Source organism: Cryptomeria japonica, chromosome 10 (assembly GCF_030272615.1).
Source record: "Cryptomeria japonica chromosome 10, Sugi_1.0, whole genome shotgun sequence".
NCBI classification, from domain to species: Eukaryota; Viridiplantae; Streptophyta; class Pinopsida; order Cupressales; family Cupressaceae; genus Cryptomeria; species Cryptomeria japonica.
This window is the reverse complement of record NC_081414.1, coordinates 889,218,817-889,362,995: the sequence shown is the minus strand read 5'-3', so window position 1 is coordinate 889,362,995 and position 144,179 is coordinate 889,218,817. Positions and strand designations below refer to the sequence as shown.

Genomic DNA, 144,179 nt, shown 5'->3' with positions numbered 1-144,179 from the left:
CTTAACAGAAATCCTTACTAAACACCTTGTTTTTAGAGGCCAAAAACCCTTCTAGTTGCTTGAGAAGGACAAGTTCGGATACTTGGAAGAGATACTAAGTTCGCCATGGCGAGATTTCCATGGGGATTGATGCTTGGCTGCCTTGAGAAGTGAGTGCCATGGAGGGGAGCCCGTGGGGTCAAGCATCTATGTATTCTCCTTGAATCCCATAATGAGTCTACCTCTCAAGTACCTAATGTCCTTGCCTACCATAAGAAATTTGTGAATGAGCATGATTGTCTTGAGTCTATGTTAAAATATCTTGTCTTCTTTACTTGTCAAAAGTTGAATTGCATCTCATTTCAAAAGCAAGACAAATTGATCCAACATAAGATTAAACACAAGAAGCATTTCATCCAACAAAGTTTAATACACCTTCAAACATGGCTATCAAACATTGTTCAAAATCTTGTCTCAACATTCATGTCACTTACATTTAGGTTCAGCCTAGGTTGCATTTTGCAAATTTCATTGTCAAGTACAAAGGTTAGGTTTCACCTAAGTCATACGTCTTTGCATATCAATAAGGGTCATCCATTTGCATATGTCCTCTTGCATTAAGGTCATACCAATGTCATACATTTCATACTCTAGGTCTCTTCATTAAGCTTAGGTCATTATCATATCATATTAAGATTACTTGCATAGTAATTGTCCCTTAGCATATAGTGTCAAAACTAGGTTTTGTCATACTTGAGTAGTCCAAATCTTTGATAAACCCTAAGTCATTGTTAAGAAGTCTAGACCTTATCAAACCTTTTCTCTTTTTGTCATTATTGTCATTTGGTCAAACCTAGCTTAGTATCCAAGCATATAGGGGAGACATTGTCATTTTGTCCTTTTGTCACTTGGTCCTTTTATCCTTTGAGGTCTAGACATCGTTTCAATTTCCTAAGGGTCTCATTTTTAGAATTGCGTTCATGAGTTTGTCAAAATCTTGAAAAACAACAAAAACATTAAGTTGCATTGTCATCCTTTAGGTTGCATTTGTCAATCCCATTAGTTGCATTGCATAGTGACATGTTTGTTGAAATGAGGTCTCAACCTTCTTACGAAGCCATGTCATCACAATTGAGCAATCAATCATGTCAATCCAATCTCTACATGTCTCAGAACATTTATCAAACTTTTCATGATGATGTAATGTCCACTACTTAATCTTAGATCCCCTCGTGATCCTAATCCCCCTCATGATCCTAATCCCCCTCATGATTCTAACATGTTAGTGCAAGATGTTCATGAACCCTCGACATGCATAATGGGTTCTTCCACTTTGGTCCAATCCGATCCACTTCAAGATCTCATTATTTCTCTCATATCATATCCACCTCATAATGGACTCGCGTCTTCTTCCCAAAGAAAAGAGTATCCTACAAGTCAAGATATTCATAAAGGCAAAGGAGTAGACCTTCATGAGAAAGAACCCCTTCATATCAAAGAATATACTAATGGTCATGGCTACAGAGCTCACACTCAAGGCGTTGGTATCCCTTCAAAGTCAAAATCCAAATGTCCACCTTCCCCATCATCGCTTCCATCCATTCTAGGTCCCTATATCCCTCCATCTCCTATGCAACATCAGCAAAGGCACACATCTTGGAGAACCTTCCATCCATCCCACATGCCTCCATATCATTCCCATCCACACCGACATTCATTCCCTCTTCCAAGCAATTTGGATGCCAAGTATAAGCATCATAAGTCTAGAAATCCACATGTATTCAAGGATCAACATGTCCAATATAATTGACATGTCAAAACAAAGAACAATATGATCTATAAAGAAAAAGAAATATCCAAAAGGCCACAAAGGCCCACTGAGCAAAATACAGCAAAGTCAATATATATATGGGTTCCTAAATCCCTTGTGCAAGCAATGCACTCCAAGGAACCACAAAAGCATGAAAAATCAAAAACCATGTGGATCCCTAAGCGGCTCCTTGAAGCACAAAAACCTAAAGAAACATCCAACTTGGCATCCAAAGTTGCTATTCCTCCATCCAACCCTCTCAAATCTATTCCTCCATCACCTTCTTCATCCATTTTGGGCCCTTATGTCCCAAAATCCCAAGCTATTCTTCCATCCAAATCTCACAATCTGAGATCCATCTTTCCTCCATCAGTCCATCACCCCTCAAGGTGTGTGCCAATGCCGATCTTGCCAACATTTCCGTCCATTGAAGCCCAATTTTTCCCATACCCTATCCATTATCCAATGCATATTTTCCATCCTTAGATCCCTTTGATCTGATCCTTTGCATAAATCCTTGCCTTAGTTTCATCTCTTTTTCCATGTCCTTATCCTACCAACGTCTTTGAGCATACTTTTAAAGGTCATGGTCCATTTTTTTCAAGGCTACTATCCAAAAAAAAAGATGCTTGAGTCCTTCTTCCATCCCCTATCATGTGTCCATCTTCTATTGAAAAAGTCAAAATGCAAAAAAAAAACAAAAAAAAAAGTGAAAAAAAAAAAAGACAAAAGAAAAAAAAAGTAAAGCAAAAATAATTCGTCCACTGGTGAAAACCTAGCAAACAGGTGCCTTGTGCAAGTACCATGATGAAAACCTGGCAAACAGGCATCATGCGTAATTTATGAACTTCTTGCACACCACACTTGGAGGCAGGTTTTACTCTTTCATATCCTATTGCCCTTCATTATCCTATCGAACCCCTATCATTACCCTTCATATCCTATTGTCCCTCATGTCCAATTTCCTCTTTCCACTTTTGATCTTGACAAGGCTGAGGATCGTCATGAGCATCATGCATCTTGTTTGTAGCTTTTAGTTCATCATAGCTTTTGGTCTTTATCCATTTGCTTATTACAACCTTTCATCCATATTCCTTGGCTTATTGCAACTTTCTGCCACTATCCCTTAGCCTACCCCGACCCTCAGTCCATGTCCCTTATCCATTCTTGGTCTTGTTTATCCTATCCATATCTTATCACTATGCATACACTCTGTTTCATTCCTTGATCTTGATCTGACATAAGGACGCAAAATTTAAACATGGTTTCAAAAACCTCTTGACATGTCCCTCATGCCCTGTCACTACTTTCAATTGTCATATCCAATCTCTTGTCCCATCATGCCATAGCCCTTGAAAATTGCATCCGCTTTGTCTCCATAATAAAAGGCCTTTGTCTTCCCTCTATCCACCATTATTTCAGAAAGTCTATTTATTCACCTATCATATTCCTTGTCTTGCTAGACATTGGGGGCAAAATCTCATAAAAATTGAAAAATGTCCTGAAAAAATCATAAAAATTGAAAAATGTCCTGAAAAAATCTCATAAAAATTGAAAAATGTCTTGAAAACAAATCATAAAAATTGCAAAATGTCCTGAAAAAATATCATAAAAATTTAATAATGTCCTGAAAAAATCCTAAAAAGTCATAAAGAGTCCTGAAAAAATGCACAAAACATTTCAAAACATTACAATCTAAAAAACAAGCATTTTGTCAATAAATGATCCCCTTTGTGCATAGACAGATCACTGAGCATACATCCAATGACACGCCATTCAACGCTGTGCTTTAAATGAAATCATGCGTTAACAGATGAACTTTTTTCCATCGAATCAGACATTCAAACTGATCAAAATTGTCATATCAATCAACCTCAAAATCATTTGTCCTTGGCACACTATCATGGGTCTTATACAGGGTGTGGTATACTCGAAACTAGACTATGTCCTGTCTTAGACGGGGTACCGCAATTCCTGAAACCAGACAGCATGATCGTCCTATCAGCACTTTCAACTTTTGACAATGAAGATCAAGATGTTTTGTTTGATTTGTTGGAATTTGTGTATCTTACCTTTTTATTTGATTTATCTTCAATCATGTTTCTATGTTGCTCGATGATGTCACTGAGTGATTTAGAGCGACTGGGATGGTTCATGGTCCTTTTCTTTTGATTGTGATTGTTGTTTGTCTGTGATGTGTTTGTCTTTTGCAAAAAGGGTTGCATTTCAGCTCCGGCCTTCAATGCCATGATGCTACGCATCCATTTTGCTACATAAAAATAAAGGTTCTAACCTACAAAGTGCATTACTGAAAGCAAGTTTTTCTTCATCTCTAACTATTCTCTATTTCATTTTCTTCTTACTAACATTTCTTCCGTCCGGTCGATTGGTCAGTTCGGTCTAGTGCTCCGATTTCCAACCATACATACTGCATCCTGCATCCATTTGGTTAGTACATTTGCATTACATCCAGCATCATATCAAGCATTTTATCCATTTCATACTATAAATGCATCAAAAACACATCAAAAATTGCATCCATACATGTTCCACAATAATACATCAATAGTGCATCCGTCATCCATACATGGAAAATAACATATGTCATAACACATTGCATCCCATCATATCAATGCATATCATATCATATGTCACAATAATATCGGAGTACAAAACTGGACTGTCTGTCCTAAGTATGGCCCGCAAGCTGACTACAAAATGTCAAACTACATAATGTCTACTGTCTGTCTAAGGAGCATGTGCCTCTGTCACTGGGTGCTCCCTCGATCCTCCTCATCCTTGCAAGGTCTTGCGGATGATGTCCCTCCTGGTCCTGGCTGTGGTGGTCTCATCGGTCCACTCACCCCCATGCTGCTCAATGACCTCTGAGAGCGTGCCCTGCTCTCTGTCCTCAATCGTGCTCGATATGAAGGTGCTCTCTACTCTAGTGGAACTGCACTCTCATATAGTGTCCTCCAATGGCGTATCTCCTCTCTGGTCTCTACCAGCATCTGTCCTAGCTCCCGTACATTGGCATCCCGAATCGACCCAATATACTCAGTGACTCTTTGTTCCTCTCATTGTGCCTGAGCAATCACTGCATCTCGAGCCGCTGTGAGTCTAGCTATCTCCACTCTGAACTGATCCTGTTGTCTCTCTAATGTCGCAATGTGATCCTGCTGGCTCGCTATGGTAGCCCTGCACATCTCCATCTCCTCTGTCCTAGCTGTCTCCGGCTCTATGGGTATATCCTGCCATGCCTCCTGCTCGTCATCCCCATCCCCATCTCCGGCATCCTCATCCTCATCCTCATCTCTGTCCTCATCATCCCTGCCCTCATCCTCGTCTCTATCCTCATCATCCCCATCATCCTCATCCTCCTCCTCATCCTCCTCATCTCCCTCCTCCTCTCCTATGAGTGGGAAGTCTTCCTGTCGCCTCGGCACTGGAATATCTGGATCTGTCAATGGCACTAGCCGCCGTCGTGCAAACCATCTATCATACTCATCTGTCGTCCCAGCGTCCACCACATCTGACCTCCAATCCCACTGTCTTGGCTGTAGCTGTGCAAAGTCGGCATAGGCTATGTGTGGCTGAATCATACTCCCCCACTGACTCGTCTCTCTGTGAGATCGAGCAAAGTGTGTAGTCCTCCTAGGTACATCCTGTCTCTCTCCAAATTGTAGTCTGACTCTCTCTGGCAGGTACAACTCAATCACTCTCTGGCGGTTCACTGGTTGCCCAATCAAGTACCTCTCCTTTCTGCAATACGGTAGCTCCTCACTATCATCTGACCATCCCAGACAATCACAATATGGCCTCCATATGAACTCTCTCAGTCTGTCTAGCTCATGTCGCCAGTATAGTATGTATCCAAAAGGACCCAGTCTCAGTGCTCCCCCATAGTAGTACACATATGGTCAGTGTGGTACTACCTGTCTATCTGTAATCGTTCGACATATGGCTATGTGCTCAAATGCCCATACATGTAGCAATGTGACTCGACAGCTCAAAGTCTGCACTCCCTGATATGCTATCTGATGCAGCTGAAAATACAGCATAGCCAGTACACATGGTCCCCATGCGTACACTGTCCCCTCTGTCGCCATCCCCTCTAGCACTCTTCCCCATCCAATAGGGAATCCATGTCCTCATCTGTCTCCTGCTAGTAGACATGCTATCACCACTGCTATCACCACGTATCGCCGATCATACTCTGACGCCATGCTCTCCCAGCCAATCTCCCTCTCGACGATATCCAGATCATCTGTGTCGCACTCAAACAATCTACACAATGCATCTCTCCCTATCACTGGGTCATACTCTATCATCTCTCCATGAATCGGAATGCGGAGGATATGTCATACATCCTCCAGTGTCACCGTCGCCTCTCTAGTCGCCAGATGGAATGAGGAAGTCTCCGAATGCCATCGCTCTGCTAATGCGGTAAGCAGTCCTGTGTTTGCCCTAATCTCGGGCATGAACATGACATAGTATATCCCCAGTCCTACTAAGGTATCTCTCTCTGTGCTCCTGAGTCTATGTCATAGCATGAAGCAATCTGGTCGGTTCTCTCGTGTGATCAACGGATACTGTCGACTTTGCATCACAATTGGGGCAAATTTTGTCAGTTTTAGGGTTTTCTCCTATGGGTTGCATTTCCTCATTTTCATGTCTAATCAGGGTGTTTTTCATCTAATCTGACCTATCCTACCCTTGTCCCCTATTTTCGGATCATTTGCATGTCATTTTGACCAACATTAGGGTTTGCATTGCACAATTGCGCTTGTGTTAAGTAACCTGCGCCTGTGTCAGGTAACCTGCACTTGTGTCTCCCTACACAAGCGCAGAAGACCCCACACAAGTGCAGGATTCACCCTACACAAGCGCAGGAGTCCTCTTCTGCATCCCCTGTGGGCCCCGCAATGTCCCGCATGCAATCAAAATTCATCAAATTGAAAACATGGGTTTTTGAGATCCATACCGCTGCTCCTGCGTCGTCCGGTCATCTAAATGTGTGTACATGTTCACTGAGGTGATCCGCCATTGGAATGTTCGCCATCTATCTGCAAGTGTCCTTGTCCAGAGCAACAAATCCTTCTCTTTGTCTAGTGCAAATGAGCAAATTGTCACTCTCTTGGTCTCATTTATAGATGTTTGTCAGTGCATAGATGGACGTGCACCCTCTCCATCTTATGTTGGTTGTGGTCTTTTGCATCTTCAATTGCTTGTCCTTCATGCATTTCCTCTCCGATTGTCAGTCAGTTTGATCCTATCATTCTTATCGATCAATTGGCCTCTTTTCTGCATGTTTCCGGCCAATTCCTCGAGGGGGCATGCATTAGTCATTGTCATTGTCTGGGGCATTTTCATTATTGTTCTTTGAAACAACGCTTAAAATCGCATTGTCTCAAAGAGGGGCAAAATGTAGACACCTAAAAATGGTCAACGCTTGTGGAGTCATATTTTAACATTTGTGCATTGCCTCATTTTAGGTTTTTGCGTCGCATTAACATTTCTCCTATGTCACGCACTTGGTTTTTATCATTTGCGAACATCGAGTCATTCTTCTACATTCTTCCTTTATCTCGCTCTCGAATTTGGTCTTGTCGACAATAATCTCCAGTCATGATTTTAATCGATTCTATCCTATTGCATCAATGTGCGTGCTTATTTGTCATCATTTTGGACATCGTCAATCCTAATTAGGGTTTTGTCCTCCTGTCAATCTTGCGATCTATTTGTCATCGATCGTTGTCCTCTTGTCAATCTTGTCATCTGGCGATCGATTTATCATCAATCCTTATCAATCCTTCAATCTTGTCGATTAACGATCAATTTGTCATCGGTCGTTGTCATGTTCGATCTTGTCATTTTGCGATTGATTTGTCATCAATCGTGGTCATTTTCAATCCTGTCGTCTTGCAATCTATTTTGTCATCAATCCTTGTCCTCTTGTCAATTTTGTCATCTTGCGATAAATTTATCATCGATCGTTGTCTATCTCAATTATGTCAATTTGGATCAATTAGTCATTGTTCCTCGTCAATTGGCGCATTTTATCAATTAAATCATTTATCACATTGGTCATTTATCAATCCAAAATCAAATCGAATCGATATCAATTATCCTTTGTCAAGACCTAATTGTCATTCTCGCATTGCTAATTTGTCTTCTAGGGTTTCGTGATTTCATCATTTAACCTTGTGTGTCATTTCTTCCTTTAGGATTAATAAATTGTTTATTTATCCTAAGTCTTCTCATTGCAATTAAATGTTCATTTAATTGGCTAATTATTCCTCTTTGTGAATTAATTAATAAATGACAAATTATTAATTAATTTACCTAATTTCTAATTTCTCAATTTCTTAATTCCTAAATTCCTCTTTTTCTATTTTCCAATTTTCTAATTCCTAATTTCAATTTCCTCCTATTTCTCTCCTAAATTCATGGAAATGACATGTCAATTTGTCATAATTTGTCATAATTGACAATCAATCAATTTTTGACATAGAATTTGTCATAAATTGTCATAAATTATCAATCAACAAATTTTGCATAGAAGGTGCATAATTTGTCATAAATTTGTCATAATTTGACATAATTGATTTGCAATTTCCATTTGAATTGAATCATGTTAATCTTGTCATCTCTCCAATTCCTCTATAAATTGGATGAATTTCTTCAATCAAACCCCTTAATTAATAATTGGTAATCAGACTATCGAATTTATGCTTCTAGTACTCTTGATCAAAAATCTCGCCTATTTGCTTTCAATTGTGTGTGTGCACTTGTAGGTGAGATCCACAACAAAAACTATTTGGAGAGGAAAGAAGAACAATGGAGCCGCATGAAGGAAGCATTCAAATTTGCATATGGTCTGCATAGTATTTACTTTTGAATGTTTTATCTTTATGTCTTTATTGGATGTAATTAGGATAGATCATTGCAATGTGCTTTCGTGATTGAGCTATTACGTTTATATTGTTTGTGATGATTTCCTATTTCCTAACGTACAATAGGTTCTAAAAAATTAGTAAATTCACTAAGCCCAAAAGCATTTCTGAACTCCTCATTATTTATTTCAATGAGGGTTTTCCCACTTATATCCTTAACACTTCTTGTGAGTGGTTCATGGTTGTGTGCAATCTGAGTTAGGAGATCCACATCCATGAATACTCCAGGGACCACCAATTTGCCTACATCCAGCTCCCAGATACTATTCATTGGGGCTGGGGAATTTCTCATGCCAAATCCAACCTTAAATAAGCCCAACCCAGACAACCCGATCTGAGGGTCTCTTAACCAGTTGCATAATCCTTCTCCTATTTTTAGGTGAGGAGCTCTTGGCACTAATTCCTTTACCTTTGCTGCCATATTAGTTGACAATGTCAACTATTCTAGGAAATCATCACAAATAGCCCTCTCCTGGTAATTAACCTTTCATGAGAATTCTCTCTTAGGTGCCATCTTAAAAAAAACTATGCAATCAATTCAATAACTAGCCCCAACTATTTTGTAACAAATCAAAACCCAATTAAAACACCTTGTCAAGTAATTGCCAAGCAAGAGTACAAGAGAACCTATTTTTGGCTTGAAGAAATCCGCTCTGCAACAACTCTTCAAAATGATGCCTTCATTCAATTGATGCGAAATCATATGCGGTAGTTGGGCTCTTAACTTCGACATTGATACCGCATGCTTCGGTCATCTCTTCAGAATTGAATTCATAGAAGAATTCGAAAACTTTGCTCCAACGGGTCATAACATGCCTGTATTTTTTCCTTTTCGTTCTTTCCCCATTTCGCAGAGCATAACATCCTCGCAATTTCGCTTAACAAAATCATGCCAGCCATCCGATCAGATGAGACTTGATTGGTCTTTACACTGTCTTAACCTCTTTGCCTTTGCATCTGGGTCCCACCTCTTTTTGCCATTTCGCAAGCTTTATCCCCAAAGCATTTTCCTTTCGCGAAGCTACGCCAAGCGTTAGATGGAACTCTAACCGCCTGGCCTTTAACTCCTATGGGGACCATAAACTTTTTCACTAACCATGCCTCATCTTGAAGGCTAACCATTTTTCGCTATTTCGCAAGGTTTAATCCGCTTGCATCTTTGGGCCACAAAACAACGAGAAGCGTTGGATCAATCTTGAGATGACCATCTTTTAAGTGAGACCTTTATTACTTACCCCACTTATTCACTGGTTAACAAATGGCGCGTGGCACTCAGTCATTAGCCCTAGAAAACTCTTCGGGTTTAGTTCAGAGTCAACCACGTGTCTTACTTCCCATATAACCGCCGATTACACCTTGGCAGGCCCTTAATCACCTTTTGAAACTACGTGTCAATTGACACATCACCATCAAGCTTTACAAGAAACAATAGCTGTCATTCCACATCATGCTGGGAAAAACCTCTCTTTCTCTTTCGTCATTTCACAGGCCTTAATCCTCGGTTGATTTGCAGCCGTGAAACAACGAGAACCCTTGGATCAAAACAAAGTTGATCCTCTTTTACGCTTTATGCTTTATCTGTTCTTCAGGCCCATCTCTTTCGCCATTTTGTAGACCTTAAAACACCAGCATCTTACCTTCACGAATTCACACGAACCATTAGATCATATCAAACTTGCTTGATGCTTAACAACCTACTTGACTCTGGCAAACGTGGATCGTCTGACTCAGCTTTATCCACCTGTTGTCTAGTCATTCCTGAACTGACATGTCAACTTCTTATTCATTGAGAGAGAATATCGGGATCCACCTCATCTTTGCCACCTATACCTGCCAGGTCACTTCTTATCCCGGAGCATGACTCATCTTCTTGGACCCACCTGTTAGTCCTTAAATCCAATTCGCTGACCACTTTGATTTTTGGCCACGTGTCATTACCTTACTTGCCATCTCAACCAGCTGGACTGCTTTCTTGGAACGCCATGTCATTTCATTGTTTCGTGAAAGCTATCCTTCGAGCATCTTCCTCCTGTGAAACTGTGCTAGCCGTCAGATCTTTGAGAACCTACGCATCTATTATGCTTCTTATAAACCTCCTTTTTCCTAGGCCCAAAAAACCTTTCGCTATTTCGCATAGCATGACATGTGGGCATCTATCTCCTATGAAACAATGTGAGCCGTCGATTCTTTTTAAACTTGGTTGCCTTTTAGTTATGGGAGAGTCTTCACTGCTGGGTCCTGCCAAACCTTTTCACCATTTCGTGAAAGGTAACTTACTCCCTCATTTTAGCTATGAATCAATGCCAGTCGTTAGATCTAAAGCAAGATGGAGTCTTGTTAAACTAGATCCAATGTACACAATCGGACATGCTTTTTCCTTTCACTATTTCGCATAGCTTAACACACCCGCAACTTCGCCTAACAAAATAGCGAAAGTCGTAGATTCATCTGGAAGTTGCATGAAACTTACTGGACCTGACAACATTAGAAGGAAAAAGGCATAATGCATATATTTTTAACAATTATTTAATGACCGCCTAGGTAAATAACAAGGGGGGACACTACACACGACCCCAAGACCCATTACTTAAGTGAATAAAGTAACGTAGGAATAGAAACCAGAGGGTTTTGATCAGACATTTGAGTGATTAAAACTAAAAACCCTAAACCCTTAAAGACATAACATAGATTTGAAGCAGTTAACAGCATACCTGACTCAAAATTTCAAAAACTTAGCCAATTATGGGAAAAGAAAACCCATTTCTTAAATAGTGATAACAACTACAACTTGCTTCGGTACCTTGTCGGGCTATAGGCCTCAATCATGCTTGCGTGACTTCAAGGGGTAATTTCAAATGAAATTCCTGACTAAGAACTATAAATTAGAAGCTACCTGATTCACCTCTGAAAGGTTGATAATCTTTGTGCAAGAGAGATAGTAACTCTCCCAAGACACTTGCCATATCGTGCCCCCGTTAGCATTTGGAGTCGGCTAATACGGTGTTGAGAATCCATTGCATGACACTCAGCGGTCGTATTCTGATTAGCTATTGGGTGTGTACATAAGTTAGCAAGCAAAGGTTTTCTTCTCTAAGCCAACTTCCATAGGGTTAGCGTGTTGTGATTGAATTATTATATATCTTGCGTGTTTTCTGTGTTTTCATCCCTCAAACTAAAATTGGAATATTAAAACTGGAGAAAACAAATCAACAAACTCAGTGATCAAAACTTTGTCCATGTCACGAACTAGTCCATCCTGGTAAAAAAAAATCAGTCCATCTCAGAATTGGTTATACTCAGTTGTCATACCCAGTCATTGAAAAACTCAGAATTTTTAGTCCTTGCTCTGTGAACAGTCATATGAGTCTGGTAAATTGTCGTCCTGCACCATATCCTATATCATACGAGTCTACTAAATTGTCATCCTAAGGTCAATCCTCTATCATATGAAACCCAGTAGTCTGTCATTTCAAGCCAAATCCTGTGTCGTACGAGACAGAACTGAATAGAATCATTTGTCGTTCAGGACCTACCCATTTATCATATGGTACTAGGCAACAATTAGTACGAAACATAATTGTTGTCGTCCTAAAATTGTTATACTGTCGTACGGTCTCAGAAATACAGTCGTACGAGTCTCTGATTTTGCTAGTCCAAAATAGTCAAACCTATCCAAAACAATCTACAGTGAGCCTAAAACTGGTTATCATCCTCCTGAGCATAAACAACCTTGATAGTGTACCTCTATCATTGTGTTGCACGATTTTGTCGATCATCTTTAAGCTAGTTCAAACAAACATCTTATCAAACCTAATTTAACTTGGATAACGTCTTACACAGGATAGATCATTCCTGAAACCAGACCAGATCTTAAGTTACTTCTCTCAATCACTATGTTAAACGAACTACTAGCTACAATTTGATCTTGACTTCTGCAACAAATCTTGCTCTTGGTCATGTCAGTTACAAATGCCTGTTCAAACTAGAAATTCTCGCAGCAAAAAGGACAAAGAAAAAGAAATGCCCTTTGTGTCAAAAGACAATCCATTCTTTGTGGAAGACCTCTTTTACAATAAACCGTCCTCGTCACAGATACCAGTTTACAACATACCAATCTTTGGTCAGCCCCTATCTCCCACCATGTCTGGGGAAAGACAAGAAAGAGAAGCTAATAAATGAGACACTCACGACAACTTTAGCAACCATGCCACTGATAGTGATTCCTCATCGACTGAATCTGAGCTTCCTAAACCTCATGAAGCTAAAGTACATAGATGTCAAAATGATAAACAATTTTGAAAAATGATGAAGGTCATCATGGCTAGGGAAAAAGAAGACTATATCCTAGAATTAGCAAAGCAGGGCACCAAACTCCCTACTGGTTATAATGTGGAGGCCCTCATCACTAAAGAGGAAGAGACACCATGGGGAAAAATAATCAAACAAATGCAACCATTACAAACTGTGGCCACAAGAATAGAAGACAAAGATAAAACGCCAAAACAATATTCTTTGGACACAATATTCCCATTCCCGTTTGACAAAAACCTTTACATGTCTCCATTTCCTTCACAAGTTGAGATCCCAAAATTTGAAAAATATGATGGTACCTCAGATCCTCAAGATCATTTCAGAGAGTTTTGTGCCACTTGTATGGAGTTCATGCACAATCAAAAGTACCTCATGCGCCTTTTCCCAAGGAGTTTAGGGGGTCAAGCAATGGAATGGTTCGCAAGCCTACCCAAAGGGATAAAAACATTTGAAGAACTAATCCAACTATTTTTACAACAATACTCATAAAAAATTCGTCGCCCAGTCACTATGATAGAGCTTTTCAATACCAGACAAAAGACAAGAGAACCCTTTCTTACCTTCCTCCAATGATGGAGAAAAATGTTCTCTAGATATTCACGGACTATCCCAGATCTTAAGAAAATGGATATCTTTGTCAACAACTTAGTCCCTAAATTGAAATATAGTGTCTAGATGCAAGTACACCCTTCATTCAATAAAATGGTAGATAAAACCCTCATAATGGAAGACGTGCTTATCAAAAAGGGAGATATATCACTTTGGAAAGAAACATCGCAAGGTTCTAGCTCTAAAGAAAAGAGTAAATACTAGAAATATGGAAAAGATAGCAACAAGAACATTGTTAATGATGGAGTGATAGATACTGTACAAGAAAAAACAAAATCCACAATATTTAATTTGGCCAGTGGCACGCAAGCACTCAAGGCAGTTGAAACTACAACAGAGAATCCAACAAAGAAAACAAGAGAATGGTTTAAAGAAAAACCTTGACTTTCAAAGCCTAAGTGTGATTTTACTCCTCTAGATGAATCATATGAATCGGCTTTCAAAACTTTATTGGCAAATAATCTAATAACATGACTAGACAATTCTAGACCATATGACCTAGAAATTAGACCCAAATGGTGGAGAGAAAACAAATATTGTGACTACCATCGGAACAAGGGACATAACATAAACAACTGCATGAAACTCCGACATGAAATCCAAGATCTCATTGATGCAGGCAAGATCCTTGTTGGAAATCACGTGACTAATGCTGATCATAAGGCCTTTAAAGATCCCTTACCCACTTATGAACAAGGATATTCCTCAAAAACCAAGGGAGGAGCTAGAGTCAATTATACTTACACTAACAACGATAATGTGATCAACATGATTGAATCTGCTCAAGCTGAATATTGCAATGTGATCATAGTCCTAGATCACCAAAATCAAACACAAGCTGCTAATGCCATGACTCACGCTCAAAGGAAGATTACTCTCCCAGGAGCTAGTTCCTCAACTTTCGATCAAACAACATCAAATCTACCAAATAGACAAATAGACACAATCATGGCCAAATCAAAACAACCAGCTTCATCACCTTCTCCTAGTTATATTATTGTCAAACAATTGAAGAGAACCAATGCTCAAATCTCCATTTTGGAACTGCTTAGGATTTCTTCTGTTCATAGAGAGGTATTGGACAACGCTTTACTTACCACCAATGTCCCTAAAGATTTAGATGTAGATCGGTTTCAATATATGGTGGGTCACCTGACTTCACCTCATTATCTCACTTTCTCTAAAGAAGATGATAACTCACTGAGTCACCCACATAACCAGTCATTACACATTGAAGCCATGATCCATAAACACTGAGTTAAATGTCTTTTGTTAGATGGAGGTGCTAGGTTGAATATCTGTACATACAATCTACTGACACAACTGGGATTTTTTGCAAATTTTATTTATCCAACAAAGAAAATAACAATCAAGGCTTATAATGAAGAAGAAAGAACCTCTAAGGGTCTGGTGCGATTACAGATCAGGGTAGGAGCTGTAGAAAGAGATGTCATTTTTCAAGTCCTGGATTTTCATCTTTCATACAACATCTTACTAGGCAGGCCATGGATTCATGAAATGAATGCAGTACCATCTACGTATCATCAATGCTTGCAGTTTCCTTATAATGGAGTTGAAGTCAGTATTCCTGCTGATACAAGTTATACCTGCAATGCATTAATGCAGAGTGCTGATGCTTTTGTTCCTCATAATAGAGTGGCCTCCACAACTGAAAGTTCAGAATCTTTGCTGAAAGATTTACAAAAGAAATTGAAAATACAAACACTAGCATAGATGGCTACAAAATAGAGCCTATACTCTTACTAATGTCTCTTCCTCCATCACCAAGATAGTTGGGAAAACCATCAGAAGCTATGAAGCCACAAACTTCAACTCCAAAAGTCATTTACGATGGTGTCTTTATACAATCCTCTACTTCTCTTGCAAGTGAAATAGAAGAGGATGATGTTCTCAAGTCACTTTTCAAAGAAGATAGTGCAAATAAAGAAATATGACATTGTGAGATTTCTCCGACACAATATGGTCCAGGCTATAAGATGCTTCAATGCATGGGATATTCGGGTACTGGTCCTCTTAGCAAACATCAAAAAGGTATTGTTGAACCTATTCAGTTACAAACTAAGTCTACCAATGATAAAGTTGGACTAGGATATGATCCAAGAAAGCCATCAGATTAGAAGCACACACCCCACCATCAACGTAAGTGGAAAAAAAAGGTACTACCTTTAACAACACAAGAAATTAATACTCAACAAACTCAGGAGGAATGTGATGGTGAACAACAAGAATTGCCCACCCAGAGAGAGGAAACAGATGGTAATCAAGTTCCAGTTATATCAGCTATAATACCACAAGAAGTAGAAGTCCCAGAGGATATGAGAGATGAAGTATACAGAATCAGAGAATTGTTTGCACCGCTAAACATTCTGGTCACATATACTGGCAGACAACAAGTAGATGATTCAGAAACTGATTCAAATGAGTATGAATGGGGTCCTGGCCATCTCTCAGATACATCTAATACAAAAACCCCTGAAGAATCCAGTGATATCACAGATAATGCACAAGAGCTGATATGCCTAAAAATGCAAAAAGAAATGGAAGAAATTGTACTAAAAAGACAAGAAGACTATGAACGACAGATGGAGGAAGAAACGACACAAGCAATTTCTTCACCTACTAACTCTACCTCTAATGAGGCAGGACAAATCAAGTACGAAACTACAAAAGAAGAATTAGAAGCTACAGAAACAGAACTAGTCATTAGTCCAGAGGAAGCTGAATGGAAGAGACGACAGGGATTAACAGAACCATCAAAGTCATGTCCACAAGTGTGTCAAATACAAGCAATCAATGAACCAAATCATGAAGGAACTTGCAGCATCAAAGATGTGGGTGTTGATACTATATATACCTTTACTAAGCCACTTGAAGATGAGTCAGCAACTTCATCTTATGACTCTGATGACTTAGACAGGAGCTCTATTTATAACAACAATTATTCAACAATGCATTATGACTACTCTGTCATGAATGATGAGATACTGTCTACTGTCACACCACGGTATGTAGTCCAGTCTAAAGTAGGTGACAACGCTAGAAGTAGGTCGGTTGGGTTAGGTCCAATAAATACTAACATGAATTTCGATAATCATGTCGTAACTCCTCCTGGTCTCGAGACACATACGCAAGGTAGTCTTCTGGAACTCGACTAGTCGGTCCAAAGCCATGATGATAGTACCGTGAACTCCCTTTAGCCTGTCCCAACCTTATCCTTAATACATCTGGAATTGATTGATTGTACTCTTTATAACCAACCCTTGAATGTACCTACTTTTTCCAATGACTATACATTAGCCTATTATCTCAATGCAGTTGAACCCATGTACTCTTCCACCAGCGAATAGAATGAAAACATGACTGAAACAGATATCAAGTATCTTAGTCGAAAAAACAAGAAAAATAAAAATAAAAGATCTGATGGCAAAAACCACATTGTGGCAGTGTCAGAATCTAAAAAAGAGAAAATAAAGGATGTACCTAAAGGTGAAAACCTCTCTGAGGCGCTTGAAGGTGAGATACTTGATATTCTGCCAAGTCACTTCCAGGAGAGATCTTCCATATTGATTGAGCCAACTCAGCCAGTGAACATTGGGAGTCAAGAGACACCACACATCATTCATTTAGCTCAATCACTATCAGCAGAAGAGTTAAAAGATTTCAGCAACCTTTTTTTAGAAAAGAAGATCAACTTTGCATGGACATACTCAGATATGCTAGGACTAGATCCTGATCTCATCATGCATCATCTCTCTATTACACCAAGAGTTAAACCAGTCAAGCAAAAACTTCGTAAGATGCATCCTCATGTGGCACTGCTAGTCAAAGCGAAACTAGAAAAATTGCTGAAAGCTAGATTTATCAGAGCTATAGACTACACAAAATGGATATCAAATATAGTACCTGTATCAAAGGCAGACAAATCTATTAGAGTTTGCACAGACTTCAGGGATCTCAACAAAGCATGTCCGAAAGACAATTTTTCATTGCCCAACATTGACATGATAGTAGATATGACTGCAGGATATGAGATGTATTCATTAATGGATGGATTCTCTGGTTACAATCAGATCAAGATAGCACCTGAAGATCAAAAAAAGATAGCTTTCACATGTGCATGGGGAACCTTCTGCTAGAATGTTATGCCATTTGGTCTACAGAACGCAGGAGCAACTTACCAAAGAGCAGTAACCACTATCTTCCATGATATGATGCATAAAAACATGGAAGATTATGTTGATGACACCCTGGTAAAGACTATGAAGAGATCTACACATATTCAAGAGCTAGGCCTCATACTAGATAGAATGGAAAGATTCAAGCTCCGATTAAATCCTAAAAAGTGTGCATTTGGAGTAACATCAGGAAAATTGCTTGGTTACATAATTTTAGAAAAGGAATTGAGGTTGACCCTGAAATAGGGTCCAAGCTATAATGGAAATGCCTCCACCCAAGAATATTAGTTAGATGTGAAGTTTACAAGGTCGTCTTCATTCAACAAGGCATTTTATATTTCAGCTAGCAGACAAAGCTCAACCCTTCACAAAGGTATTAAGGAAAGGGATTCAATACAATTGGGATAAAGATTGTGAATGACATTTATAATAAATCAAAGAATATCTTTCTAATCCACCCATATTAATGCCACTGATTCAAGGTAAGCCACTAATCCTGTACATATCAGCTACAGATACTTCACTGGGGGCACTTCTGGCGCAATGAGATGACAATAAAAAGAAACGAGCTATCTATTACATCAATAGAACATTGGTGTCATATGAAATGAACTACACTATAATAGAGAAAGCATTCTTAGCATTGGTCTTTGCATCACAAAAATTAAGGCACTATATGTTGGCACACTCTATTAAGCTAGTAGCTAAGATTGATCCACTCAAGTATCTTCTCAGTAAATCAACGCTTATAGGAAGGCTGGCCAAATGGGTCATGGTTCTTACGGAATTTGATATTGAATATGTGGAACGTAAAGCCATCAAAGGACAAGTTATTGCAGACCAACTTGTTGATGCTCCACTTGAAGACAGTCAACCTCTGCATATAGAATTCTCAGATGAATCAATCGTGCACCTTACTGAACAATCATGGAAGATGTTCTTTGATGGGTCTTTCACTCAACATGGTTTTGGTGCTGGGATACTTTTTATTACTTCCCAAAAATACTCAATTCCAAAAGCTTACAAGATTCTCTTCCCTTGCACAAACAACATTGCAGAATATGAAGCTTTGGTAAACGGGATCAAGCTGGCCATCGAGTGGAAGATTGTTGAATTACACATCTATGGATATTCGCAACTCATCATCAACCAAATCAATGACCTATATCAGACAAGAGATGAGAAAATAATGCCTTATAAGAGAATTGTTGATGATCTCAATAAATACTTTACCTTCGTATCATTTCAGTAGATCCCCAGAACAACAAATAGAGCAGCAGATGCAATGGCCACTTTGGCATCTATACCACAGGTATAGGAGTCTAATTTTTGCTTTGAATTCCTGGTGGAAGACATTACCCTACCTATGATTCTCCCGAGTCCCAAATGGTATGTTCAATTATTGGACATGACTCATCTCGTTATAGCCACTTTTATTCTTACCTGTGTGACCAGGTTGTCCCTGCTAATCTTTCTCGAAATGAAAAAAGGAACCTAATCCGAAATGTGTCACGATATGTCATCATTGCTAACGACCTATTTAGATGAGGTTTAGATAATACTTTTCTTAGATGTCTAGAAACTAAGGAGTCCCAACGCGCATTATCTGAGGTTCATGAAGGTGTTTCTAGATCCCATTCAAATGGTCTAACTTTAGCACGAAAACTACTAAGGGCTGGCTACTACTTGCCAAACATGGAGAAAGAAGCTATAAAATTTTCTAAAACCTGTGAAAAGTGTCAGTTGCATGGGCACCTTATACACGCTCCAGCAAGGGATCTCCTACCCTTTGTGACACACTGACCCTTTCAACAGTGGGCATTTGATCTAGTTGGCCAAATATATCCTGCATCATCCAATGGACACAAATTTATTATCACTGCCACTAAGTACTTCACTAAGTGGGTAGAAGTTGTTCTGCTCATCAAGGCAATAGGCAAACAAGTAGCTTTCTTTATTCTTAATCATATCATCTGCAGGTATGGTATACCTTCATCCATTATAACTGATAATGGAGGACAATTCAAGAACAAAGATCTAGACGAACTCTGTGAGAAGTTTAAAATCAAACAACACTGGTCCTCAGTATATTACCCTCAAGGTAATGGACAAGCAAAGGCATCTAACAAAAACCTACTGACTATCTTGCACAGAACAGTGAACAAATCCGGGAAGGATTGGCATCTACAGCTCAATCCTACATTGTGGGCTTATAGAACAAGTATCAGAACACCTAATGGGGCTACACCTTTTTCTCTGGTGTATGGGTCCAAAGCAGTATTACCTATTGAAGTAGAAATACCATCTCTAAGAGTTTCCTTGCAAGGTCTTGTTACTAATGAAGACTATACAATATCTAGATTGCAAGAGCTCGAATTGCTGGATGAGCATCGGTAAGTGGCGTTTGATCATCTCAGAGTGTATCAAAAGAGAATGTCCAGATGATATAACAAGAAGGTTTGACATCGAGAATTTTAGGTTGGTGACCTAGTCCTGAGAGAAAATCCTAAAAATCAACAGTTTCAAGACAACAAAGGGAAGTTTGAACCCAACTGGTTGGGTCCCTATATCGTTACTGCAGCTTTTGGCTCTGGTGCCTATCAACTCTCAACATCAGAAGGAGAACAACTCTGCGAACCGATCAACACCATCCATCTGAAGAAATTCTTCACTTAAGTATTCTCTACTCCAGCAGCCTATATAGCTAAAAAGTCCTGAAGAAATCCTAAAAATCAGAAAAAGTCCTGAAGAAATTCAAAAAAAAAAAAAAAAAAAAAGGAAAAAAGAGAGAAAATGCCCTGGTGAAAACCTGGTAAATAGGCACCTTGGTAAAAATATATATGCATCTCTGCCAAGCAGGTGAAAACCTGACAAACAGGTGCCTCTTGTACTCAAGCGCTCCATCTATCAACGCTACATTGGCATTCCCACTTTCATGCATCTTTGCTTTCACTTGTACATATTTTAGTCACTTTTGTGACATCCCAGTTCGTTGGAACCCTCATGGCTTGAAACCGATCAATGTTCCAGTATTAGGTAATCAAAAAGAGCACATTACATGTCCTAAGCAGTATCAATCAAGTCAACCTTACGTCAATGAAACTTGGTCGTCCACTCCGAGTCAGTAACCTGTCTCTTGGCTACTGAAGAGTTTTATCACTGAGTAAACAAGCAAAACAACATAACGGAAAACAATCACTAAAGAGTTTGAGCTATGAATAAAAATTTTCTTTGTGTGCTATCTTTTATATTGGTTTTCAATTATTATCACTCTGAGTAACTCAAGGAAGTCTATCTTGACTAAGAGGAGCAAGGATTGGGGGCATAATATCTTCTTTGTTTTCTGCTTGAAGGAATGATCCCAATGATCTGGAAACATCTAAATTAGCTAGGTGTCTGTGATAAGAGCCTTCACATCAAGGTGAAATCACCTCACATACCTCGACTCCACTTATTTGAATGCTACAGGGAGGTTCCCATCATTTCTTTGTCTATTTTGAGGGAATTTCTTTATTATGCAATCCGGGTCCATGCGTAATTTGTCCAAGGATATGAATGAAAAAAGGGTCATTGCAAACAAGATAATTAATATTACACATGAACAGCAAGGAACTTTAATCTACCTGCTATAATTGTAAAATGCTCAATGATGAAAATTAAGCTTTTCAAAGTCTAGTGACTAGATTTAGGTTGCATCTCGTTTTGCATCTCATCTTGCATTTCATTCTGCATTTTGTGAATTTAGAGTGATTTCGGCATAATAACAATGATCTCTTTATCTTCTAAATGAGAGTTGCAGCTTCATCATTTCTTCGCTAAGTGGTCTCTTTTCATCATTTTTTCGATCGAGTATTTGTTTTTTGAGATGTTAGCTGCATACATGAGCATCTTATATAGATTCATACATTCATTATCACTTATTTGCATTCATCTTATTGCACAGAAAAATGAAAAATTTGCATTACTCATTACTCATACTCATTCATTTATGTGCATATGAAAAGAAAGAAAAATAGACATCCATATTCCATTTGCATTACATACATTCATGTTTAAAAGAAATGCATACATATAGAATAAAGCATATAAAAGACATCTCATAAGCGAATAAACACAAGTACGATGAAGTCAAATCGGATCTCGTATATATATATATATATATATATATATATATATATATATATATATATATATATATATATATATAGCTAGGAATTCAGAAATCATCAAAGCAAATATAAATATTAGCTCAATCACAAAAGCAGATTGCAATGATCAATCCTAACACACTCAATGAAGACATGAAAATAAAACATTCAAAACTAAAAACTAAGCAAACCAGATGCAGATTCGAATGTCTCCTTCATGCGGCTCCATTGTCCTTCTTTCTTCTCCAAATAGCCTTTGTTTGTGGATCTCACCTTCAAGTGCATAAACCTAATGTGAAAGCAAGATTGACATTGGCACAAGAATACTCGAAGCGTGATTGATTTGATGAAGTGATTAGTTCGATAATGTGATTATTAGATAATCTGATTAGGGCTTTGATTGAAGGAATTCATCCAATTTATAGACAAATTGGAGAAAAGATCAAATTAGCATGATTGAATTCAAATGGAAATTGCAAATCAATATGAAAAATTATGACAAATTTGCACTTTCTATGCAAAATTGATTGATTGATAATTCATGACAAAATTATGACAACTTTCTATGTCAAAATTGATTGATTTTCAATTATGACAAATTATGACAAATTGAAATGTCATTCCCATGAGATTAGGAGGAAAATAGGAGGAAATTGAAATTAGGAATTAGAAAAATAGAAAATTAGAAAAAGAAGAAAATTAGGAATTAAGAAATTGATGAAAATTAGGTGAATTAATTAATAATTTGTCATTTATTAATTAATTCATAAAAAGAGGAATAATTAGCCAATTAAATGAACATTTAATTGTGACACGAAGACCTAGGATAAATAAATAATTTATTTAACCTAGAAAGAGAAATGACAAACAAGATTAAATGAATAAATCATAAAACCCTAGAAGATGAATTAGAAATGCAAGGATGACAAATAGGTCTAGACAAAGGATAATTGATATCGATTCGATTTGATCATGATTCTGACTTGATAAATGACCAATGCCGAGAAATGATATGATTGATAAATGTGCCAATTGATGAGGAATAATGACTAATTGATCCAAATTGACATGATTGAGAAGGACGACGACCGATGACAAATCGATCGCAAAATGACAAGATTGACAAGTTGATAAGGATCGACCAAAATCATGACTGAAAATTGTTATCAACAAGACCTAATTCGAAAGCGAGAAAAATGAGGAATGCAGAAGAAGGACTCGATGCTCGCAAATGATAAAGACCAAGTGCGCAACATAGCAGAAATGTTAATGCGACATAAAAAACCCTAAAATGAGACAATGCGCCAATGTTAAAGTATGACTCCGCAAGTGTTGACCATTTTTAGACGTCTACATTTTTCCCCTCTTTGAGACAATGCGATTTTAAGCGTTGTTTCAAAGAACAATAATGAAAATGCCCCAGACAATAATAATGACATATGCATGCCCCCTCGAGGAATTGGCTGGAAACATCCAGAAAAGAGGCCAATTGATCGATAAGAATGATAGAAAATGATAGGATCAAAGGGACTGCCAAGACTGACGGAAGAAATGTTAGTAAGCAGAAATTAGACAGAGGATAGGTAGAGATGAAGAAAAACTTGCTTTCAGTAATGCACTTTGTAGGTGAGAACCTTTATTTAATGTAGCAAAGCGGATGCAGAGCATCATGGCATTGAAGGCCAGAGCTGGAATGCAACCCCTTTTGCAAAAGACAGACACATTGCAGACAAACAGCAATCACAACAAAAATGAAAGGGACCATGAACCATCCCGGTCACTCTAAATCACTCAGTGATATCATCGAGCAACATAGGAACATGATCAAAGATAAAGATAAATCAGTAAAAAGATAAGATGCACAAATTCCAACAAGTCAAACAAACATCTTGACCTTCATTGCCAAAAGTTGAAAGTGCTGATAGGACGATCATGTTGTCTGGTTTCAGGGAATGCGGTACCCCATCTAAGACAGGACACAGTTTGGTTTCGAGTATACCACACCCTATATAAGACCCATGATAGTGTGCCAAGGATGAATGATTTTGAGATTGATTGATATGACAATTTTGATCAGTTTGAATTTCTGGTTTGATTGAAAAGTTCATCTGTTTATGCATGATTTTAGTAAAGCACAATGTTGTGATTGAGAGTCGTTGGATGTATACTCGGTGATTTGTCTTATGCACAGAGGGGTTATATTTTTGTTTTGCTTTTCGAGGTTTTACAACAAAAAAATTTGTGTTCATTTTTTCAGGACTTTATATGACTTTTTAGGGAGTTTTTTTTTTCAGAATTTTGGATTTTTTCAGGACATTATTTGATTTTTAGAGATTTTTTTCAGGACTTTATTCAATTTTTTTTGAATTATTTCAGGACATTTTTCAATTTTTTTTTTTTGAATTATTTCAGGACATTTTTCAATTTTTTTTTTTTGAATTATTTCAGGACATTTTTCAATTTTTTTTTTTGAATTATTTCAGGACATTTTATGAATGTTTATGATTTTGCCCCTAGTGTCTAGCAAGGCAAGGAATATGACAGGTGAATAAATAGGCTTTCTGAAATGTTAGTGGATAGAGGGAAGACAAAGGCCTTTTATTACGGAGACAATACGGATGCAATTTTCAAGGGCTATTGCGTGATGGAACAAGAGACTGGATATGACAATGTAAGCAGGAACATGGCATGAGGGACATGTCAAGAGGTTTTTGAAAAATATGTTTTAAATTTTGCGTCCTTATGTCAGATCAAGATCAAGGAATGAAAAAGAATGTATGGATAGTGATAAGATATGGATAGGATAAGCAAGACCAAGAATGGATAATGGACATGGACTGAAAGTCGGGGTAGGCTAAGGGATAGTGGCAGAAAGTTGCAATAAGACAGGGAATATGGATGAAAGGTTATAATAAGAAAATGGATAAATACCAAAAGCTATGATGGACTAAAAGCTGCAAACAAGATGCATGATGCTCATGACGATCATCAGCCTTGTCAAGATCAAAGGTGGAAAGAGAAAATGGACATGAGGGATGATAGGACAAGGAAGGGTAATAGGACAGGGGTTCAATAGGATAATGAAGGGCAATAAGATATGAAGGAGGAAACCTGCCCCCAAGTGTGGTCTACAAGAAGTTCATAAATTACGCATGACACCTGTTTGCCAATTTTTCATCATGATACTTGCCCAAGGCGCCTATTTACCAGGTTTTCACTAGAGGGCGAATTATTTTTGCTTTACTTTTTTTCTTTTGGCCTTTTTTTTTCACTTTTTATTTTTTTTATTTTGACTTTTTCAATAGAAGATGGACACATGATAAGGGATGGAAGAAGGACTCAAACATCATTCTGTTTGGATAGTAGCCTTGAAAAAAAGGACCATGACCTTTAAAAGTATGCTCAAAGATGTTGGTAGGATAAGGACATGGAAAATAAGATGAAACTAAGGCAAGGATTTATGCAAAGGATTGGACCAGAGGGATGGAAGGATGGAAAATATGCATTGGATAATGGATAGGGTATTGGAAGAACTGGGCTTCAGTGGATGGAAATGAAGGCAAGATCAACATTGGCACACACCTTGAGGGGTGATGGACTAATGGAGGACAATTGTATTTTGGATATTGAGATTTTGACGAAGGAACGACTATGGATTTTGGGACATAAGGGCCCAAAACGGATGAAGAAGGTGGTGGAGAAATAGACTTGGAAGGTTTGGATGGAGGAACAACAATTTTGGATGCCAAGTTGGATGTTTCTTTAGGCTTTTGTGCTTCAAGGAGCCGCTTAGGGATCCACATGGTTTTTGATTTTTCATGCTTTTGTGGTTCCTTGGAGTGCATTGCTTGCACAAGGGATTTAGGAACCCATATATATTTTTACTTTGCTTTATTTTGCTCAGTGGGCCTTTGTGGCCTTTTGGATATTTCTTTTTCTTTATAGATCAAATTTTTCTTTGCTTTGACATGTTGATTAGATTGGACATGTTGATCCTTGAATACATGTGGATTTCTAGACTTATGACTTTTATACTTGGCATCCAAATTGCTTGGAGGGGGAAAGGAATGCATGGATGGACATGAATGAAATGGACTTCTTTTGGATTGATGAAATTTACTCAAGGATGTGTGCCTTTGCTAACCTTGCATAGAGGATGAAGGGATATAAGGACCTAAGATGGATGGAAGGGATGATGGGGAAGGGATACGTTTGGATTGTGATGGAGGGATACCAACATCTTGAGAGTGAGTTGTGTAGACATGACCCTTAAGATCTTCTTTAACATGAAGGGATGCTTGCTTATGGAGATCTACTCCTTTGCCTTTATGAATATCTTGACTTATAGGATACTCTTTTCTTTGGGAAGAAGACGCAAGTCCATTATGAGGTGGATATGATATGAGAGAAATAATGAGATCTTGAAGTGGATCGGATTGCACCAAAGTGTAAGAACCCATTATGCATGTAAAGGGTTCATGAACATCTTGCACTGACATGTTAGAATCATGAGGGGGATTAGGCTCATGAGGGGGACTAGGATTGTGTAGTGGACATGGTTCAATGACAGGCTCTTCAAGAGATGGAATGGGAGAAATAATGGGATCATCAAAAGAAATGTGATCTTGGAGTGTATATGGAGCATTAAGACAAGGAGATGGAGGAACAAAAGGATCTTGTGGAGGATTTAAAGGAATAATTTGATCTTGACAAGGAGGAAGATCATTGGAATCCTCTTTAAAGGTGCTTTTCTCTTGACTTTCAATGGGATCATCCGAAAAGATGGAAGGGATATCTTGATCTTTCTTAGGAAGTGGAATGCCAATGGGATTTGAAAGGACATTTTTTTCATGAAATGGAATGGGATCATTTGGGATTGGATGGACTCGGATATCTTGATCTTGCTTAGGAAGTGGAATGTCAATGGGATTTGAAAGGATATTGTGTTCTTGGATAGAATGGACAAGAATAATGGAATCATCATGAGTGTCTGGGAACATGGGGTCCTGGTCAACAATTGGATGGGATGATAAGGTTTTAGGATCTTGATCTTGATTTTCTTTAGGACTCATTTCTTCATGCTCTAAATTATCCTCTTGACATGGGGTTGGACTTTGGATATGCATGGAGGATTCTGACAAGGAATCAATGTTTTGGCATGAAGGAAATGCACTTTGAACATTTGTGATGGATTCTGGCAAGGAATCAATGCCTGAACATGAGGAAGAAGGACTTCGAATGGGGTCCTCTAAAACATGTAATGGCAATAAAGTGCATGGTGGCATTGGGTCTTGTATTTCTGAAACATGACAAGGATGTGCATCATGAATTGGATTATCTTGGCAATCAATTATGGATAGCCCTTGGATAATTTCATCCTTGGGTGTATTGTTTGATGAGGACAATATGGAAGGTTCTTGGGAAACTTCTAAAGGTGTAGGGATAGATGCCACTGGAGAGTCAATTTGTTTGTGAGGGGATGAGGCATTGCCAGACATAAGGGTATTATCTTGATCTTCCTCAAAGAACTCACTTGGTAATTTCTTTAAGAGCATTGCAATAAAGCCACCTTTCTTTCGAGGTTTTGACATAGTTGTATCTGGAATTTGAACTTGTTTGGAAAGGAGTTGGTTTGATGTCATGTTTTGATATTGGACTTGGTTCAATTGTTCTAACATGTTTGAAACTTGGGTTGGTGCGTGCTGCAACCTTTGTTTTTGAATTTTTGGTTGTAGTTGTTGACATTGATATTCCACCATTGGTTGAACCATTTGTTGACATTGTATAGTTGGTTGGACATATTGTTGAAATTGGACCATTGGTTGTATTGGTTGTATATGTTGAACAATTGGTTGAACCATTGGTTGTATTGGTTGAAAATCTGATTGATAGTAAACACCTTCTTGTTCTTGTTGTGGAGGCACATAATGTTGAAATTGATGTTGTCTCCTTTCTTGAAATTGTTTCATCATCTCTATTTGGGAGAGGAGAGCTGGTATGTCTGATCATTCAAGAAGAGATCTTACATCAATTGGCTCAATCTTTGGATTTCGACCTGGAAATTTTTGAAACATTTTGGACATTTGTGATCTATTCTTCTCAATGTTTTTCACTTTTTGTTCCAATATCTCATTTTCTTGAGCTAGCTTCTCCTCTAGTTTTTGTATTTGGAGACTTGTTTCATCATAAAAAGTTTGATCAATATTTCCTTGTTGTTGGGTTGGATATAATTGTGATTGCATTGTCGGTTGATATGTCAAACTTTGTTGCATCATTGGTGCTTGGAACCTTGTTTCAATAGACATGTCACTATGCAAATGCAATATTTTTGGAATTTTTCAAGGATAATGTATGATATGCAACTAAATGCAAACTAAATGAATGAGAATGCACTCTATGGCAAGAATGCAACCTATGTTTTTGGTTGTTTTTCAAGATTTTGACAACCTTTTGAAATGCAAATCTAAAAAGAGACCCTTAGGAAATTGAAATGATGTCTAGACCTCAAAGGACAAAAGGACCAAGTGACAAAAGGACAAAATGACAATGTCTCCCCTATATGCTTGGATACTAAGCTAGGTTTGACCAAATGACATTGATAACAAAAAGACAAAAGTTTTGATAAGGTCTAGACTTCTTAACAATGACTTAGGGTTTATCAAAGATTTGGATTACTCAAGTATGACAAAACCTAGTTTTGACACTATATGCAAAGGGACAATTACTATGCAAATGACCTTAATATGATATGATAATGACCTAAACTTAATGAAAGGACCTAGGGTATGCAAATGCAAATTTATGACAATGGTATTACTCTAATGCAAGAGGACACATGTAAATGGATGACTTTTATTGATATACAAAGGAGTATGACCTAGGTGAAACCTAACCTTGGTAGTTGACAATGACTTTGCAAAATGAAAACCTAGGATGAACCTACATCTAAGTGACATGAATGTTGAGACAAGATTTTGAGCAATGTTTGACAACCATGTTTAAAAGTGTTTTGAACTCTGTTGGATGAAATGTTCTTATGTTTAAACTTTGTTTTGGAATCAATTTGTCTTGCTTTTGAAATGAGATACAATTCAACTTTGACAAGCAAAGAAGACAAGATATTTCAACTTAGACTCAAGACAATCATGCTCATTCACACATTTCTTATGGTAGGCAAGGACATTAGGTACTTGAGAGGTAGACTTGTTATGGGATTCAAGGAGAATACATAGATGCTTGACCCCACGGGCTCCCCTCCACGGCACTCACTTCTCAGGGCAGCCAAGCATCAGTCCCCATGGAAATCTCCCCATGGCAAACTTAGTATCTCTTCCAAGTATCCGAACTTGTCCTTCTCAAGCAACTAGAAGGATTTTTGGCCTCTAAATACAAGGTGTTTAGTAAGGATTTCTGTTAAGCGTTACTCCTTGATGTCACGCAAGTGTGATTGAGACATTAAGCCCATCAAGATACCAAACAAATGTAGTCACGCAAGCATGATTTAGACCTTGAGGCCCTACTTAGATGTTGATATGAGAAAGAGTTCAAGGGTCATCACTTCCCAAGTAACTAAAATTCCCACGTAACCCTTCCTTCAAAGCTTTCACCCATCAGGTATTTATTTATAGTGAGTTAGAATGCCAAGGTATTCTAGTCGTACTCACTTTGGGTCGTTCCCTTCTCATGATTATCACTTTCTTGCAAAAGCAAATGGTGGGGAAGCCAGGCCCTCTAAAGGTGACACACAATAAAAAACATGAGCACGGTATCGAAGATCTGGATTTCTGATCACCCTAAGAAGGATGAGAGCATACTCTCCTACTCCAATGTCAAACTCAACAATCAAATCAACATAGATTCATTCCATCCTATTTAGAAATCATACTAGGTACCTAAACATTAATTACAAACACAAAGTTTAGTTGTAATCCAAGGCAACCTGCAAAACCCAAGTCAGAAGTTTGATATGTTTAGTCTTTGACTATCGAACCTGCATAAAACATGTTAGTAGTTTCATTTGTTGTCTTTGTCATGCGTATGCCAAGGTTCTGCACAAAGAATCAATACCAAAAAAAACCAAAAAGCAGAAACAGAATGCAAAACAAAACAATTTGCAAGTGAAAAACACTGTCTTTTACCTCTGTTTCTGGCCCTACACAGGCGCAGAATGTCTGACACAGGTGCAGAATGTCCTTGACACAAGCGCAGAATTCTTGACACAGGCGCAGAAGTTCCTAGAAAACACTGCACTACCCTGTTTCTTGGGTTTTTGACCTGCAAATCAACTCAAAAGCACTCAAAAGCATGGTTAAGTGGTTAGTTCACGTCGGGTTCACCAATGTAGCTAGGAATTTGGAAATCATCAAAGAAAATATAAATATTAGCTCAATCACAAAAATAGATTGCAATGATCAATCCTAACACACTCAATGAAGACATGAAAATAAAACATTCAAAACTAAAAACTAAGCAAACCAGATGTAGATTCGAATGTCTCCTTCATGCGGCTCCATTGTCCTTCTTTCTTCTCCAAATAGCCTTTGTTTGTGGATCTTTCCTTCAAGTGCATAAACCTAATGTTAAAGCAAGATTGACATTGGCACAAGAATAATCGAAGCGTGATTGATTTGACGAAGTGATTAGTTCGATAATGTGAATATTAGATAATCTGATTAGGGCTTTGATTGAAGGAATTCATCCAATTTATAGACAAATTGGAGAAAAGATCTGTAGACACCTAAAAATGGTCAACGCTTGCGGAGTCATACTTTAACATTTGCGCATTGCCTCATTTTAGGTTTTTGCGTCGCATTAACATTTCTCCTATGATTCGTACTTGGTTTTTATCATTTGCGAACATCGAGTCATTCTTCTACATTCTTCATTCATCTCGCTCTCAAATTTGGTCTTGTCGACAACAATCTTCAATCATGATTTTGGGTCGATCTTTGTCCTTGTCAATCTTGTCATATTGCGATCGATTCGTCATCGATCCTTGTCCTTTTCAATCATGTCAATTTGGTCAATTTGTCATTGATTTTTGTCAACCGATCTCAATCAAATCATTTATCACACTGGTCATTTATCAATTCAAAATCATGATCGAATCAATATCAATTATCCTTTGTCAAGACCTAATTGTCATCCTTGCATTTCTAATTCGTCTTCTAGGGTTTCATGATTTAATCATTTAACCTTGTGTGTCATTTCTTCCTTTAGGATTAATAAATTATTTATTTATCCTAAGTCTTCTCATTACAATTAAATGTTCATTTAATTGGCTAATTATTCCTTTTTTTGTGAATTAATTAATAAATGACAAATTATTAATTAATTTACCTAATTCCTAATTTCCTAATTTCCAAGTCATTATTTCCAACTTAATTTTCTAATTTCTCCTAAATTCCTAAATGTCTATTTCTATTCCAAAATCTTGTCATAAATCCTTGCATAGCAATTTGTCATAAATTGTCATAAATCCTTGCATAGCAATTTGTCATACACATGTCATAATTTTGCTATTCTTGATTTGAATTTCCATTCGAATCATTATCATGCTAATTTGATCATTTTTCCAATTTATCTATAAATTGGATGAATTTCTTCAATCAAATCCCTTGACCCTTAATTAATAAATCCTTAATCAGACTATCAAATTTATGCTTCTAGTACTCTTGATCAAAAATCCCGCCTACTTGCTTTCAATTGTGTGTGCACTTGTAGGTGAGATCCACAACTATTTGGAGAGGAAAGAAGAACAATGGAGCCGCATGGAAGGAGCATTCAAATCGTCATCTGGTTTGCATAATATTTAGTTCTGTATGCTTTGTTTTCATGTCTCTATTGAATGTGTCTTAGGATAGATCATTGCAATGAATGCATTTGTGATTGAGCTATTATGTTTATCTTGTCTTGTGATGATTCCCTATTTCCTAACGTACATTAATTGGTGAACCCGACGTGATGAGTCCCTATTTCCTTAAGATGTTTGATTGTGATTGTTGTTTGTCTGTGATGTGTCTGTCTTTTGCAAAAAGGGTTGCATTTCAGCTCTGGCCTTCAATGCCATGATGCTACACATCCATTTTGCTACATTAAATAAAGGTTCTCACCTACAAAGTGCATTACTGAAAGCAAGTTTTTCTTCATCTCTCACTGTCCTCTGTCTAATTTCTTCTTACTAACATTTCTTCTGTTAGTCTTGGCGAGCCATTTGATCCTATCATTTTCTATCATTCTTATCGATCAATTGGCCTCTTTTCTGCATGTTTTCGGCCAATTCCTCGAGGGGGCATGCATATGTCATTGTCATTGTCTGGGGCATTTTCATTATTGTTCTTTGAAACAATGCTCAAAATCGCATTGTCTCAAAGAGGGGCAAAATGTAGACACCTAAAAATGGTCAACGCTTGCGGAGTCATACTTTAACATTTGCGCATTGCCTCATTTTAGGTTTTTGCGTCGCATTAACATTTCTCCTATGTCACGCATTTGGTTTTTATCATTTGCGATCATTGAGTCCTTCTTCTGCATTCTTCATTCGTCTCACTCTCAAATTTGTTCTTGTCGACAACAATCTTCAATCATGATTTTGGTCTATCTTGTCAATCTCTTATCAACTTGTCAATCTCGTCGTTTTACAATCGATTTGTCATCGATCGTTGTCCTCTTCAATTATGTCAATTTGGATCAATTAGTCATTTTTCCTCGTCAATTGGCGCATTTATCAATTAAATCATTTATCACATTGGTCCTTTGTTAATCAGAATCATGATCGAGTCAATTATCTTTCATCAAAACCTAATTCATCTTCTAGGGTTTTGTGATTTAATCATTTAACCTGGTTTGTCATTTCCTCCTTTAGGATTAATAAATTGTTTATTTATCCTAAGTCTTCTCATTGCAATTAAATGTTCATTTAATTGGCTAATTATTCCTCTTTGTGAATTAATTAATAAATGACAAATTATTAATTAATTTACCTAATTTCTAATTTTCATCAATTTCTTAATTCCTAAATTCCTCATTTTCTAATTTCTTAATTTCCTAATTTCTAATTCAATTTTCCTCCTATTTGTCTCCTAAATTCATGGAAATGACATAGAAGTTGTCATAATTTGTCATAAATTATCAATCAACAAATTTTGCATAGAAGGTGCATAATTTGTCATAAATTTGTCATAATTGACATAATTGATTTGCAATTTCCATTTGAATTGCATCATGCTAATCTTGCCATCTCTCCAATTCTTCTATAAATTGGATGATTTTCATCAATCAAAGCTAATAATTGGTAATCAGACTATTGAATTTATGCTTCTAGTACTCTTGATCAAAAATCTCGTCTATTTGCTTTCAATTTTGTGTGTGCACTTGTAGGTGAGATCCACAACCAAACCATTTGAGGAGGAAAGAAGAACAATGGAGCCGCATGAAGGAGCATTCAAATCTGCTATTGGTTTGCATATGTCTTTAATTTTGAATGTTTTTATTTCATGTCTCTATTGAGTGTTGTTTAGGATAGATCATTGCAATGAATGCTTTTGTGATTGAGATTATTATGTTTATATTGTTTGTGATGATTTCCTATTTCCTAACGTACAAGATCAAATTAGCATGATTCAATTCAAATGGAAATTGCAAATCAATATGACAAATTATGACAAATTATGACAAATTTGCACTTTCTATGCAAAATTGATTGATTGATAATTCATGACAAAATTATGACAACTTTCTATGTCAAAATTGATTGATTGTCAATTATGACAAATTATGACAAATTGAAATGTCATTCCCATGAAATTAGGAGGAAAATAGGAGGAAATTGAAATTAGGAATTAGAAAAATAGAAAATTAGAAAAAGAAGAAAATTAGGAATTAAGAAATTGATGAAAATTAGGAAATTAGGAATTAAGAGAAATTAGGTGAATTAATTAATAATTTGTCATTTATTAATTAATTCATAAAAAGAGGAATAATTAGCCAATTAAATGAACATTTAATTATGACACGAAGACCTAGGATAAATAAATAATTTATTTAACCTAGAGAGAGAAATGACAAACAAGATTAAATGAATAAATCATAAAACCTTAGAAGATGAATTAGAAATGCAAGGATGACAAATAGGTCTAGACAAAGGATAATTGATATCGATTCGATTTGATCATGATTCTAACTTGATAAATGACCAATGCTGAGAAATGATATGATTGATAAATGTGCCAATTGACGAGGAATAATGACTAATTGATCCAAATTGACATGATTGAGAAGGACGACGACCGATGACAAATCGATCGCAAAATGACAAGATTGACAAGTTGATAAGGATCGACCAAAATCATGACTGAAAATTGTTATCAACAAGACCTAATTCGAAAGCGAGAAAAATGAGGAATGCAGAAGAAGGACTCGATGCTTGCAAATGATAAAGACCAAGTGCGCAACATAGAAGAAATGTTAATGCGACACAAAAAACCCTAAAATGAGACAATGCGCCAATGTTAAAGTATGACTCCACAAGCGTTGACCATTTTTAGACGTCTACAATATATATATATATATATATATATATATATATATATATATATATATATATATATATATATATATATATATCATGTCAAGTATAAGAGTACAAAATGATGTCGAATGACATATACAAACTCCCATCGGAGCAAGAATCATATAGGCTGCAAAAAATGGGTGTGTCTACAAAAAATATCCGAGCTACAAAACGAAATAATCTAGCTCGCACCCCCTCCCTCATCGCCTGGTGGAGGAGGAGGAGCCTGATGACCGGGATCCTATCGAGGCACCCGAGCTCCCTTTGACCATGCCATATACTGTGAGTAGGGTATCACCTACTGAGCAACAGGAACTACGACACTATATGCAGCCACATAATAAGTTGCCCTACTACTCTAGTGGAGGACCTCATGTCACAAAGGCTCTATCTTTGCTCTCATCTCTGCTCTCAGCACTGCGATTTGGTGATCACACTCGGTCCTCACCTCGGCAAGCTGGTGATCCTGCTCAGCCCTCACCTTGGTCAGTTGTCGGTCTCGCTCCACTAGCTGAGCCTGAGCTAGTATCAACTGTGACTATAGCTCTGCAAGACGTGCCCTCATCGACCATCCAGCGTCTATCCCCTACTCTCTCACAGGCTCCTCACCTCCACCTTCACCTCCACCTCCACCTCCACCCTACTCATCCCTTTTCTATCAGACTTGTTTTGGAGTTGCTCGCTCCTCCTCAGTCCCACCCACTCCTCCTAGGGATCCGCCCTCACCCCTCTGTTGTCCACCCTCAGCTGGCACCCTGCTGCTGCTAGCACCGAGATCACCACCTATCCACCTCGGAGCCTCGGCTCTCTATCCCTTCCTGTGGCCCTGTCCCTGTCCCTATGCTGGTGCGGGGGCATCATCCTCAACATCCTTAATACGAGGAGCCTGCTCACCCGGATCTATGAATCACGGAAATGGATGCTGCTGAAAATAATCTGTATACTGGGGAAATACCCCCGCATCCACTATGTCATCCATGTAATCCCACCTTAGGCGGTGTAAACCAGTCAGCTCTTGCATCGCCAAAGCATAAGACAACCGCAGAGACCATCCCTGTCTCTCCTCATCTGCATACCACGCATAAGTTGTGTACTCCTGCGAGATCCCCTGAGGCCGGCCATACTGCCTCATCACTCAAGAAATGACGAATCACTCCACAATGGTCTGTGACCTCCCAATTAGTGGGCGTGTAACAAAAAGGTCCCTGCGGACTAGACGCCAATCATCCCATGGCTCCAAGCCTCTGTATGGTCTCCATACAATGGCTATCAGGTCATCGAGCTGCCATCTCCAAAAAAATTTCTTGCCCAGATGGGGCTATGTAATATATCCAGCATACCTATATATGATCAGTTGCCCGAGCTCTCTACTATCATCTACTATGGGCCGACAAACAGGAAGGTTCTCCCAAGCCCACACCTGCAAAATATATACACTGATAGTCATGCTCCACCCATCTCTGTACACGATCTCATGCATCTCTCGATAAATGTGGGCCAATAAACATGAACCCCAGCCAAGTCTCTAAGGGGTCTCTATCAATCTCATGCATTCGACCCCATCCACACTGGAAGCCCTGCTGCCCTCTGTTTGGCATCAGAAAATAGCCTATAAACCCTGTTAGAATGCATGCCATAGGATACTCCTCACTGTACCTTCTCATAAGTATGTCCCAACTCATGGAACGAGTCAAAATGTCAGGATCACCGAAGACATGTCTCACTGCCTGTAATCCTAGAAGGGGCCCTGAATCATAATCCACCTTATCCCCAGCAAAAGGGATACGAAGGATCCTATATACATCCTCAGGAGTGATAGTCAACTCCCCCACCGGTAGATGAAACATGTTATGCTCCAAATGAAAATGCTCTACCAATGCCATGAGCATTCCGTGATTCACACGGATATCAGGTAATCTCAATAGATGAGTCAAGCCGCACAAGTCAATATGAGTCTGCTCAACCTTAGATAAATGTTGCACTAATGTCATAGTAGGAGGATAAACACATCTGAACAGCACAGGAGGTAATCAAACCTGCAAAAACCCAACAAGAAGCATCAAAAAATATTCAAAATGAGCCTACAAGAGAAGCAAAACATCACGCAAATCTAACTAAGTCAAATACAAAATCAAAATTTCATGTTTACACCTTCAAAAATGTTCACTGTCTCTCGAACAATAAAACACAGATAAGCAGCATCTCGTATGAGCCAGGATTAGCTCTCGCACGACAAAATGGTCTTTTTACAGACCTTTCGTACAACACACGGGTGGCCCTAGAACAACAAATCTAATGGGTTCAAATGACGAAAGAAATTTTACCAGTTACTCGTACGAGACAGGATCCTGTCTCGCACGATAAACCATGATGCCCGACCCCAAACATGCAAAAAAATTGCAAAATGAACAAAAAAAATTCAAAATTGAAAACATAAACAGGCTTAAGATCGATCACTTACCAATGGCTCATAGTTTTGGGGTCGATTATGTCTTCTCTGGCACTCGAATCGATGCTGACGAGTAGGGACCACCATTTTCTTCACAGAAGGATTTTTGAATTTTCAAACTTGGAGGGTTAAAATGAATTGAAAATGACACTTTTGTCCCATATATAGCCAAAAACCTAATTTTTCAACTTGCTCCAATGGACACAAAAATTTTACTCTTACCTAATTTGACCGTTCTGATTCCATTTTCGGGATCGAAATCAAAATTTGAGATCATTTTTCTAGTCAATTTCAAATTTGGACCACTTAGCGCTTTTCATCAAATGCTCATTCTTTCTTCAACTTTGTGCTCAATTTCTCATTAATCAACGCTAAATTTTCAAAAATTCCTCTGAATAAATTTGTGCTCAAAACAACTTATCATCCCTCAAAATTTCCTATCATCATGTACCCTCACTATCTTTCGATTTCGCTCTTGAGGGGGCATACTCGTGACCTTATGACCTCTGATCTTCAAATGTCGAGAAATTTTTCAAATCTTCATCGAAAGTCAAGCAAAAACATATTTTTCAACTAAAGAAAATCAATCAAATAAGACCTCAATTGCTAGGGGCATATCAGTTTCATCGCTTCAAATCAAACTGATATTTGTCTTTTATCTGAATCAATCTCTTAACGTTAATCAGTTTCATCACTTTTCATCAATCTGATTATTCGTTTAAACTCAATCAAGGGTTTAAAGAGTATCTTTGATCACACTCAATCTAAGCAGGTGTTTAGTATTCATTGCTTTGGATCAAGCTGGATAGTTTATCTTCGCTCATCATATCTTGATCAATCAAGTTCAAGATCGATTTTTATCATCACTTGTTGTGTCTAGATCAATCAAGTTCTAGATCAGTAAGATCCGCTTCTTGATCAATCAAGTTCAAGTTCAGTATCTTTTGTTTTCTATTGTTCCTAAGTTCAATCAAGTTCGAGATCGGTATTGCTTTAATTAGACTTCATTCAGCTTTGTCTCTTCGAAACAAGATAAACACCTTGCTTTTCATCTAGTTCGTGATCAATCAAGTTCAGAACTGGTATCTCCTAGACATCAAATTTTCTTTGAACCAACGTGCTGCTCGCACATTAATTCAAAGAGGGGCAAATGTAATACCCTAAAAATGGTCATCTAAACCATGAGCCCCTAATCTTGACAACATCACCAAGGTCCTAACCAAAGGCAATTAAATAAATCTTGAGCACACAATTAATTCTTTAATCATCAAATGTCACATGGAAAAATTAATCAATCAATATTAATTAAATATTTATTTAATTAATTAAATCATTCCAAGTAAATCATTTTAAACAATTATCTTATTTATTTTAATTAAATATATTTTGCATTTTTAATTAAATAAATCAATTTGCCATTAAATCATCAAAAAGAGGAATTTAATTAAATAAATCAATTGAGCACAAATCTTCAAAAATGGAAATAAATCAAAAAAGGAATTAATTGACCAAGAAAGAATTAAAAATTTGAGAAAAGAAATCAATAGGAGATAATCTTGAAAAACAAATTAAAAATTGATAAATAATCTCAGAGAAAGCAATTAAAACAATTAAATATTAAAATTGAATGAAATAGAGAATAAATCAGTTTTTCTTGATTTTATCTTAATTTTAGTTCAATTTCCTTTAAAACTAAGAAAAGCATCCAATCACATCAATTCACTTGGATTGTGCTTCCTCTTGGAAAATCTTGACCGCTCATCATCATTTGATCTCAGCCTTTGGTTTCTTTCTCAATTTTCTATAAATTCAGGCTCTCATCTCTCATTCAAAAAAGATCCTGGAGGCTGGAGAATATATTGTTATTGATGAATACTAAGAGGGGGGGGGAGGTGAATTAGTATACCAAAAAATAATGTACTTAAACACTTTAATAGTCTAGCAGTAAATCGGTAAAACAGTTTAGCAAACAAACCGGTTAACACACATGCAAACCAAATAGCAAATAATGCATTCACCCACATAAGCACAATCACCATAACACAAGAGATTTTGATGTGGAAACCCAATTGGGAAAAACCACGGTGAGATGAAACTCACAAGTAACTATCTGCAGAATAGTAACTAGACTGGTTAAGGTCATACAATGTTCTTTACCAGAACAGATCCTGTTAGGAATCTCAATCTCTGTTAGGAGATAAGTCTGATTAAAGACTACCTTGTGAGAGGATTTCAGATCCACAGATGTGAACCACCTTTTTAGAGGATTTACAAAGGCTTTTCTGGGCCTACCCGATTAAGGGTTTCTAACTTGTCAAAGATGTGAGTAATCAACAAGTGAATGATCTAGCAAATGGCACAGTCTGCTTGATTAGATCCATTGTAGCTCATAGCTAATGCATTTCAGCATTACTTCAGTCTTCAGTAACTCCTTACTCTATTACAACTCACAAACTTGATCTTCTCAGTTAAGATCGCACATTCAAGAGGTTTTTCAACCACTACAAAACCTAACAGCTATACTCGCATACTCTCTCTCAAAATCCTAGACATGATGTCCTTAAAAGAAATCTGATTTCATGCCGGTCCAATAGGATTTCATTATAAGTTCCTAGGTTCATTGTATCTAGACACATTTGATAACATGGAACAAAAACACCATCAAAGTGTCGGTGGATGGTAACTCATCACAACAATATACCAGTTGGTAACTCATCACATAGTATTGCCGGTTTGTCAAACTTTCCGATTACCAGTTGACAAAAATTGAAGACTGGGAAAAAGATAACTGTCACTTCTGGCTCCTTTGCTCCACTCCGCTTGAGATCCTTAAACCGCTTGATCTCTCTATGTTGCTTGGGTCTTTATACCGCTTGAGATTGGTAAACACTTTCTGCATAACAACAGTAGTCTAAAGACTACAACATGATACCGGTTTGGAACAATTACCGGTTGAGCATAATTCATACATTCTCAAAGTGATCTCATAGCAAGTGTGTGTCCATCAATGACAATCACAACATAATCATCAAAATTCCAATAATCTCCCCCTTTGGCATTGATGGCAACACTTGGGAAAAATTTTGACATCTAAGTGTTTTACAACAAAATTATGCCATAAGTAAAATTACTCCCCCTAAGCATATACACTATCCCTTTTGTAGAAAATACAATGTATACTACTTCCTTATTGAGATAAACATGAAAGTATGCAAAGCATGCATCAAAATTTTAAATACAAAATACTACTCCCCCTTTGCCAACAATGACAAAGTACAGTTCAAAAAACCTTGTTCCATTAGCATTAAAAACTGATTTAAAAAGTTTATGACAATAAAGAGTGAAACTTGTCAAAAACTAATTTAAAATCCTACATAAATGTCTTCATGGATAAAGCCCATGATTCAAGCAATGAGGTAGCAACCTCATTCTCCGTTTGCATCTGATAAACTTGCTCCTCCATGGCATCCATGGTACTCATCTCTTGAGTAACCGTCAGGGCATCTATATTGAGGTAGCATTTCTGGAGAATTTGCAGTCTTGGCAGTAGGACCAGTTGAAGTTACTGCAAATTACATGTCCGGTTGCTTATCTCTGCCTCTAATCTTGCAGACTGAAGTTGAAATCGATGAGCAGTTTGTCCATATGTGGAGAAGGAATCATATGGCATCTTGAAGGTGCTAATAAATGACTGCATATCAGATTGCAGTTTGTCCTTCTGAGTGAGCAAATCATCACAGAATAAATGAGGTTGACTAATATGGCATCTTGAAGGTGCTAATAAATGACTACATATCAGATTGTAGTTTGTCCTTCTGAGTGAGCACATCATCATAGAATAAATGAGGTTGACTAATCTTGCTGAGTAGTAGATTGCCCTCATCCATTGCATCTCTGATGTCCTTTTGTGCCTTCTAAAGTTCTGACCGAAGCTCATTCAACTTCTTCACCAAGGCAATGTTCAGAGTCTTTTCATGCTCCTTTTTGGCATTTGTTTCTGCAACTTCTTCCAGGATTTGGACCTGGTCTTCCACAACTGTACATAGAAGCTTTAATTGGGCAAGTGAGGAATCGGTACTGGGGAGGTTTATACTAGGTATCAAATTGGTGAGTGTTTCCACCGCAATTTGGATAACATCTTCCTCCTTTTTCCTCCTTAGAGAATCCAATCGCTCTTGAGCAAGCTTAATGCTCTACAGTAGCTCTAATTCATTTGTAGACTGGAGGTCAATAGGACTGGTAATGTCAACCGATTTGGCTTGACTACCAGTTGTCTTTAGAGTCTCCATCTGAGTGCTTTGTGTCGCTTCTTCTTTCTCTTTGGCTTTTTTCTTGTCTTCTTCTACCTTCTTTTTCTCCTCTTCTCCGCTTCTCTTCATCTTCATCCTTTTTCTTCTCCTCTTCCTTTCTCTTCTCCTCTTCCTTCCTCTTCCTTTTTCTTCTCCTCTTCCTTTCTCTTCTCCTCTTCCTTTTCTGCTTCCTTCTTCTTCTTCTCATCCTCTTCTTTCTTATTCTCCTCTTCTTTTCTCTTTTCTTTCTCTTTCTTGTTCTTCTCATCCTCTATCTTCTTTTCCTATTCTACCTGTTTTGTCTTTTCTTTCTCCTATTTCTTCTTCTCTTCCTCTGCCTATTTTCTCTTGTCTTCCTCCTATTTCTTCTGACCTTTTGTTTCTACTGGTGCATCCAGAGTAACATTATCACCGTTTAAGGCATCAACATCAATCGGTTCCATTTGAGTGGTGACCAGTTCTCCTTCACTGTTGTATACTTCATCCGGTTGAGTGATTTCTGGTTCTTGCTCTTCTTTCCTATTGGCTTCAGCCACTTCATGCAGTCTTAAAGCTGATTGAACAAGGGAGTGGGTATCTTTGACCACTTCCAGAACTTTTCTTTCCAATAATAGGAGTCTTCTTCTTCTCATGAAGAAGAGGCCCTTATATCTCTCCACCACTTCATACAGTTCTGTTTTAGGCACATCACGAAAGTATTGTGCAAATACTTCCTCTCTTATTTCTTGTTCCTTTTCTATGGCAATGTGCCACTTGTTGTCTAAAGAATTATACAAAGAATCAGGCGTCTCAGATTTAATTTATGATGGCCACCAGTCATTAATACATAAATAATTGATAACTTCCTATTCAACTTCTTTCTTTTCATCATCATTAAAATAATCAAAGCACTCTTTCAAATCACCAAGTACTTTTCTTCTAATATTCTTAATTGTTCTTTGACAAAGTGTCAAAGGTTTGTAAGAGGAAATATCAATATTTACCAATGTAGATGTTGTCGGTTCACTCTTTGTCTTTTTCCTCATTTGCCTAGTCTTCTTAGGTTGTTCTTCAGAGACAGTGTCCTCTAAGTCTAGTGTATTGTTTTTTGTCTTTTGCTTCCTCTCAAAGACTTTGGCGGGTGCCGCTTCTAGTTTCTTCTTTGCTGGTGACTGCTTGGTCACTTTGGGACTTGCTGTGGTAACCAGTGCCAATGCTGAAGGCACTGCCTTTCCCTTCTTTACTGAGGGTTCTTGAACTGGTGTAACCCTTTCCAAATAGGTGCCAGTTCTCTTTTCCTTTGGATCAAGGGGTGAAACGATTAGGGTAGAGGAATATCCATCTAACATGTCATACATTACCTCATATCCCATTGGTTCCACTTCTTCGTGTCTAGGCTCAATCGCCTCCATTATGCACTCATCAACTTTGATGGTGAAGCAGATGTCCTCCTCATACTTTTTGACAATATCACCGAATATTCTTACTCTTTGGTTCATTTTGCATCTAAACTCATCAAAATATTTGTTCAGCACTTCCGGATAACCAGTTCTTACCACTTGTAGGCTTTCCTTGATTTTCTTTGTCACTGGTTGGTCAGTAGACCACTGAATATCACCTACTCCAAGAAAATAGCCTTGGAAGTAGAAGAACAACCCAACCAATAGTTGTCCAAACTTAAATTCCAGGGCATTGTCCTGTTTGATCGACTTGAGGTTCAACAGAAGTTATCTTTGCATACCAGTGCATAGATCAAATGATGCATCTTTCTTGATCATCCTGTATGCAGCATTTACCGCTGCAGTAGAGACGGAGTTGATTCTGTTGGCATGGAACATCCGGTATCCTATCACCATACACGCATATTTGACTAGATCGTCCTTGATGGAATTGACAGTCATTCCTCATGAATCACTCATAGAACCGGTGTGCTTAGTCATTTTTGTCTTGCTAATCTTTCTTAGGGCTGGCACTTCACCGACATTGCAGAAACAGGTGATGGCATGAATCGCTTCTGGTGTGATATCATGTGTCCGCTCTAAGTACATCTTATCACCGTGTACTCTGCTCAGAATAATTTGAATGTGATCATCCGAAAATTCTTCAATAAAATAGGCTGCATTGTGAAGTTTCTTCTTTTCCAGAATGCAGAATTCTGGTTTAATCTTCTTATCCTTTCCGCAGAACAAACTCAACTGGGAATGGATCATCATAGATCCTAGGTCTTCAATCTTGCAGTCAATGAAATCTGAAATGCCTTCTTCCACTATGACACCAACGGGTATTTGAGATAGGGCATTGTATTTTGCCTTCCGTTGAATGAAGTCTACAAAATCAACGGGTGCACTAGAGCTAGCATGTGATGCTAAAGCCATGATAAACAGAGAATTTTGAAAAATACCTTCATAGATCAAAATTTAGGGCTTCGCAATTTGAACTTCGCTACACATTCCTTCGGTTGCTGAAATACCGCTTTGCATTCTACACTTCTCCAACAGATGTTTGCTTCATATTCTTCTTTGCGATTTTGATAAATTCTTTGAATCACAATGTAAATCGATTTTCTTCACTCTGCACTTGAAAACTTCTTTGCTCAAAAAATCATAGTGAGAAACGATTTGAAAATTCCTTTTAAACAGATTCTCCACCTACCATAATAAATGCTCCACTATTAGGGCGTAAACCCTAATTTTGCCTTATACCATTTTCGATCTTCTGCCAATCTGACAGGTATCTCATACCAGTTAAGGTCTTTTACCGGTGTCAACCAAGGGTTTGAAATATTTCACCATTTGCTCCCCCTAAGCTTTTTTGATGCTTAGTTTGCCAGTTTAGTGACTTCCACACTGGGTGCAGAACCCGGTTCTTCTTGAATCACTTCTTCTGGCTTCTTCTTCCAGGTTTTCTTCATATCTGCTTGAACAATTTCAACATCAATTTTTTCTTCCGGAGTGACTGGTATATCATCTGATATACTCTTTCTTGCTCTGCAGAATCTTGTTGTATGACCCGGTTTGTTGCAATGATAGCAAACCATTCTAGGTGCTCTCCAAGGTCCATTATTCATGTTTCCATTCTTCCTTCTACATGTTGCAGCAATGTGACCATGACCATGACAAATCACATAGATTTCTCTCCATCCGGTTGCCGCTTGATAGCCACCACTACCTAACTAATGACTATAGGTATTAAACCAGTTTGGATTCCGGTTCCCAGAGGGTGCAGGAAAAACTCCTTGATTCTTTTGAGGATACCTTCCGGTATTGTGCATGATAGACCTGCATTCAAATGCTCTATGCCCAAAATTGTTGCATTCATAACAATTACCATCGAATCTATTTGATCTAGGCTTATTGTTTAGAAAATAAGGAAAATTATTGTAAGCCTTACTTCTACATACATTAGCAGTGTGTCCTTCCTTGAGACAGTTAAAGCAAACAGGTTTGAACTTTTGCTTACCTTTATCCTTTGATGCTAGTTGTTTCTTTGATGCTCCACTTTTTGTTCCAGAGGTCTCACCTTCCTCATATTCAGAGAAACCAAGTCCATTGGTATTCTTTACTAGTTTAGCTGATTCAAGCTTCTCCTCTAGCTTGACAGAGCTCTTATTGAATTTGGCAAGTATTTCCTTTGACTTAGTGAGTTCTTTGGAAATGGCAGCATTGGATTCCTTCAAGGTTGCATTCTCAGAGATAGCCATGTTTAGTTCACCTTTCCCTTCTTCTTTTTCCATTTTTCTTCCATGAAGATGAGCAGTAAGTGCACTGATCTCTTGCTTCAGCTTGGAGATCTCATGATCTTTTTCTTTTACTAGATCTTCAGCTTTCCTCTAGTTCTCAAGCTCTTGACACATTATGATAGTTAGGCCTTCAAGTTCCCTTCTCAGGTTGGCATTGGACTCATTTAGTTTTTCAAATTCTTGAATTAGGGCTTCCATGTCCACTTCATCAAAAGAACTATTTTCAGTTAGCTCCATCAGTTTTTCAGCAGCTCTCTTCTTTTTGCTTGAGAGGCCTTATATTTGACCATAAGTTCATCATAGGCTTGCTAAAACTGAGTGAGCCAATGAGTAAGTTCCCTCATAGTGTATTCCCCCATATCTCTTTCCAAGTGGTTAGACTTATAGAAAGGTTGGCTCTGATACCAATTGATGAATACTAAGAGGGGGGGTGAATTAGTATACCAAAAAATAATGTACTTAAACACTTTAATAGTCTAGCAGTAAACCGGTAAAACAGTTTAGCAAACAAACTGGTTAACACACATGCAAACCAAATAGCAAATAATGCATTCACCCACATAAGCACAATCACCATAACACAAGAGATTTTGACGTGGAAACCCAATTGGGAAAAACCACGGTGAGATGAAACTCACAAGTAACTATCTGCAGAATAGTAACTAGACCGGTTAAGGTCATACAATGTTCTTTACCAGAATAGATCTTGTTAGGAATCTCAGTCTCTGTTAGGAGATAAGTCTGATTAAAGACTACCTTGTGAGAGGATTTCAGATCCACAGATGTGAACCACCTTGTTAGAGGATTTACAAAGGCTTTTCTGGGCCTACCCAGTTAAGGGTTTCTAACTTGTCAAAGATGTGAGTAATCAACAAGTGAATGATCTAGCAAATGGCACAGTCTGCTTAATTAGATCCATTGTAGCTCATAGCTAATGCATTTCAGCATTACTTCAGTCTTCAGTAACTCCTTACTTTGTTACAACTCACAGACTTGATCTTCTCAGTTAAGATCGCACATTCAAGAGGTTTTTCAACCACTACAAAACCTAACAGCTATACTCACATACTCTCTCTCAAAATCCTAGACATGATGTCCTTAAAAGAAATCTGATTTCATGCCGGTCCAATAGGATTTCATTATAAGTTCCTAGGTTCATTGTATCTAGACACATTTGATAACACAGCACAAAAACACTGTCAAAGTGTCGGTGGATGGTAACTCATCACAAAAATATACCGGTTGGTAACTCATCACAGAGTATTACCGGTTTGTCAAACTTTCCGGTTACTGGTTGGTGACTCAGAGTAATACCGGTTTAATGGATTACCGGTTGACAAAAATTGACAACTGGGAAAAAGATAACTGCCACTTCTGACTCGTTTGCTCCGCTCCGCTTGAGATCCTTAAACTGCTTGATCTCTCTATGCCGCTTGGGTCTTTATACCACTTGAGATCGGTAAACACTTTCTGCATAACAACAGTAGTCTAAAGACTACAACATGATACCAATTTGGAACAATTACCGGTTGAGCATAATTCATACATTCTCAAAGTGATCTCATAGCAAGTGTGTGTCCATCAGTGACAATCACAACATAATCATCAAAATGCCAACAGTTATTATGTTGTTTTTGCTCTAGGTTCATTGAGAATATTGCATATTAATTATTTCATATTGATTAAATCATTTACCTTAATATTGCTTAAATCTTGTTAGATTAATCTTGCATCCATCTATCATTAATATCATGCTCATATAGATTAAAATCTTTCATCTTGGTGTTGTCTAGTCACTGGATTGCTTATACAAATCTGAGAGCAATCTTATACTCGCATCTTTTAGAAGGCAATGGGTCGATTTGTTATGGTTTTCATATTCATGTTTATATCTGTCTAACCATGCATGTAATGACTTGATTGAAGTGTTGTGTATTGCAGATACAGATACAAGTCCACTTTTCACACACACACCAAGCATTGCTCACTTACTAACAACTTATAATCATCCTGAATCCATTCTATCTTATAAGGCTTAGGGTGTTTCAATCTTTCCAAGTTCAATTTATTCACCATTTCTTCTAAAATAAGATTATCCAAACTACCACTATCAATAACTAACTTACAACACTTACCAGATACCTTACACCTAGTCTTGAACAAATTTTGCCTTTGCAAGGGCTCTTCATCCTCTCCGGTATGACACAAACCTCTCCTCATCATCAACAATTCTCCATCTTCCAGTTTGTTAGTTGATCTAGTGGAGCTTTCTTCTACCAATGTTGTTATCCTGGTGTTCTTTGTCTTCTTACATTTGAAAGCACGATGTCATTCTCCTCCACACTTATATCAAGTACCTCTAAACACTCTCTTGTCTTGTCTTTTGTCATCTTATCCAAAACCCTCATTCCAGTAACCATCAGGTTCTCTCCTTCGGTAGAAATGTTTGTCACCCTTCCGGTATGAACTACCATCTTTGATTACTTCCTTATCCTTGTTTTGATCTATACATGTTCCTCTTCCTCCCGAATATCCTCTGCCTCCTTGAAATCTTCCTCCAGAAAACCTTCCACCTCTACCTCTTTGTCTCTGCTCATGTCTTTTGTTCAACTTCTCTTCTGCTTTCAAGGCATACTATTATGCTTCTTCAACACTCTGCAACTTGATCAAACTAAGGTCATCTTGTATAGACATCCGCAATCCATTCAAATATCTCGCAACTTGTTCAACCTCATCATCAACATGTGTGGATCTGAGATTCAACTTGTAAAATGTCTCGGTATACTCCTTCACCCTAGATTCCTTCTGCTTCAAGTTCTGCAACTTTCAAAACAGACTTACTTGATAATCCACTCGCATAAACTTTGATTTTAACTTGGCAACCATCCGCTCCCATGATTTGATCTTTTGTTTACCTCTTCTCCGGCTATCAACCTACAAATACTCCCACCAAAGAGATGCATGACCTCTCAACTGAGTACAGGCATATTTCACCTTTCTTTCCTTTGTGGTGTTCTCAAAATAAAATACTTCTCCATCTCCGAGATCCAATCCATCAATTCATCTGAATCAAACTTACCATCATACTCTGATGAGGTAAAATGTGGTTTAGTGTTCACCCTACTCAAAATCCTTAAGAACCTCTCTTCATCTGGATCGATCACCAGTGGATTTGCTAATTGTTTTGTCGGTGCTTCTTCTTCTTCATCTTCGCTCAGATCTTTAATAGGTTGGCCTCTTCTCTGGGTTGTCTCAACGGCTTCCAATCGAGCCGCAATTCCTCTCAACATTTCCATCACAACAATGTTTGCATTCCCATGCACTCCACCATTCCTATTTCCTCTTTTCACCATCTTCACGCCAGTCCTCTGCAGCTACAGGTCGGATCCATAATCCACCACCCCATAACAAAAATTTTAGAACAACGCAATCTCCAAAATGAAATCTTTCTTTGATACCACTTGGTGTAGTCACCGATTGGGAGGGACCTCAAAGAGATCAATCCAGACTGAGCAGCAAGACTTAACACAACATAAACAAGAGGATATGATGTAGGCAATGCAGAAATGAATGAATTAGATCATGAAAACTGATTGGAAATAATCGGTAACATCTGGGTTACAATATTCGACTCACTGGTCTGCTACATACATGCTCAATTACAGAATCAGTCAACTCTAGACCTCTAAATCTTAGGATATATCTTCTATGTTCTATCTTCCTAATTGAATTATGATGCATAATTACATTGATTCATATGGTCTAGAGGGATCCGGTCAGCCCAAGAGGGATCAAATACCAAAGAACAAGATCAAATGTGCAAAACCAATAGGTCTACCTCCACTAAAGATATTCCTCCGAAAAATCCAAAGGAATAAGTGTGGTTCAAAGGGAAGTCGAACACACGCCAAGAAACATTGAAATCAAGGAACTGGGGCTCCGCAAGCTATGGAAGGGATCTAGGAGATTTGCCAATGCAAATAGGTCCAAGCGGTTCTGTGCCAGAAAACTGTCTCAGAATCCAGAATTGATAACTTGTCGGTAAAAGATCCAAATGCTCCATGGTTTAGGAATAAGGAAGATGATCATTTCCTCAAGAAAAATCCAACTCCGCAAGATCCGGTGAGCCAATGCAAGAAAATGCAGAAAGAAATGTTGAAACTGTAAAACAGAAAGAAAAAGAAAAAAAAAAAAAAAAAGAAATGTTTTTGGTTGATGCAAGATTGCCAAGAACTGGGGATGCTCCTGCATCAATCACATATTTAGATAACAGAAGGGAGATTTAAATAAGGGTGAGAGAGATAGGTTTAAATCTTGGAGGAGAGGTGAGAGTAAGATTGAGAGATGGGGGAGAGAAGGGGAGAGGGGGAGTGATAGGTCTAGAGATGGAAGGAGAGAGAGAGAGAGAGAGAGAGAGAGAGAGAGAGAGAGAGAGAGCTTAGTGATTACTGAAATTTGATTATGTTTGAGAAATTATAAGATCTAAATCTTGGGGAGAGAGGAGAAAGTGAGATTGAAAGAGGTGAAGGGAGGATGAGAGAGATTGGAAAATAGATAGGTCTAGAACTTAGGGGAGACAAAGAGCATGAGATAGAGAGATAGCAAGTGAATGATGATGCAAGCCCACTGATTACTGAAATTTGACTAAGTCTAAAAAATTATATGATCTTCTAAAATATAGAATCTACATTATGACCCCTAGAGATCTAAAACCACTCTCAAACACCCTAACAATATATACATAAAATATAACTTAGATGTTATATTTTATGTATATATAAGGGAATGCTAAATGAATTGCATACAATTCCATATTACTAATCTAACTTTATGTAAGAAAAACACGTATGTGTTTTTCTTACTAAACATAACACGTACGCATTTTATATTTTCAAAAACCCGTACGCGTTTTCAATTTTTTAAAATGTGCACATTTTGGCTTGGATTTAGGCTCAGTTATATGAGCCTTAACGCAAATGGGTTCTTTAAATTTAAAAATAACTCGTTCGCGTTAGTATTTTTTAGACGAAGCTATAACAAAAGAGTAAGACCATGATGCGTTGTGGTGGGGGATATAGTCCTTAAAGAGAATCAAAGGAACCTATCAGAATGAGAAAGACGGAGAAAATTCAAACCTAACTGGTTAGGTCCTTTTGTGATAACAAGGGTCGTTGGAAACAACGACTATAATTTAACAACAATGGAGGGAGATGCACTCCCCGATCCTATGAATGGCATGCACCTTAAGCGATATTACATCTAAAGGGTTTGGTTAGTTTAGACTTTACTTTCTGCATCTGTATATCATTTTATGTCAGCATTGCATTGCATATAGTTTCTTTTCTAAATGCATCACATTCACAATCTTCATAGCATATAGTTTCTGCATTCGCATATAACTGCACCAATAAAGCAAGGAGATTGTTTTAGTTATTCACCTGTCTGCATTTAAAGAAGCGAAGATTGTCTAATTTCTTAGATACTTATACATGAAGTTCTTGAAATTTTTAGGTCATTCATCTTCAACATCACCTTGGGATTGAGCTTTATCTTTGGTTGGGTAGAAGTTTCACTATTGGGCTTTGTTACCCAAAGTCTGTCAATTGTTATATCTCACACATTAATCATTTTCTCTAACTCATTATAGATACCTAGTTGATCATGTGGCTAGTGAAAAATCCAAAATTCTACTTCAGTGCCATTGTAACTGTCATACCCATGTAATTTTCATTACTTACAAGCCAAGGAAAGAATATAAAAAGAAATGAAAAAGAGCTATGCCAAATTCCATTTCAAAGAAAAAGAAGAAAAGATATATAACTAAAATATCATTCATAAAATTGCAATAAATCTTGGCTATGGGAACATGCAAGCAAATCTATTAGGACTATGGACATTTGTTGTCAGTGGAACAATATTCAAAAACTTACAGTGTATAACCTCATCGGGGCTATAGTTGTCCGACTGGTAGCGAAGCTCTATCCAGGATGCTTTTCAAGTAAGAATAACTCATGTAGCTAGTCATATAAGATTCTCAGGGTCTCTAATGATTACAAGAGTAGAAATAAATTCAATCGCACACACCTGGGAAAAAGAAGATCAAAGTTTCAAGAATTGGTGGGGAAGTTTTCTGCATCTCCATTTATAAATCTTAATTACATAGTGTGTTAAGTGGGATGGTCCTAGGTCTTTTTGAGAATGGATTGAACTCCTATCTCTGAAAAAGTTTTGTACCTTTATTTCAATTAGTTCAATACAAAATGATAAGCCTTACAATCATCCTTGTTCAAATAGGAAATGCATCCTCTTCTTGCATCTTGCATCTTGCATCTAGCATAAATGCATTTCAAAATTTCATTCGTCCCCACGTGCATTCTGTAGATCATCATATCATAACAAGTCTGCATATTGGGGGCATAGCTGAAAAAATCCTAAAAAATAGTTAAAATCCTAAAAAATCCCTAAAAAGTGTAAAAGGTCCTCAAATAAATACCAAAAACATTCATATATGATCCTCAAAAATATCGAAAAAATCAACCAAAAATATTCGATCTTGAAAAATCAACCAAAAAACATCAAAAAAGCTATTTGAAAAGAACTAAAAAATTAAAAAACAAAAATTTGCAATCAAATGCAAGAATCAAACACCCTAGCAAATATCCAGCAAACACTTTGATGAAGTCATTAAAGGATATAACTATCTTATCAAACATCTGCAATCAAACTGACCAAGTTGTCTTATCAGTCGTATCAAATATCTATATCAAGTGATCATTACCATGTCTTAAACAGAAGAGAATACACTCGAAATCAAATAGGTCAGCCTTAAACGGGGTCCACACTTTCTGAGATCGGACATTATAAACCATCACTTCAAACAATCAAAGCAAAGGCACAGAGCAGTATGGCTTCTAAATTTTGTCCTAGTTAGTCTTTATCTTTTATCAATTGGTGATAGGTCATGTTGCTATGCTACTCAAGGATGTCCAAAAGTGACTAGAGGAGTTGTGATGGGCATGATCCTTTTCTTTCTTTTCTATTTGTGGTGTGAACTAATGAAGTTCTGGGATAGGTTTTGTGGGTGTCTGTGATAAGTGTGTTCACTTTCTGAATGCCGCACATACCTCAACTCCTAGCATCATTCCCGGAATGGAGGGTTCACTCCTTGTTTGCTACGTTTTTGTTTCTGCAATGAGATATCTTTACATCTTGGTTCCTAATACCCTAGTGTGCAAAGCTTCATTGTTAAAAAATAAGGCCCAGTGATGAATTTATATTGTGCTATGAATAAAGGTACAAAAGTTCGTGTATCATCAAACTTTTTCAAGTCATTTTCAAGTCTCATCATTTTGATTCTATCTCACAAGTCTTTCTCTCATCTAACATATTATTTCATCATCTCTCTCAAATATTTCATTCATACTAACATTTATTATTCATTAGTTGAATCAAGGGTTAAACAATATTCTGACATATTTTTACAAAAAGTTTGCATTATCACATAGTTGCATTCATTCTTGTAGTTCATTTCAAATCATTGCACTATCATATAGTTACATTATCATTTTAGTTACATTATCATGAAGTTCATATTAGTCCCATTTGTTACATTATCATGTAGTGGCATTCATTTTAAATTGCATTTCATTATTGTATTACCATGTCATTAATCCATTACATTCATTCATTTACATTTATTTAACATGGGACAGTATTCAATTACTTCATTTAGTTGCATACATCACATTATCATACATCATTACATCATCATTGCATCAATATAAAGCATAAGTAAAATAGACATAGAATGCATATAGAAGGTATCACACAAACATATAGAAAGCATCATAAAAGAATATAGAATCATGCATCATAGATACAACTCAAACATATAAAACCGCCACCAAAACTACATATCATATATATATCTCTCAAAAATGGTAATGTAGCAGAATACAATCATATAAACTGCCCAATGGCTCAAGTAACATCATCAATCAGTATCTCAACTGACACTGCCTGTATCAACAAGTGGATCTTGTCTGTTGGATCCTTCCCTAGGATGTCTTGATGGTGCTCGAGGTGGACCCATGACACCCGCACTGCTAGTCTCTTAACTAGTGGATCTGCTAGACCTCCTACCCAAAACGCGTCCTATAACTCAAACATTGTTGTCCTTTAGGTATAGCTTGCTCGTACTCATGACGCCAATATGTGCACTCCAGAGCCAAATGAATGAGTTGGTCATCTCGTGACCCAGTAATTGGATCAAGGTATTGTTCTTGGGAATCCTGAATCAATCTATCCCTCTGCACAATATCATCTCTCTCTCTCTAGAGATGATCTCTCTCCTGTATCAAAGTCTTCTCCTCCTACCGAATTGTAGCCCGATCATCCTGCCTCTACTACCTCTCTTTGGCTAGGGTAGCCTCTAAATTGAAAATCAATGCCCTAAGGATTGTCAGATCCTCGTCATCACCCCCTCTTGTCCTTGTCCTCCCTCACCACCTACTGCCACGACAAGAGAATCCTCAATCTAGCATGTCAATGTCCTGTGAGCTATCATCATCATCATCCCTACTGCTGGATGATCTTGAGGACAAATCATCATCATCCTCTCCGCTACCCAACTTGGTGTCACCATCAATGTCTACATCTTCTCCCTCATCCTCACCCTCCTCCTCCTCCTCCTCTCCTCCTGCAGAAACAATGGTTGCAACTACTCTCCTTCCTCCCTCAACTACTCTCCTCCCACCATCTCCTCCTCCACCATCCCCTCCTTCTCGCAGTCTCTGATGTCGAATCTATTATGGCGAGATGGGCATGGTCAAATCAATCAATGGAGCAGGCCTTTGTCTAGCCCACCAAGCATTATACCTGAAGTGTCATAAAATTGCAACCCTTGTAATTTATGACTGCATTAGGGTTCTCACACATGCAAACACAAATCCTCTAGCTTGATCGGAGACCGGAGAGTGGTCGACTTGTGAAAACAGCTTCTTCCTTGGCCTCTGCATCACCCCGTTTGCATTCTGCCCTAGAGAAAGGGGTAGGATAAGGGCATGGTGCCACTGTCCCCCCTTGGATTGGGACATGGCACCCTTGTCCTCCCAGGATAGGGGCGTGCCCCTATCCTTGCCCTATTTTGGGGCAGGACCCTTCCTAGAGCATGCCTTGTGCATTGTGCCTCGGGCGGGAAACCTCCCCGATGTCGGCCCGTGATGAAATTCAAATCCTTCAAACATGTATTTAAGGGGCGTTCATCCTCTCATTTGTATAAGTGAAAATCTGATAAGTTGGATAGATCGAAGTTGGAGAGATTCAAGTTGCACAGGCGATCAAGCATTCAAGCATTCTTTTCCAGCATTGAGCATTCTCAAGTCTCCCTTCAAGGCTAGGTGTTGCATTCAAGTCAAGGATTCAACCATTGAAGAGGAGATTGATTCCAACATTCAATTCTACACAAGCATTTATATCAACATTTCTACTACAACCTCCCTTGAGGTGATTTACAATTTTTTCTTTCATTTGCATCTACTTGCAAGTATTTTCTTTCATTACATGGTTGATTCCAAAACTGGGGTTTGACCTAAAGGCAAACCCCCAATCCCAACCCATTTTCCTCTCTTTTTTGTGTGTAGGTTGCAGGTGCAGAACTGTACTTTCGGATTCGGGTTTCATTTGTAGAGGCGGAAAATCCCTTTTCATTTCGTGGATTTTTTGGAGGATCGTGTCACTAATACATTTGATCTAGATTTTCGACGGAGGTTTCCGACGGAGAAGGTATATTGTGACCAAATTTTTATTTTTTTTGAAAAAATGCCCGAATTCGTCAGAATTCTGATGATATTTTGACATTTGGTTTCGACGAAGAAGGCATTAGTAATGAAATTTGTTTTTTTTTCAAAAAAGTGCCCGCGTTCGTCAGAATTCTGACGACAACGGGCATTACTTAAAATAAAAAAGGGGGACAAGTCATTTTTGTATTGCAATCCTGGGTAGGTGTCCACGTCGACTTCAACTCCCAACAAGATCAAACCCGCATTGAAGTAATTTGTGCATTGCAATCCTACACAGGAGGTAGATTCTTCACCTTAATTTTATCATGCAAAAAATTATACCATTCAAGAGATTCCTTTCAAGAGATTTTACAACTTTTGCTTTTATACATGCTAGCTATGTCTGCATTCTTGTGGGATATTGACCGATTGTGGAAGCAACTCTGATGATATTTTGAAATTTGGTTTCGACGGAGAAAGCATTAGTAATGAAATTTGTTTTTTTTTCAAAAAAGTTCCCATGTTCATCGGAATTCTGATGACAACGAGCATTACTTAAAATAAAAAAAGAGGGCAAGTCATTTGTGCATTGCAATCTTGCATAGGCATTCGTGTCGACTTCAACTCCCAACAAGATCAAACCCGCGTTGAAGGAATTTGTGCATTGCAATCCTACGTAGGAGGTAGATTCTTCACCTTAATTTTATCATGCAAAAAATTACACCATTCAAGAGATTCCTTTCAAGAGATTCTACAACTTTTGCTTTTATACATGCTAGCTATGCCTGCATTCTTGTGGAATATTGACCGATTGTGGAAGCAACTCTTGGAGTATGAGAGCTTCTTTTTTTATGCAAAAGATGTTAGGAAATGAGACATGTGGTGGTTAATTGCCCAAGTTTTAGATGCAAATTGGTCAATCTTGTATTCATATTGATTATCCAATCTCAGGATGGATGGCTCCTGGTCAAAGGTGTGGTTCCCTGAATGTGTAATACCTATAGGAATCCACTCCTCATAAAACCATAGATCTGTGATTGAGGAGTGATCGTTCAAGTTTTTCAGAGAAATCCCTTCCTCCCATATACGTGTTGATTAATCATTATTGTACGAGCTAATATATAGGGTGGTGTCTACCTCTGGCTGCTGAATCAATGGAGATCAAACCAATGCACAAGAAAGCAATAGGAATGAATATTATTCAAGTGATTCACAACCTTCATTCAGTGTTGTTCAGGCAAGACTTTCTTTCTCTTGCCAGCCAGCCTAACACACCCAACCCAGAAGCTAACGCGAAGGAAGCCCTTCTTCAAAATTTCATTGTTCTAGGATTGTTGTTGAAACCTTGCATTTCACCAAAGCCTATGCAAGTAGCTACAAATTCTTCTCAGTCCTAGCTTTGGGATTTCCCCTTTATCGCTCTTCAAGGAAGATAAATGAGAATCGACTAGTGAAGAATCTTGCCACAACAAGATGTGTGGAAATCTTTTGATCCTTCCACCTAGCTTGTAGCAAGGATCATTGCAAAGACTATTAGAATGGATAACGACTCTTTGGAATTATTTGTGGGGTAGTAGCTTTCCTTCTATTGTCCCCATTACACTTCATCAATCTTTGTTAAAGAATTGCAGCCCTAGGGAGATACAATTGTGTTCGGTTTAGCACAATCCCAACCTAGAAGGGGTGGACTGAAAAGCTCCAACCTAGATGGGGTGGTACAACATAGGAGTCCAATCCTTATCCACAAACTAAAGAAATGACCATTTAAATGCTTAGATCGGGAGGTAGATTAATAGCGCATCGCATGCCAAAAAGTATTAACCACATTTTCATCATGGAAGATATCATTAGAGTAAAATAACACACTACAACATTAGTGATTAATTGTTGAGGGCGGTTGCAATTTCTAGGTGGGCAATAGCTAGGAGGATGGATTCATATTTTCTCTAGGTCAATGGGTATGTTTGGCCTTTAAGAATTTCCAATCTCTTATAAATCTTGGTGTCGGGGTCATGATTTGTAATTAACATACAGCATAAAGCTAGTATACATGACCCCCAAACCATTTTCTTACTGTCTCGGGTTACCCTAGTTTAGGGTATTGGTAGTTTTTACTAAATCTTCTCTAGTTTAGGGTATTGGCAACTATCTCCACTTTTGCATAGTTTTAGGTGGCATACAAAGTAATTGCCTTCTTTGGCTTCCTTGCGGCCTCAACCTTGACGATCATCTTTTGCAAACTTACTTTCTTCAATACTCTCTTCTTTATCCTTTCAAAGTTGAATTGTAGCCACTTAGGAACATCTAGATTCTCATCACTTTGGATAGATAGGTTCATGGTAGTTACAACCTACTTTGGCCTTTGTTCTTCATCTTGTTGCTTGTGCACCTAAGTTTAAAATTTTGGAGGAGTCATCTTGGGGGTGGGGGCCTAGATAGATCCTCTTTTTCTTGTTCTCCATGCTTCTTTGACTCCATATTCTAAGTTCCTTCTGACTTATATTTCATTTTCATGAGTCAACTTATAGTTCTTAATTCAGTTATAGGCTAGTATCTTGTGTGTTGATTGTACCTCTTAGTTTGATTAGGTTTTGGGTGGATTTTAGTCTCTAATTTTCAGGAAAAAGTTTCCCTATAAATGTAATTTCAAAATTCATTTTGAGGGTCTAAGAATTGATCATTTAAGGTCCAAGTTTAATAACACTACTTAGTTTGTTTTCTTTCAAAAGACATTTAGAAAGAGCTTGTAGATTTAATACTTGTTCTTTGGTGGTATATTTTGAAGAATCAATGGAAATGAAGTTCATAGTTTGCAACGGTATTGGTAGTCTTTTTTGATTGCTTGGTATTCTTCTATTTCTTTCATTTTCCTTAGTCCTGAATTAACATTTACATTTATGAAACATCTTCTTTGTTATAATCAATTTGTGCATCTTTCATGGTGATTGAGGTTAATAATGAACATGTGAATGAATAGTAGTAGTTGTTCTAGAGCTTTCCTTGGTCTCATTTTCATGTTAGAATTGGCAATTTTGGCATGACAAATTATTTACATACAAGGTTATTTCTAGATTTTGTTGATAATGTGGGTTTAGGTAATACTGATGATTCATTTTCTCATAGCCTTTTTCTATCTTTTGCAATTTATTTTAACCTTTTGGCTTAGGCAGCTTGAGAAATCGACATTTCAACTTGATTAGTGACATTTTCTTCTTGAACAAATTGGCCACATGAACACTTTGTTATCTTGTATCATTGTTACCTTGGGAGGTATGGCTTCCTCGGAAATGATAAATTCTAAAGGTAAGCTAACTTAACTCAAGGGACTGAGATGGTATCCTACCATGAAATATGATAGTTCTAAGCAAAAGACTACATAGTGATATGAAAGTTGATGTAAGATACTAAGGACAACAAGGAAATTTATTTTGAACTTTGACAAGATTGAATCTTTGGGTGGAAGTTTGAATGGATTGATAGCGAAAAGGCATGGTGATGCAGATAATCCAAAGAACTCAACCAACTAGGGAGATATTTCTCCCAATTCACCTATTCAATTAGTTGTCAACCCTTCACTGACTCACAAGACCTCTCAAAAGGCCACAAGTTACTCAAAAGGATTCAATACCCCAAAAAACACCCATACTAACCAACCCTCACCCAACCATTAAATCACACTCAAATAGGACAAATAAACATGTCTAAGTCACAATCCAACTCTCCAACATTCAATCACCACCAACACCCTCAACCCTTATTCACACAAATCCTCCTTCAACTGGATCTTCTAATCCCCCCTAGTACTCAACTCACAAAATGTATTAGATATCCAAAAACCAATGTACTTTCGGACACTCTTACAAGGACCACTCAACATGTTGTTCACCAAAAGTGATAACCCAAGACACCTATAAATCTATCTATGAGATAGCCAATCTCAATCAATGAAACACCTCAGGGCTTGGACAACATAACATAGGATCCTAATGATCCTCCTGCACTTCAGGTTCTGCTAGACCTAGGGGGGACACCCTTTTGATGCATTGAATACAATAGCAGACAAACCATTCCACAAGCTCACCAAATTAGGTAAGATGTACAGATGGGCTGGATCTTATACAAATAATAGGTGAAATAGAGCTTTGGAAGGATAGAACATTAACCCCTAAACATAAAGGGAAATAGATTTATCTTTTAAAATGTATATTTGAGACCATTCCCAAATCTGTCAAAGACTAGTGCCTTGTTCATTGGGTAGTAGAGTCACTCACAGAACTACAAATATGAATCATAGATGCAAGTTTGTTTTCCTTAAACAAGATATTCATGCATCAATACCTTATATTAATGCACTATTTGATTCATTCACAAATTCATCAGATCTGGATACATATTTCATTATTTATGACTGACTATAGAATTTAAACTCTTCATTGAAGAATGCCTACAAACAATCATACAATCTCCTTGAGATGACAAATTTCATCCTCCTTGAGGATTGAATTCATAATAATGAAAAAACATATCACAGAGACAATCTTGTGGGAAATTACTCATGCCTGACACCAGTAAGACATGTAATTAAAACCATATTTACAACACTGCACTGCAATCTCTATACCCTGAAACCAAACATAAGCATTTACAAACTTGGGCAAGATCTTCAGAAAATGGAAGCCATCAAATCTGGAGCATTTTTCCAAATTTTTGGAACCCTTACAACTGAGAAGAATTCGGAATAAGAAGGAGACGGAAGAGAATCAAATCTACAACTGAAAATTGTCAAGTGTCTCCCCTCTAACTAAATTGTGTTCCCATGGAAACTGCCTCCAAAATATCCCACATTTGTCAAAATTAACCTCATAATCAGATTCCTCACTCCGAGAGCTTTCCGACGATATATAATACTTTATATTTTGGCCAAACTTTAGACCCTGGGCAAATTAATTCCCATTTGTGCTCAGTCATTTAAATATTTCGAATTTTAATATAGTCAGAACTATATCATTTATTCATTTTAATTTTGATTTTTTGCCTCCATTTGTGCTCTGACGCCTTGCCACGTGGCGGCCTCTGATTGGTCGATGGGGTTGACCAGACGCCACTGGGATGACACCTCATCTTTTGCCACCTGTCGACCACATCACCGCCACTGGGCTGCTTGCTTGTACACCACTTCATCGCCATGTCATCTTCAGAACTGACATGACCATCTATCACGACACGTGGATGACTCGCGTTCACTTTCGCTATTTCGCAGGGTGTAACTCACATGCATCTTCCTTTCGCGAAATAGCGCGCACCGTTGATCCATCTCGAACTTGCTCACTCGTTAAGCCGACCTTCCTCTGCAAAATTTTGCCTGTCTGCCTCGAGAAGCGTGCCTACATGGGGTCCACCCGATCGTCACTCAGTCATCTCCTCCATCGCCTCGGGATGCATGCTCGCGTGTGGGCCCACCTTGGGCGCCCATAGGCACCATCTGTCAAAAGCCTTTAAGGCTTTGACATTATATTACTGTGGAGCATTGCATATAAATATTAAAATAGACCATTTCCCAGCCAATTTGGGATTAAGGTTTATGCCTGGAGCTGCGTTTTTGGAGATTTGCTTGAGACTTTCATGGCGCTTGATTGATTTGCTTGGAATTTATTTTGTTTTCCTCTTCACTCACCATGTCCTTTGTTCCCTTTCGAGATCACGTGAAGGGAGAATGTTGCTTGAATGGTTTCAATTGCTGCCAATTTGAAGTTTATTGACTTCCATACAACCATGTGATTAGCTACAGCAAAGAGGGAAAATTGCCATGGTTGCCAATTTTGATTTGCTTGCTGGTTTAGACAGCCACGTGAGGAATTTCTTGAGGTTTTGATCTGTTGTAGATGCTAACAGAAGACTCACATGGAAACATCCCAGCTCTGTGAAGGAAAAAAAATATTGCTATTGTTTGCTAAATGCTCTAATTGCTGTTAATTCTCCATTATCTTGTGCTTTCAATGCCTCTTTTCAAAGGTTTCATGTGAGGGGTGCTGTGGAAATTGGTTATACACCTTTTGCATTTTATAAAATTCAATGTGCTGAATCCATGCTACTGCTGCACATTGCATTTGTTTGAAAATTTTAAATGACCCCCTTTATTGCTACGCTGCCACTCCATATGCTTTGCCAATATTTGGTTCTCAATGCTGCCTCTGTGCATTTGCTTGAAAATTTTAATTGCTGCTCACACATGGGAGGGAGAGTGCTGGTGTTTTTTTTTGTCATTTAATATGCTGCCCCCTTTTGCATACCACGTCTAGCTTCTATTTGCTTTTGCTTTGCATTGGCATTTGAACATAACTTCTTCAATGCAATGTTCTTCTTTCCAGTTTGTTTGCCGCACAAGGAATGATGGTTTGCAGTTGCTAACACATTTGCATTGACTTTTAATTGCCTTCACTACATTTGTTGCTCTGATTTTATCCGCAAATGGTAAAAAGAAAGTTCCAAATGCATCGCTGGTGCTATGCTCCAACCTGGTGTTCCTCATCAAATTTATTTAATAGCTCTAGCCTCAAGTGTATTCTCATTCTTTCATTACTCTCTCCTGGAAAACTTGCAAGTAATCTACTCCAACTATGGATGTCAATATCATTGTGGAATTGCTTAAAGGGCCAAGTCGCCAATAAAATAATAAAGCACAGGCATGATCCAGGTCGGGCCCCAAAGTGGGTCTAACTAAAAAAAATTACGATTTCACGCAACTGACCTTCGGAATGCTTCAGGAACCTCAAACACACCTCTGGAATCGATCGGCACCATTTTCGGATCATAAAATTGCATTTTACATCCTTCAGGCAATTACGCCACAATTTTCGCATTTAATCGCGAAGACGTAATTTTCAAACCTGTCAAAACACCTTTCTGGAGCTCGCCATCTAACAGGCATGTACTTTGATATACAAAGATGACATCCACCAAACGGTTTCTCAAGAAGAGTCCCGAGCGAAGAGATATTAATTTCCGAAAATGGCCAACTGGCTTTGTCGACACTGCGGACCTGATGAAGTCAATGTTCTGGCAACACATGATGCCTTTCTCAAAAATATCAAACGACCTCTGTGGGTCCTCAAATTTGAAAAATAGGTACCTTAAAGTACATATTAAATCTTTGAATTCTCAATTCGATCACCAGACTGACAGGATGCAAATGGCGCGCTTACCAAAATGGCTACATTAACTGATATAACACTGGAGTGCGGATAACTGAATTTGATGGCAAAATGAGCTCTTTTGAAAACCGATCAAACGGATTGGTAGAGCCTTGAAATTTGAAACGTAGCTCACCATTTATACCAACATTAGCCCGGAACAAACATTCTGACATGACGCTCACCAGGACATTTTTACACTTGTGCAAACATCACAAACTACAAATGGATTGAGCTTTGAAAACTGAGCAAACGGATTCATAAGGACTTGAAATTTTGTATGTTGACTCACATTTATGCATAAAATTCAATCCATTTTGAAATTATTCATGATAATAAACATGGAAAAAGATATAAACACCCAAAGTAGGCTACTTAATAAAATTTGCACTTGTGCCTAGAATGCACTTTCAGCTCACCCCTCGAAATGGGTACCTAGTAAACTTATCCAAACTGAATTCTGAAAGTTGCACATCACTGCATAGGCCAAATGAAAGGTGTGGGACATGAATCCCGAGCCTTACCCTCTGAAAATCAACCGGCTCCATTTTACCCCCTTGCTAACTAGGCCATTCAAACTGACTTATTTTAATCATTTGGAAATGCAGGGCAAAATTTTGAAATGGGCCTATTAACTTGACTCAGTTTTAAATACTCCCAACACAACATATACCACCATGGGTCTTTAACCTCGCAACCACCCAAAGGTCAAAGGAAGTTTCACTGCTGCAACACTCACTTTTTGTGACAGTCTCAAGCACTTAGGACAATCACTCCTTTCATGGCCATTATTCTTCACAACACTCTCTAACATTGATTATAATGATAGTGTACTTCCTTAAAGCTTCCACCAACACCAAACTCAATACCAAACTCCTTCCCAATCTCGCTAATGGACTAACTCAACTCATTGTCAAATTGTGACAGTCAATGCAAGGTTTACGACAGTCATACACCCTCACGGATTGATGGGATTTTTTGGTCACCAAACACTTGGATTATGATTATAACTCCCTCAAAAATTCCCCAATCCCTTAATAAGACCATTAAAGGACCCTTGAGTCAATTACACCATCCAAACTCCATGCATGTACTGTGTTCTAAGATTAAGACACAAAAATCAACACCTTCCACATATTTGCACGTGCCAAAATGCTCATGAGACCTTGCAATGATTAAGAAAACAAAATAAATGATTTTATGGGTCATCCCATGCCTTTAAATGGATTTATCAACATGTAAATGACCCCTAATGCATTTTAGTTTGCCTCGGGTTACCCTAGACTAGGTTTTTGACAATTTTTCACTAATTTGGCTATAACTTTTGCAATACAGAATGAAACAAGATGAAACCAAAGGTATATTGAAGATGATTGACCCCTATAACACATTCAAGATATTTTTCAAGAAAAATAAAATTCTAAGAAACACCAAACTCCAATGTAGCAGTTTGCAACGTTAAAGAACTCAGAAATTGCAGGGTAAAACTGAGATATTTATTAATTGTGCTTAGTTACAATGCTCAACTGACCCTTGGTCATGGATATTACCTTATTAAACAACTCAAAATCCTCCCTCAATGGTTAGAACCACCTTTTAAACTTGTCTCAAAAAACTAACACCTAATTGCTCATAAAATGCACAAAATGTTGCTTTAACAATGTTGAAAATATTAGCAACTTTGTCAAAAATTGTTCCTAGACTCAACCCAAGACCACTATGACTCAAAAATGATAGAAATAGGTTAAAATAGGTCTATAAGACCTTTACATATCATTAAACATCACATTTTACCCATTGAGACATATTTGCAACATAGTGACAATTTTGACAATATTCATCATCATGACCCCCACTAGGACTCAATACACCATCTAATGGTCTTAATGACATTTATTACATGAAATATGGTCTTCTAAGACCTTATTAATAACCATACTCAAAAACCTTGACCTATTACTAAATTGGCTTCATGGTGGCCATCTTGTGCTAGGTGTTCTTGCCCAAAAGGATGATATGATACGATGGAGAGAAATATGAGGGGGGAGTGGTAGGAAATGTTAAGGGTAGCTACTACGTAGAGAAAGAGGATGGAATGGGATGTGTGGGGAAAGGGGGACATAAGGGATATAAATGATGGAAGAAGGATATACGTGGGGGAGAAAGAGGTTTAGGATGTGGGAGGTAGAAGGGGTTGGAGTTAGGATATGTTGGGGAATAAAGTGGAGTGGGAGGTATAAGGGGGTAATGAAAGGGTAAAGGGAATGTAGGTTATAATAGGATTTATAAGGGGCAAGGAAAAAGGGTAAGGGGGTAGGGTGTTAGGTTAGGATAGGGATAGGATATGGGTAGGCTAGGATGGGGGTAGGTGATAAGATGGAAAGGGTAGGTTAATAGGTGTGTGGTAGAGGTAAGCTTAGGGAAATAAAGGAAGTAAGACTTATGGGATGTGGGTTAGAATAGGTTATTTTAGGGGAATAAAGGGGTAGGTATTGTGGAGGGGAGTGTAAGATATAAGGTATGAGGGGAAGGGAGATGCTAGGATAGAATAGGGGTAGGGGTAAGGTGGAAAGGAAGTTAGTGGAGGGAGGTGAGGGTGTAAGATGGAAGGGTAGGTTTAAGTTAAGATGTGAAGGAGGTTAAGGCATGGGGTATGAAAGGTGGATAAAGGATAGAGGATAGGAAGGTAGGTGAGTTAAAAGGTATGGTAAATGAAAGTGAAGAGTGTTAGGGGAGGTGGAAATGGGAGGAAATGGAAATGGGAGTGATTGGGTTTGGGCAACCACTGACAGGATTGACAAAAGTGGAAGGGATTATGCCTTGGCTGGGCAAAGGGAATGTTAAACCTCACTTCATTTCAAAGAGAAAGACTTGGGCAGCTCCTGAGCAACTATGAACAAAATGTTAACAGCAAAGACTCGACAACAACCAACTAAGCTAAGACAACTAACCTAGAAAGAGAAAAAAGTGGGGGTCCCCATTTGCAATGGGGCAATGTGTGAATACATCACAACAGGATGTCACTCTTTCCACTTACCTTTCTTTTTGTGAATATGCATAACACTATTTTAGAAATGATAATATAAATCCTCATCCATTAAAAAATAATTATAATGGTAAAATTAATAGACCTGTTGTAGGGTCCTCCAAGCCTAGAGTAAGGAGTTTCAAGGTAGATACATTGATTTGGCCTTGTGGCCATCAATGAGTGTTGACCCAATAGGAGATGTCTTGAGACTCACAATTTTGGAAGTGTGGCATTGTTGAGAGCCAACACTTAGGTGTGAACCCTATCTTCACAAATTATGATCAGTTGCCATGAAACCTAACCCTATCCTCATGGTGTTAGCTCAATTCATATTAGTTTTCCCAAGCCTATAAGCCAAGTAATGTATCCATGGGTGTCTAGAAGAATGGAGTGTATGATCATTGACTTTGTATGTTGAAACCATTATACATGCCCCTCCATTGAGGATATTGAGGAAGATTGGGAATAGTGTGTTTTGGTGAAGAAACATGATGTGAGAAGTTTGATGCAGAGCCAAGGGTAGAACTCAGTATTTCATATTAGGACAATAAGAACACTGATTAGGCAAGTCAAATAAGGTCTCTCCAATGTTTAGGATACACAAGGGCAACATTAGTCATGTAAGTATGTATGAGCATGGGAATGGATAGTTACTTTCCTTTTAGACTAACTTGGGTCTATGACTCTATAACTTGGGTCTATGACTAACTTGGGTCTATGACTCTCAATGGGCATATCACCTGCTCTAAATCACCACAAATCCATTAGATATGTTTTGAGATGAAAAAGAAGAGTTAAATGGTTTTGGTTCAATTTGCATAATTTCTATGTTCAAGTAATTTAATTTGGTATATTATACTGAAACATGATTTCATAACTAACATTTCAACTTCTATATAACTAGTTCTATAGCCTGATTTTTTTGCCTGTGAAGAAACACCATGTCAAACAATATCAGCGAACAACAAAATAAGGAGACAATTGCTAGATTGTGGTCTAACTTGAAAAGAAAAGGTGATGGAAAATCTTATTGTCCCTGTAAATTTGTAAGGGGTTAAAGACTAGAAGACTTCTAATCAAAACAACTAAGAAACATTGTAGGCTGCATGGTCACATTGAAGGTGGACATGATTATCATCCATTGGTAAGTTTTTTATTATATCATTTTAACAATTTATATACATAAGAAATCACTTGATGATGAGATCATGATCATGGTTTATTTATGTTTATCAATTTTATATAGGTCGAGCACCCCGAAGCACATGATATGGATCAACACAACCCAGAGAATATAGTTTTCAAAGTGGAGGAACATGGAGGTGTGAATATCGAACCTAAAGATAATGATCTCATGGAAGATGATGATCATGAGCCATAAAACACAATTGAAGATGATGGTACAAATACATTGATCCATGACACATTTAGTACTAGCGCAGCTGATCATGATGATGAATATGACCTTGATGTTGTTCATGATGTCCCTCTACTTGAGAAGGCATCTGAGGCCCTTTACAAAGACTCCCAGAAAACTCTTCTCTCCATTTTATTGTTGTTGGTGAACTTGAAGGTTATGAATGGTTTATCCAACATAACAATCTCACGTATGTTAAGGTATGTCATATATGTCATTATAGTTAATAAATGGTGAATCATGTTGTACCATTAATATTCTTTATATTAACAAATTTTATTTTTTTTTGTAGATTGATAGGTGAGTTTTTGTTACCACCATCAAATATTCTACCTCGCTCATACCGAGAATTATCTGCCATTATGAAAGATATTGGAATGGAGTATCAAGCAATAGATGCTTGTCCCAATGATCATATTATGTATCACAAACAACATGAATTTCAAACTGAATGCCCTGAATGTCATATCAATAGATATCAAATAGATCAAATAACAAAAAGGGTTCCTCGTAAGGTTCTTCACTATATTCCCATTATTCCACGTATACAACGATTATTCAAGTGCACTAGCTTGGCACAATTTATGGATTACCATGCATGCAATAGAAGTTGAGATGACATTATTAGAATTCCTATGGATGGTTTAGCATTTATGGACATAGAGGAAAAGTGGCCACACTTTAAAGAACAACCTCGTAATCTCAGGCTTTCATTGGCAGCGGACGGTGTCAATCCATTTGGAGGGTTGAGATCTATTTACTCAATGTGGCCTATTTTTGTTATCAACAATAACATTCCTCCATGAATGTCAATAAAGAGGGAGCACATAATGTTGGTAATGATTGTTCCAGGTATTTTATCATTTAATAATCGTCTACATTTAATTATAAATATTGTAGTAAAATGGTCATAATAATTATGTAATGTTTTTGTTCATTCGATTAGGTAAGTACCAAGTTAAATATATGAATGTATATATTGAGCCTCTTATCGACAATTTGTTGGAGTTATGGAATGGTGTCACTATGTATGACGTCTCTAGACCAATAGGACAAAGACAATTTCAATTCCATGTGATGCTTGTATGGACAATACACGATGGCCTAGGGCTAACACATTTTTTTGGTATGTTATAGTGTTCAAGTTGCGCATGATAATTATAATTAAAAAAATTAACATATTTAATCCAATTATACATTATCTTGTAGGACTTCAAACAAAGGGAAAAATTTTATGTCCAGTTCGTGGTCCAAAGATGAAATATCATCATTCAAAAGTTTAGGAAAGCAGGTGTTTGATGAGTATAGGCACTTTTTCCACAAAAATCAGAAGTATCAAAATATTGGAAAACATCTTTTCAATGGGAAAGAAGAGAAAACATCAAAGCCACGAAGAATGACATCTCACCTATGGAAGTTGGAATATAATAGAATTAATTGTCAAGGTAATGCCATTCCATCTAATGGTTTATGTCATTGTATATGGTGAAAATGGATAACAATAATAACGATATTGAAAAGCTAAATGAATTCAACCACAAAACCCTAGCCTGACAACAACAAAGATCCACCATAACATATGAAGATTACCTAAGACAATGCAAATCAAACGAAATCACAAAGATTATACCATCACATGTCCAATAGGGTTTGGATCTCCATTCTTCCTATCTCCAATGATCTTGCTTGATATATTTGCTCTCAGATTTTATGTGCACAAGAGCTCAACAAAGAATGGAATGTGGTTGCAAGTAGGATTGTGTATATCAAGTAGTCAATTGATCAAGTAGTTCGGTCATTAGGATGATTGATTAGGGTTTGATAATGAAGGAAGCATCTCCTTATATAGAAAACACTATATGAAATGGAGGGATAAGATTGAGAGGTGTAAAAGGAGGTCGGCTATGATTAGAGGGTAGGTAAAAGAAATAATAAAATAATGAAAGGGGTAGGTAGTGTATGAATTAAGAGATGAATGACATGTGTCATGGGTAGAAAAGGTTAATGAATTAATTAAATAAATAAATATTTATATAATTAATAGAAGAAGTGGGATCAATTAAATAAATAAAATATTTATTTAATTTAGGAAAAGGATAATTTAAATAAATAAATGTATTTATTTAAATGAGAAATAAGGCTAGAAGAGGATAAATGAATTAATTAAATAAATAAAGATTTATTTAATTAATAGAAGAATTAAGCTTAGATAATTAAATAAATAAAAATATTTATTTAATTAGACATGACAATTTTGGGTGTCTACATTTTGCCCCTCTTTGAGACAATGCGGCTTGTCGCGTTGTTTCAAAGAAGATAATATGAACTGATACAGAGTTGCCCTAGGATGGGAATGATATGCCCCCTCGAGAGATTGGATGAAAATGTCTGGAAAGATCGCAGACAATCTCTCGCTAAGAAAGACGGGATAGAATGGATTGACCAGATAAAGTGACAAAGTCACGGGATAATGAAGATTGACTCGGGAGACGAGGGCTAGGGCAGTTTATAAGATAGACCATGAGGGAAATACATCCTCATTGTCATCTACACATCCATAAGAGCAGAGTGCAGAGCGAAAAGAGCAGCAGCAGTCAGCAGCAATGGCCTTTGTTCACATATTCGACCGCGTTCGTCGATTTCAGAGGCAGGAGAGCCAGTAAGTACCACCAAACCTCCTCGTACTTTGACACATTTATTATTGTCATTGATGCATGGTAGATACGGCAATAAATGCGCTTAGAGCTGGGTCCAAAAAATGTCCAAAAACATCCAGGCGCGTCTGCGTTGGTGCCAGGCGCGTCTATGCTCGTGAGGCGCATCTGTGTTTGTGCCAGGTGCGTCTGCATTTGAAACCGTGTTTGTGTCCAATGCGGCCGCGTTTGTAATGTTTAGGCACATCTGTGTCCAATGCGGTCGCGTTTGTGATGTTTAGGCGCGTCTGTGCCAAGAAGGCACGTCTATGTCACCCAGGCGCATCTGTGCAGAGCATAGGCACGTCTGTGTGTTTCAGGCACGTCTATGCAGTCTTAAAGCGTGTTTATGTCAAGTAAGCGCATTTGTGTTTAAAAAATGTGAATTTTTGTCTTCTAGGTCAAATCGGCAGTTCTGTGATGAACATACGCTGTCGATTGGATAAGCTGCTGCAAGGATACACTCAAGCAGGTCCTCTAGGGAAAACTAGGATAGATCAAGGCACTTTGTGATGAACAGTGAGTACCAAGATATAGTACTTTGTGATGAACAAGGAGTACTAATGTAAGCAGCACTTTGTGATGAACAGGAAGTGCAAATGTGAGTAACACTTTGTGATGAACAGGGAGTGCCACACACGTAGTACTTTGTGATGAACAGGGAGTACCACTAGGATAGAAGCAACACCTTGTGATGAATAGTGAGTGTCACTAGGATAGATAGCCATATGCATTTAGATAAAAAGTAGCATTTTGTGATAAACAGGGAATGCCATGATGACTGACATGATTGACTTGCTTGACTGCAGGAGTATTTGTCGATGCTGGAGTTACGGGAGAGATTCCCATCGACTCAAAGATTGTGACCTGAGCTGACAGCTGAGGAGTGAGCTACTATCGAGGCTATGGGATTGAGACATATTCTATATGTGCCTGAGTTTCGGGCGAACATGGGAATGTTGACTGCGCTGGCAGAGAGATGGCAGTTCGAGACATGTACTTTTCATTTAGCGATGGGTGGGATGACAGTCACCCTTGAGGATGTATACAGGATCATGCGGATACCGATCGATGGGGAGCTGATCCCATACAATCGAGATGGAGAGAGGGAGGCCCTGAGACGCGTGTTCCAGGACCCCGGACTGGAGATGAGGGCAGGACATGTGGCTTGGGACACTATGATAGCTACAGGGCTAGCGCTACTAGCAGTGGTAGGAGGAGCGATCAGTGGGTTCCTGTGTCCAGATAGGACAACACGGGGGTTGGCTGTAGGCTAGGGAGGAGCACTGGAGACACTGGTGACACAGCACACTACATATGCCTGGGGACCGTGTGTGCTGGCACACCTGTACTATGAGGTACATCAGTTTGTATACCACAGATCAGTGGGATTGGGCTGCGGGGTGACACTGTTGCAGGTGTGGGCTTATGAGCATCTTCCAGTGACGAGGTCGATACACTTCAGGGGCAGAAGTCACGGATGCAGTTTTGTTCACTTGTATGACATGATCACATCGCAGCCACGGATTGGCAGGTTGGAGCATTGGCGGTGGGTGATAGATGATATTGATGTGATCATATGGAGGCCATATCTGGGATGCGAGCAGTGGGAGGATGATGTGGTTGAGCTTCCCTACACCTTTCAGAGCAGGTACTTGATTGAGCGGATGCCCTATGTGCTGGAGAGGCAGCTAGTGGACAGGGTTGGCAGGCAGTTTGGCAGGATCCAGTGGATGCCATGGGGCTCAGGCATGTATGCACGGACTGTGAGAGATCAGGCGCAGTTTGGGCCCCTATTATCATATGATCAGGCTGTTACGCAGCTGGTAGAGATGATGCCACTACCCTGGAACATGTGGCCAGAGATTGAGGATGCCGGCATGGATGCCAAGTACACAAAATACTGGGCAGAGCATCCATTCCCATGCCTGACGGATCCAGGAGAGCCATTGGATGGAAAGGGGGGTGGGGATGATGATGATGGTGGAGGTGATGGGGGCAGAGGCCGACGGAGGAGGAGGGGAGCAGTTGGAGAGCGGAGGGTTGCACCATGGAGGGAGGGTGGAGAGGAGAGGTAGGCTCGGGTGGTGAGGGGTCGCGGTGGATTGCCGCTACAGGGGTCAGCAGCACAAGGTCCCAAACAGGTACAGGTACAGGGACAGGGACAGATACAGGGACAGGTACCAGTACAGGCACCAATACAGGTACAGGCATAGGCACAGGGGCAGGCACTTGTACAAGGAGAGCCATAGGCAGAGCCGGAGGGGGGTGATGTAGAGGAGGATGAGCTGATAGAGCTAAGGGAGATCTGCCAGGGACAGGCAGATGAGATCCAGGAGTTGGAGAGGGAGAGGGATAGGCTCAGGAGGAAGCTCAAAGATACTGAGCGGGAGCAGGATCAGGCTATTCAATGTTATATAGAGGCTGAGACAGCACTGAGGGCTGGGAGACAGGCAGCAGAGGACACAGGGGCAGGATATGCTTATGTCCTGCGGGCAGGGGAGGAGATTGCCTACTAGCGGGATCTCTATTATGGTGCAGTGCCAGCGGATCAGCGGGCAAGGAGCTTCCATAGACCGTCGCGTATAGTGACAGCTATGGGAGGGAGCCGGAGGAGACAGACATAGAGTGGTGGGGTTATGGGTCCTCCACCACCACCAGATAGAGGGAATAGGAGGGATGATCCTGGGGCGGGTCCTTCAGGGGCTCAGATTCCATCGAGGCCAGGTGGCTCCGAGGGAGGGAGTTCATCATAGCTATAGAGGGCTCCCTATGTATCAGTATTGTACCATTTTTGTATGATGATGTAGACACCTGCGGGTGCTTTGTAGCCATATGATTTTGACATCATTGTATCATGACACTTTATATATATGAGATGATTCATCTTTGCGGCAGCTATATGCATGTGTACCTATATGATGAGATGTTCTTATGTGATGCTTATGATATGGATGCAAATATGTATATGATGCAATACAATATCTTTTTTCTTTTATGTTTTATATGTGTATGCATGATGCAAATGTGAATGTATGTAATGCAGATGAATATGATAATGCAAATAACTATTTACATGATGAGAATATAAAATGTGCTAATATGTGTTGTGTGCAGGATGTGATATCTATATGTATGTATGAAATGCTAACATGTGATAATGCAAGTGAAACTACATGAGATGTAAATGTTTTTGGTGTGTCATTATACTCAGTCATGTGATAGCAGGCTACGTGGATTCGAGAAGGACGATGGATGTCAATCAAGAAAGGGGGATGGAAGATAGAAGATATGAAAGCGAAAGTCCTTCTTGTGTGTTATCATCATTGAGCTTTAGTATGGCAAAATAGGTTATGACAATCGAGGCATATGTTTGACCCAGAAAGTCATTGTACCTGTTTGCATGGAGATAAGATAGTCACAAACAAGGAATGCCCCAGTTCATACTAGACTCTCAGTGTCCTCATATCCTTGGACAAGTCATAGCATTACTAAGAGACAACCCACAGACAACAAATACAAATAGGTGACGATACCCCATCCTCGCCTTTCTAGTCAAAGACATCCTGGAGATAGAATCTCTAGTCAGAGACATCCCAGAAAAGCTAAAAGACATGTCACCAAAAAAGATGAAATCAAAAGAAAACCAAGACTCGACACCAACATCCATTGTAGTCCTCAAGTTTAGTGTCTCTTATCACTTGTATAAGTCTTATTTGATTGTGGTCACAATGTTTACTTTCACAGAAAGGATAGATAGCACTGAACCATATGTTGTTTGAGTCTGTTGAAAGATTTGATTTTGTTGAAGCCCATTGTTGTTGTTGTGTCTCATCTGAAACTGACTGAATCCATGAAACTGATACTTTATTGTGGAGAAGATGAAACTTTATTGCAGATCTGCGATGCAAATGTTGCTTTATTGTGAATTGTGCGCGGATAGACTGAAGGAAGTTGGAAGAAACTGTACTCCTCGAAACATGTGATGTTCTCAGTTCCACACCCATCACTAGACGTAGGATTTGCCTTAGCCACAGATAGGAGCTGATTTATTATGGATGGAAAGGGAGTGAAAATGAAGGTTATTATGAATGGTGAACCAATCTTGGGTAGATCAATAACAAGCCATGATGGGTATGGGTAAGTGTAGAATTGGTCATGAGTGTGTGCAAAGTGAAAGGATGAAAGTGAATCCTGAAGGAGGGAGGAGCAATGTCTCTACGCATGGCGCTGGTGACCTAGTTTTCACCATGGTACTTGCCCAGGGCACCACCGAAGTGGTTTTCACTGTTGGACGAAATTATTTCTCTTTACTTTTTTTGATTTTTCAATGTTTTTTGTGTCACAAGGCGCCTGTTTGCCAGGTTTTCACCAAGTAACGATTTTTTTGTTTTATAAATTTTTTTTTTTTAATATTTTTTTTTTTGTATTTTTTGTATTTTTGAATTAGGATACTCTGAAGAGCTATGTGTAGAACCTGCGAAGGTGCATACTGTTGATAGGATCCTCCAAAGGTTCACCTTCTACAATTGAGAGCTGATATGCACCAGATCCATATGCTACTGTAATGATGTAAGGACCAAGCCAATTTGGTTCGAACTTACCCTTCTTCTCTTTGTCTTGCTAATTTTGGGGGTTTTCTCTGAGAACCAAATCACCTACCTCAAATGTGCAAGGCTTGACCTTGTGATTGTAGCTGCGACTCATTCATTGTTGGTAAGCCTTGAGATGATTAAAAGCAGTTTGTCTTCATTCATACAGTAGTTCCAGCTCTTGTAAGCGGGAGACCCTATAGTCTTCATCACTGATGATGTTTTGCAAAGAGACCCGTAAAGAGGGTAGCTCGACCTCAATAGGCAAGATGGCTTTAGGGCCGTAGACAAGTGAATAGGGTGTAGCTCCTGTAGGTGTGCGGACACTTGTGCGGTAGGCCCAAAGTGCAGGATTAAGTTGGATATGCCAATTACGGCCAGCATCGTCGACTATCTTTTTTAGGATTTTAAGGATTGTTTTATTGGACGCCTTAGCGTGACCATTACCTTGGGGATAATATGGTGTGGAGAAACGATGGGAAATACGGAAGTGGTCACGGAGTTCATGAACATCCTGATTTTTGAAGGGACGCCCGTTATCAGTGATAATGGAAACAGGAATACCGTATCGGCAAATGATATAGTTGAGGATGAATGTAGCAATCTATTTTCCAGTGACCTATGTGAGAGGCACAGCTTCAATCGATTTTGTAAAATACTCTGTGGTAGTGATGATGAATTTATGACCATTGGACGAAGGGGGGTGAATCTTGCCTATGAGATCAAGGCCCCACTGACAAAAGGGCCAAGGAGATGCAAGTGGTTGAAGTTCTTGTGCTGGTGCATGTATGAGGTCGCCATGAATTTGGCATTGTTTACATTTCTTGACAAACTGATATGAGTCTTTTTCCATATTGGGCCAATAATATCCAGTCCTGATGAGTTTCTTGGCCAAGGTAGGACCACTAGCATGCGGACCACATATCCCTTCATGTACTTCACGTAACGCAATCTGAGCCTCGTCGCTTTCTAAACATCTAAGAAGAGTGCCATCTAGACCTCACCGGTATAGGATATTAGCTAAAATGACATATCGAGAGAATTGGCGAATGAAAGTGCGACATTGGTTATTTGATAGATCAGGAGGTAGGGTATTATCATGAAGGTATGTGAAAATGGAACCATATAACTGGGACTCGGGACCGACAACACATATCATCTCAGTAGGCATGATCTCATATGAAGGAATCAAAAGGTTATCCACCAAGAACTCATAGCGGGTTTCGTTTGGAGGTAAATCAATCAGTGAAGCAATTGTAGCCATGGCATCTGCGGCGCGATTCTGCTCTCTTGGTATCTGCTCAAAGTCTATCTTTGTGAAGTGTTGTTTCAGGTCATCCACCATTTGTTTATAAGGCATTAATTTTTCATCTTTTATTTGGTAATCATTAGTTGCTTGACGGATGACAAGTTGAGAGTCCCCAAAAACACGAAGTTCCTGGATCTTCCACTGAACTGCAATTCGTAATCCTGTTGTTAATGCCTCATATTCCGCTATATTGTTAGTATGATTTTGGTATAGAATCCCCTTGAGGAGTTATAAAGAGGATGTCGGCCCCTGCACCATGCTGTGTGTATGAGCCGTCGAAGTACAGTTGCCATGGCTTTGCATGTGACATTGTCAAAATAGATTCATCTGGAAATTCTGAACTTAGAGGAACATCATCTATCATGGGAGCATCTGCTAATTGATCTGCGATGGCTTGTCCTTTTATTGTTTTTCTGTCCACATACTCGATGTCGAATTCACTAAGGATCATTACCCATTTGGCTAGTCACCCAGTAAGTGTTGCTTTATTGAGAAGGTATTTCAATGGATCGATCCTTGCAACTAACTTAGTCTTATGAGTGAGCATGTAATGTCGTAATTTCTGCGAAGCAAAGACCACGGTGAGACATGCACACTCAATTGGTGTGTAGTTTAGTTCATATCCTACCAATGTGCGACTGATATAGTATTCTGCTTTTTCTTTGCCCTCAGCAATTTGTTGTGCTAAGAGTGCCCCCAGTGTTGTTGAAGTAGCTGAGATGTATAGTAACAATGGTTGATCTGGAACTGGTGGCATCAGAACTAGCGGATTTAGAAGATAATCTTTGAGCGTCTAGAAAGCCTGTTGACAGTTATCATCCCATTTGAATTTGATGTTTTTATGTAGCAGGTGCTGAAAAGGATTACACTTATCTACAAGTTGTGCTATGAATCTTCAGATGGATTGGAGTCTACCTTGTAAGGATCGGATTTGACTGATATTTCTTGGTGGTTGCATCTCCAAGATGGCCTTGACTTTTTCTGGATCAGCTTCAATTCCTCTTTTGGATACAATGAATCCTAGGAGCTTCCCGGAGGTTACTCCAAAGACACATTTCTTGGGGTTTAATCTTACTTTGTATTTTCCAACCGATCAAAGATGACTGAAAGTATGTCCAAATGTGTATTTTTGTCTATTGATTTTCCCAAGAGGTCATCGACATAATCTTCCACGGTTACATGCATGAGATCATGAAAGATAGTAGTCATGGCTCTTTGATATGTAGCACCTGCATTCTTTAGCCCGAAGGGCATGACGTTCCAGCAAAAAGTTCCCCAAGGACAAGTGAATGATGTTTTGTATTGATCCTCGGGCACGATCCTTATTTGATTATAACTAGAGAATCCATCCATTAATGATAACATTTCATGACCTGCTGTGAGATCAACAATCAAGTCAATATTTGGTAATGGGATGTCATCCTTTGGACAAGCTTTGTTGATGTCTCTAAAATCTATACAAATTTTGATGTTGCGATCTAGTTTACTGACAGGCACTAAGTTAGAGATCCATTTAGGATAATCAATTGGGCGTATGAATCCGACATCCAATAATTTCTCAAGTTCAGCTTTGACTAGTAATGCCACTTGTGGATGCATCTTTCTTAATTTCTGTTTTACTGGTTTTGCCCCCGGTTTAACTGTCAAATGATGCATTACCAAATCCGGGTCCAATCCAGGCATATCAGCATATGACCAGGCAAAGTTGATTTGTCATTCTTTGAAGAAACTTATGAATTTTGACCTTTCGGACTCTGTCAACGATTGAGCTAGGAATATGTTGTGTGGAACCTCTTCTGTACCAATGTTTGTTTTGATAGTCTCCTCTACCAACATGGATGACTTTTCCTCATATGATGCTGGGAGAATGTCGAGCCTTCCATCTTCGGGTGCCTCAGAGAGGTTTTCGCCCTCAGATACATCCTTTCTTTTTACTTTTGTGGGGTCAGACAGCGCCACAGTGTGGTTTTCGCCATAAGACCCTTGATTTGTTCTTATTTTCACATTTTTGCGATCGGAAGGTCCGACACCCTCACCAAAATATGCCACGCTGTTGAGTTCTATAGTGTATCCTGCCTTATGGTCCCCAGGAGGAAGATCATCTCGTATGCCAAGATACTCAATAAAAGCTTCATCTTTTTGGAATGTGTCAAACTATGCAGGTCCTTCATGATCCCAGTCAATGAGTTGGTGGTGAACAAGGGAAAGGTCGTTAATGTCTTTGAAGTTAGCGGGGCTAAGAGTGAAGATGTAGTTATATTTGGGTATGTCAAGGTAATTATCGAGGTCATCGATGGCACTCTCCTCATCAGTCTCAATCACGAACGAAACCAAGTCCTTTCGAGCGTTCCTTTTTAAATGTCAATTCAGGTTGTAAAGGTTCAATGATGCCTTCCTTTCGTAACCCAAGAGGGCTTCTTCCATCAAACCCGAATTTTTGTAGAATTTTGAAGCCTTTGCCATATTTCTCACATGGTAGACTAATGTGGTCTTATGTGTCATCTTCAATGTATTTGTAAAGCATTTTGTATAAGTCTTCCTCTTCCAGTTCACCCCATCTTTGAAAGGTAGTAGGGTCCCATTTGAGTATCATGATGGATACTTGCTTGTCAGGATGTGGTCTTCCATATTCTTTTGGGGAACTCATGACTTGTTGTAAGTACATGATCTGATTTAAAGTGTATTCCCCCATGCCCTCATCTTGAAACTTGCCTTTAAGATCACCTTGTTTTGATGTCTAGGGTTTTAATGACTCAGGATCAATGTATGTTGAGGAAGGAACAGCTTCACGATTACTGGGAATGATGGTCTCAGTCTTTGATCTCAAGTTATTATAGAATATGAACAAATTAGGATCGTCGTTAACTATTACTTCCACTCCATTATGAGGAAACTTAATGCATTGGTGATGTGGATGGGACTACCCTCATTTCATGAATCCAAGGATGTCCTAGTAATATGTTATAAGTGAGATCTAGGTCTAGGACTTGACAAACCACATCCTTTGTAACTGGCCCAACTCTGAGAGGTAGGGTGACTGTGCCCTTGGATGAACGCTCTTCATCATCATATGCCTTGATGGTGATTTGATTTGTAGAATTCACAGCTTTATCAGAATATCCCAATTGTTTAATAGTACTCAATGTACAAATGTTTAGACCTGCTCCTCCATCTATCAGGACTCTTTTTATTCGATGTTTGTGTATGAAGGCTTCAACATGTAGTGGTGCATTATGTGGCTGACTTACGAAGGCGTCATCGGCTTCTGTGAATGTAAGGGAATGTGGAACGGAAAGGTATCCCACCATGGCTTGAAACTAGTCCACGTTCAGATCCATAGGAACGGCAGTGTCTCTCAAGATTTTGTCGAGAATGGCTTTATGAGTGGGGGATATGCGTAATAGCTCAAGGATGGAGATGAGCGCGGGTGTCTTCCCTAACTATTCTACAAGGTCATACTCAGGTTTGGTTGATGAGGAAGCGGCGTTCTTGGCTGGAGCACCCTACAAAGTGATTTTACCTTGGTGGGTTGTGACATTACATTCAGAGGTAGGTTCGAAAGAAGATCCAACACCTTTTAGGACAATCTTGGGTCTCCGGGTAGAATTCTCAGGGTTTTTGTCCTTGATGATAATGGTAGAGACGTAATTGTCCATTGAAATGTGATTGATAGTTGAATCATAGTTATAGGTTGCTCGGGTATAGTTGGTTTGGTCATCTGTGGCTTTAGCTTTTCCCTTGTCATGCTTTGGGAATGGTTCCTTAAACATCTCATGTTCTTGATTAGATGAGTGTCCTTCAATTTCAATGTCACCCCTATCAATGAGATCTTGTATAATGTTCTTCAGTCGATGGCAATTTCCTGCCTTATGACCCTTGCTCTTATGAAATTCACAATACTCATCATCATTCCACCAATTTGGTTTAACCTTTGGTTCATATGGAGGAAAATCTGGAACTGTGATTACCTTGTTTGCCACTAGCTTCTTGAAGACTGACTCAAGTGGTTCTCCCAATGGAGTGTACTTCCTTCATGATCTGGAAGTTGTTTGAGTATTCACTTGATTGTTTGTAGAACTTGATCCCGAAAAGATGAATTTGGGTCGCACTGTGTTGGCGTCAACAACACCATCATTGACTATGTTCTTGTTTTTATTCCAAAATCTCGGTTTGTCTTTTCCTTTGAAGTCATCTTTGTTTTCCTTGAATATCTTAATGACTCCTTGTTCAATTAGGACCTTTTCTGTCACTAAGCCTTTTTCAATGATGTCCTTGAAGGTGGACAAACAAGCTTTTCTTAAGTCATAACCAATGTCTTTGTTAACATTTTGTGTGAACATCTCTACCATTTGTTTTTGTGGAATTTCACAAGAGCATCTGCTGGCTAGATTTCTCCATCTTTGTAAAAATGATGCAAAAGACTCTCCCTCTTTTTGCTTGGTGTTGCACAAAGTAGTGACTGATATGTCTGTCTCTATGTTGTGTGAGAAATGTTGAATAAATGCCTCTGCGAAGTCACCCCATGACTTAATACCAGGTGGAAGTTGGGAGAACCATTCCATAGCTTGATCACCTAAGCTTTGTGGGAATAATCTCATCAAATATGTCTCTTCTACTGCTACCTCAATGCAGGCTGTGAAAAATTGTCTTATGTGTGCCTTAGGATCCCCTTTTCCTCTATACTTATCAAATTTAGGCATCACAAAGTGTGTAGGAAATGGAGGCATGGGAATGCTCTTGTCAAATGGATAAGGACATATGTCTCTCATTGTGTATGTTGGCTTTGGTGTATTTATGTCCTCCATTTTCTTTTGTAAGTCCCTGATTTGTTGTTCCAAATTGCTTTTAGGTAGAGATCTACTTCTTGGAGCATACCCCATGCTTGAGGCACCAATTGGAGGAGGAGCATGTTGCATATATGGATGATATTGATCATACACATGTTCATATGGAGGAGGTCTATAATGATGCTACGTATATGGACCACTTGGTATAGATTCATGTTGAGGAACGCCATATCTATTTTGTCCATGTATACCATATTCTACAGGCATGTCATGTTCCAATGTGTTGCCCCCAAATTTGACATGGGGTTTCCTTATGTCCAAATTTTGAGCATGCCTTTGAATATCCAATTGCTTTGGTGGTTGATCCTTAGCATTGATATGTGATTGAGCATATCTGTCTGCATAAGACTTCCATAATGGTCTGTGAAGATGAGTATCATATACTTGACCATGTGTATGTGGGACCTCTGGTTTTTGAAACAAAGATGGTGGTGATTCAAGTACCATATGTGGTCCTCTATCTCCTCCACTATTAGGTCTCCTTTGATCCATGTTGGAGTGAGGTTGTTTCAAAGGTCGATTTTCCATTATTTGAGACATGTCAAAATCATGAGGTATCTTGGCTCCACTTTGTGCCATCATTTGTAAGAAGTATTGTCTATCCCTCCTCATTATTTCCTCAACCAATCGATTGAACTGGGGATTCATAATGGATTCTTCCACATCTGTTGAATGTATGGAAAAGTTGTCCATGTTGTCATTATGTGTAGCATTGTTGTTTGTAGTGTCCATGTTCTCAACATTTGGAATGTTTCTATAGGCATCCATGTCAGGTAATGTAGTATGATCAGAATTGAAAAAGATATCATTATCATACTCATAAGAACTCATTTTTGCGGTCTCTTGAGCCTCTTTAGTTTCTCTCCTAGATTTTTGAAGACGGGTTTCAACCATGAACTAGGTATTGACCAAGATGTGTGAGACTAGATGAAAATGGAAAAAGTATGGAAGACCAAGAGTTGGATGGAATGTAAATGAATCTAAGGTGTACTTGCAATGTCCAAAGTGTAAGACCAAGTATGTATGTAGTAGAGTAGGTGTGACTTCCAAAGAGAGGATAGTTTCTCTTGATGAGGTAAGTTGACCTTGACTCTAAGTTAGACCAAATGAGACCCAAAGGTAAGAAACCTTGATGAGAGACCACTTAGCAAAGTGTTGTTGTATGTAGTGTGTTGACAAAGTATGATGAGGACAAGCAAGTGACCTTTTGACTCAGGTTTAGACAATTGTGAATGTAAAGTGAGATGTGAAGCAATGATGGACTTTGTGAGACCCAAAGACAGGTTGAATGCTAAATGAAACCATGGAGAAATGACCTAGGAAGCTCAAGAATTCTGAAACTGACTATGTTTGTTTGCTGGACTGTAACAGTTTTTCAATTCTGAACACAGACGTGCCTGTATACTTCACAGACGCGGTTTCCTGACACAGATGTGGCTTTGTTCAACACAAACGCGCTTCTAAGATTTTGTTGCAAAGTGTATTATTGATTCTGGGAACACAGACGCGTTTCTACCCTTCACAGACGCGGTTATACCACACACACGCTATTATGTAAGACACAGATGCGTTTCTGCAAAATTTGTGCAATTTTCTCCAATCTGTGAAGTCATTTTGTTGTGACCAAATCTGACTGTTTGACTGTTTTTCATAACAAGAGGACACAGTATTGATGAAGACCCAATGTTTGCAAGTGTCTAGACTCAAAAATGACTCCAATAAAAGTGTGTTGTTTGATGTAAAAAATGTTTTGCATACACTTGAAGACACAAAAGACACAATGTTTTGTTGTTTGCTCTTGAATGTTTTTGAATGTTTACAATAAGTCAAGCACAATTCTTATGGCTGGCCAAGAAAATAGTTGTTGATCCCACATGGGGTTTTACCCTTGAGGCTACGCTATTCAGAGCGGATACTTAGATGCTTGACCTCACTAGCTCCACCCTCGGCACTCACTTCTCGGGTCAGCCAAGCATCAGTCCTCATGAAAACTCCCCGTGGCGAACTTTGTATCTCTACTAAGAACTATATGTGTGTGGGCCGCTACCAGAGGTCTGACCTCCTGCCCCAACAACTAGAAGGATTTGGGCTTCTAAAACAAAAAGGTGCTAGTAAGGGCATCCACTCGTGTGGCCATACATGCGGCACTTTCAGCTCTATAAATACAGAAGGCTCCCAGCCGGTAGGGGTTACTCCCTACAACTGATCAAATAAATTTGATCAAACGGGTTTATGGGGAGACATAGTGTCGGTATGAACTAATCAGCACATGTTATTCATAGTTTTCACCATGAATACAGTTATTTATAGTGGTTCGGAAGAGGTGGGTTTTCCTTGCTACCACTTGGGTCATTCTCTTCTCACTAGTAGTCCTAATGACCACACGAGAAGACAGGCCCCCTAAAGATTAAACAAAAAGAGCCTATTGCTCAAGACACAAAAGACAATGATTCAATTTTAGTGCACCAATTGAAGTGTTTGCTAGTCTATGAAAACAAGGCACACAATAAAAATCCAAAAACCCTTGCCAAGGACCTGCACCAAAGAGTTGTTAGTAGTTTGGATTGTTTCAAATAATCACCCCTTCCTGCAAGCACACAAGTTAGGTAAATATTAGATCCAAAAGACTTTGTGAAAATAGGGGTCTTCAACCAAACGATTTTGCTTTCAAGACAAGCTGCACCAATTTCGTCAGCTAGATCTGAAAATGTTAGCTCAAAATAAACCAGATCTGAAACCCTAAATGCAAAATCCCAAAACTGAATCAATAAACCCAAAATTTGAAACTGGTGAACATAGACACGATTACCCTCAACATAGATGCGACTTCCTGATGCAGACGTGGTTCTGTGACACAGACGCGGTTCCAGAACGTAGACGCGACTTCTGGACACAGACGCGGCTAAAAACACCGCAGACGCGACTTAATAACACAAACGCACTTTCCTGGAACCTGCAAAATAAAATACTGCCAATAACACAGACGCGATTCCAGATGTTGCAAACACACCAGAAAAACAAAAACATGATCCGAAAGTTTGCAGACGCGGGAATATCAAAATGCTGCCGAAAACGTCAGATCTGCAACTTCAAAACACAAAATCTGCAACAAGGATGTTAAATGCAAAAGGGACAAGAGTCCCACCGGGCGTGCCAAAATGTATATGGTGAAAATGGATAACAATAATAACGATATTGAAAAGCTAAATGAATTCAACCACAAAACCCTAGCCTAACAACAACAAAGATCCACCATAACATATGAAGATTACCTAAGACAATGCAAATCAAACGAAATCACAAAGATTATACCATCACATGTCCAATAGGGTTTGGATCTCCATTCTTCCTATCTCCATTGATCTTGCTTGATATATTTGCTCTCAGATTTTATGTGCACAAGAGCTCAACAAAGAACGGAATGTGGTTGCAAGTAGGATCGTGTATATCAAGTAGTCAATTGATCAAGTAGTTCGGTCATTAGGATGATTGATTAGGGTTTGATAATGAAGGAAGCATCTCCTTATATAAAAAACACTATATGAAATGGAGGGATAAGATTGAGAGGTGTAAAAGGAGGTCGGCTATGATTAGAGGGTAGGTAAAAGAAATAATAAAATAATGAAAGGGGTAGGTAGTGTATGAATTAAGAGATGAATGACATGTGTCATGGGTAGAAAAGGTTAATGAATTAATTAAATAAATAAATATTTATATAATTAATAGAAGAAGTGGGATCAATTAAATAAATAAGATATTTATTTAATTTAGGAAAAGGATAATTTAAATAAATAAATGTATTTATTTAAATGAGAAATAAGGCTAGAAGAGGATAAATGAATTAATTAAATAAATAAAGATTTATTTAATTAATAGAAGAATTAAGCTTAGATAATTAAATAAATAAAAATATTTATTTAATTAGACATGACAATTTTGGGTGTCTACAGTCATAAAACATCTTTTCTATTGTGTTTTATTTACTGATGATGTGATTGATGATCATGAAGGTCGTCAAGGCATAAATGACCACCTTCCTAAGGGACTAAAAAGTTATCCCCAACAATTTAGTAGGTTTCCCTACTACGAGCAATTACAAATTGTGCATTTGTTTGATAATATGGATATTGGAAAGAATATAATAGAGACATTATGGAAAATATTGGATGGAAGGCGTGACAAATAAAAAATTGCCAAAATTTGTAGTGACATTGAGGATTCCAATCATGCAATGAAAAATGTCATTCAATCAAATAGCCATGGAGACCAGATTAATATAAGTGACCTTCCTTGGTTATTAACGGAACAAAAAAGCAATGCTATAAAAAGTCATACAAAAAATTCAATTTCCCACAGGATTTGCTGCGAACATAAACAATCTCATATCAAAGAAAAGTGAATTTGGGCCAGGGATGAAAATGCATGATTGGCATACTTTCATTAAGGTAATTCATGTTCTTGTGTTTTTACTATATATTTGTATACTGTGCATGTACTTTTCATTGTATTATGTTAGAAAAAAATGAAAAGATAATTTTATAATTGTTGCAGTATGTTCTATCTCTATCTCTCCCAGACGACTTCGACAATAATGTCAAGCAAGTCATATATGATCTTGGAAAATATATGAGGTAAGTAGTGATATTTGTTCAGTTCATTGTATAGATATAATATTTGTGATTTGTTTTACTTGTTATGTAATATATTTTTTTGCATCTTGAATATCTTGTAGGTTGTTGTCATGTAAAGAAATCCATAAAGAAGATATAAACTATTGGAAGAGAAAAATTTATCATCTAATGTGTGAAATGCAAAAGTGTCTACCTTCAGGTTTTTTCAATGCACAAGAACACTGCCTCATATACCAAGTTGAGGAGATTGAATTGTGTGGACCTGTACACACTAGGTCAATGTGGGTGGTTGAGAGGCACTTGAAATTTTTGAAGGCTTCGGTTCGACAAAGAGCACATCCTAAGGGCTCTATGGTGGAGGGATATATGGTACACCAGACTGTGGTGTACATTTCTGAATATCTTCCTAAGTTTGCAACAAAGATCCACATGGATCGCAATTGGGATCACAACCCCATTAACAAATTCGAAGGGGAGTACTTGACGGGGAAAGCTAGATTGAGGAAAATGAGAGGTAATTATAAGATTTTATTGTAGTTAATTAATTCTTAATCTTCAAAATAAATCGGTTGTAAGACGTCTATTTATTTTTTGTACAGTTGGTTGAGACTGGGATGCACTACATTTGTATATTGCAAACAATATTGATTGGATGATGGTATGGATTGAACGTTGTCAACATTATGATCGCACATTAACATGGGAAGTTGTGGCTTCATTCGTTAAAGAAGCTCATCGTAATGGAGATTCCAATGTTACGCAAAGGGAAATTGATTTAGCATATGGTTTAAGAGATAAACAGGTACGTATAAATTTATTAATCACCCATATGTTTATCAACTCACGATGCAATATTTTTTACATGTTTGACATATCGCAGGTCAAACATCACAACGCTATGTGTTGCAATGGTCATAAATTTTGCATCGAAAAGTTGGATGACACGAATAAAACTTGTGATTCTGGGATAACTGCAGTCTTTGAGGTGACAAATATTTCATCAAGAAACGACATACATCCTCAAGAGTCTCAAAATCGATACTATGCCATTTTGGATGATATACTTGAGTGCGACTTTAATTCCTTCAAATTAGTTTTGTTCGTTGTCAAATGGTACAGGCTACGATTGAATAAAAATGATCCTGATAGAACTGTTATTGAACATGATAATGGTTTTACAATGGTTAATACAAGGTCATTTGAACCAGTTGGGGATGATCCCTATGTTCTTCCAAGCCAATGTGAGCAGGTATTTTACTCAGAGGCTCCACCTAAACCGGGTTGGTCATTTGTTATTAGACATGATCCAAGAGGAAGGCCGATAAAGTATAATGTGATGGAAGAAGAAGATACCGAAGAAGTAGAAGATGATGTAGATGATGATCACGATCGATGGTTACTTGATGATGATAAAGAATTAGAATTTGATGGCGATGGTGATGGTGATGATGACGAAAATGATGATGGTGGTGGTGGTGGTGGTGGTGATGATGATGATCATGATGATCATGATCATGATCATGATGGTCATGATGATGAATGAAATGTATGAGGTATGCGATTAGTATATTATCTATTTAATATTGATTTCTTGATAGAATTTTTTTGACTTATATGGATACATAATTAATTCATTATGTTTTGAATTCTAATGTCATTACATAATTAATTCATGATGCACCTTTTAATATTTTTAGTTCATGTTCCATGACCTCTAGTAGGTCCTTATAGTAGAACTATACCACTCTGAGGAGATGGAGATAGGGAGAATGACTATTTATGTGACATTTTTTTAACTTTGTGTTTATTTATGGAATTTGGATTGTTTATTAGCTATGTGATGGATGTTGATTTAAAATACATATGTGATGGATTACATGTTTACGATGATACATGTGACATTTTTTGAACTTTATGTTTATTTATAGAATGTGGATTGTTTATTACCTATGTGATGGATGGTGATTTGTGATACATATGTGATGGATTACATGTTTATGATGACACATATGTGATGCTAATTATGATGCTCAATTACATATATGATGATACATCATGTGATGATTATGATACATGTATTTATTATTTATCAACTTACAAATGTAATGCTTATGATGCTCAATTGATGGTGTTGATTTCATGTATAGTCCATGTGTGATGTTGTCACCCTTGGTGGGAACAGGTCATTGACTACAGACATCGTCAACCCTTTAGTTGAGGATCCTGCATAGTCTACATAAAGTAAAGGTAAGGAATTAAAAAATTTACAATGATTATGATGACAGCATCTTTTTTTTATTTAATACTTTTTTTTTCTACAAAGTTCATGTTGTTCATGTTGTGTACTATATAGTTTTTAGCTAATTGAATTACATGTGCAGGAACCTGAACCCCTTTGACGAGGATCCTTCACAGTCTCATGGATCGACGGGTATAAGTCAGTACACCCTATAGAAACAGTTTATTTTAAAAAAATTACTTGGAAAACAAACTTCCTCGATTTTTCAAACCTTGACATTAGCAGCAAATCTAATACAGTTATCAACACTTGAGGCCCTAGTTGGACTTATTCAAATTTTAATCTCAACATCAACTTTAGGGTTGACTTCTTCATCACAATTACCCTCATTTGCAAAATATCTCTCATTACCAACTAACTCTCTCATTTGATGGAGTGCAGGTACCACCAAATAGGTATTTGTTAGATGTGTCTTCCTCGGGTGAGGGAAATGCAGGAATAGAAAACAAAAGTGAGACATGTAGTAGGTCTACAAAAGGGAGATCAACAAAAGGTCAAAAGATTAGAAGAAAATTCAATAAATGCATGAAATTTTTCCTTGCTCAAGGGGGGTCATGTTCTTATGATGATGAGACCAAAGGCAACATTGAGGTGCCCTTGAGGTACAAACATCTACAGAAACAATGGGTACCCAAAGAACTTCCTCCAATAAACACCGATTTTTGTGTTAACGATAGGATATATCACATAGCACCTTCGTCGTTACATGGTTTGGGCCTATTTTCCATGGATGACATAAAGGTCTATTACTACAAAGTTCTTGAATTAATGGAGTTTGTTGAACCTTGTTACAATTACAATAATTGGATGCAGATTGTTCGATATAAAAAAAGTATGCATAGGTATGCACTGTAAGTAAATTATATACAACAAAAAGATAATGATCAAAATAAACGAGTGGTTGTATACATTGATGGAAGACCAAAAGAAATAGGGAATATTGCAGATTTTATAAATAGTACACGACCTAGGACAACTAATAAACAACCCAATTGCATATTTGAGGCGCACGAGGGAAACCATGTATTCGTATGTGCGATAAAATCAATAAGTGCAGGGGAAGAGCTGCTAATCGATTACAATTTGAATCATATAGATACAAACAAAGTTACTATCATGGGGGTGGTACGTACTATATACCATTTAAATTAAACAACCTCCAATTAATGACTCCAATATACCATTTTATTATGAAGTTTTTTTGCTAAGTCTATTGGTTTAATTTTGGTAATGTTTTTATTATTTTTTTTGTCACAGGATGACATGGATCCATCACATAGCGTATACAGGGATGTAGGTCACGACACTTCTACCAAGCAAGTAAACCTCATTGTAATTGTACAAATTGTTAATGCATGATAGCTTCGGTAAGATAAATGATTGAATGAGAGATAAATGAAGTCTCTCATTCAATCATTTATCATATCGATAACTATGATAAAACCTTCAAGCAATCAATTCCTCTTTGATAGCCATTCTACATTTGCATATAAATAACCTATTCAGTTCGATCAAACCCTTAACATTGATAATCATACTATATCTTTTGTTTATGTTCATCGATTACTAAATCTTGCATTCCGATTTGTATCGATTAACATAATTAATAATAAATAAATGATTAATCAAAACACCGATTAATATCGGGTTGTATCTGCTTCAATATATTGGGTGGCACGATAAAGGTTACCGATAGTTATCAGTTGTTAAGCCTACACCGCTAGTTATCGGATGTTAAGGCTAACCACATGCCGATAACTATCGGTTGTTAGTATTGTGCAAACACCGATAGTCATTGGTTGTTAAAGTATTTACACACCGATTGATATTAACAATGAACATGAATTTTCTTGGTATTAACAAAGAGGCACGATCAAGTAATGTCTTGATCAGTCATGACCGATCAAGGCATTTCTTGATCGTACCCCATTTTTTATATACTTATATTGAATGGCATTCGTGAGATAGGACATAGAAAATAACAAATGCTCCTCTCACCTGCCACAAACAAGAAGATAGTCAGATTCATATATTAATTCAGTAATATATATAACAAGATCATTTTAAATAGAATATAACTTGCATATTGAATGTAAATTGAACATCATTTACATGGTATTAGAGCTATAGTTAAATCAAACCTGAGTTTGTTCAATTTTATGTAAAATTCAAATCAAACATATATTCAACATCACAATCCTATCAATGGCTAGCGCTATCAGATTTGAAGACAGACTCGCAAGAGGTGACGACTTCTCCGCATGGAAATTCAAAATTCAAATGATTCTAAAAGAAAAGAAAGTTAAATCATTTGTAAAGACTGAAACTAAAGAACCTGAGACTGAACCTGACAAAGCAATTTGGAAAGAAGGAAATGATAAGGCTATCAAAATTATAGTTGATGGGGTAAGGAACAACATTATGCCCATTATAAAGAAATATGAAACAACCTTCAACATGTTCAAAGTACTTGAAGACGCTTTTGAAATATCAAATGCCAGTAGAACCTGGGCTCTAAAAAGAGAGATAAATCGCATAGCCATGAGAAAAGGAGAATTAGTCAATGCCTACTTCATGCGAATATCTACCCTGAGGGATGAACTAGCAACCCTTGGATATGAGATCCAAAGCAAAGAATTAACCCTCGTTGCTTTAGATGGGTTGCCTAGCATCTAGGAAACATTCATCCAAGGCATCAGTGCAAGGGTTAACTTCCCAAAATTCCATAGGCTAAAGGTTGACTGTCTCCAAGAGGAATCAAGGCAAAATAAGAAAGGGATCAAACAGAAGAATATAGATGAAGATCTTCAAGTTCTAAATACGAACTCAAACAAGAAAGGCAAGCAGAAGCAATTTAGGAAGAGAAAAGGTCGTCATGGCAAGAACTACTTCAAGAAGGACCTCTCTCAAATTTAGTGTTACAGATGTGACAAATTTGGGCACTATGTTGCCAAATGTCCAGAAAGAGCTAAACAAGCCACATTTGCCAATACAAGAAAATCCAAAAGGGAAGAGGACTCCGAGAAGTATGTGCTCTATTCAACATTCACAAATCAAGCATCAAACAAAGTGAACTCCTGGGTGATCGACAGTGGCTCATCCAGACACATCACAGGATTCAAAGAAGTACTAGACTCCATGAAAGAGGAGAATGATGAGGAGGTAGCCATCAGAGATGACTCTACACACCCTATCAAAGGAGTTGGAAACTGCACCATCAAACTAAAGTTAGGTGTATCATTACAACTTAGAGGAGTGCTATATGTTCTAGGCATTAAGAGGAATCTAGTCTCAATATCAGCACTGGAGGACAATGGATACAGAGTGACCTTCATGGACAACAAAGTATTGGCTTGGACAAAGAACTCATCCATCAAGAAAGCTAAAACAATTGGCCAAAGACAAGGCTACTTGTATGAGCTATGCATAGATCCCAACTTAGCCCTAATTCATGAAACTACATATGCCAATGAAATCTGGCATAGAAGACTAGGCCACCTAAATTTTAGAGCTTTATCATCAATGGGAGACCTTGTCACAGGTCTACCTAAGCTAAAGCAATATCATTCAGGGGCATGCACATGATGTGCCTTAGGTAAAAATACTAAGGGTTCTTTTCAAAGTAGTACTAGGAAAACAAGTAAAATTTTATAGTTAGTTCATTCTGATGTATGTGGACCTATGTCTATAAATTCATTGGGGGGATTTTTGTATTATGTAATATTTGTTGATGACTACTCTAGGAAAACCTGGATCTACTTTCTGAAATGTAAAGAATCAGAAGAGATCCTTAATAGGTTTAAAGAATTCAAATCACTAACAGAGAACTACTCAGGAAACAAAATTAAAACCCTAAGAACTGATAATGGGGAGGAATACACATCAGAATTATTTAAAGAGTTTTGTAAAAATTCAGGGATTAAGAGGGAGCTAACAATACCTTACATGATCCCAAAGGTACCCTTACTATTTCCTCTATGTATTGTGTTTTGTCCCCTGATCCTATAGGTAATCCCTTCTGGTCTAAAATCTAGATTAAAGGCCTTACCCCCAAGATCAATTTCTTCTTCTGGACCGTCCTCCATAACAAAATCTTGACCCTTGACAACCTAAAATGCAGAGGCTTTTCTATCCCTAATAGATGTGCTCTATAACTTTAGGAAGAAGAGTCTGTGGACCACCTTGCCATTCAATGCCCCTTCTCAGCCTCAATCTAGGAAAGATTTCTCAATAGTTTTAGCATTGCTTGGGTGCTTCCCAACACCATCATAGATCTGTTTTCCTCCCGGAACATAAAATGGACTAATTCTTTTTTGAGATCTTTGTGGCAGCTCTCGCTTCCTCACATCCTATGGGGACTATGGAAAGAAAGAAATAATTGAATCTTCAGGGATGTTTCCCTCAATCAGGATATTGTGTTCCAAAAAATCCAATGGGCGATTCAGGAAAATATAGAGATCATTGAGGGTCCTTGTTTTTCAAACAATTCTCTAGAAGCAAATATTTTAAGGGTGTGGAACATGAAGAGTACCGATAGTCCAAACCTCAATCATAATAAAAGGATTGAAGCCAAATGGCAAACCCCCCCTCATGGTTGGTTCAAAGTTAATTTTGATGGTGCTTCCAAAGGTAACCTGGGTCCTTTAGGCTATGGAGCTGTTCTAAGAGATGACAAAGGAATGTGTAAGGAAATGGTTGTTGTCCCTATTGGAATTCAAACTAATCATAAAGCCGAAGCTATGGCTGCTCTCCAAGGTATCCTCCTAGCTAAAAAATGGAATTGTCCCCACCTATGGATTGAAGGAGACTTAAACAATATTATAAATTGTCTTAAGGGGGTCTCAAAACCTTCATGGTCAATCAACAACATTATCATCTCTGGTAGAGACTTTATTAGTACCTTTAAAAAAAGCCACATTTCCCACATTTACCAGGAGGCCAACAGCTCTGCTGACTGGGCTGCCACTGTGGTGGTTAACAAGGAAGCAATTACCACGTGGATGGGAGAACAAGGACTCCCCAAAGATGTCAGGCAAATCATTTGCTATGATCGTTATAGAAGTACTCCTAAGATACTTGATGGATAAGATAATTATGAAAAGAACTGACTTAAGTACTTCGAGTCATTATAATAATGAGAGACTCATTTATTATATTACCAATGCCATAAGTTCCCACGCTTTCTGGGTGACTTTGATAGTTCTGAAAAGCTCACCAGCTAATCTGCTCTACAAGTTTCAAAATTTGGTGTTGAACAGTGACAATATGGGTGGTAACAGGAGGCACTATGAACCAAGTAGCTGTAAAGAATGGAAATAGAAGGAGGAGGTTTGGGGTATTCTGCAGAAGGGTGGCTTCTCGAAATTCATGGAGAGACGGCATGGTCACCATTTTTTTCTGTAAAAACTGGAAAAAGGGCATGCTGAAAATGGGAGACCAAACTGTAGAAATTGATGAAGATTTAATTGCTCAAGCTATAGGCCTCACAAGAGAAGGGTGCAACTTCTACAAAGATAGGAAAGTCAATACGGAAGCTATTGAAAGATACCCAGACATCAAGAAAGAGAAAAAATGACTGGTAAAGTTTAGCAAAACCTACTACCCGCCCAGGGCTTTTGCCAAACCCTGGCGGGAAGTCCTCTTTGTTTTAATGCGATACATCACTCTAGATGGTAGGTTCACTAAAGTTTATGGTTATCACTTTGTTCTACTGAATCACTTTAGGCACAATGATAAGGTTAACTTCCCTTATTTTTTGCTTTGTTCGATGAATGTCTCCCTCAAGGCCTACAAAGAGAACCCATGAGGTGATACGGCCATGCATCAAGGCCTTATGGTTATAATCTATGACCATCTTAAGGCCAACCAAATTGCTTGGATGCAGCCCTCTATGGATTTTGAGGATGAGGGGTCTAACCCTGCCTTCCCAGAGGAAGAGGAGTCTGAAAGTGACCCTTTGACTAATACTAAGGACAGCATGGATGTCTCAGATTATGAAAGTGGGTAGAAGAGGAAATACATCAAAACCAGACCCTCATCCTCTAAGGGCAAAAAGCCTAAAGGTAGACCCCTGATTAGTATTTCTTCAGAAGAGGAGACTTTGGAAGACTCTGAGCAGGAGTACCCTCAAGGACGGCTGAAGAAGAAGACAAAAGCTCACACCCAGGCTAGGAAAATGCACAAGAAGAAAGAGGAGATTGTTAAGGAACCGGAAGCCCACAAGCAGGTAACGGCCTTGGAAGATGATCAGAATCTGGAAAAGGAGACCATGGAAGAGGCTCTTAGGGCTATTGACACAACCATCCAGCACACCCCTAGAGAGGAAAAGGCAACCCCTGGAAAAGTTGACCCCCCCTCTAACCCTCCCCCTGAGGGTTTGCAAGGTTTAATGGAAACTATGGAGTGGCTCATCAATGGTTACAAGAAAGTTGTGGATGAAAATAAAAAACTCTATAACAGAATCTTGATCCTGGAAACCATCAATACAGGGGAAGGGAAGACCATGGCCAACTTCATAGAGGACTTGAAAAACACCATTGCCAAAGTTGAAGACATAAGAGATGCTTTCAACCCCAGGTTCAAAAAAATTGAGAAGGATTTGCTGGAAAGAAAGAATCTTGCTGACACTAACGACCACACTCTCACGAAAATTGTCAACAAAATTGGTAAAATTGAGGAGTGTCTGAAGAACATTGTTGAACAGAGCCTTAGCATCCTGAAGATTTTAGCCAACAACACGACCACTCTCATCAGAAAACTGGATGATGAAAAGGAAATCCTGGACATTGACCCGGAAATGGAAGGAACAGGGGAAGGTCAAGGCCCCAGGACCCACACCAAAGGCAAAAAGAAGGACAAAAAACCTAACAAGGATCTGGAAGACCTTAAAGCTATCAGGGCTACTTACGATGAGCTGGTGACAAAGGTGGAGTACCTGTTGAAGAAAATTTCTATGTAGCGCCTTCTTAGTTTCTTTTCTATTGTTAGTTTTGTTGTCCTTTCGATTCACTGGCTTTTTGCCAGTCTTTTTGTATGCAATTCTTAAGCACCGATCCTTTTGGTGTCTTATCTTAATATCTTATGTTAAAGGTTTTAGGTCCTAAAAACCTATTTTTTTAATTAATCAGAACAATACCTTACAACCCTCAACAAAATGGGATAGCAGAAAGAAAAAATAGGACAATCGTTGAAGCTACCAAAGCTATGATTCTTGATCAAAATCGAAATATCAATATTTGGGCAGAAGCAACTAGCACTGTTGTATATATTCAAAATAGATGTCCTCGCTCTCATCTTGAAGATAAGACCCCTAAGGAAGTCTTTACTAAATCAAAACCAGATATAAGCCACCTTAGGATTTTTGGATGCCCTGTCTATATTCATGTACCTAAGGAGAAAAGATTGAAATTAGAGCCTTCTGGAAAAAGGGGAATCTTTGTAGGATATAGTGAAACCTCCAAAGCCTATAGGATATATATACCTGGTCAAAAGAATATTTAACTAAGTAGAGATGTGATCTTTGAAGAAAACTTAGCCTTCAAAAGAGCCCAAAGCTCTCTAGATCCTGAAGTCTATATCCCCACCCCTAGCTTAGATAGAGATCCTACTCCTGAGCTTCAAAGGGAGAATCCGGAGGAAACTATGAGTGAAACTCAAAGTCCACCTAGAGAAAACCTCAAGAAAAGACCACTATGGGCCACCAAAAATGTAGAAGAAGCTCAGAAGTTTGTTGCTCCTTTAGGAACCTTCAGAGAAAGCAAAAGGCCTAATAAATTCACTAGCTATGTTACCCTTATGAATGATCTCTCTAAAGTCGAACCAAACAATGTATCAGATGCACTTGAACATCAAGTATGGAAGGATTCCATGTTTGAAGAGTATCAATCCATTATGAAAAATGATGTTTGGGAGATTGTTCCTAGGCTAACTAAGAAATCTGTGGTTTCATCTAAATGGCTTTTCAAGATCAAACATGTTGTAGACGACAGTATTGAAAAACACAAGGCCAGATTTGTAGCTAGAGGGTTCTCACAAAGGGAAGGAATATATTATGAAGAAACTTTTGCACCTATTGCCAGGTATACATCAGTAAGAGTTGTATTAGCCATTGCAACAGCAAAGGGTGGAAGGTACACCAAATGGATGTTAAGGCAGCTTTTCTAAATGGTGAGATCTCAGAAAAAGTCTACCTAGAGCAACCTGAAGATTTTGAAATTCATGATGCAGAGTCTCATGTGTGTAGACTCAAGAAAGCTCTCTATGGGCTCAAACAGGCTCTCAGGGCCTGGTATGAAAGAATTGACACCTATCTCTCAGGACTAGGCTTCTCCAAAAATGATGCAGATCCTAATCTCTACTACAAAAGAAATAAAGGTGATATGTTAATATTAATTTTATATATTGATGACTTATTAATCACAGGAAATGATCACCTTATAGATCGATGCAAGAAAGATCTATCCAAATAATTTGATATGAAGGACTTAGGACTCCTTCATTACTTCCTAGGATTGGAAGTATGGAAGAATTCTAACAACATTATACTAAACCAAGGAAAGTACACCTTGGATATTTTGAAGAGATTCGGAATGCTAAACTGTAGACCCATGACCTCTCCTATGGAAACCAATTTACATAAACTTAAAGAAGCAGCAGCAGAGTCACAACCCACTTGTCCTACTCAATACAAATAGATGATTGGGTCCCTGATGTACCTGGTAAATACAAGACCAGATATCTATTATGCAGTTAATGCTCTAAGTCAGTTTATGTGTGAACCGAAGGAGATACACCTGGTTGCAGTAAACACATTATGAGATAACTACAAGGTATTCTAAACCTTGGTCTCAAATATGAGAAAGTTGATATAGACCTACATGGATTTACAGATTCAGATTGGGCTGGAAGTGTGACAGACAGGAAAAGCACTTCAGGGTGTTGCTTTAGTCTAGGTTCAGCTATGATATCTTGGATCAGCAGGAAGCAGTCTTCTGTAGCTCAAAGCTCCACCGAGGGAGAATACATTGCAGCTTCTATGGCTACCCGAGAGGCAATATGGCTTAGGAAGTTGCTTGTGGGGTTGTTTGGAGAACCTATGAGACCCACTATTATACACTATGACAACCAGAGCTGCATAAAACTTTCAGTAAATCCAGTGTTTCATGACAAATCCAAGCATATTGAGATTCCATACCACTATGTGCAAGATATGGTAGACAGAAATGCAATCCAACTAGAATATGTTTGTATAGGAGATCAAACTGCAGATATTCTGACCAAACCTCTTTCCAAAGTGAAGGTTGATCACTTCAGAAAAGGTTTAGGTATGATAGAAAGGTAATTTGCTTTGTAATCTGTATTTGCATATCTATAAGATGTTTAATGTGTACACCTCTTTGTCATGATAGGACATTTTTGGATTTTATCCCCTGGGTTCATATCTAAGAGGTGACGATCTCTCAAGATAATGAACACTTGTATGGAGACATTATAAGGTGATGATCTTATAATGTCCAAACCAATTATCATGTTGGATCTTTGGTGTGTCATGGATGTGCCATGATTGTGTTGTGATAAAACATTTGTATAAAGTGTTAGTGCACATATCACAACTTGGATAAGATGAGAAGTTAATCCTCTTCATATGATTATCCTTAAGTATTGCGTGTGTAGGCAATACTGATATCACATGCTTAAGTCATATCTTGTCAATCACAAGATTGACGTGATGGACTTCGGTATCACATGTTTAGGTGATACTTCATATCATGTGATTAGGTGGTATGATTTTCTAGAATGTCTAAAATGCTAACTATCATTTGAATTGTGATGCTTGAATATATTGTTTACATTCATCTTACCTAGCTAAGAGGGAGTTTTAATGCATGATAGCTTCGGTAAGATAAATGATGGAATGATAGATAAATGAAGTCTCTCATTCAATCATTTATCATATCAATAACTATGATAAAACCTTCAAGCAATTAATTTCTCTTTGATAGCCATTCTACATTTGCATATAAATAACCTATTCAGTTTGATCAAACCCTTAACATTGATAATCATACCATATCTTTTGTTTATGTTCATCTATTACTAAATCTTGCATTCTGATTTGTATTGATTAACATAATTGATAATAAATAAATGATTAATCAAAACATCGATTAATATCGGGTTGTATATGCTTCAATATATCCGGTGGCATGATAAAGGTTACCGATAGTTATCAGTTGTTAAGCCTACACCGATAGTTATCGATTGTTAAGGCTAACCACATGTCGATAACTATCAGTTGTTAGTATTGTGCAAACACTGATAGTCATCGGTTGTTAAAGTATTTACACACCGATTGATATTAACAATGAACATTAATTCGCTTGGTATTAACAAAGAGGCACGATCAAGTAATGTCTTGATCGGTCATGACCGATCAAGGCATTGCTTGATCGTACCCCATTTTTTATATACATATATTGAATGGCATTCGTGAGATAGGACATAGAAAATAACAAATGCTCCTCTCACCTGCCACAAACAAGAAGATAGTTAGATTCATATATTAATTCAGTAATATATATAACAAGATCATTTTAAATAGAATATAACTTGAATATTGAATGTAAACTGAACATCATTTACACAAATTAGATAGAAGCAAACTGTTATATTATTATGTTCTTTTTTTAGTGTTTTAGACTAATTTTGTAATTGTTAATGATATTCTTGTCATAGATGGATGTTCGAGGAAAGGGAAAGGGAGCTATAGTACTTGAGCACCTCTCTAGGGATTTGGACTCAATAGGATTAAGCAATGACGACCCTGGAAATTCCATAAACCCTGTGGAATTGATTAAAAAGTCTATTAGAAAAATTAGTAGAGAGATTGTTGCTTTGGCATCCGTGGAGCCTTAGACTGATGAGATACGAGAGAGGGTGAAAAAATTGATTCGGACAGTAGACAACTTGCAAGTAAGTAGTAATAAAAGCTTTAATTATAACAAAAGTTCAATAATGGTTTATATTTTATACTCTTTTATGTCATTAACTAAAATATGTAACTGTTATTTTTACAACAATTTATGTGTCCTCGTGAAACTAGTGGCCATGATCAGGGTGTTGCAGGTAGTTCAAGTGATGACGATTTTCTTGGCTTATCACTTTGAGTACCCAAAATACATCATACTTGATACTGTCAATGTTCATAATAAAGGTTCATCCTTGTTTACAATTCTTGCACTTTTCATATATTTAATGTATTATTCTTCAGGTGTTTTCAATGTTCCTGTGCAAATGTCGTTGGTGCCTCATTAGAGGTTAGCCCCACCTATATTGTCAACTGCAATGTCAGCAACACGTAGCATGCAGACATCCTCTACTGCACATCATATTGGCCCGCCCACTGTTGGTAGATCCCATTTTTTTCTCTATCTTCTGTTATGTGTTTATTTCCCTTCAAGCGTTCTTTCTTGGGGGTATTTCATAGTGGATTCATTTTCTGCAGTAGGAGATGCACATGAGGATGCGCCAGAGGTGACTACTGCTGATAACATACCATCATTTCCTGGATCTTCTCGTATTGCTAGTACAGGAACGTTGCAGGCCATATTGGTGGTGAGCGATGAAGAAATGATTCCCTTAAAGATACAGAAGGTTCCAAGTACTTTAAAAATATTATTATATATATTCTAATTATAATTTACTTTCTGATCACTCATTTTGGACTAATGATCCCATGAATTTTTTGCATGAAATGATATTTTTTATAAAAAATCTTAGTGACATTGCATTGCAGATGTTTGGGCCCACCATACGTAAAAGGTGGAACATCATATGTGAACTAACCCTAATCCACTATTTTGATTTCATATCATTGCTAGAATAGTTTTCCTTTGATCCATATCTTGAACTATAATAAATGTAGCTTTAGTTCATTTCTGAATCTAACAGGTTTGTTTTTTCTTTAAAAGGTGGAATGACTAAGAAAAAAGGTTAAAAGATTAATTGACAAACCATATGGTTGAGTGGTTTGGAAATGACACCTTTGACAAAACCAAGCTCCTTGAAAAAGCTAGCACATATCTAAAGTATGTGAGGGACCAATACAAGACCCATTTAGAGAAGAACGTAAAGTATGAGCATCCCCCCATGATTCCAGAGAGGGAGTGGGAGGACCTAATTTTGGATGCCAAGGAGAGAATTGAAAGGAAAAAAGGAAATACACCACTAGACGTCAAAAGAAGGTGTGGGATACTATTAAGAATGTAATTATGTACTAATTAATTACTCTTTATATTTATATAATCTAACACATTTAAAAATTTTCATAGACTGAGTGACATGTCAAAGGCAACCAAGGCAAGATAAGAAAAGCACGAGCAACACAAACTCGGCTCTGGTGGTTATATGAAACTTGCCGCACGAATTGTAAGTATCTGTAAATGAAATATCGCATCAAAATATTTATAAATTGCAAATGATTTTTTTTTATCAAACAATGCAAGCAAAATTCACGATACCAAGCAAAAATGCAGGGCTCTGAATTCAATAGAGCACCCACAAAAGATGATAAGATAATTGCCTACCAGCAAGGCTATATAGTCGTGGCTGATCAGCAACGAGAATTGAGTGGGCAAACACAAGATTTTGGTGCATCTGTCACACAGGTAAATAAGCTAAATGAAAATTATTTCAAATTGAATACTTTACCAATAATCTAATTGATGTTGAGTTTCAACATAAAGTGACTATATTTGTTTTAAATAAGCAAGCAATGATAACAATGTGCATGACATTGGAATGCAGCCTGAAAATCATGAAACACCACCTGCACATGAAGGCCCGGATGTGCATCCTAGTAGTGGAGGTATTAATTTTCTATTCAAATTTATTTATGTAATTATTAATATAATTAAACATCTTAATTTGTAATTAGAGTAGTAATTAATGTAACTTTTTTTGTTAATATTTTAGAGCATGTAGTTAGTGGTGGCCAAGTGGAGCATGATCCGGGTACACAACATCAGGAACATGATGTTCCCCAATTAGGTAAAGAGGACCAGTGTTATTCCTTTAAACAAATTTAATTACAATTTGTGTTCAACATTAATGTAACCTTTAGTATTTCAACTCCAGAGGATCTAGAGGGTGTTCAACATGTTGAGGTTAAGGTTAGACAAAATGATGTGGCCCCATCAGGTAAAGAGCACAATAGTTATGTTCTCTAAATTAATGAAATACTTGTAACAATAATAAAAAATGTTTTGAATTTAACCCATTTATTTGTTATTGCAGAGGACCCCCCTTCGCTTCAATGTCCTCATCCTCAGTATAGGACTAGGCATACATCGAGATCATGAGAAAAGGGCGGAACAACTGAAGAGGGGGGAATGATGAAGAAAATGATGCTGCACTTAGTCTTTTCATTGCTTCAAAGAAAAAACAAAAAAAGAAATGATTGTAATCTACCTTATTTGATAATGACTGATTTTTATGTTTTAATGAATGTAATTATGTGCTAATGAATGGTTATGAATGATATGTGTTAATTAATATTGATGAATGTTGTGTGTTAATTAATGTTAATCAATGTTATGTGTTAATGAACGTTATGTGATATTAATGAATGAATGTTATATTTTATTAATGGTAGAAAGAATGAATGAATGAATGTTAGATGTTAACGGGGAATTTAGAGTGATGTTAGGGGGGAGGGGCCAAATGAGCTTCCACCTTCACGTGGTTGGCCCTGTTAAGTAGAGAATATTAAACTATTCTCGAAACCAAGCGAAGCTCAATAAGATAACACACTTTTCAATATTTCATTATGTTGCACAGTTAATCTTATTGAATAATGTATATTGAATCTTAATTGCAAGGTAGCCAACACGAACAACAACAACACCACAAGTTGTTGGGTATAATGAACTCCCATATTGTCTTGTGTGTACACTAACAGTATGAGTTGCTTCTAGTGTTGATATCCATGGTGGGACTGCAAAATTTATGAATATGCCTCATCCTTGTAAGTTTTTTTATTACTTGACATTTTCTTTAGCATTTTGTTACTTCATGAATGAGATGTTTTCAGATGTCTATTCCATGAATACCTCTCTCTTGTATGCTTCATGATTGATGTGTCTTTAGCATGTCCATTCCATGAGAACCTTTCTCATATATGCTTGTAACTTATGTGTATATATGTATTACTTCATGGTTTACATGTATGATTCATGCCTTGCATATATTCATATGTATGGTTTGTGCTTTACATAGCTCCTTCATGCCTTATGAGCATTACTTCATGCCTTGCAGTCTTCTCAAAATATTACAAAATTATTAAACAAGAAAAAGAGTAGTAGAGGCTACATACCAAAATAAATTAGATCTCCTGCTTTAGTTCCTCACTTTCTTCCCTATTTTCTTCCTCCTTTCTTTATCACTTCCCTTTTTCTTTATTTTTCCTTGATATAACTAACCTTTTCTCCTTAATGTTCTTCATGAATCCAAAGACTCCTTTACACTCCCCACTTTACATCCATGGCAACTACCTCCATAACTTCACTTAGTGTGAAGTAAATATTCTCTTCTACCATGGCCTTCATATATCCTTCATATATCCTTTAAAATATTACCATCCATATATATATCGACCTCATTCTAAGACTTTGAATCTGCTCTACCTAGTTTTGCTTTACATTTCTCTTATGTGACAACAAAATGTGAGGATTTAAGAGAAGCTTCAAATCATAATAGCCCTTAGTATTGGTTCAAAAAGAGTCTCATATTATGCCTCCTAGATTGGATGGCTATGATCCTCATCACACTATTCAGCTTTGTCCTCCTCACTGGATTGTTTGCACTCGTGATGACAGAATTGTGAAGATTATATTTCTCGCTTCTGATTCAACAAGAATCGATTAAGATATCCTTTCGGTGAAATATTTTTGTCCACCTTTGGTCAATGAAAAGAAATGTATTGTCATGTATAAAAGAGAGGATGGATGGTGGGCACGTAGTCCCACAAAGAGACATTTAATACAATATATATTAAGATGTACGGTCTAAAAAAGTCCACAATATATATTAAACTACCATATGAAATTGAAGAGTAGCAAGTCAATCTTTCCTATCCCTAGCCTATTGTGCCTTGTTACACAATATGAATAGAACCTTGGCATCATTGATCATACTCGTCACTTTTTATTTTAAAATTTAAAATCAACATCCACCTCATTTCTAATGTTGGTAAGGTTCACTATTTTTAAAAGAGTATTAGATAAAAGATTTGATGGAACAAAATTGACAGAGGAAAAGAATAACACCATTATATTTTAGATGTTAAATGTTTTTTAATATATATTTTCTATATGATTATTAATATTTTGGGAGTAGTTAAGGATAAGGAGATCATGTTGTTCACCAAAAGTGATAACCCAAGAACACCTGCAAATCTTTCTATGAAATGGCCAATTTCAGTCTACAAAACACATCAGGGCTTGGACAACATAACATAGGACCCTAATTGATCCTCCTGCACTTCAGGTTCTGCTAGACCTAGGGGGGGACACCCTTTTGATGCATTGAATACAACAATTACAGACACATAACTGCATCAACATTAAGCAGATAGATCATTTCACAAGCTCAACATATTAGGAAACATTACAGATTGGCTAGATCTGTATAGACAATAGGATGAAATAGAGCTTGGAAAGAATGGAACACACACCCCTAAACACAAAGGGAAATAGATTTATCTTTTAAAATGTTGATCTGAAACCATCCCCAAACTTGCAAGACCAGTGCCTTGTTCATTGGGCAACAGAGTCACAGACATAACTATAAATATGAATCATAGGTGCAAGCTTATTTTCCTTAAACAAGATATTCATGCATCAATACCTTATATTAATGCACTATTTGATTCATTCACAATTTTATCAGATCTGGAAATATATTTCATCATTTATGATTGACTACAGAGTTTAAAACCTTCCTTGAAGGATACCTATAAACAATCACACAATTTCTTTGAAATTGACAAATCTTATCCTCCTTGAGGATTCAATTCATAATAATGAAATACTTACATAGAGACAATACTGTGAGGAATTTACTCATGCCTGACACAAGCAAGACCTGCAACTAAAATCACATTTACAACAATGCACTACAATCTTCTGTACCCTGAAACAAACCAGAAGCATTTACAAATTTGGGTCATGACATTCAGAAATGGAAGCCATCAAATCTGGAGCATTTTCCAAATTTCTGGAACCCTTACAACTGAGAAGAATTCGGAATTAAAAGAGAGAGGGAACCAAATCAAATCTGTAACTGAATTGCCAAGTGTCCCTTCTCTAACTGAATTTCGTTCCCATGAAAACTGCATCCAAAATATCCCACATTTGCCAAAATTAACCTCATATTCAGATTCCTCACTCCGAGAGCTTTCCGGCGATATATAATACTTTATATGTTGGCAAAAAATTGAACCCTGAGCGAATTAATTCTCATTTGTGCTCAGTCATTTAAATATTTCGAATTTCTCTATAGTTTAAACTATATCATTTAATCATTTTAAATTTGATTTTTGCCTCCATTTGTGCTCTGACGCCTTGCCACGTGGCGGCCTCTGACTGGTCGATGGGGTTGACTGGGTGCCACCTGGGATGACACCTCATCATCGCCACATCATCTGCTTCGTCGCTGCCACTTGGCCGCCACGTCATCGCCACCTGTGCGCCAACCGTGTGCCACCTCACTGGGACCCGCCTGCTAGACCGCTGACTGTACCGACACGTGGACGGCTCTCGTTCATTTTTGCTATTTCACTGGTTTAACTCACGTGCATCTTCCCTTCGCGAAATAGCGCGCACCGTTGATCTCTCTCGGACTTGCTCGCTCGTTAACCCGGCCTTTGTCTGCAAAATTTTGCCTCTTTGCCTCGGGAAGCGTGCCTACGTGGGGTCCACTTGATTTTCATCTAGTCACCGCCTCGGGAAACGTGCTCACGCATGGGCCCGCCTTGGGCGCCCATGGGCACCTTGTGTCAAAAGCCTTTATGGCTTAGACATTATACTATTGTGCGTTTTTGTATATAAATACCAAAAACGTCCCTTTCCCAGTCAATGTGGGATAATGTGTTTGCCTGTAGCTGCACTTTGGAGCTTTTCTCCTGGGTTTTAATGGCTGCCAATTGGGTCTACTGAAACTTAAAAGTTCCTCCTTCTTATTTCACGCCATTTACACTCACTTGGAGGGCTCACGTGGAGGGAGGATGCTGTTGTTTGCATTTTGCTTAATGTTTTCTATGGTCTTTTCAACAGTTACAGCAGAGAGGGATTGTTGGCAAAATGGTATGAAGTTTGGATTTAATTTGAAGTTTAATGCTGCTGCTAACATCTCTCAAGATGCCCCTTTACATGCCACAGCACGTGAGCTTTGGAATTTGCATTTGACTGTTGTTTATAAAACAAAATGCCCCCTCCACATTGGCATTAATTTGTCTCTGTTTGCATTTTCTCAAAACTCCAGCGCTGCTCCTCCACCATTTAATTTGCTTGAAGGTTTCTATAACTTTCCTTTTACCTGTCACACTGGAAGACATTGTTGGCATTGCATTTGATTTCAAATTTCCCCACCAAAAACTCCATGCAAATAGTCAAACTGCTGTTTGCATTGGCTGGAAGTTTCATTTTTTATTTTTTTTTAAGTTTCACTCACCTCTCGTGAAGGAGGGAGGACTGGCAAAAGGCACTAGAGCTGGGCTTTACACCAGGTAATTGCATTTTTATTTTAAACCTCCCCACTCTCCATATAGGGGCTTCATTAATTTCCACTTGGGGAGAGGAGTATGTTGAAAGATTGTAAAGTCTGGGCTTTACACCAACCAAAGGCAAAATTTGAAAGCTTAAAAAAAAATATTGAATTTCTTCCATACTTCACCTCAAATGCAGCTGCATCTACTATTATTGCATTTGCTTGATTTGTACATGCTTGGTTTAACCACCATGGAGAGGGATATTGCTACCATTTTGACTTGGCAATGCATCTGCTGGAGCTTTCCATCGGTCAATAGAGGAACAAGATTCATTTGTTCTTTCTAGTTCCTCTCCTCCTCTTGTTTGCTCGTTCTTCCTCTAAATGTTTCTCTTTTATTCTTAAATCATATAACATATGATTTAAAACAACAATTCATAGCTTTCCCTGAAAAAAAAAAAACATGAAGTGGCTAGCCAAGTCAGGGCCCAAATTGGGTCTGACTAAAATTTTTTTTCGTTTTCAAGCAACTGGTCTCTGGAATGCTTCACTGACCTCAAACATACCTCTGGAAACGATCGGCATCGTTTTCGGATCATTAATCCACATTTTACAACCTTCAGGCAATCACGCCACAATTTTCGCATTTAATCGCGAAGACGTAATTTTCAAACCTATCAAAACACCTTTCTGGAGCTCGCCATCTGACAGGCGTGTACTTTGATATACAAGGATGATATCTACCAAACGGTTTCTCAAGACGAGTCCCGAGCGAAGAGATATTAATTTTTGAAAACGGCCAACTGGCTTTGTCGACACTGCGGACCTGATGAAGTCAATGTTCTGGCAACACATGATGCCTTTCTTAAAAATACCAAACGAACTCCGTAGGCCCTCAAATTTGGAACATAGGTACCTTTAAGTACATATTAAATCTTTGAATTCTCAGTTCGATCACCCAACTGACAGGATACAAACGGCGCGCTCACCAAAATGGCTACATTAATTGATCTAACACTGGAAGTGCGGATAACTGAATTTGATGACAAAATGAGTCCTTTTGAAAACCAATCAAACGGATTGATAAAATCTTGAAATTTGAAATGTAGCTCACCATTTATACCAACATTAACCCGGAAGAAACATTCTGACATGACGCTCACCAGGACATTTTTACACTTGTGCAAACATCACAACCTACAAACGGATTGAGCTTTGAAAACTGAGCAAACGGATTCATAAGGACTTGAAATTTGAAACGTAGCTCACCATTTATACTGACATCAACTTGGAAGAAACACTTTGGCATGATGCTTACTGAGGCAAGTTTTACAATTGTGCAAAATAGGGCTTCGACTAGCTGTCGAAACAGGGACTTGCCAAAACACACAAACTGCAAACGGATTCGGTTTTGAAAATTGAACAAATGGATTCATCAAGACTTGAAATTTTGCAGGGTGACTCACATTAATGCATACAATTGAATCCATTTTGAATTTCTCCATGACGATCAACAGGGAAAAAGATATAATTGCTCAAAGTAGGCTACTCAATAAAATATGCATTTGTGCCTAAAATGCACTTCCAGCTCACCCCTCAAACTGGGTACCTCATAAACTTATCCAAATTGAATTCTGAAAGTTGCACATCACTAAATAGGCCAAATGAAAGGTGTGGGACATGAATCCCGAGCCTTACCCTTTGAAAATCAACTGGCTCCATTTTACCCCCTTGCTAACTAGGCTGTTCAAACTGACTTCATTTAGGTATGCAGAGCAAAAATTTGAAATGGGCCTATAAAATTGACTCAATTTTAATCAGTCCCAACAGATCATTCTTCTATTTGATAGTCTATTGCCATCCTTATGTTATATTGTACTTTTCTTCTAGGAAAGCTTTTGATCTTTTGCAATTAGTGTGGGTTTTTTAAGGTGACTCTTTATATGTCCTAAAATTGTATGAGCCTAATAGCTTCTATTCTTGTTGACAATTTGGTGGCTCTAAACAATGGCTCCTTTGAAGAAGCATGATCCTTGTAATTTTGGCCTTCCTTGTAATTTTGGCCTTCCATGATGTGAAAAGAGGTTATGTTATGAATAATGGTCCAAATGATTTAGTTATTTATTATTATGTTGAGTATGAGTAAATTTGGGCTTCCTTGGCTATGGTCACTATTTTCTACTAACTATTGGGATTTAGTGTGATTTGAGCATGGACTTCAAGTAATCAAGAGGGTGGAAACAATCCTCAAGTGTTAGGGGGTACGCAGCCTTGACCAAGGGATGAAAGTATTAGGAAAGTACAAGCGATTCATGTGTAGATCAATGTATCATTCACCTATTAATTCCTACCAACATTCTCAAATAAATAAGAAAAGAGGTATGTTGAGTGCATATATACATTTTATGTTGTCATGATATAAGTAAGATATCAAACATGTAACTTAGATTGATTTGCAATTTCATTCATAAATATTAGATCTTCCTTGTGGATTTTTGATTGCATAATGTCTCGTTGATTTCAATATCTTTATTGCAAGTACTATTTTTAGCATGAAACTTCACTCATTGAGGTCTCTTACTAAATGCAAGTCAGTTATCCTATCAATGATGATACATTTTGTATGCATTTTATGGGGGAATCTTATTAATAGCTATGGTTGGGTTGTTCATTGTTTTGTAAAAATATATACAAGTAGATTGGGACATTAAAGTTATAATGATATTACATTATCTAAAAATTTAATAAATAGAGTAGTTTAAAGTTAGATAACCATAAACATCTAACTCATGTGGCAAAGTTATGTGATAATATCTTCTTACTATAAAAGACGTGGTATCAAAACTAGATAGGCTTTATAGCCTATAAGTCCTCACTAGATAATTATTAATTAGTGAGTATATTATTAGGAGGGCATGAAAAAAATGATGAACAGATTAATAGAATGATCATGTAGTGATCTATCAAGTATAACACAATATATGACCTTGATTGTGCACTCAACTAATTGTTTCAATATTATAATTTATAAATTATTATATAGTATAAGTTATATTATGCTAACTCATATTTTTAGGGATATATTGTCGGTATTTTTGATGATGTTTTTTATTGTCATTGATGGACACACACTTACTTGATGTATGAGTTATGCTCAACCGGTAGTTGTTCCAACCAGTATTGTATGGCATTGAATGTGTAGTCTTTAGACTATCAGTATTTTGCAGAAGATGGTTTACTGGTCATAGATTGACTGAAGACCCCAAGTGGTATGAAGACCTCAAGCGATATGAGGATCTCAAGAAAAACGAAGGACCCGAGCGGTAGTCATTTTTTTTTATCAGAACACTACGATGTTCCAGTCTTCATTTTTGACAACCAGTAATCGGTATATTGTATTAACCGATATATATATGTGATGAGTTACCAACTGGTATTATTGTAATGTGTGATGAGTTATCATCCACTGACACTTTGGTGGTGTTTTTGTGTCATGTTACCAAATGTGTCTAGGTGCACTGTACCTAGGAACTTGTAGTATAATCTTATTGGACCGACATGAAATCAAATTCCTTTATAAGGACATCATGTCTAGGTTTTATATGTGAGATAGAGAAGAAAAGGTTATTATGTGCGATCATTGAAGAGAAGGTTAGGTCTATGTGAAGAGATAGAGTGTGCAGATATAGAAGACTGAAGTAATGCTGAAATGCATTAACAAGGAGTTGTCAAGGATCTAATTAAGCATACTGTACTATTATCTAGATCATTCACTTGTTGATTACTCACAACTTTGACAAGTCTAAAGCCCTTAACCGGGTAGGCTCAGCAAAGCCTTTGTAAATCCTCTAACAAGGTGGTTCACAACTGTGGATCTTAAAATCCTCTAATGGGTAGTCTTTAATAGGACTTATCTCCTAACAAAGATCTAGATTCCTAATAGGATCTATTCTGGTGAAGAACATTGTATGACCTTAACCAATCTGACCTTAACTGGTCTGGTTACTATTATGCAGATAGTTACTTGTGAGTTTCTGCTCACCATGGTTTTTCCCATTTGGGTTTCCACATCAAATATCTTGTGTTATGGTGATTGTGCTTTTGTGGGTGAATGCTTTGTTTTCTATTTGGTTTGCATTTATCTTAACTCGTTTATTAGTGAATCTGATTCACCGATTATCTGCTAAATTGTTTAAGAGTTTGCTTACAATAATTTTTGGCATACTAATTCACCCCCCCCCCTCTTAGTATTCATCAATTGGTATCAGAGCCAACCTTTCTATAAGTCTAACCACTTGGAAGAAGATATGGGGGAATACAGTGTGAGGGAACTTACTCATCATCTCACTCAAACTGAGAGAGCCTATGATGAACTCAAAATCAAGTATAAAGCCTCTTTGGCCAAGAGAAGAGAGCATGCTGAGAAACTGATGGAACTTACTGAAAATAGCTCTTCGGATGAAGCAGACATGGATGCCCTAGTTAAAGAAGTTGAAAAACTGAATGAATCAAAAGCCAACCTGAGAAGGGAGTTGGAAGGATTGACTATCAGAATATGTCAGGAGCTTGAGAACATAAGGAAAGTTGAAGATTTGGTAAAAGACAAAGATCATGAGATTTCCAAGCTGAAGCAAGAAATCAGTACCCTTACCGCTCATCTCCAAGAGAGTAAAGTGGAAAAAGAAGAAATACAAGGTGAACTAAACATGGCTATTTCTGAGAATGCAACCTTGATGGAATCCAATGTTGCTATTTCCAAGGAACTTACTGAGTCAAAGGAGATACTTGCCAAATTTGATCAGAGTACTTCTAAGCTAGAGCAAATGCTAGAATTGGCAAAGCCAGCAAAGGATACCTCTGGACTTGTTTCTCTAGGTATGAGGAAGGTGAGACCTTTAGAACAAAAGTTGATGCATCAAAGAAGCAACCAACATCCAAAGGAAAAGGTAAGCAAAAATTTAAACCTGTTTGCTTTAATTGTCTCAAAGAGGGACATACTGCCAATGTGTGTAGAAGCAAAGCCTACAACAATTTTCCTTATTTTCAAAACAATGTGCCTAGATCCAACAGATTCAATGGAAACTGTTATGCATGCAACAAGTTTGGGCATAGAGCATTTGAGTGCAAGTAAGTTTTGCACAACATTGGGAGATATCCTCCAAGGACTCAAGGAGTCATCCCATAACCTTTTGTGAACCAGAATCCCAACCAGTACAATACCTATGACCATTGGTCAGTTGGTTATCAAGTGGCTACTATTTGTAGAGAAACTTGTTTGATCAGTCATGGTAATGGTCACACTGCTGCAACATGCAGAAGGAAGAATGGAAGTATGAATAATGGACCATGGAGAACACTTGGAATGGTATGCTATCATTGCAACAAATTGGGACACACTGATAGAACTTGCAAACTGAGAAAGAACCTATCGGGTGATATACCGATCACTCCAGAAGGGTAGATTGATGCTGAAACCGTTCAAATGGAAATGAATAAAACTTGGAAAAAGAAATCAGAAGAAGAGTCACATTATGAACATGTTTCTGCACCTAGTGTGGAAGTCTCTGAACTGGGAAACTGAGCTTCAGAAAAGCTTAAGGGGAACATATTGGTGAAATATTTCAAACCCCCAGTTTATACCGGTAAAGACCGTTATCGGTATATGTTACCTTTCAATCGGTAGAAGATTTGAAGTGATAAAAGGCAAAATTAGGGTTTGTGCCCTAGCGGTGATGCATTTATTATGGTAGGTAAGAGTTTGTTTAAAAGGGATTTTCGTCGTCATTTTCACTTATCTATTTTCGGAAGAAGAATTTTCAAGAGCAGAGCAACCAAAGTGATTTGTTTAGCATTTGAAGAAATCTTGTGCAAAATCTTGCAATCACTTTCAAGCAATCAGTGAAGAACACTAAGCGGTGATTTAGCGACCGAAGTGGTGTATTGTGCGTGATATTGGCAAAACCTAAATTTCAGATTGTGAAGGTATTTTTTGAATTTCATTCTTATCATTTGGTTATGGCTTCTGCACCGCACTCTAGTTCTAGTGCACTCATAGATACACCTAAGTTTCTTCAGAAGAAAATGAGATACAATGCCCTGTCTCAAATTCTCGTCGGAGTTATTGTCGAGGAAGATATTTCAGGGTATATAGACTGTAAGTTGGAAGACCTAGGATCCCTAGTAATTCACTCCCAGCTAAGTTTGTTCTATGGAGATGACAAGAGGATTAAACCAGAGTATAGCATTCTTGAGAAGATGAAACTACACAATGCGGTATACTTTCTGGAAGAATTCTCAAAAGAACATATTCGCATTATCGTCAGCAGAATGCATGGTGACAAGATGTACCTTGAGCGAACCCATGACATCACACCAGAAGTGATTCATGTCATCACCAGATTCTACAATGTTGGAGAAGTACCATTTCTACGGAAGGTCACCAAAACTAAAATGACAGAGCTCACCGGTTCTATGAGTGACCAACGGGAAATGATGGTCAACACCATTAAAGATGATCTGGTAAAATATGTTTGCATGGTGATTGGTTACAGGATATTTTATGCCAGCAGAATGAATTATGTCCCTACTACTGTGGTAAATGTTGCTTATAGGATGATTAAGGAAGATATTGAATATGACTTGTGTACCTGTTTACGGAAGCAATTGTTGGAGAATCTGAAATCCATCAAACAGGACAAATCACTAAGGTTCAAGTTTGGGCAACTTCTAGTCGGTCTATTCTTCTATTTTCAAGGTTATTTCCCTGGAGTAGGTGATGTTCAATGGTCTACTGACCTACCAGTTTCCAGACATATTGAGGAGAGTCTACAAGCAGTGGGAACTACATATCCTGAGGTTCTAAATAAGTACTTTGACAAATTAAGACTAAAGATGAACCAAAGAATAAGGATATCTAGTGATTTAGTGAAGAAGTATGAAGATGACATCTGCTTCACATAAGGACAGATCACTGCATAATGGAAGTGGTGGAACCTAGAAAGGAAGTAGTTGACCCTATGGGGTATGAGGTGGTGAATGACATATTGATCGGGTATGCCTCACCACTAGATGCAAAGAAGAAAAGAACTAGTACCTACTTGGAGAGGGTCACACCGATTGAGGAACCAAAGTAGAAAAAGAGCAAAGTAGTGCCATCGGTATCAGCACCGGTTACATCTGCCAGTCCAAGAGCGACCAAGTGGTCACCAGCCAAAAAGAAACCTGAGATTATTCCAGCAAAAGTATTCGAGAGGAAGCAGAAATCCAAGACTCACTCACCAGAGTCAGAAGACACTGAACCAAAGATTGAAATAAAGAAGACAAGGCAATCAAGCAAAAAGCCAAAGTCTACCGATAATGTACCAGCAACTTCTGCACCGGTAAATATAGATATTACTTCTTATAAACCCATGACACATTGTCAGAGGACAATAAATAATATTAGGAGGAAAGTGCTTGATGACTTAAAGGAATATTTTGATGACTTTAATGATAGTGAGAAAGAGGATGTAGAACAGGAGGTCATTAAATATTTATGTATTAATGATTGGTCACCTTCTAAAATTAAAACTATTACTCCAAATTCTTAGTATGACTCTTTGGATAACAAATGGCACATTGCCATTGAAAGAGAACAAGAGATCAAGGAGAAAATTTTGCATAGTACTTTCCTGATGCTTCAAATTCTGAGTTATATGAAATTGTTGATAAGTACAAAGCCATTTTCTTTATGAGAAGAAGGCGACTCAGGTTACTAGAAGGTAAAACCTCTGAAGTAGAAAAAGATACACATATACAGGTTAAAGTTGCTGTCAAAATGCACCAACTATCTGAAGCCACTAGGTAGGCTGATCAAGAACCTGACCCATCCTCAGTCAAACCGGATGAGGTATTTGATAGTCAAGGTGAAAGAATGACAGAACAAAATGAACCTATTGATATTGATGCATTAGATAATGAGGATGTCACTCCTGACAAAGAAAAAGCTGAGAAAGAGAAACAGGACAAAGAGAAAGCGGTGAAAGAACAAGAAGAAAAAGCAAGGCAAGAAGAAGCAAAGAGGAAACAAGAAGAAAAGAGGAAAGAAGAAGACAAGAGAAAAGAGGAAGAAAAGAGAAAAGAAGAAGAAAAGAGAAAGGAAGAAGAAAGAAAGAAGGAGGAAGAGAGAAAAAAGCAGGAAGAGGATAAGAAGAAGAAAGAAGTGGAGAAGAAACAAGAAGAGGAGAAAAAGAAAGAGTCAGAGAAGAAGAAAGAAGAAGAACAGAAAAGAGTGGAAGAATAGAAAGAAGAAGAGAACAAAAAACAAGCGGAGATCAAGGCCAAAGAAGGAGGGTAGACTCCTAAGGAAACCGATGATCAAACCAAGCAGGTTGACTCGACCAATCCTATTGATCTAACTCTTGCATGTGTGACTCAATCAGCAGATGAGTCTGAGTTGCTCCGAAGCATTAAACTTGCACAGGAGAGACTAGAAGAATTGTGAAAGAAGAAAGAACAGGATGTCATACAAATTGTTGTTGACACCCTTACCAGTCTGATTCCTAGTACTAACCTCCCTAGTACCGACTCCTCTCTATCCAGGCTCAAAATTCTTTGTACCATAGTGAAGGACCAGGTACAATGCTTGGAGGATGTTGCTCAAGCAACTGCAAGAAAGAACCATGAAAAGGCACTCAATATTGCCTTAGTCAAGAAAATGAATGAACTCAGGACACAACTACTGAAGCAGAAGGATGATATCAATATTGCTATGAGTGAGGGTAAATTACTTTTGAGTAAAATCTACCAACCCCATTTGTTTTATGAAGATGTGCTCAAATAGAAAGCTCAACTCCAATCAGAGTTACAGGAATACATCTGCAACTTAAAGATGCCTTATGATTTATTCACTGTCTATGGACAAACTCTTCATCATTTTCAGCATCAGATTGCCAAGATGGACTTAAAAATCAGCAACTGGACTCAAGATCTACAGGAGCTTCAACTGCTCCTATTGCCAACACTACAGGTTCTTCAGAGATGCTTTCTCAACTTGGAAGCTATCATGGTAACTCAAGAAATGAGTACCATCGATGCAATGAAAGAACTGGCATTTCAAATGAAGACTAAAAGTGATATTTCTACCTTGCTACTTGAATCATGGACATCAAACATGAAGACTTTTATGCAGACCTTTAAATCTGTTTTTGAGAAATTTCATTCCTTATTGTCATGAACTCTGTTTTATTTTATAAAAGGGTTATTTTGCATAACTTTGTCATTGTTGGCAAAGGGGGAGTAGTGTACATTAAAATTTTGGTGAATGTTACCATTTGATGCACTTACTTCTAATTTTTGCAAAGGAAGGAATATATATGCTTAGGGGGAGTAATTTTGATTTTGGCATCATTTTTTTTGTAAAACACTTAGATGTCAAAATTTTCCCAAGTGTTGCCATCAATGCCAAAGGGGGAGATTCTTGGTATTTTTGATGATGTTTTTTATTGTCATTGATGGACACACACTTACTTGATGTATGATTTATGCTCAACCAGTAGTTGTTCCAACCGGTATTGTATGTCATTGAATGTGTAGTCTTTAGACTATTGGTATTTTGCAGAAGATGGTTTACCGGTCACAGATTGACTAAAGACCCCAAGTGGTATGAAGACCTCAAGCAGTACGAGGATCTCAAGTGGAATGAAGGACCTGAGCGATAGTCTTTTTTTTAATCAGAACACTACGATATTCCAGTCTTCATTTTTTACTACCAGTAATCCATATATTGTATTAACCGATATATATCTGTGATGAGTTACCAACTGGTATTATTGTAATGTGTGATGAGTTATCATCCACCGACACTTTGGCGGTGTTTTTGTGTCATGTTACCAAATGTGTCTAGGTGCACTATACCTAGGAACTTGTAGTATAATCTTATTGGACCGACATGAAATCAGATTCCTTTATAAGGACATCATGTCTAGGTTTTATATGTGAGATAGAGAAGAAAAGGTTATTATGTGCAATCATTGAAGAGAAGGTTAGGTCTATGTGAAGAGATAGTGTGTGCAGATATAGAAGACTGAAGTAATGTTGAAATGCATTAACAAGGAGCTGTCAAGGATCCAATTAAGCATATTGTGCTATTATCTAGATCATTCACTTGTTGATTACTCACAACTTCGACAAGTCTGAAGCCCTTAACCGGGTAGGCTCAACAAAGCCTTTGTAAATCCTCTAACAAGATGGTTCACGACTATGGATCTTAAAATCATCTAACATGTAGTCTTTAACAGGACTTATCTCCTAACAGAGATCTAGATTCCTAACAGGATCTATTCTGGTGAAGAACATTGTATGACCTTAACCGGTCTAGTTACTATTCTGCAGATAGTTACTTGTGAGTTTCTTCTCACCGTGGTTTTTCCAATTTGGGTTTCCACATCAAATATCTTGTATTATGGTGATTGTGCTTTTGTGGGTGAATGTTTTGTTTGCTATTTCATTTGCATTTATCTTAACCGGTTTATTAGTGAATCCGATTCACCGATTATCTGCTAAACTATTTAAGAGTTTGTTTACGGTAATTTTTGGCATACTAATTCACCCCCCCCCCCCCCCCTCTTAGTATTCATCATATATAGATATGAAAAAATAAGAATACTATATATATATAATGAGGTAGAGTAAATATTTAAAGAAGATGAAGATGTAGAGTTGGTCAAATTTAATGATGGGGCATAGAGCTATGACTCTTCTCACGTCAAGACTTCACGACTGTGTAAACATTATACCTTATCAGGTACAAGGGTGGAGCACACCAATGTGCCATTACATTTTAGTTGCTCATGGTCTTAGATAGGCCATAAATTTATTACAATCCAACGCCTATAGAGGTGATGGTCTTGTCAAAATAAGTAAAGACTAAATCCTTGCTACGCATAGGTTGTTATGTTGATTCACCATGGAGTATATAAGGTTGAAATGAGGTTAATGTAAGAGAGATGGACAACTAAGAGAGAAGGAAATAAATAGGCATTTAAGGAAATGAATTTCCTTGATTCCACTAGGCAAATAGAAGGAATTTATGAGGCATGAAGTCCCACGATTGGGATAGGGGGAGTTTTCAGGCCAAGGACTAAGGAGACTGACAATGAGCATGCAGGGGATGGGTGCCCTATAACTTAGTATGATCTGCTTAATTTAAGGGGATACGAATAGAGAAGTGTAGGGGAAGGAGATTAATGGCTGATAGTGAATTGCAGGAGATGACTTTCCTCTAGGGGCATCGGCTTAACAGATCACATTGCCCTGCCTATGCTTCCAAATTTTGCATACATGTTTGGCAAGACATAGGAATGGTGCTGGCAAGGGTTGTTGAATCTGGTTCTATACCTGCCAATCACATTTTCTTGAAAGATTCTAAAGCCTTTTTAACAAACCCATCCTATGTTTATCTTGCAATCGTAACGTTTCATGAGGTGACAACAGCTATGAATTTTAGGGGTGGGTATGTTGAGAGTGTCGTCTAGTGTTGGTGTAGCATTCAGGTCCATATTCAAAGATTTCAAACAAAAGAGGACTTTGTCTGGAAAACCTTATTCTCTATCAATATCACAAGCTACTCATGCATAATTAAAAAAATAAAATAAAATAAACTAAGCTTTTAAGAAAATTGATTTATTAGTACCTATTCTGGTTATTAATGGAAAGTGTGTTTATTACAACATTGGATCATATGGGTCCTAGCCCATAATTTATCAACAAAATGAGACTAAAATATTGTGTATTACCAGTTGGACATGACTGGAAGAATGTTTGAAATGGTCATGGTCGGAAAATAAATTATGTAGTGTGGAGTTAGACTAAATGTGTGGGTGAAACTAATTAATTCCCTAGTTGTCCAAAAAATATATAATGGGCTCTAAGAATTGAGAAGCATATCACACTGCCATATATCTTGACATTGGTTAGTGTTGTTCTACGAGCATTTCTGGCAACCATTAAATATCAGCTTGATCATAGACATAGTTGCTTAAGCACCCTTCCTATGTTGTTAGTTAAGATATTATGACAATCAGTGGCACTATTGCTATAGAACCATCCATACTTCTGGTTAAAATTCTATTATCTACTGAGAATTGAAACCACATTTAATATGATCTCAAACAATGTTGATTTTATATTTTGAGCAAGAAAGCTAAGTACACAATAGTTCACATTCGATTGGACTAATATTTAAAGTCATAGCAATTAATTCTTAGTAAATCCTGACACGTTATCATTCTTTGTCTTTATTATAATAAGCTTGTATTCCAAGTTTGAGATCCTTAATAATTCTCATTCTTCTTGAGGTTCCTAAGTAGCAGATTCGTAATGTCACATGTTGATTTATTATGATGGTTTTAGGACCATTGCTTCCTACTAGATGATTGAAATGATGTCAAATTTAGGTATATTATATTGATCTTGTTTTGATTATCAACATTATTATATGATGCCATGATGCAAATTGAGTGGGGTATTCATTAGGGGTAACTAGTATTGGTTAATGATCATGTTTTATAGATATGAGCATAATTATGTACTTTATATCACTTGAAAATTGTATGATTTAAGAGTCGTTCTTATCATGAGAGTTGTAAGAATCAAAATTGTGTTTATAACTCTTGGGAGATCACATAAGTGTGGTAGAGATAATCCATTGATTAAGCATATAGACTAGTTTTACTTTTATCACTATTTTACAATCAACATTAGTTTATGGGTTGTAGATGGACCTTTTGTTTTAGCTAGGTCATCATCTCTGATTCACCTAAGTGGGTGGCAGCCGACGAGAAAACTGTTTGGGGTAAAGGCACCCTAGAAAGGGTTGCATACCCACTCCTTTATATACCATCATGCTAGATGGGTTTTAAATAGTTTCAAGAACTATGAAGTCTTTGTGCCTTCACATAGGCAAGGCCATCTGTGATGAGCCCCCGAGACACTAGGTCTGGCCCTTATGTTTTGCAATTCTAAGTTTGGTTTAGTCTCTCCACTCCTTCAAAATCTTGTGTATACTCTATTTATCTATGCCCTCTTGATTCAGCTGTGCTAGCTTTTTTAAATGAATTTCTCTATCCTTTCTATCGAATCGCTTTATCAATGTCTCGCTGAAATCTTCTAAGGTAATGATTGAATATTTCCCTTGGGCCATCATGCCATGATACCACCATTTGTGAGTCATCCCCTCAAGATGCAAGTTGGAAAACTTGATGGCCTCTTCTTCAAACTTAGGATTCAAAAGGAAACATGCATCCAATTTTTGCAACCAAGCTCTTGCTAAAGAGCTATCAGATACAATAAAGGTGGGAATGGTGATCTTTACAAAGTAATGTTGAATGTCCATTTGGGGTTTCTCATCACATCTTATCCTCCTATACCCATTCCTTGTCTTCATCTCATACTATTTTGTAAAGGAAGTGTCTCTTCATATGCCAGCACTTAGGGTATTGTATTTATCATGAAGTCTTGTCATTTCATCTCCCTGATTGGATTTCTCTTCTTCCATTGGTGTTGTCCCTTCCTTTTCCAAAAAATTGTCTTTAAAGGCTCTTGTATTTGGGTTAGCTAATTCCCTATCAGCACCAGAGCTGCTCCCTTTGATCCCATTTTTAATAGGTTTACCAGTACTTAGTGGTTCATACAGTCCTCTTAGGAGTTGGACCATCTCAACCATGGTGCCCCTCATATTAGCTTGAAACCAGTGCCCCTCATATGTGTATTCTCTTTTTTTTAAATAAATATTCATCAGAATTCTGACAGCAACTAAACTTTGCACCAATGGCCAAACCGTCGGACCAACAACATCCTCGTCGGTGCAAAGTTTCTGGTAGCCATTGAAATTGCGACACCAACTGAAGAAACATCTGACGAGGATGTTGTATGTCCGACGACACTTTCTTGTTGGACGGTCATCGATGCATATTCGTGGGGAGCGTCAAAATTTCGATGTCCATCCGACAACATTTTTTGTCGGAGGATCGATCATGGCCGTCGTCGGAAGAGTTCACGATGTCGTCGAAATTTTGATGTTAAATGGCATCATCAGAAAGTCTGACGACGAGTTTTCAATGGCTTCATTTGTCGGCAGTCCGACGAAAAGTAGTCAAAATTCTGATGATAGGCCATCAGAAATTAACCTCAAATGTACTAGTGTGTACATTCCCGCCACAGTCCGGATAACTTTTCTTCAAATTCACAGGGAGACTTCGTCTCGACATTTTACTACCAGATCCAGGTGCACAACTTCATCCCATATTCCGATCTCAAGTTATAATCGATTCTTTGTCACTTTTGCACTACATAATTTAATCAATTCCTTTCCATTTCAAACAAAGGAAGAGGGGATCAACTTATCATTCTCAATTCATTCAGAATTTAATCTATCATCTTTATGTGGAGATTGAATCTAGTGAATTATATCGTCCCCTTATCTTCCTAATGTAATGGTGAAAAGTGCTTGAAGGATAACCAATAGTGAAACTCTCATCTCTCTTTGAGGGAAAAGGTTGTTTTCCTCTTGATCCATCACTCATCATTTTCCCACCATTACATTTTGGTGAACTCGATATCTTTCATGCTTTCCTTTGGACAAAATTGCATATTTTTCATTAACAAGTTTCAAATTTCTGCAAACTTAGTGGTTAATTCATTAAAAACCCTAGTTTTTCAAATTAAAATTGAACTTGTGATTTCTAAAAATTGCTTGTTGTTATCTTAGATCTGAAAATTGCTTTGTTTGTCAAATTCCATTTCCTCATTGTCTTGTTCATTTTGCAATTAAAATTTACAAAATTAAGAGGTTACTTGTTAAAACCCTAATTTTCAAAAATCATATTGAACTTGTGCAAAAAATGGATTTCAACTTAATTTTCAGATTTCTTATTGTTCTCTGATTTGTCTTCAATCCTACAATTCAAATTTTCAATTTCCCCCCATTTTCCCAAAATTCAAATTTCAAAATTAAGTGGTTAGGTCATCAAACCCTAATTTTTAAAATTAATTGGATTTTGTGTGAATTTCAAATCAATTTCAATTACATTCAGATTTATAAACATTTTTCAAGGTGTCCCTATTAGTTAGGTTTGACCCCTTTCAAAATTGCAATTCAATTCCTCTTTTTCTTCAAAACCCTAATAGGGTCCTATTTTCACCTGTGTGCCTTCATTTTGCCCATCTAGAGATCGTAAAATTCACCAATTTTTTAGGATTAGCTTTAAAATCATCATAATATCCATCCCTAAAAATTTCAAAAAAAGTTGGTCAGACCATGTGTGTTCCCGCCACGGTCCTCGACTTTTTTCCTGAAATTTCGGGAGACTATTATGACTATATTTAATAGCCTAAATCTAGAATATTGGCTGATTTTATCGATTTTTGATCCCTCTAGAATCGAAAATACCTTCAAAAATCAACATTTCAACTTTTGAGGAAATTTTTTAAATTAAGAGGTTAATTATAGCCTACCTGATTTTAAAATTTCCAATTTTAAAATTAAGTGGTCTTCCTTTGGCCCTAATTTTACAATTCCAATTTCCTTTCATTTTTGGAAATTGTGTCATTCCTTTCCTCCAACAAATTTCAATTTGTGTAATCATTATTTTCTTGAATTTTGCATTACTCAATTCTGTAAGCTTGGTTCTACAATTCAAAATTCAAATTTTCCCTCTAGTGCATGAGTTTTACCACTATTAGTCCTACCTATCCTATCCCCATTAGACGAAGCATTAGAATTAAGGCTTCCCAAGGTTTAATTACTAAGGAGATGGAGCCTAATTTGGGTGACTTCTTTAATGAGGATCATGCTAATTCTTCTCATCCTAATCATGTGCCTATTCACCCCATTGATGGATCCCATGATGAAGAAGAAGCTTTAACTAGGGTTTCTTTAGATCAACTTTCTACATTGAACAATCAATGTGATAGCTTTCAACAATGGATGTCCCAAGAATACCCTAATAGTGAAGCTCTTCCATTAATTGAAGGTCTTAAGTGCATACTTCAAAGTGATAAGAATGGAATTGATATATTGTGTGGCATTGCACATATTGTTGATTCTAATGTCATGCCTATCAAGAGTTGTGTCGAAACCCTAGGTTACTCACAACCTACAACACAAGTCAATTCTTCTATTCCTTTGAATACTCCTATGACTAGTATTCCTACTTTCACATCCAACATCATGGCTACTTTAACTCGAAATGTCATTCCTACAACCATAGGTCATGGGGGCAATCCCTCTTCTTCATTTAATCCTACATCGATACCTATGTCTTCCATGAGTGTCCCTATTATTCCTCAACCAATCAATGTGACACAAGGGGGCAATTCCTTCAGCAACTTTATTCCTCCTTTAAGTGTCCCTTTTCCTACCAATCATCACCAATGCCTACTTATCATAATGTCCCACCACCTTATTCTCAGTCCATGCCTTTTTTTCACAACATCACAACACCTTCTCAATCACCTATGTCTAACATCAATATTTCCACCGAAATGACAATCAACAATCTTGCTCAAACCGTGTCTTCCCTACAACAAAAAACTGCTTCCATGAGTCAATCTAAGTTTAGTGTGCCCACCTTTGATGTTCTAATTAATATGAAAAACCTTTAACATAGGAGCATAAGATAGTTCAGCATAGAGCATCCAGACCAGCATAGAAATAACTTACAAAAGACTGGCAAAAAGGCCAGTAAACCGAACGGACAGCAAAAGAAAGGAACAACAAAGTGAAAAAACTAGAGAAAAGACCTAAAAAACAAACAGCAACTATAAAGACTTAAGAAGATCAGCCGCCTTATTGACCAGCTAGTCATAGTTTGCCGAAGCAACTTTGAGTTCTTCCATTTCCTTGTTTGGCTTCTTCTCCTTCTTTTTGCGTCTGGTCCTCGTTTTAGGTCCTTGCACCTCTCCCATACCTTCAATGTTGGGTTCCAGCTCCAAGGAATCCTTCTCGTTCTCTAGTTTGCTGATGAGAATTTTGGTATTGTCAGTCGAGGCCTTCAGAATGTTATAGCTTTGTTCAGCAATGCTTTTGAGGCATTTTTCAATTTTGTTGAATTTGTTGTCAGTTTCCGCCATTTTCTGGTCTGTAGCATTTTCATTGGTTTTTATCTCTGCCAGGACCTTCTCAATTTGCTCAACCCTAGGGTTGAAAGAATCTCTAATCTCTGCGGCTCTGGCAACAATTTTACTCAAATCCTCAACATATTCCACCATAGATTTACCTTCACCAATATTGATTGTCTCTAGAATTTGGACCTTGTGGCTCAACTTCTTATTATCCTCCACAGCTTTCTTGTGACTATTAATTAACCAATCGAGGGTGTCCACAAACCCTTTTAAACCCTCAGTAGGAGGATTTGAAGGGGGGCCTTTCTCACCAGGATTGTCCTGTTCATTATTGGGGACATCGCCACTAGTGATCTGATCGATATTTCAACCAACCCTCTGATCAAAACCTTCCCCTGTGATCTCCTCCACTTTTTGGTCGACATCAGGATCCTTTCTCTGCACTTTATCCTCCAATTCCATTTCATAATTGTCCTACCTTTTCTATTTGTTCCTTATCTGAATGGAAGTTTTAGTTTTCTTTTTCCAAGGGGACTGGGTTTCATCCTTCTCAGAGTCCTCAGAGACCTCCGAGGAGGAGGAGGAGTGAATCTGGAAAACCTTTTCTTTAGTTTTTTTCTTACCCTTAGAAGAGGATGGCTTAGTACTCACCTGTTTTCTTTTCTTACCAAGTTTAGCTTCAGAGTCTTCCAGACTCTCCTCTTACTCACTTATCAAATCACTTTCAGACTCATCACCCATAGAAAAACCAGAGTCTGACCCTTCCTCCTCAGACTTAGAGATAGAAGGCTGGGGACGGGCAATTTGGTTAGCTTTTAAATGGTCGTATATTAAAACCATAAGACTTTGGTGCATGGTTGTATCACCCTTAGGGCTCTCTCTATGGGCTTTAATGGTAGCATTCATTGAGCAAATCAGGAAATATGGTATATTAACTTTCTCATCATACCTAAAATGGTTGAGCAATACAAAATGATAGCCATACACTTTGGTGAATCTGCCATCCAAGGTAATGTATCACATAATAGAAAATAGAACCTCCCTCCACGGCTTAACAAATGCCCTAGGCGGGTAGTAGGTCTTGCTTGGCTTTACCAGGCACTTCTTCTCCTTTGTTGTTTTAGGGTATCGCTCAATGTCCTCCTTGCTAAGTTTTTTGTCTTTGTAGTAATTGCTTCCTTCCCTGCGAAGACCCGTGACCTGAGCAATGAGGTCTTCATCAATGGAGATAGTTTGATCTCCCATCTTCAGGGTGCCCTTCCTCCAATTTTTGCAGAAAAAATGAGTGATTGTGGCATCCCTCCCATGGAGTCTCTCCATAAACTTCGTAAACCCGCCCTTCTACAAGATGCTCCAAATTACCTCCTTTTGTTTCCACTCCTTACAGTTGTTGGGTTCATAGTGACATCTATTTCCTCCCATTGTTTCGCTATTCAAAATAGAAGGTTGAGAGTTGCAGAAAGCCACAGGAAAGAGATATCTTGAAGTGACCCCATATACCTAGAAAGCGTGGGAAAAGGTGGCATTTGTCTTGTCATTAATGGTACTGACACAATGATAATTAGTCATAGCCCTCCTATTAATCCATTTAATCATTATTTTGTCCATTTATGATCTTTGGGGTGCAGTTATATCGATCCATGAAAATGATTGATCTGACATCATTGACGAGACCCTCCTCACCCTTCCAGGTAACCATATTGTTGTGATTGACCGCCACATTGGCTGCCTAGTCAGCTAGACCATTAGCTTCATGATAAATGTGGGAAATAAAACATTTATCGAAGGTTTTGATGATATCTCTAGCAGCCTTTATAATGTTGTTGATAGTCCATGAAGGCTTAGAAGTTCCTTTTAGGCATTTGATGATGTTGTTAGAGTCCCCCTCAATCCATAGATAGGGACAGTTCCATCTTTTAGCTAGGAGAATGCCTTGGAGAGCAGCCATAGCTTTCACCATGTGGTTAGTTTGGCAATCTATAGGAACAACAATCATTTCCTTACAACTGCCATTTTCATCTCTGAGAATTGCACCACATCCTGCTAGGCCAGGATTGTCTTTGGCAGCTCCATCAAAGTTGATTTTGAGCCAACCATGAGGGGGAGAGTGCCATCTAGATTCAAGTCTCTTGCTTTGTTTAGAATCAGTACTAACAACACTCTTCAGATTCTAGGAGTTGAAAATGTGAGTTTCCATGGGGTTGGCAGAATTGCATGGTTCTCCAATGATCCTAATGTTCTCCACAATAGCCCTTTGAATTTTCTGGAAAACAACAGCCTGGGTGAGAGAAGTATCCTTGAAGATGCAGTTTTTTCTTTCTTTCCAGCTCCCCCATAGGATGTGAGGGAGTGAGAGCTGCCACAAAGATCTCAAAGTGGGGTTAGACCAATGATAACTCCAAGAATGGAACAAATCTTGGATAGAGTTAGGAAACACCCATTCCATACAAAAATTCTTAAGAAATCTTTCCCAAATTGAAGCAGTGAAGGAACAATGGATAGCCAAATGGTCCACAGACTCTTCATCCTCAAGACATAAAGCACACCTATTTGGGAAGATAAAACCTCTAACCTTTAGATTGTCTAAGGTCAAAATTTTGTTTTGAAGTATTGTCAAGTAGAAAATATTGATCTTTGGGATAAGACCATTTATCCAAGCTTTAGACTAGAAGGGGTTCTCTGAGGGGGCTAGGGAAAGAATTCCATACATTGAAGAAACAGTAATGTTTCCTTTGGGTTCATATTTCCAAATAAGAGTATCTTCCTCATTGTTCAACCAAGCAGAAGACAGGTGTTTCTTGAGATTGATAAGGTCAGGGTGAATACCTTCAATGTTCAGCCATTTATCACCTATCCAATACCCCTCAACCAAGGAGTCGAAGACTCTAATACAGGGGGCAGAAAAAGGGTCCCAATCAAGGATTTCCATCAAAGGCTTATCAAGCAACCAGGGATCCTCCCAAAATCTAACTTTCCTACCATTACCAACTCTCCATTTCACCCCTTTAGCAATGTTGTCTTTACACTTACAGGCATGATTCCAAATGTGGGACCCATTAATACTAAAATCAGAATTAATGAAAGAGAGAAGAGAAGAAGACAGAAGAGGATACTTACTTCTCCAAATTTTACACCACTCAATGTCAGAGTGGAACAGTCTCCAAACCTGTTTAGACAAAAGAGCTTCATTGAGGGTCCAGATTCTCCTCAGGCCCAGACCACCTTTACTTTTCGATCTGCAAACCTTGTCCCAAGCTACTAAAGCCATTCTTTTCTTTTCCTTCTACCTAAGACCAAAGAATTTTTTTTTTGAATTTTTTCAATAGCATCAACATACTTAACTGGAATTCTAAAGAGGCTGAGGGCATAAATAGGAATTCTTTGAAGGGATGCTTTAAGAAGTTGTAGCTTGCCAGCCTGACTTAAGAGATCAACTTTCCAAATAGCAAGCTTTCTTTGAAATTTATCCACCAAAGAACTCCAAAAGGAATCAGGTGGAGCAATGCCCAGGGGGAGACCTAGGTATGTAGCAGAGAGATCAACAATCCGACATTCTAGAATTATGTTGATTCTATGTTATCTTCTCTCAGGAGTGTTGATGAAAAACACTTCACTTTTAACCCAATTGATAAGCTGGCCAGAAGCAGATGCAAACTTACAAAGGGTGTCCTTCAGGATTCTGGCTTCCGAAATGCTTGAGTCCCCCATAATAATGGTGTCATCCACAAATTATTGGTGGGAGCAAGTATGATCTGCAGAGGAGGGTTGGAGACCTTTAAAAATACCTCTAGTCATCATGCTTTCCATGGACCTACCAAAACATTTAGCCATAATTATGAAGAGGATAGGGGAGATGGGGTCCCCTTTCCTCAGTCCTCTAGAGGCTTTAAAGAAGGAGGAGAGAGATCCGTTAACAAGAACAACAAAGGAGGCAGAGGAGATGAGTTGCTTGAAGAGTTACACACATTTGTTAGAGAAGCCAAAAGCCAAAAGGACCTTCATGAGGAAAGACCAATCAACCCAGTCATAGGCCTTAGATAGATCAAGCTTGAGAATAAAACCTTATTTCTTAGCCATAACAAGGGAATGGATGTTCTCATGGACAATTATGATGGAATCAAGAGTTTGCCTTCCCGATACAAAACCATTTTGCTGATGATTGATCAAAGAAGGAAGGACTTTCAAGAGTTTGGAGGTTAGGACCTTGGAAATTATCTTATAAAAAGAGTTGCATGAGCTGATTGGCCTAAACTTATCCATGGACTCAGCACCTTGAATTTTGGGGATTAAAGCAATGAAGGTGCCATTAATCTCTTTCAGAAGTTTTCTAGCCCCAAAAAATTCTTTAACCCCACTAGAGACATATTTCCCAACAATATCCCAGAACTCTTAGAAAAAGAACATAGGGAAGCCATCAGGTATAGGGGCTTTGTTACCTTCAAAAGAAAAGACAGCATTTCTAATCTTCAAATTCGAAGGGATAGAAGTTAGGAGGGCATTCTTCTGCTCATCAATAAGGCAAGGAATGTTCTGAAGGAAGGAATTTTGAACATCAACATCCAGGCTTTGATCACTACAAAGAAGATCAGTGAAGAAGCATTTGGCCTCATTTCTTATCTCCTCCTCCTTAACTAGCTCCCCATTGTCCACCATCAGTTTTTTTATCCTATTAGCCGCTTTATGTTTGATAGTCGACATATGGAAGAATTTGGTATTCTTATCTCCTTCCTTCAGCCAAATACATCTAGACCTCTTCTTCCAAAAAGCTTCTTCTTTAGAAATGATTTCATGTTATCTTTTGAGGATCTCATTTTCTTCAACAATATTCATAGTAGAGAATCCATCCTTCTGGATTTGGACCTGTATTTTATTGAGGTCTTTCTGAATTTTTCCTTTGGCCTCAAAAATATTCCCAAAGCTGGATTTATTCCAAGTCCTTATGTTATCTTTTATGCTTTTAAGTTTCTTCACAACCCTATACATGACAGTACCCTCAACTTGAATGTTCCACCATTCCTGAATTTTATGGGTGAGATCCAAATGAAGAGTCCACATTTTTTCAAATCTAAAAGGAAAGTGCCTTCTTCTATTTATGGCGTCAGCAATAAGAGTTATGGGATAGTGGTCAAACCCAACTCAAATGTGAGCAGATAGAGAATAGAAATAATATTTGTACCAATCATCAGAAATAAGAGCCTTGTCAAGGCGAACTTGAATAAGGTCATTTCCAGCCCTCCTGTTAGTCCAAGTGTAATTGCAACTCTGCATCTCCACATCATTAAGAGCCTGAGTGTTTATAAAATCCATGAGGGCCAGTCTACTATCCAACTGAGAAGGGCTTCCACCAAATTTTTCCTCCTCTCTCAAAGGGGTGTTGAAGTCTCCCATGACCAGCCAGCTAAGGTTCTTGAAGTTGTCCCTTATTTCCATAAGTTTTTTCCAAAAATTGCTTCTGTCTTTCAAGGTGTTAGGAGCATAAATGTTAGTGAGGACCCAAGAGGTTCCATCTTTTAAATGCTCAAATTTAATGCAATAAAAATTGCTTTCTTGAATAAGAGCTTGACCTCTAACACTATTGAGATTCCAAATTGTTGCAATGCCTCCAGAGGCACCTTCCGAGCTACCACCACTGATGCTCCCAGATTTAAAGAAATTCAAAGCTTCAACCTTATGTCTACTCATCTTAGTTTCTTGAATAAGAAAAATATCAGGTTTACTATCCCTAATCATATTCCTAATAATATCATGCTTGTGGGGATTATTAAGTCCTTTAATGTTCCAAGAAACAATCTTCATGATTACTTACCAATTCCTAACTCCTTCAGAGTCCTCTGAGTCCCATCTGCTATGTTCTTTTTGGCCTCCTTATCTTTGACTTTATGGTTTGAAGGTTGTCCTAGGGATGAGGATACATACCCTACATCAACTTGAGCAATTCTACTAGACTTCCTTAATTAGACGGCAGAGGGAATGGATCCTTTTTTGTTCCTGTGTTTTGGAATTTTCCAATTGACTTCTTTCTCAAAAACCGCTTTAGGATTACTAAGGTATAAATTTCCTCTCCATTACCCCAATTAGGTGATCTGGAATCATGTGAAGAGCTATTGACTTTTTTAGAGGCTTGATCTGAATCTGAAAGGTTCAGACCCAATATAGCACATTTTTGGGCCTCTTGCAAATCAGACCTGATTGTGAGAGGGAAGAGTCAGCCTTTTCTTCTTGTGAGCCAGTGATCTTCCCTTCCTCAGATTGTTCCACTTCCTTAATATCCTTATCCTTCTGATCCTCTTCATTGGGAGCTTCCATACTGGCTAAGGTGTCAGCAATTACCATCTCGATATTTTCTTTAGAAGATTCATTTTGATCTTTTATTTCCTCTATTCGGATCTGCCCTCCCAGGGGGTTGTCTACTTTCATTTGTTCCTTCCTCAAATCTTCCTAGGGGGAAGATGATTAGAGACAGAGGCTGAGGAGACCACATCCTTATTCTCCCCCAGGGGTTCAAAACAATTGGTATCAACTAGGTCAGTTTCCTTATTTTCTGAATTTTTGACTTGCCATACCTTTTTCTCCAGAGCCTTTTTACTTTCTACTATAGATTTGGCTTGCTTATTCTCCCCTTTGGGCTTGAGAGGACAATTTTTGGCCCAGTGACCTACTTTTTTGTAGTGGAAGCAAGCAAAGCGGATGGATTCATATTCAATCTGTTGTTTCCATGTTCCCAACTTTGACACTATATCTATCTGCTCGGGCATATCTACATCATGGGCGATCCCTACACAAAATCTGGCATGAGTGAGCCCCCTTCTTGAAGTTGTGACTGGATCTATTGATAGGAGCTCACCAAAAGAGCTTGCTATACCTGAGAAAATACTTTCTGCCCAATACTCAAGAGGCAGACCTGGTAACTTAACCCAAACTGGGACTTGCACCAGAAGAGAATCACTCATATTTAGATTTGGATGCCATTTATGGAGGACCAGAGCTGTCTTTCCAACCAACCAAGGACTACCATAGAGGATCCTTATTTTATCTTCTTCACAGGAAAAGGCAAAGGTGAGAAGGCCTTTGGGCAGAGCTGAAATTTTAACATTGCCTTTCAAAGCCCATTTATGTTTAACATAAGCCCTAACAACTTCAATGTTTGGGCATGGTTCCATGAATTTACCCACCAAAGAGTTTGGCATACTACTTATGTTATGATCCAAAATCAAGTCAGGAATAGAGATGGTGAACTTACCACCAGTCATGTCTGATATATTCTTGACAAGAGGCAGGGAGGATTTTCCAGATGGTCTAGTTCCAAAGAGGGTTGACCACTTTCTAGTTTCTTTTCCATTCTCCAAAATAGCTTCATGTGGGTTGGACCCCCCACTGGACCCCCCCACCTCATTTCTAGAACCCACATTCTTCTCTGGTAGAGTATCGTCAACTTGCAGAATATCCGGAGGCTTGTCCTTCTCCCCCATCTGGTCGACTCCATTGATCTGGTCGCTACCTCCATTGGAACAAGGGTTCTTGCCTTGCAGAGAATTCAAATTTTGAGTTCTTCCATTGCCACCTTCTCCTCCTCCACGTGAGCTCTCCATTGCCCACCTTTGATGTTGCGAGCCCACTATCTCTTGATATTGTTAAAGTCGTGCCACCTAAACATGCGGAGATCCCTCAATTAGAACTCTATAATGGAAAAGGTGATCCTCTTACGCATGTCAAAACATTTCAAACCTTGTGTACTGATTTTTCTTATGATCAACGATTGCTTGCAAAATTGTTTACAAGAACACTAAGAGATAAGGCCTTACAATGGTATTGCTCTATGCCTTCTTATTCTATCACTTCCTTTCAACAACTAGAAAATGCTTTCATCCAATAGTTTCAAAACAACATTGGTCCTAAAATCACATTGACTTATTTAATGCATTGTAAACAAGGTGTTAAAGAAAAAGTGATTGATTTCATTGGTAGATATAAGCATTTGTGTGCTCAAATTTCTTTTCATGTGCCTGATAATGATATTCAAAAAAAAATTATTTCTAATTTACAAAAAGATATCAGGTAAAAGATTATTTTGCTTGAGTTTACTTCCTTTCTGTAGTTGTGCGCAACACTCCACAATTATCAACTGGTTGTGAGTCAAATGGAGCAATCCACTCCTATGGCTCCGAGTGATAAGGGGGAGAGTGTTCAACAACTGTTTGCGAAGTTCAAACCAACAAAAAGCTTCATCAAGTTCAATGATCCAATCAACAACAACCATGTGAATGCTACAATAGGTGTGCCTCCTATTTCTAAATTTTTCCAAAGAGAAAGATAGTTTACTCCTTTGAATGAATCTTTGCATAGTATTATGTCTCAGTTATTGCATAGAAATGTTATCAAACTTCCTCCTATAAAACAAGTTGATCCTTCCAAACTTGCATCTCCTTATTTTGATAACAATTCCTTTTTCCAATTTCATCGTCAACCTGGTCATGATACTGAGAAATGTTTTGCATTGAAAAATAAGGTTCAAGACTTGATTGATAATAATACTATATCTATGGCAGGTGTGAATGATAAAGGGAATAATCAGTTGCTCCTCCTAATCAAAATTTTAAGATTTCCACTGATCCCTTTCCATCTCATACCTCTAATGTTATTGAGATTGTGCCTAATTCTCCCACTTCTGAAGCATTCATCTGTATGGATCCAAACTTGGTTAATATGGTAGAAACACAAGATTTTCCTAAGGATCCCTGTATTACATTTGACCCTAGTGAGACCATTAGAGCACCTGATGAACCTTTATACATAGTTGCGAAGGTTAAGGATATCCCTTGTCGTGGTGCCCTGATTGATCCTTCTTGCATGGTTAATGTCATAACTGAAGAGTATCTTTTCACTTTACAATTGCATAAACCACTATATGATGCTTCTAATGCAGTTGTGAAGTTATTTGATGGTTTCTCTTGTCCTACCATTGCCTCTATCACCCTTCTTGTTGAGGTTCATGCTAAATCCATGGATGTTGACTTTGTTATCATACCTTCTTCTGAGCAATTCCATGTGAAGTTGGGCTATCCTTGGCTATCTTCCATGAAGGCTATTGCTTCTCCAATCCACAAGTGTCTTAAATTTCCTCACAATGGAGAAATCATAACCGTGAACCATAGCTTATTTCATTCATCCGAAAGAAGCCCCAGTGTTCCTATTGATCTCTTTTGCCCTAAACAATTTCAATCTCCTCCATCAAGGAGCGATTCTCTTTTTCAATCTTATCAAAATTGGAAGAATGATATGATCTTATCCTTAAGTCAACCTATATCTCCAACACTTGACATTCCTATTATTCTTCAAGATGAGCTTGTTCCTCTCTCGGATAGAACTAATATCCCTCCTAAGGAAAATTGTCCACCTACTCCTATGGATGTGACTTTACCTTCTCTTAAGGAGAACAACAGTATTCCTCCTAAGGTTAGACCTATACCTTCTCCTCATGATGGATCTGGTCTCCTTCCTACGCCTAATATTGCTCCTTCATATGCTGCAGTTCCACCTCCTTCATCTTATCAAGAGAAGAGGCATGCTTCTCCTATTGTTCAACCAAAAAGACCTCAACCTAAACTTTCCACTATCAAGGAGAGAAACATTCCTACTTTTCCAAGTGTTCCTCCTTCTTCTCAGCCTTCTGCTAAGACTCGATGGAATCGTTGTGCGAGAGAACGTCGACAAAGACGTCGTGTTCAAGCTCGTGAAGCTATTCCTCAAAATACTCAGTCTCCTTAGACTCCAACAATTGACATGATTCCCTTTTCTCCTAAGCAAGATGTTCAACCAACATCTCCACATCATAAGTTGCATAAAACATGTGATGGTTTTACTCTTATTCTTGTTCTTGCTCCTCTTTCTCTAAACTTTGATGAAGAAATGGGTGAAAGTGTTGTTCATAATGGCAATACAACTCCTAATGCTTTTGATAGTGAGTATGAGTATGTTGATGTGGATAAACATTTATCGGATGAGTTTTCACAAACCCTAATCCTAGCTCCTAGAATCGAACAAAGTGACTTACAACATGAGCATAGTCCTTGTTTGGATCTTGTGATAGCTCCATCTGTTATGCTCAATGTCACTCCTCTAGCATGTTGCTCGCCTTCCCAAAATAGTGATCAACAAGATTAGGAGGTAGATGTCATGCTAGATTAGCAATATTAGCACTATAGATTCTTTCTCCCTCTTCTTTATTTCTCTTTTGTGACCATTCTTCGATGTGTCTCCCTGTTCTTCTATTGTTCCCTTAATGTCTACTTGGGGATGATGCAAAGCATTGCGATCTTCTCTTGGTCTCTTAAATGTTGACTCAAAAGACATTCTCTCTTCCCTTTCTTCTAAGGTAGTGTCCTTCTTTACGGAATGAAGATTATTATATGCATATACATACATGATATACATGAGTTATCATACAACATACTGACCCCGAGGAAAGAGACACTACCTCGTGTTTTGAGTTTATTATCCTTGGGTTTATAACTCAATTGGGGGCTAAATCCTTGCGATAATGTGCTCCTTTCTTCTCTCTCTTAGGTCTATCCTACCTTAAAGCAATTGATCCTGATAAGGCATGTGTGATCGCTTTAACATGAGGGCATACACTCCGCTCATACTTTCCTTCTTGTGATACTTAGAATTACTTAGCAAACCTTGTTTTGCTTTGTAATCTTTTGTATCCTTGCTTTCATGACTCATACTGACGGGAACTTTGCTACTTGCAGTCATGGTTCTCCCCTTCTCGATCTTCCCTTTTACTTTGTCAATCAAAGTCGTAAGATCCTAAGTCCACTGGGGGATTGGCACATCTTACCTCCTTGACGTGGTAAAAGTCTTTCAATCTTGTTTCCTTATACTTTACTGGCAGTATTGGCATACACGTATACTCCCGCTAAAGTGGGGGCTAAATGTACTGTCATAAAATTATGACCCTAGCAATTTACGACTACATTAGGGTCCTCACACATGCGAACTCGAATCCTCTAGCCTGATCGGAGACTAGAGAGTGCTCAGCTTGCGAAAATAACTTATTCCTTGGCCTCTGCATCACCTTGTCCACATTTTGTCCTAGAGAAAGGGGTAGGACAAGGGCGTGGCGCCACTGTCCCCCCTTGGATAGGGGTGTGGTGCCCCTGCCCCTGCCTTATTTCGAGGCAGGACCCTTCCTAGAGCATGCCTTGTGAGTTGTGCCTCGGGCGGGAAACCTCCTCAATGTCGGCCCGTAACGAAATTCAAATCCTTCAAACATGTATTTAAGGGGCATTGTCCTCTCATTTGCATAAGTGAAAATCCAATAAGTTGGATAGATCGAAGTTGGAGAGATTCAAGCTGCACAAATGATCAAGCATTCAAGCATTCTTTTCCAGCATTGAGCATTCTCAAGTCTCCCTTCAAGGCTGGGTATTGCATTCAAGTCAAGGATTCAACCATTGAAGAGGAGATTGATTCCAAAATTCAATTCTACACAAGCATTTCTATCAACATTGCTACTACAACCTCCCTTGAGGTGATTTACAATTCAGTCTTTCATTTACATCTACTTGCAAGTACTTTCTTTCATTACTTGGTTAATTCCAAAACTGGGGTTTGACCTAAAGGCAAACCCACAATCCCAATCCAATTTCATCTTTTTTCTGTGTGTAGGTTGCAGGTTCGCAGTTGTACTGTCGGATTCAGGTTTCATTTGCAGATGCGGAAAAACCCTTTTCATTTTGCGGATTTTTTGGAGGACCGTGTACATTCCCGCCACGGTCCGGACAAATTTTCTTCAAATTCGCAGGGCGACTTCGTCTTGACATTTTACTACCAAATCCAGGTGCACAGCTTCATCCCATATTCCGATCTCAAGTTATAATCGATTCTTTGTCACTTTTTCAATACACAATTTAATCAATTCCTTTCCATTTCAAACAAAGGAAGGGGATCAACTTATCATTCTTGATTCATTTCAAATTTAATCTATCATCTTTATGTGGAGATTGAATCTAGTGAATTATATCATCCCCTTATCTTCCTAATGTAATTGTGAAAAGTGCTTGAAGGATAATCAATAGTGAAACTCTCATCTCTCTTTGACGGAAAAGGTTGTTTTCCTCTTGATCCATCACTCACCATTTTCCCACCATTACAATACCATGTATTAGTACCTGGATTACTTACCCTATCTCCCCAACTCCACTGAACTACATGGAGGTTATCGAACTCAATAACCTCCCGAGCAACTCGAGCAAAGTAGGCAGTCACGTCAGGAACACCCTACACCTCCCCAAACTGTCTGAGTACCCATCCTAGGAGTTTCATGTCTATGATCCGCTAAGTATCAATGACACAACCACTAAGACATCTTTGTTGCCTATAGAAAGGTAAATGATGTACATTGTCAGCCCAACTTGGGCAATCTAAGTGTCGTCTCCAAGTAAAATGTTGTAAAACGTCTATCTAGTGCCTCCAGTACAAGGTGTTCCCTAAACCCCTGTGTCTGACACCTGGAGTGTACCTGCAGGCATAAGGCTCATCACCCTACATATTTGCATGTACAACTGGCCAAAAGATAGCAATATGCTCCCAAGCCCAAACTTGGAACAAAGTAATGCCACAACCAATCGATCTTTGTCTCAAATATACAATACCATGCATCTGGTAGTACAACATGGCAAGTAGACATGGAGCCCAGGCGAACACATGTCTATGAAAAATCATATCATGGATAACTAGACCCCATCCAATTGGAAACCCATGAGATCTCGTTGTTAGGCCTAATATGGAAAGCTAATGTACTGAGAGGGGAGGGGTGAATCGGTACTTCAAATCTTTTCTTCAACAATAACTTTACTGTTAAGCATAAACTAAATATTGCTGAAACAAAATATAATGCTAAAACAAATAAATAACAATCATACATGATTCACTCCATAACACATATATTTTGGTTACGTAGTAACTCCTTGTTAGAGAGAAAAACTGCGGTGGGGATTGCACCCACAACTTCACTACTACAATAATAAAGGTTGCTCGGTTAGAGCTACATGTTTAGCTATTTCTGATAGCTTACCCTGTTAGGAGTATCAAGATCTTTAGATCTACCTTGCTAAAGGATTTTACAACACTTATACTAAATGTTGCACCTAGTTAAAGGCTTTACAATTTATATACTTTGTTAGAGTCTTTTACCCTGTTAAAGGTTTCTCTTACAACTCAAAATATTACATTCAAAATCTTACAAAATATCTGCAACTTCACATCTGAAATGCTATAGCAGATTCTATGTGCTCAAAATGAAATTACCTTGCTTATAGCATACCTCGGTAACTCATAAATTAACTCGGTAAACCTTTCTATTTACTCTGTTCCTTGACTATTCTCTGAAATCCTTCTCGGTGACCTCTGTGTATTTGTAACAGTCATAACACTCAGTGCTTTCCCATGATTTTGCTTTTCACATATGTCTTGCTTCACACTCATACACACATATATATTTGATCCTCAATTCATGTTGTATAAATAGATCTCTTATAATGGTGATCATGTTCATGCTTCGATCTTACAAACATGATTCATTAAATGAATAACTATATAAAATTATTTCATTGGATAGATGTCCTCAAAATCATACCAAAATCTTAAGTGCAATTTCCAATGTGATAACGGTTCCTTGTTCCTCGATCTTTGTAACATGTTTCCCATATGTGTCTAGGTTCAATGAATCTGGTAACACGTTTCACTCAGTGTGTATCGACTCGGTATACCATCTTTGTTGCTCGGTAGTCATAGAACGTTACCCGGTAGATAGCTCGGTGTATACTAAACTCTATGACTTGTAACTTTTGTAATCGATTGCTCTGTGCTTACCAACTAAATATTTCGGTAGTAATAACCGACTAGAGTATATAGAATGACTTTGGACATAAAACTAATGACAACTTCGTAAATAGTAACAATCTCCCCTTTTGACATTATTTTTGAAATGTTTGACAAAACTTCCTCCAAAGTCATAACTCCAAAAAATCTATATACTTACAAAATTTTGACTAAACTAACAGTATATATAATTGTCAATAAAATAGTATACTCAAATATACTCCCCTTATCAATATACTATACATAACTCTGATTATGCATGCTCTATGATCAATATTCTGTATTCCCTGCTTGGTTCATTGCTCGATGATCACTGCTCCCCCTGTCAAAATTATCTGTATACTCGAATATGCTGAACTGCTCGGTATACTTCTCTTGTATACACTATTATACACTATACTCCCCCTTTTTGACAAACATCAAAACTAGTTACCATTCGGTGGAGGCAACTGGTCAAAAATGGATTTATACTTTGTTCTTGCATCAGTGAGTGCGGCATAGAGTGCATCCTTGACACTATCCATGAGTGAATTCTGAGCTGTAATATCAGCTAATAGTGAAACCAATCCATCTAAAGTGCTTCCCTCTGGCTGAGTAGATAAGGAGGTAGCCTTGTTGATCTGTTCTTGGATGGAGGACAAGTGTGGAATGAATAAATTTTGAAGAGTCATAATGTCCATCCTTATTTTGTGCTCTTCATTCCTAAGTTCCAATTGTTGAGCCATGAGCATTTGTAACTTGGTATAGAAGTTCTGAATAGAATTTGGCTCAGTGGTCAATTTATTGGAGAGATCGGTGATCTCTTTCTCAATCACTTCTGTTTTATTCTTGATATCTTTAATGAATAAAGAGAATGTACAGAGTTTCTGAAATAAATAAAGAATGTGCTTGAGTTGAGGGGACAACTCAGCAATAAATTTCACAAGTTTTACTTTACCAATGGCTTTCTGTACCTCTTCAATCATTTTTGCAGTGAACTCTTTGTCCTTCAATTTGCTCAAGTATTCAGATGCGTCTACTCCAGATGTCTCTATCTGATTGAGGAGTTCATCCAGTTGAATATGGATGGCTGCATCTTTTGTCATTGTAGCTTCAGGTAGCATATCTATTAATAGTGCTTTGACCTTCTGAAGTACTATGTTTTTCTTTTGTATAGCCATTTGTCTCTCTTGTTCTGCTTTGGCTTTGCATACTTCACCGAATTCAATTAGTGTTTGCCCTTTTAATTTGGATATGTCTACATTCGGCAACACAATTGGTTTTGACAAATCTAACTTGAAACTATGCTTTTTCATTTTCTTTTCTTTAGAGTGGCAGGCTTTCACCGGTTGAACTAATACAATGGCTTGGGAGGCTTGTACACCCTCGGTAGGTTGCTTGGTAGAGGCAACACTTTTATTAATTTCTTTAGCCTCAGAGGTAGCCTTCAGTGAATCCTTGCTCGAGGTCTTAGTTGTAATATTTTCAGTACTTGAAGGGGCTTGAGAAGTCTATTCCCCGGTGGTCTGAGAAGTAGCTTCTCCTTTGGTAGACTATTGGCCCTCTTTTCCTTGTTTAGTATCCTGAGGTGTCTTGGTTGAAACATGTTGACTTACCAGAGGATAGGACTTGACTTGTTCCAAAACTAACTCACTTGATACCAGTTTGGCATAAGCATTCCCTTCTATCATTTCCTGTTCCTGTTCCTCGGTATCCATGACATCCTCATCAGGTTGTATAGTTTCAGCGGGATCTTGCTTGATGATATCCACTATTTCAACTTCACCTTGCTCATCAGTACTCTTGATTCGAAAGATTTCTTGCCATTTTTCCTTTGTCTCATTCTCTACATCAAGATAAAGACCATTCATCAGTTTCAAGGCTCTTTGCTTGACTAGGAAGTTTGAGTGGTAGTTTTTCAAATGTTCACTTATCTCATCTATCGACATATCTGGAAAGAGATGTACCAGACTTCTTTCTCTCATCTTCTTTTCTGAGTCCATGGCATATTTCCACTAGTTATCAATATGTAAATACAATGCTTTTGGAAGAGAATTATTTACTTTCAATGGGACCAGTCGGAATTTCAGAAGAGTGCAGATTACAACTTCTTCAATTTGTCTCTTTTTTGCATCAGATCTGGAGTCATATTTTACATATCTAAATGCCCCAAATCCACCATATTGCTTCAGATTGGCACAAAAATTATCAACACTATGTACATCTTCCTTTTTACTCTTAACAATCTGAAATTTATTTTTGTCTTCAGATTCGGTGTCACTGGACTCTTTGTTCAAAATGAGTCTCCAAGTAGATTTCTTATAAGTTTTTGTTACCTTTGGAACAGCAACATTTTTCTGTTTCTTGCTCGGTGACACTGCAGATGATCTAGTGTTTGGACGCTTTACTGGAGGAGTTGGTGATACCTGTGATGTATCATGTTTCTTCCTTTTCAAAATTTTCCCTTTTGGCAACTCGGTGCTTAATGTAATAGCTGCTTCTTGGGCTTCAAATTCCTCCTCGATGATGACTTGAATGCTCTTGATAGGAGTGGAGGAAGAACCTTCTCCAAATTTCTCTGTTAATGCTTTAATCATTTTTGTTGCTTTCCTTGTAGCCTTTGGTACTACAATGCTCATTTTGACTTTTTCTTTAACTTCTTCATATGTACCGTATCTGATCTCGGTAGCATGCCTTGGTAGTGAAAGAAAAGCATCTATCTGTTGTTGTGTAATGTCAAAATCAATCTCATAACCCATCGGTGGCAAAGATTGAGTCCTTGGTTCTACGGCATTGACATAGCAGTAGTCGATGTCCACTTCAAAACATATACTATCCTTGTACTTCTCAACTAACTGGGGTGGAATCCTGTGCCTGTTATGCATCTTTTCTTGAAACTTGCTAAAATAATCATCCATAATCTCTTTGAAGTTATCACCTATCTATTTGATGAAGTCATTGATTTGATGGGTGATTGGTTGGTGTAGCTCCCAAACTACATTACTGACTGATGGAAAGAATTTCTCAAAATAGAAAAACATGCATACCAAAAGTGATCCAAACTTCAGTGTGTTCGCCGAGTTATTCTTCTTCGGCTTCCTTATGGTGTTGATATTTTCAAACAGATTTTTCAACAACACTTCGCATAGATCAATCTTCGTGCCTTTCTTCACAATTTTATAGGCTAAATCAAAACCAGCATAGGGTACATTGTTTTCCCTTGTCGATTGAAAGAAACAATAACCTATGACTCTAATAGCAAACTTCAACTCTGCATCTGTGACATTGTTCAATTTCAAACCTCTGCAATCAGATTCAACTACGATTAAAGTGATCAATTCCTTCTGTGAAATCATTTTCTGAGCTCGGGCATGGTTGAAAATAGGGTAATCGGTGATCAAGTGGATGATTTCCTTGATGATCTTGAATGGTTGCTCCTCTAACCACATAAAGTCATCATGAACTCTGCTCAAAACAAATTTAACCCATTGGGGTTTGAAGACTCGCGGGTAGGTTAGGGCTTCGGTCAATCCCTTGATTTTAATGTGTTCAAACTTGCTATCTAGTTTCCCATCGGTACACAATTCATCATATGTGTCCTAGTTCCTCAACACAACACTTAGTGAAGAATCTAACATCCTTAACTAATAAAACCCTATCTGGAATGAGTGAAAATGCAGTTTTATCATCCGGTTTAGATGCTACTTTGGGAGGTAGTGAGTATTTCAGTACGGGCTTCTCAATGTTCTCAACAACAACAGGTTTCTGAATCTTAGGAGCCATCTCAAACTTTGGATAATCACTAACGAATGAGCCTTAGGGTTTGAAAACTTTTAACCAACAGATGCTTTCCACTTAGTAAATATAACACAACTGATATGATCGGTTAACTTGCTTGACAATGCGTTGTGATTGATATAAATTGAATTTCGCTTCGGTAGAGATTTGATCGCCTTTAAATCGCTTCGCTCTGCTTTCTGAAAACTTGGTAAGTGTAAAATGACCGTGCAAAAGATTTAAGTACACATTATACCTTATCGGGCTTTGTGCAGTTAGGTCAAAAACATTAAATGCACTCGGTTCCACTAAACCAATTTACCTTTCTTTTTGTGCTTTTACCGAGTAGCTAGACTTCGTGTATTTACCGACTTGACAGGCTTCCTGCATTTACGAACTAGACTAGTGCTCCAAAGGACTTGATAAAATTTCAAACTTGCTAATACATCTTAGTTATGTAGATTTTGAATTAAGTACATGATAAAATAGGAACTGTTTAAGATTTTAACCTTGAGAGAATGCAGTCCCTTCATACCTTTACCGATTAATTTGGAATAGATGCACCTAACTCGGTAAGTAAGGTGATTTCTTCATTTGACATAATTTCTTTCTTTTTCCAAATCATCTGGAATTTGCTTTTTATTTCTTCAATATCTCCTCTAGGTTGATCTCTGCAATCTCTAGCCAAGTGTCCAACTTTGTGACAATGAAAACATGCCATACCAGGATTTCTCCATGATCTTCGGTTGTTCATTCCAAACCTTATAAAGCAATTGGCACTTATATGTCCATATCTTCCACAGCATTCACACCATATCCTTGTATTGTAATCCCATGGTACTACAGTATACTGTTGGTTAAGATTTGTGTGAGTTCGGTAGCCTCTAGTATTTGCTCGATGTGCAGACCACATATAGTTCTTCTATTTAAACCAACACTTCTCAGTATTGTGTCCATATCTATTGCAGTTTTTACAAAACCCTTTGAATTTTGCCTTCTGATAATTGCTAACAGTCTTTGTCCTACATTGGTTAGATGTGTAACCATACTTATTACAATTGTTACAATAACCATTAGACCTAATGACATTCGGTTGCTTACCTTTTCTGATTTGGCACAAGTTGCCAGTATGTCCTTGTTTTCCACAGTAGTTGCAAATAGGCTTCTTTCCTTTGATGTTTTTCTTGTTTCCAGCTTGTTTTGATGATTCTCCTCTCTCAGTAGTGTGGATTCCCTTCTCAGTAGAGTCTTTTCCTTTGTAACCAAGTCCTGCATCTTTGTTGGGTCTTCTTGTGGTTAGTTGCTCATCCAATATCTTTGATGCTTCATAACTCTTCTTCAGTGTTTCTTTTGATTTCTTCTTTGTTTCAAGTTCATCAGTCAATCTTGATAGTTCAAGTTTCAATTCTTGATTCTCATCATCTTTCATATTTGCTTCAAGATGTGCATAACCCAGTTGATCTGACAGATTACTTTGAATTCTAGTCATCCTAGTGATTTCATCATTCTTTTCAGACACTAATGCTTTAAGCTGTTGTTTTTCTCTTTCTAGATCTCTTAATCTATCCTCGGTTGTCCTCAATGCATCAAGATTTTCAATCATCTGTGTGTTGAAATGTTCATGTTCTCTTTTCATTGCTTTTAGTTGATCAGTCAGTGCTCTATTATTTTCTTTCAATGCTCCAATCATTTCTTCAATCTCTTCAGATATACTATTCTCAATTTGTTCCACCAACTCTTGGGAGTCCTACAAATCATCAGACAATCTTCTCCTAACTTTCAGTGATCTTTGCAATTGTTTCTGCATGTCAGCAATCACTTGATTAGCATGATCCAATTCATTTTGAAGATTCACAATTCTCCGAGATTGTTTGTAGCCTTCCATTGATAAGATCTTTCTCTTTAGGTAGTTAAACCCTTTTCCAAGATTCAAGCTCTGATACCAATTGTTAGGCCCAATATGGAAAGCTAATGTACTGAGAGGGGAGGGGTGAATCGGTACTTCAAATCTTTTCTTCAACAATAACTTTACTGTTAAGCATAAACTAAATATTGTTGAAACATAATATAATGCTAAAACAAATAAATAACAATCATACATGATTCACTCCATAACACATATATTTTGGTTACGCAGAAACTCCTTGTTAGAGAGAAAAACTGTTGTGGAGATGGCACCCACAACTTCACTACTGCAATAATAAAGGTTGCTCGGTTAGAGCTACATGTTTAGCTATTTCTGATAGCTTACCCTATTAGGAGTATCAAGATCTTTAGATCTACCTTGCTAAAGGATTTTACAACACTTATACTAAATGTTGCACCTGGTTAAAGGCTTTACAATTTATAGACTTTGTTAGAGTCTTTTACCCTGTTAAAGGTTTCTCTTACAACTCAAAATATTACATTCAAAATCTTACAAAATATCTGCAACTTCACATCTGAAATGCTATAGCAGATTCTATGTGCTCAAAATGAAATTACCTTGCTTATAGCATACCTCGGTAACTCATAAATTAACTCGGTAAACCTTTCTGTTTACTCTGTTCCTTGACTGTTCTCTGAAATCCTTCTCGGTGACCTCTGTGTATCTGTAACAGTCATAACACTCAGTGCTTTCCCATGATTTTTCTTTTCACATATGTCTTGCTTCACACTCATACACACATACATATTTGATCCTCAATTCATGCTGTATAAATAGATCTCTTATGATGGTGATCTTGTTCATGCTTCAATCTTACAAACATGATTCATTAAATGAATAACCATATAAAATTATTTCATTGGATAGATGTCCTCAAAATCATACCAAAATCTTAAGTGCAATTTCCAATGTGATAATGGTTCCTTGTTCCTCGATCTTTCTAACACGTTTCCCATATGTGTCTAGGTTCAATGAATCTGGTAACATGTTTCACTCGGTGTGTATCAACTCGGTATACCATCTTTGCTGCTCGGTAGTCATAGAACGTTACCCGGTAGACAACTCGGTGTATACTAAACTTTGTGACTTGTAACTTCTGTAACCGACTGCTCTGTGCTTACCGACTAAATATTTAGGTAGTAATAACCGACTAGAGTATATAGAATGACTTTGCACATAAAACTAATGACAACTTAGTAAATAGTAACACTCGTCTCTGGAATAAGAGGACCTGCTACTATATTGCACAAAACTATAGTCAGATCATCATAATCCATGGGATCCCATATTAGTATCTCGTATTGACCCCTCATCTGAAGGTCCTGCTCCATACACTTGAATAGATCACATAATCCTATGATACCTACTCTACGACCATATACTACTCTAGCACCATGAATCAGAATATGCATAATCTGCCATACATCCTCTAAAGTGGTAGATGCCTCACTAGTAGGAAGATGGAACGAACATGTCTCAGAATGCCACCGTTCAACCAAAGCAATGATCATGGACTTGTTAGTCGTAACCTCAGGCAAGTGGAAAACATGATACAACCCAAGATGTCTAATCAATGCAACATCATCCTAAAGTAACTAATCTCAACGATCAAGACCATCAGGCATCGTCTATCTACAAATCAAAACATTGATATTCTTTTGTGAGCAAAAAATGAGAAATAAGTCAAATACCATAGTCACATGACAAGTTTCAATCCATACATGTTAAAAAATTAACATTATCAATGAATGTGAATCAGTTATTACAAATACAACTCATTTAACACAAATACGAACCATTTACAATGAATGTGTCACATTTAGGACAATTGTACATCACTTAACATGAATGTGTAGGATTAAGAACTGATGCACTACAAAAAAGGATGTTAGGAACACAAGAGATTCAAACGTTAGTGTTAGTTAGTATCAATAAAAAATGAAAGATGAAAAAAACCTATAATCCTAAGCATGCATATCAAGAGAGATATCAAACATATTATAGAAAACACACAAAAATGGAGGAAAGACACTAAACCCTCCCAAATGCTCTCCAAAATGCTCATAGTTGCTCCTCCCTTGTTCCTCTCCTCTCCAAGTTCCACATGAGTGTAGCCCTCAACGTTTTGCACTACTATGGATGTCTTATGGAGATTCAAGATTTATGAATAATGAAGATAAAAGACTATGCAAATGCAAACAAACTAGATATGAGAAAATACCTAATTAATTTATATTGATTTTAGCCAAAATAACAAACTAGATATGATTTTGCTCCTAAATTCTCTCTCAATTTTACTATAGGTTAGATGCATACAAGATTTCTCAATCTGGATTAAGAAGGAATGGGCTCTATTTATAGAAAAACAAGGCTATGGAAGGCTGAGATTGAGTAATCTCAACAAGGGCCAGGATTGATGGGTTTATGATCCATGTGAGGGCTTTCAACCCAATCCCGGGATGATAGATGTCAACATGAGATGGATTGAAAGGAGAGGGAAGAAGCATTAAATGCTTGACATGACATGAAGGTTACCTTGGGAGGTAAGGTTAGGCTTGAGTTGAATGAATAAATCCTTTATCCAATGAATAATGCCTTTATCCAATGGACAAACTCTTGTGCAAGAGTTAGTGGGGATAACCATGGTCAAAGCAATGAATGCTTGAAGAGACCCATGAGTTAAATGAGGGTTGAGTTAGAGGGAAAGTCTCTAACCATGTGGGTGAGTTGAGTTTAACCATTAATGGTTATGTAAGAGCCATTAATGGTTTGGAAGACTTTAGGGGTTAACTTGTTTAATGCTTTTCAAAGACTTTGAGGCTTTGAGAAGTGACTCCAAGTTGCTTAGGAATGTGACAATAATTAGGGGATGGGATTAGGCTAATTTAGAATGGTTAGAAGAGTCTAGAATAGGTTTAGAAGAGTCTA

The 144,179-nt window shown here is 37.9% G+C and overlaps 1 protein-coding gene across 1 annotated transcript; it reads right to left on the bottom strand.

Annotated features, from left to right (window-relative positions):
* Positions 1-53,567: 53,567 nt before the first annotated feature.
* On the bottom strand, positions 53,568-128,844 carry LOC131072293 (uncharacterized). Its single transcript, XM_058008433.2, has 3 exons — positions 128,248-128,844; positions 127,832-128,122; positions 53,568-53,840 (listed from the first exon to the last, which is right to left on the bottom strand). The coding sequence occupies exons 1-3, from the start codon at positions 128,842-128,844 to the stop codon at positions 53,568-53,570; spliced, it is 1,161 nt and encodes a 386-aa protein (XP_057864416.2).
* Between the last annotated feature and the right edge of the window lie 15,335 nt (positions 128,845-144,179).

Coding starts and splice junctions, on each gene's coding strand:
- LOC131072293 (XM_058008433.2), bottom strand. CDS start 128,844: ATGGAACCATGCCCAAACATTGAAGTTGTTAGGGCTTATGTTAAACAT. Junction 128,123..128,247: donor AAAAGGCTCTGGAGAAAAAG/GTATGGCAAGTC, acceptor TCTTCCCCCTAG/GAAGATTTGAGGAAGGAACA. Junction 53,841..127,831: donor CCAAAAATGTGCTATATTGG/GTCTGAACCTTT, acceptor TCGCCATAATAG/ATTCGACATCAGAGACTGCG.